This window comes from Oreochromis aureus, linkage group 12 (assembly GCF_013358895.1).
Source record: "Oreochromis aureus strain Israel breed Guangdong linkage group 12, ZZ_aureus, whole genome shotgun sequence".
In the NCBI taxonomy this organism is placed as follows: Eukaryota; Metazoa; Chordata; class Actinopteri; order Cichliformes; family Cichlidae; genus Oreochromis; species Oreochromis aureus.
Window position 1 is genome coordinate 19,109,598 of NC_052953.1, and position 121,896 is coordinate 19,231,493.

A 121,896-nucleotide genomic window follows, 5' to 3' on the forward strand; every position below is an offset into this window, starting at 1 on the left:
ACTTGCTAACGGAGATTTGACGCGTTAATGCGGTTATGGCGTTAATGTCATTTTAACGAGATTAACGCTGACAGCACTAATTTTTATATTTATATAACACTATAAATGTACTGTCATCTGTTTAAGTCTTGCTGCTTAACGGGGTACCAAAGGGAAATCTTGCATTAAGAATATACTAATTATTTATTCAAGAATCAAATTTCATGTTTACGGTAAGTTTAAAAACAAAACAAAACAAAAAAACACCAAACATGTACATTGTTTTAAATAAGGCTATACCTGCATTCAAATGCTACTCAGCTGAAGAGGTTGGACATGTATTCCTACCTGTGCTGGGGTTGGTCTTGGGGGCTCCTGTTCCAGGTGGCCGAGCTATCTTGCTAGGCACTTTAATGCCACTGGGCTTGGCTGTGCTCATGTTTCCTCCTGTGATCTGAACCACAAGGCTTGTGTTCGTCCCTGGATACAGACTGACCCCAGACCATCAAAACCACTGCCTGCTGCTCTGGAATGGCGATGCTTTTTCTCTCCGCACCAAAATTTAATAAACAAAAAAAGAAAAAAAAAAGAAAAAAAAAATGAGGAAAAGGGAGAAGGGAGAAAAAGCGCTTCTTACAAAAAGGACCCTGTTGAGAGAGAGAGGGAAAAACAAAACAAGTAACATTACTTGATTTTGTGAACCTTTACTAAAGTATTTTTACTCATCAGTCAATAACCCTTGTGTGCCTTCTGTCAATATCCTCTGCCTTTAACTCTTTTTGTCAATGACAAAAATAATTTGTTTAAATAATTTATTTAATTTATTTAACTAAACTAATAAACAACAGTGCACCTGTTGCAAGCCATGATCTGTAGACTTTGTTTTTAGTGCTGTGTAATGGAGGTATTTTGTTATGACAACAAGTTCCTCGGCATACACGACATCACAGTTAGACCTAAAAATACCCCTTCACAGCCTGACCAACGTGCAGTCTGTGGTAGTGCCATCTGAACGTCTGATAATGTGTGACCTTAACTACAGACCACAGACTGTGTCACAGAGGGTCTCTCTCAATCTATCATTCTGACATCGAACAACATGTAAGGCTTGGCTGGCAGCTTTTTATAAAACTGGATTACTGCAGAAACACGACCACAGGCAGCAGATTATCCTGTTTGTCAGATTACCTCAGCACACAAGCAGATTGGCTGAACACTCCATTTTAACAGAAATTGTCTGTCACTTACTTGACACAAAAACTGTGCAATCATAATCATAATGTTTTATACATCTGCTGACCTTTAACATGCACTTAGGCAGGACTGGAACACAAATAGCTATGTATTATCTGACTTCTATGAAGTCTGTGTTGTTTAAGGTAATTTTTTTGGCCATGTGATAAACAAAAATTATTTTACGCTCAAGTAATTGAAACCAAACCAGCACAATTTATTTTTCCTATTGCAATACTGTCAATTTTCCTTGGGGAAATACCAAAAATATTTTTATATGCAGGAAAAAACCCTGCATATGTCCCCATCCAGCCGAGACACTGTTTATACAAGTATGGAATATCACACACGTTTTTGTATGTAATCTGCAAAGAAATTTGCTTATAACGAAATTCTACCAGTATACAAACAAGGGTTTTCATTTAGTGTACTGACACTTAATTCTGTACTTGGGCTTCACCTTGTCATGTTATGAGTGAAAACAAGGAGCTCAAGGGCTTGAACAATGTCAAGAAAATGATTTTATTATACGTAGCTATTCCTGTAATCATTGACCGCAAACATCTGAAACGTTCCGGGACAATGAAACAAGCTGTGTATGTATCGAATTCCTGAGAGCGTTAAAAGTTTTTCACTTCAAAACAAACTATGACATGAACCTCTTTGGAGTCAGGCGACACGCTAATCTTCAAAGAAAATAAATTCAATGTAAGACTTGTTCAACAGCATCACACAAACATACCTTTCATTCCTGAAAGGGCCTAAGAGCTGCACTACACAGGTTTATCTAAACAACTTAAGAAAGGAAGCTCTCACGCAGCCTCCAAGATATTTCTCAGCAGAGAGTGAAAGGTGGCCATCAGCAGACACGACCCAGTTTGAAAGCAGTGCTCCAGTTTTATCCCGCTGTGTCTTTGAGTGACGACTGACTCAAGCCCTCAGGTCAAAAATAGGCGAAACAGGGAAGCCATTATAGCTGAAGACTGTCTATGCAAGACTGCACTTTCTAGTCTGATTGACCCATGAACACGTGGTACAATACGCAGAGGTTACATTCATTGTGCAGAGAGTTTTGAAAGCAAAAGGTTAGTTCTATCAGAAAAACCATGAAGCTCTAGTACAAAAATCACATGAGCTTGACCAGAGGATGTTACAGCTCTGATCGGTGAGCTGATGCTGTCAGCTGAACATGATCCTCTCACAGTGAAGAATTTCCCACAGCAGTAATGTTAATCTTTTGCCACTGACTCAGTCTAATCTGTAGCTTGGGAAAAACACCAAATACTCAAGCTTTGCAAAAGTTAAAGAGATTTAATACACTGATGCCTGCAAAAAAAAGTATAAATCTTAACTAGATTCACATTAAATCATATGTAGTATGATTTTATCTCTCCCCTGGTGTAAATAAACAAACAGAAACAGGTAGAGAGTAGCTTGTAAAGCAGAAGTGAGACTTCTCAGAGACCTTCATTAACATAGATGACTTCCATTTTCACAACTGCATACGTTTGCATGCTCAGCGTCCATTAAAGTATTGGATATGAGTGTTATGGCTCTGACAGATGATTTAACTGTCCTCCACCTCCCCCACACAAAACAGGATGAAAACAAATTAACGTCCAGACAGAAGTTCTTAAAATTCTTCAGTATATTCACTACTAGTTGGAAGGAGTTAATGGTTACCCAAGTCCACATGGTCTTCCACAAGGTTAATATTAGCCAGAGACTTCACTACTGAATCAGGCCCATTTCCACTTTTTGAGCTGCCAAGGTATCCCTTTAAACTCCTGCCCCAAACAAAGACCAAGTAGGGTGCATTTTATTGCGTCCATAAGCAATAAACTAATACCTTTACATCTTCAGATGTGTGCATTATCTGACATGACTCACACATTCTCTCTCCTGCTTTTGTCATCTTAAGGCCAAGTCAAGCTCTGGCTCTTCCTATTTGAGGAAACATCTGCAGGGAGGATTATTCAGGCCCCTGCTAGCACTGACAAACGAAGGCAAAGAAAAGCCTCAATGGTACAGAATTAGAGCCAAAAGCATCCTGTGTCCTCTAGCTTCACTTGTTTTGAATTTAACAACCCTCACCTTGCTGCCATTATACAGACACACCCCTGTCCTACACAGATCCTGGCTCATACCAATGTGAATAGACATAAATAAGCCCTGGAATGACCAAAAAACAGACTTCCTACCTCTTTAATGTGTTCTTACAGTACTGAAACATCACAGAATGGCATGTTAAAAAGATAGCATTCATGAGCCCCCTGCCTCTCATTGCAAGCCATTTTCTCATATTCCTGGAGCATCAGTCAAGCAAAATATCTCAAGGAGGCCTTTGCATGCTAAGCTGCTTTTTATTGTTTTCTGAAACAAAAAGGTTTAATTATACCAGCCCAAGTTACACGTTTAAATGGAAAGCGTCTCCGTTATTAAATGCAGCTTCACTGACACACTGCACACTGTGGCTGAGCTGTAAACCCAGTTATCTTTGTGTCAGGTCAGCGAATTTGCCTGTAAGCGACACTCGCCTTGTCACCTCTGCCTACCAGTGGCTAGCGGACCGAGGAGCTGTCGATGAGGTGGCACATCTGGTAACGCTGCTCTAAAAATGTCCTGTCAGCTAACTCACCTTACCAGCTAGCTGAATGGTAGCTCTTCTCCGCTAAGAATGGGAGACATTAGCGCTACACAGGTTCAACACGTCCATACCTCCCACATAGCCCCCCAAAAGAAAACGGTGTCATAAGCTAAGTGACTGAAAGGCAAATTCCACAAGTCCAAAAGTCTCCGCAATGTCACCGGCGCTCCAGCAGGGCACACTGCTGCTACAAGTTCACTCAGCACACGTTAATTGTTAGCTAAAATCATCTGTATCGAATGAATTTCCGTATAGTGTTGTGGCGCTGAGGTGCCTGGTCACCTCTTCGGCTTAAATGGATCCCGGTCGGGGGGGGAGATGTGATCAGTTGCTAAGTAACGCTAGCAGCGAGGCCCAAAGCGGTTCAGTGAGCCGGTGGTTAAGACCACAAGCAATATGGGCTGGTTAGCTAGTAAGCTAAACTAACACCTCACCTCAAGTAACGTCTGAAAACACCTGAACAACTTTCACGCGTGTTTATCAGCCGCTGTTGGACCAGAAAATACACGGAAACGGGATGAGGAAGTACTGACCTGATGTGTTTATGTACAGACTTCGTCGTCCGAGGGGAAAAAAATAACACAGCTAGCAAGCTAAGTACAGAACCTCGACGACTTTTAGAAGAACTACGTTCGACTCACACACGGGGAGGCAGGCACAGCCCAGCGTGCGAACCGCCTGTCCAACGGCAGAGGGAAACGTCAGGGGCGGGAGCCGACCAAAGATGATATGTGCCGAAAGATGGAGCACTCCATTGCCTCGAAGGCTGAACGATAGATTAAAGAAGCTTGTTTCCGCCACTGAAAAGAGTCTTTTTTTTGCCATCCATGTGTAAAAAAAAAAAAAAAAAAAAAGTGACGTACTTAAAAAATTAAATAAAAAAATAATCAAATAACTTAAAAATTTTAGTTTTTAAGTGGAAACTCTAAAATAATTAATTGAAATTTTGACTTAGGAATCCCCAAAAAGTTTTTCTTCTTTGTTCCAAGTTTCCATAGATAACAGTAAACTGGAGAGGAAATAAAATTACACTTCACTGATTCATGTCAGAAGAAGGGGAGTCCATAAATAGGACCCAAATGTCATATAGTTTAGTGCCTAAAAGGACCTTGACCTGACAGCAACCAAAAAAACATAGGAAAGGTTTTGAGAGAGTTTTAAAACAGCAACCAAAAGCATTTTGAAACGTTTCTCACCTATTTAAGACCAAACAAACACATTTCACCATGTCAAGCGAAATATCTGAAGATAGCATTTTGGGAAAGCACTACAAGATAGAAGCTTTCACTGGAGAAGGTACCTTTGGTGTCGAAGCCAAGTGTCGAAATGCCAAAAACAACAAAACCGTGGCTATATTAAAATCAACAAGAGCAAACCTGAAATTTTGCAACAGGCAAAATTGGAAATGTTCATCCTGGAGAAACTGCGACGTTTGGATGCTGATACCTGCAACATTGTTAAGTGGAAGGACTTTTTCCTCCACGAAGAGCACATCTGCTTAAATTTTGAACTGCTGGATCAAAACCTGTGGGACTACATAAAGGATCGGAATCACCAGGGTCTCCTCACAAGAGAATTGAGGCCAATTTTACATCAATTATCAAATGCTCTGTACCACCTCAGTTCTTTGGGAATAGTGCATGCTGACCTCAAACCTGGAAACATAATGGTTGTGAACCGCCATGAGTCTCCCGTCAAAGTTATTGACTTTGGCCTAGCACATCCTGTGTCTGCAGTGATTCCTGGTACCTATGTGCAGACAATTTGGTCTGAAGTTATGCTTCATATTCCATATAATGAAGCTATTGACATGTGGACTCTGGGGCTGGTAGCTGTGGAACTTGCTATAGGGGTGCCCCTCTACCCTGGGAAAATGGATTATGATGGCCACAGAATATTATTTCAGAAAAAACAACCACAGCGAACAGAGCTGGACATTTAAGACAGAAGAACAATTTCAGTATGAGACAGGATACCAATCCAAGGACACTCGACATATAAGACTTGACCTCAAACAAGTAATCACAGTTAGAACAGGAGCTGAAAATGGCACAGATTTATTGGTCAGCCTGATTAAACGGATATTGGCCTTGGATGCAAACCAGCGCATCAAACCCTTGGAGGTTCTCAAGCATCCCTTTTTTGAACCTGGCCTGAGAGTTCCCCCTGCATTAAAATGAGAAGCGGGGGGGGGGGACAAAAGTCTCCAGCATTGCTTCTTTGACCCCAGACAAAAGTGACAAAACCACAAGCAGGGGTTGGAAAAGGCAATCAACAGCAGAAATCCACTGCAAACACTCATCTACAATGCAAACCCAATACTCCTTTAAATCTGATAACAACAGCTTAAGATTTTAACAAAAAATTAATTAAGTTGCTCCAATATTTATCACTTTGCCTTTTCTTTTTTTTTTTTAAATTTTCACTCCCTCCACCCCAACCATTCGCAGCAGATGGCTGTCCCTTCATGAGCCTGGTTCTGCCGGAGATTTCTTCCTATTGCAAGGGAGTTTTTTCTCCCCACTGTCACTAAATGCTTGCTCACAGGGAATCCTCTGATTGTTGGAGTGGCCAAATACTGTAGGGCAGGGGTCTCAAACTCCAGTCCTCAGGAGCTACTGTGCATTACAGTAGCTCCTGAGGACTGGAGTTATAGACTCCTGCTCTAGGGGAACTAGTAATTCTTGTGAAAATTAAATAAAAATCCTTAAAAACAACAATAACAACAACAACCAGCAAATATGGTCTTGAACGTGGGCACAATTTTGGTGAAAATCCATTAAGTAATCACTGTTTCAAGTTCATACCAGTATATTCACAGCAGAGCAGCGGATGCCTTACCATCACATCAATCCTTCAATCAGACCTCAAACACCATGTTTACACTGGTAAATTGGATACAAATTAATTAAATAAACCAGCTTTAAGCATCAACTGAGTGTTGTTTGTAATTCTTCAATAAATACAGAGCTACCCTTCAGCTTCCTAGTAGACAAACTGTCATGGTCCTGTGTCTGGTGACCCAGGGTTCTTGTGTTTTTGAGTTTTGTTAATATTCCAGTGTCAGTCATGTTTCAACATGATTTAACTTTTGATTTGTGACTATTTAGAATTGTAGTTTAAACATTTTCTTGTGCTATAGGCTACACTATATACACTACCGGGCAAAAGTTTTAGAACACCCCAACTTTTTCAGTTATTTATTGCAGTTCCATTCATTCAAGTCCAGTGAATAACTTGAAATGGTACAAAGGTAAGTGGTACCATTTCAAGTTATTCACTGAAGACTGGAAGAAAGTATTATGGACTAATGAATCAAAATTTGAAATCTTCCGTCCATCACTCAGGATCTTTGTATGCTGTCGAGTAGGTGAAAGGATGGTTCCACTGTGTGTGGAATCAACTGTCAAACATGGAGGCGGAAGTGTGATGGTCTGGGGTTGTTTTGACTTGTACAGAGTGAGAGGCACCCTGAACCAAAACGGCTACCACAGTATTCGGCAGCGCCATGCAATACCCTCTGGTATGTGCCTTGTTGTTTAGAGGTTCAACCTATAGCGAGATAATGACCCAAAACATAAGCACAAGCTATGCCAGAATTACCTCAGGAAAAAAGAACATGATGGTAAGCTTGAAAACATGTAGTGGCCAGCACAGTCTCCAGACTTAAACCCCATTTAGCTGGTACCACACACACATTCATGGGAACCTCTACAACAGATATTGGAAGAACTTTCTGAAGAATATTTGATTTCTTCTTTGTTTTCATTTCAGAGTGCAATGAGACATTAAACTGCATATTTTTCAGTTTAAAAAAATTGAAAAATTGGGATGTTCTAAAACTTTTGACCAGTAGTGTATGTGAAAGTAGAAGCAGAAGACCACACTGGATGCCATTCCTGTGAGGAACAAAACAACAAGGCTACTATAAGTCATCTTACCTTGTATCAGTGATTCAGCCTGCTTGTGGTGTAATGATGTCGTAGATATTAATACTAATTTAAAATCCAAAGACTACCTGAGTATTGTTGCTGACAATATCCAACCCTTTGTAATTAAATTGTCCCCAGTTTTTGATGGCTGCTTCCAGCAGGTTGACAGACTGTGTGAAAAAGCTCAAATCATCTTAAACTGTTTTCTTGAACATAAAGCTGAGTTTACTATACTCAAATGACCTCCACTGTCACCAGATCTCAATCTAATACAGCACCTTTGGAATGTGATGGAACGGCAGATTCACATCATGGATGTGCAACAAATCTGCAGTAACTGTGTGACGCTATGATGTCAACATGGATCAAAATTTCTGAGGAATGTTTCCAGCTCCTTGTTGAATCTGTGCCATGAAGGCAAACAGTGTAAATGTAGTTATGTGCAACACTTACATTCCTTGTCCTTATGTGTTCACACCTAATAAAATTTCATTAGAAGCATACAGACAAAACCAACACTATAAAACAATTAAATGCACACCATCCCTATGGGCAGGTGTGCTGAAAGTCACAGATGCAACTTAGATGGATTTCACAGCTCTGGGGAAGAAGCTGTCTCTCAGTCTGCTGGTGGGTGTTTTTATGTTCATTTACTGCTTTCCAGAAGGAAACAATATAAACTGTCCATTGCTGGGGTTGTTGGGGTCTGCAGTAATACCTTTGACCTTCTTCCGGACTTCCCACAATCGCCTGCGCTGTTATTACCACCCGGGTCAAGTTTTTTTCATCTTGTGCTGGGTAGCTGTTGTACCACACTGTCATGCTAATACAGCAGATGCCTTCGATTGTGGCTCTGTAGATGTTCACAAGCAGCCAAGAAGAGAGTCCGGTCCATTTTAGCTTCAAGAGGAAGACAACCCTTAGTTGGGCTTTATTCACCAGGTGTGATGTATTCAGCGACCAGATCAGGTCACTTTAAGTGAAGACCCAGGAACTTGACATTGTCCACATGCTCTACTACCTACCCGTATACAAGGAGAGAAGTGTGTTCTGTCTTCCTGGATATCCTGGAGTCCATAACGAACTCCTTAACCTTGCTGGTGTTCAGGATGAGAGGATAATGCCGCTCCTCCAGCTGGGGGAGATTGACTCATCCAGCAGCAGAGAGACTAAGCGTGCAAAGAAACTGTTCAAGGTGTCAGGGGGGAGTTGGATCTCGGCTAACCTGTTGGTTACTGTGTTTACAGTCTGTTATACTCCTGATGCATCGCCACATATTTTGCGGTAAAGTAAATTTTACTTTAACTGAATTTCAACTTGCTGAAATTTCACTTTCAAGGTGGTTCAAAGACATGATTAAGTGAGATATTTAGAGTGCCAGAGGAATCTTCACTGCACGCTGCTAAAATAGCTAACATTGAAGAATACAGTCTATGGAGCTTGGAAAGAAAAGCATCAGGACTTCTTTAAGCTGCTTGAAGACATTTCACTATGGGCTCAAAATGTGGTCATAAATATTTTGTACTTGTAAATCAGGATTTGTATGTGTAAAAAGAATTTGTGTGTGTGTGTAAAAAAGATTTGTATGTGTAAAAAAAATTTGTGTGTGTGAAAAAAATTTGTGTGTGTGTGAAAAAGATTTGTATGTGGACTTTTATATATTGATCCTCCAGCTTCAAACTGTATTACCCTTCAAGGACCTGCAGTTCAAAAAAGTGCCCCTCCGACAGCCAAACCCATCTGTTCTCTGATTGGATTGTTACATTTGTGATTGACATGACATTGACCAATCAGATGAAAGGAAGAAAAATAGGGTCAAAATTCGTACTTGTAACTTGCAGGGGTTTCTTTTGGCTAAGTCCACACACAAATCGTTTTTACGCACACACAAATCTTTTTTACACACACACACAAATTCTTTTTACACATACAAATCCTGATTTACAAGTACAAAACTGATTTACAAGTACAAAATATTTATGACCACATTTTGAGCCCATATTTCACTTCTCATCCAAAAGGCTTCTTCAGAACTGAAGACCAGGATGACTGAGAACCTTCACAGACATCGAAGAATATACACATTATTTATCATGGGGCTGCCAGCAGGGATATATTACAAGCACTATTTAAATTCCTGAAACCGCATTACTGTTTTTGCTAGAGACTAAATTCAAATAGTTTGGGAAAGAAGAGAGGCAAGCTTTACAGGGATATTAGGTGTAACATGGTAGCATATGGCATTTACAAGGTACTGTTTTCTGAATATGGACAGAAAAAGAAAATCAGCTCGCTCCTATTTGTTACCATGTGTGCTTCACATTACCGTACTCCTCAACCATTTGGGGCTTAAGAGAACATTCAAATGATTCCTTAAAGATGAGAATAACTTTTTTTCTTCAATTTTACAGCAAAAATGACCAAGTATGTCCAAAAATCTTGGTCAATAAAAGGGCTAATTAGCATATTTGATTTGGCCATGCGGTGAAATCTGCAATCAGACGTAGCAACTTGAGCAGAAACAATATTGTTTACTCCATTGGAACTCCAAGTGGAACAAATAACACAAAAACACCACAAGATGAAAAATAATGCAGGTCAAGAAATTACCATTGTACACATTTTACAGTGAAGTAAACAGTTCACTTCTGCTGAAAAAAAATCTCAGACTAGCTGGTCAAAATCAGTTGTTGAAGCATCCTTAAAAGGCTTTCCCTAACTGAATTTTACATATCAACTGCATTTACACAGAATAGAAAAAAAACATGCTGAATGGAGATGAAATGAAGACTTTCCATTAAAATATACTGTGTTTTGAATCAAGGCAATAAACTATCACTACTTCTTCGCCAGACTTCGTGGGGAATTTTTAAGCAAGTCTCTGATCCTAAGGTATGTTCCTGTGGCTTCAGCAACTTCAGTGAACTCTGGTGTATCTTCAAACGGAACGATGCCAGCTGCAAACTTGCTCCGATGCGGAACAGCAGTTACCTTCTCGAGATGCCCTGGAGTCGTACAGTCTCCACTCACCGGATGAGGCAAATCTGACTCAGGGCTCTGTGGGTTGTCAACTTCGGCTTTCACTGGCTCGGGACTCTGAAATGTGCTGTCCTCGACTAACATTGATTCGGGACTCTGAAGGGTGCTGTCCTGAGTTTTAACTGGCTCGGGACTCTGAGGGGTGCTGTCCTGAGTTTTAACTGGCTCGGGACTCTGAGGGGTGCTGTCCTGAGTTTTAACTGGCTCGGGACTCTGAGGGGTGCTGTCCTGAGTTTTAACTGGCTCGGGACTCTGAGGGGTGCTGTCCTGAGTTTTAACTGGCTCGGGACTCTGAGGGGTGCTTTCCTGGACTTCGGCTGGTTCGGGACTCTGAGGACTATCGTCCTTAACTTTTACTGGTCCCGGGCTTAATGACAAAGCCTCTTGATCCTCCGGTTGATTTTCTTTGCTTAGGGAAGGTTCTTCAGGTTTTATTAAGTCCATTCCTTCATCCATGTCTTCATTTTCTGTGTCCGCATGTGCAGATGTAGATACACTTGGTGAACTTGGTACAGGAGTTTGTGCGGCAGGTGTCTCACAGTCACTGTTAGAGGCCATGTCAGCATTTTCTAGAGCTGCCCAGATCAGTCTCTGCTGCTCCTCCAGTTCCTCCAGTGTAAGGTCATCCTCTGTTCCCTCCCCAGTCTCATCAACCACCACCCAGTCGCGCCCTCGCACAGCTGGAGAGCCGTTGGTGGGAGTAGGTGGAGGAGTACCTTTAGGGAGAGGTGGGGGGGTGGGTGTAGAAGGAGGAGTCCCCTGTGGTAAAGGAGGAGGAGAACTAAAGCAAGGAGAGCCAGGAGGCAGTGGTGGCTGGAACTGGAAATCACCAGAGCTTTGAATTTGATGAGGTGTTCCTGGATCTACGAGAAGAAATAAAATAAAGTCATCCACAGAGTGCTGACTGTGTATTATTGTGCAACTGAGCTACAAATACCAAACAAAAACATTGTTTCTGTGAACTCAGCGTGATCTACTCTTGTTAAAAAAGTTATTCATTAGCAATAATCCTGGTAACAATTTACGTAGAGCATTGATATACTAGCAGCAGCCTCATCAACATGTTGGTTCAACAACAGTAAAATGAGAACTAATCATCTTTAGAAGATCCATAGTTTTCACATTCCAACTTAAAAACACAAAGTGAAGTTGGATGGATGGGATCCCAACTCTGGAAATCTAACCATTCAAGGAGAACATGAATACAGGCTGTGACACCCAGATGTACGGTTACCTGATTCAATATCCATATCCGAGCTCCTGTCTGGGGTCCGGTCCGGGCTAAACTTACTCCTCTTCCTCAGCTGTGGAGATGAGTCAAATTCATGTCTTCTCTTGCTGGAGGTGGCACCAGGCTGCTGGCAAGAGCAACATGCAATAAGACCAAAAAGCACGACTTTTGTTTTTCCTTTTAGCACCATAAAAACATTTTTTTTTAAGTAGAAATATTTAAATCCTGTGGATTAAATGGAGGTCTGTGCAGTTGGATCAGTGTTGATTCATGCTGTAAAATGTGTAAAGGAGATTTTAAAGGATGGGTCATGTGAACACCATGAACTGTTGCACAGAGCAAAGTAACCTCAAGTCAGAGTAGATTTTGTCCTTGATGAGAGCAGTAATGGCTTAAATATCTTATATCTAAGAATGAGCACTAATCTGCTAAATAGCGCTCAAGGTGATGGCCGGAAGGTGACTTTGATAAAATCTGGTTGAAGTTGAGAAGCTGCTGTTGCAAGAAGTAAGTAGGGAGCTGCGATACAGACCGTGGGAAAGAAGCTGGACAGGTAGGCTGCATAGTTTTGCTTCATGTGGCTGGTCTGCATTGGAATTGAACCATAGTGCATGAACTCCTGAAGATACAACAGAAATAAAGAAAAAGTGTTATTTAACTTTAAAAGAAAAAGAAAAAAAAAAAAAAAAGGTCCCAGCATACTTTAATGAGTTGTAAACCATTTAAACTCCACATTTCATTGAAAATAACACAAAGACAACATAGCAAATTTGGAAACTAAAAATATATACTCATTTTCAAGTTGATGCCAGCAACATTTGTCAAAAAGGTCATTTCCACCAGTGTGACATTAGCTCTTCTTTAAAAATTAAAAAACAAGCAAACAAAAAAAAAAAAAAAAAAAAAAAGAACACTGTAGAAATTCATGAGGAAATAAAATATTTTCCCATTCTTTCAGTTCAGGGTCTTTTTAGTTATGTTTGAACCCAATTTAGTACCTAGACAGTAGCTGTGTGTTTCAGGGCTTTCATGTGCACTAATTGACACCTATACGAACATGGACCCTGTTTTTTTCTGATAACTAGTCAGATGGTCCGTCTCCTCATCAGAATTTAAAATTTTTAGTTGTCAGATGACATGACAGGTGGCAGTCGTGTTATTTCTGTGTCCTGTTTACATTTCAAGTAAGTCAGTGATCTCCACTATAAAACTGTGGATGTTGCAGAACCGTCTGTTGGCCTGAGGATCTCAATCATATATCTATGTGCAGAGATTTTTTTCTAGATTCACCAAATTATTTTTTAAAATCATCTTTTTTTAGATGACGAACGCCTCAAATTCCTTCCAATTTTACACTGAGAAAGAACCTTACATTTATTATTATTATTTTTCCCATGGTTTGGTTTATATTCACACTGTGAAAACCCCAAAGAAATCAAAAATGTTTGTGTACTCTGCTGTGTGTCAGAATGCAAAGCATGTCTGGCTACACAAACAAATCACAACAAAGGGGGAAACAAAGCAGAGTTTGACTTAACCAGACTAGAGAACGTAGATTTAGCTTCACAAGTACAGATCTGTTGCAATTTACCTAAAAATGTATTGAAATTATTCAACAAGATATTTCTAGTCTTTCATTGCCCCTTTCTTACTTTTATGACATCAAATCAACATTTAATGTTGTTTTTGTATTTTTCGTCAATTAAATGTTGTGTTTTAATGGTTTTGAAACTGTGCATCACATATCATATATTTACTTTTGACCGGATACCAGGCTGTACTGGAGGTCAAACATTTAAAAAGGCAGACTGCAACACTTACATCTTTCATTTTGTGTGGTGCGGGTACATTGAAACCTGGGAAATCCACCAGTTTGGAAACATCATATGAGAGGTTTTGTGAATTAGTGTTGTCAGTTACAGTGCCATCACTTGATGCTGTAAGAGAGAAAAAAACAACATCCTCTATAATCTGTGCAGACTGCAGAAGCTTTTATTTTTCTACTTGCTCTGTTCAACAAAGAAAAATTGTGAAGCCGTTGAGTTCTTTTTCAAACTTACCATTTCCGTCATACAGTGATAAGCCAGAGTTTTCCATCTCTGCCTCTTTGAGCCAACCTGGTGGGTAACCTAGCTGCCTCATGCGATAGATCAGAGGAGGTAGGGTGTTCTCATCAATGCCCAGAGCTGTCAGCAGCTCCTCACTGTTTAACAGCACAACACAGTAAATTAAAAAAATTAAAATTAAAAGATTAAAAAAAACAGTTGTCTAAGCTGGCTTAGAGACCAAAACCATGTGATCAACATTCTACATATCTTTGGTATAAACTAACTAACGGATGAAGCCATTGGAGTACGAATGTGAGATAGAAAGCACTTACCGAGGAAAAGCTTAGAAAAAAGTACTTGTGTGAATGGATGAATAAAGCAAGTTGTGTAAAGCACTTTGAGTGCTAAGATAGAAAAGCGCTTTAAAAGAAAAAGTCAATTTACTGCCAATGTTGCTGAAGCTACACCCTCTCAAGAACAACAGGCTCACAGGGCGGCAGTGGCAGCGAGCCAAAAGCAGTCTTGGGTGTGGTTACGCTTTCAGAAACACAAATGCATTAAAGGACATGCAGCTAACTGTAGCATGTCTACCACCAGCATGCAAGAAGCTGAAGCCAAGGATGATGATTCAGAAACTCTGAGTGAGACACTGACAGCTTCTTCTTCATGTAATTAATTTGGTAGAAAAATAGATGTAAACAGAACAAATATTACACTGTCAGACAGAGACCCTGGAAGCTGCTGTGGTTGTAAAATGTTGTAAATACATTATTTTTTAAAATTCAATTAAGAAGTGCCGACTTTTTTCAAAATGAGTACTGAAAAAGGTACCGTTGCAAACATAAACCTCAGGACAATAACGTTGGGCAATTTTCACCCATATGATGAAAAAATATCACTTAGTGGTCATTTCCAAGGGAATTCATAATCATAATAAAATGTAACAGGGGTCATTCTTTCCCCTCTTACATCTTATTTTGTTTCTCTCTCCCACAGTTGTCAGTTTGTAGGGAGACTGTGCCTTCACCATTTTTCATTTTTAGGATTTCCCAAATTTTGGGGGAGCCTTTATTTATTTTTAAATTGAGTCCCTGGATGACACTTTTTTTTCATTTTATGAAATGAGGTACGTATATATAACCCTGTAAAATATGCACTTTTGCAACATTATGTAATTAAATTAAAATTGTAAGTAAATAAAGATGTGTGGAGAGTAAAAAAGTCTTGCCTCATGACTCCAGGCTTGTATTTGGCAAACCGCTCCTCCACTTCATCAGCATGGTATCTCTGGTTACTCTGCATGACTTGGTTGTTGCTCTGATTGAACTCCTTTCTTCTCTCATTAATTGCAGCCATGTCTTTAGGCTAAGAGAGTAAAAATACATTCCTATATTAAATTATGTTCTGTCCTTGTGTTCATCCTGGACTTCTGACATACTAACAGATCATTAATGGTACCTTGGGACAATCTCTCAGCTGGTGACTGCTTGAACCACAGTTGAAACACATAGACTTGGGTCTACAGCGAACAGAGCAGAGACAGAATCATTATACATTATAAATTCCACCCAGCACACAAACAAAGAAGAGTTATAAACAGAAAAAGCTATGGAATTTTTGTAGTCTTACCTTTTGTCTTTCATTTCTATTTCCTGGCCATCAGTTCCAATGACTTGGTTGAAGACTTGCTGATAGCTTTGCAGCAATTCAGGAAGCTATAATGCATTTGTCCACACAGCTGTGAGTTTTTAAAACTTTATAAATCTGACTACAGCATTTCATAGGCAATAAATGTTTAATTTATTCATGTTAAAGATACGTTGGAACATCCCATCCATCGGTCAGCTGGGGGTTTTCGTTTACCAGAGGCTGTCCAAGTTTATCAACACTGAAAGTAGTGAAATATAAGACACTCCCAACAACCTAAAACAAAAACATAATACAATAAGTTACTACTTGTGAGCCTACACATCCCGTTTTCAGTGTGTTTGAGTGGGAAATAACAGCATGTGCTCACTTTAAAGGCTTCTGTTGTTGTTCTCACACTACTGGAAGACATCGTCTGTGGATCTTCGTCCAAAGCAAAAGCGGAATTCTTTATAGAGGGAGAAATATGTATTTTTAAACAGAAAATTCATTGTGATATTGAAAAATATTTACAATAGTAATATACAGTGCTGTGAAAAAGGATTTTCTCCCTTCGTGACTTCTTTTTTTTTGCAGATTTGTCACATTTACATGTTGCAGATCATGAACGACTTTATTAGACAATGATAACCTGAGGAAATGCAAAATGCTATATTTATAGTTACGTTTCTGATAATGAAGTCAAAAAGAATTTCTAAACTTACCTGTGTAGAAAACTAACCGCCCTCACCCCTTGCAAATGTAAAATTAATCGTGACTTTCTGTCTTTGTAGACAGACACATGTACTTAATTTTCAATGATTTATTACAGGTATTTGCCGTATTATCAGAAACAGACTGGATGTTATTGCCAGCTTGACCCCATTTAATGACAGACTGACAGCATACCAACTTAGTCTTATGGCAACATTAATGGCAAGGTTGTAATGACAGGGTTAACATACCAGCAAAAAAATAATTAATATTATTTTTTTTTTACAAACTTACTTTATCTTGTTAAATAAAACAGACACTGACAAAATTTAACATAAAATAATTTGCAGCTGTATAAATACCGGCAGTCACCAGTGCTACCTCTCAGCTTCCTGGTACACGCACCTATGGCACATATTTTGACAATATTACCACATCTTTTATGTCAAAAAGTGATAAATTACAATATGTGCTATTGTAATGTTAAAAATCTGAACAATGTCATATTTTGAGTGACATATTGTGTTAATATTCTATCATGTTGAGTCTGGTGATTTTCACCTTTAACAAATAGACACAAAACAAATTAAGCAAAAAGGGGGGGAAACTTTTTCACAGCTCTGAATATTCTGGGTACACACCTGAGGCTTGATGTTAAAGGAGGACTTCTTTTCACCGTCTGGTTTCTGGTGCCTCAAAATCACACTGCAGATGCAGTCTTCAATTTCCTGGCGGCACTTCCTAGCAGGGTGATTAAAAACTGTCATTCATATGTTGTGAATGGGTCTAAACTGAACATGTTGTTAATAAATTACCATAAATGTAATAATTTCACAAAAAAATACGTTCATGCATACAAACTTATTTAAAATAAAAAGAATTCTGACTTACTTTGATATGATGTTGTTTGTATAAAGGACCTGAAGAAGAGGTCCGTCGGTGTTAACATCTTCAACAGTGACGCCGCTGTAGTGTTGGAGGAGGGAAAACATCGCAGGATCACGGTTGGCGAACAGTTTCGTTTCATTTGAAATGATCATTACTGGATGTCTACTAGTTACCTTGGTCGTGTCAGGAGGCTCATTTTCCTTCGTAATATTTTATGTGGTCTTGGAGTTAAAGAAAAATGACAAATTCTGCAGAAAAAGGACTGTTAGAAGTCATTTCTTGGTTGTGTTTTGGTTGCATCCTATGCTAGCAAATTTAAGCTAGTGCTAACAAACTGCCACAAGGATATTCTCCTCAGTGAGTCTCTGGATGTAATCGTCGCACTCCTCCAGCCTGCTCCGGAGCTCGCTCCTCTCGTCCTGCTCTTCATCATCATCTGTGAACCGAATATGCGTCGTGACCGGAGGAGCAGACTCATCGAGCTGCTGAAAGAGCTCACTGTCCCCAAAATCAACTTCAGCCATACCTGGCGCTACCCGATCCCTATGCGGAAACACGACATATAGTACGCATGCGCACAATGTGATTGTTCCTGATACTTTCACAATAAAACTACTGAACCTTCACGTAACTAATGGACGTAAAACCACTAATATTATTTGTTTTTAACTTGCATTCACTGCGTAAAGTAACACTAAATAAAAATGTAAATACATTTTATTACTACATATCTCTGAAGATATATGAGTGAAACACATAGACTAGGGTCTATGTGAAAACTCATGTTGTTGATCTGTTGATATCAAATGTTTAAGAAGTATCATTTAAATTGACAAAAAAGTCATTTTTTGAACTGAGGAGACCAGTTGCTCGACCTTTGGGAAAGGATTATCCCATTGTTATATATAAACCTTTCTGATGTCAGTTTTGACAAGACTCCCAATAGAACTGGCTGAAATGTAGCTCCAAACCATGACAGTGTCTCAGAATTTACATGTGTTTTACGGATATTTGTGTTTAAGAGGTAGGAACATATGTACCTCTTTCCTGGTTGGACATGTTGGCACTGATTTTAGAGCAGTTCTTGTGTTGTTGTATTGTGTGCTATGGATTCAGTACTGCAGCAGATGCTGATTAGCAGACCTAGTTTGACTGAGGAAACTCACTGCCGTTTTCAAAATTAAGTTTTTGGCTGGACAACAACACTGTGATCGAGAGAAAAAACAAAACAAAATAACATTTGGATCTTTTCTCAGTTTAAATATACTGAAATTTAGTCATTTATTCCCTCTTTTCTCTCTCTGTTTTGTCTCATAAAACCTTGACTCAATTAACACAAAATCTATTAAATGTATTACTCTTTCACAGGTCCAGCCAAGGAGTTCCTGCTCGATCTGTGAATGAGTAATACATCTGTGAATAAGTGAGTTGAGTGGCTGAGCTGTGTCTGTGTGGGATCAGATAGTAGAAGGAGATGTTCTCTGTCCCTCCTGATGGTCCCTGAAAGACTATCGAGGAAATAGGAATGTGGGGTGAAATGAGGGAACATTACCTTGCCTGAAGTCTTGGTGTCTTGACGCACACTTGCTGTCATGGTGTGACTGGGCTCAAAGCTCTCACTGGGTGTCTTTGGTTGAAGGATGTAGTGTCTTTTATCCTTCTCACCTGAGGGATCGGCCATTTGCCTACACCAGGAGGCTCCACAACGCGGCAGCCAAGTGGCTGCAACCCAGCCCAATAGAGGGGGAAGCTTGGCTCCTGAACATGCTGACACTGCAGCAGTTCATGGAGGGGCTCCCAACAGGAAAAGCAGAGAGGGTCTGCTGTTATTGGCCAGTCAACCTCGAGCTGGCTGTGACACTTGCTGAGGATCACTTGGCAGCACAGCAGACCCTGGTCCAACCAAACCCTGGTTTGGCCTGGGGCTTTTCTGGAAGCAGAGCGGGTGGAGGTTAGGTTTGTGCATGGCAACATCCCATAGTGCCGCTACATAGTGCATTAATGGAGGTCTCGTTTGAGTGGATTGGCATAGATCTCATAGGGCCATTTCAACGCTTTATATTAGTGGCGGATGTGTAATCTGGTGGATTATGCAATGTGATATCCCAAAGCACTGCCGCTGTGCACCATTTTGGCAAAGAGTGTGGTGCAGGCCCAGTTTCAGGTCATCTCCTGAGTCGGCATCCCGAAAGAGATAATGACTGACCAGGGCACATTGTTCATGTCTCATACATTAAAAGAACTCTACGAATTACTGGGAATTAAATGTGTTTAGACAGTTCTGTTCATGTTTGGGAGGTTAACACAGGAGCAGGTATCATTTGCCCATCTTTTTCACTCTTAGCTGCTGTTTTTTTCTTTATTGAGAAAAGAGACAAAACACTCCATCCCCGTGTTGACTACTGCAGCCTCAACCAGATTACAGTTAAAAACAAGTTCCACTACCTCTTCCTTCTTCCAACTTTTAAACTCCTGCAGGGCACATCCATCTTTTCCAAACTGGAAATGCTTACCATCTGGTTAGGAGTTGTGAGGGCACCAAAAGGAAAACAGCCTTCAACAGAACACCCACCTCGGGTATTTAAAGTGCCTGGCGATGCTGTTCATCCTCACAAATGTCCCAGCCTTTTTCCTAGCTCTTGTTAATGATGTCCTCGGGAATTTTATTTTATTTTTCTTGTTTTTGTCTACCTTGACGTCAACTTGATTTTTTTCTAGAACCCTCAATGAGCAACAGAACGTCTGGCAAGTTTTCCACAGACACCTGGATTATAGGCTCGTTGTGTAAAAGTCAGTCTACTGAATGGATCCTGGAAGTCTGCCCAACTATCTGTATGTTCCTACTTCAGCTCAGTCTAAGGTATTGCATTGAGAACACACAGCAAAATTTAACTTAGTAGTTAAATGAAGTGCTCGTAAGTTTATAACAAAGGAAATTTTGGTGATCTAATCTGAAAAAAAGTGTTAAGGAATATATCGGACCCTGTACCATCACTCAAAATAAGATGGTCCCCACTCCTCCTGCAGGTCTCCTCAGACTCCTGCCTGTACCTGGGCGGCTGTGATCCCCCATAGCCCAAGATTTGGTCACTTACTTACTACTCAGGTAACACAGTCATTCAAAACATTTATTAGGTAAAGAGTTTGCCATGGACCCTAAAATTATACAGACAGGGAAAGTTTTGATCTCCAGAGTTCCACTCAATCCTAAGCTTCACATATCTGAAGATGCTGTTGTTTGGATTCTAGTGACAAATGAGAGAGAGGTGGTAATGAAAAGAACCAGGTTGAAAAGTAAATGCTATGTAACATTGTGCAGTAGTAGCCCCTCCCAGACCAGCTGTCAGTGCGTCCCAATAAATTTTGTCATATCAGTTTTTTCTAATTTGGTTACAAATTGAGCCCATTAAAAACAGCATGACTGAAAGAGCTCTAATATGTTGTTTGTGTTGTACTCACTGGTAGGTTGAAGGTCTGAAATTCTCTTCCTTGGCTGTCATATAAGAAAGTTCCCAAAAAGGTCCCTTCTACCCCTATGGTCAACATTCCCTTGAAGAAGAAGAGAGGTTTTGGTGGGAATTATAATACAAAAAAACGTGAAGTCTTTAGACAAACAACAAAACTATGTCACTCACATAGGCAGAAAACACTCTTGGGGCGCTTTTGTTGGTTCCATCAGGTGACTGGTGTTTTGGGAGATGTCCCATTGTCAAAGCAGTGATTGAGACTGGGTGGAACAGTGAGATGATTACAACCCCACTCTGACCTGCCAGGGGCCAGCAGTTCCCTGGAGGCACAGGCAAATATTCCTGAGGAAAGAAAATTAATTTTTATGCTGCCCAGAGTTCATAAATGTAAACTTTTTCTCCATGTTATATCACTTTAAATCCTGCTGTGCAAACTATGTCGTTCTTACTTGGATTACTCTCCTATTGATTTAAAACTTTGATAAAGTTTATACTTAGGACTGGATCAGGTGACCCTGAATCCTCCCTTACTTACACTGCCATGGGTGTTGGCTTCTAAGGGATTCCCATGATGCACTGAGTGTTTCTTCTTCAGTCACCTTTCTCACTATGTGTTTATACACCTCTCTGCATTTGATTATTAGCTATTAAACAATGAATAAATATGACCTACTCTGTTATTTACGGTGGCCCTGAAGTGCAAACCACAAAAACAAATCACAAAACGCACAACAAATTGAAAAGCGCAACAACAAATTGAAAAGCGCAAAAACAAATTCACTAAACGCATAAAAACAAATTGAAAAGCGCAAAAACAAATTCACTAAGCGCAAAAACAAATTGAAAAGCGCAAAAACAAATTCACAAAACGCACAACAAATTGAAAAGCAAAAACAAATTCACTAAGCGCAAAAACAAATTGAAAAGCGCAAAAACAAATTCACTAAAGCGCAAAAACAAATTGAAAAACGCAAAACAAATTGAAAAGCGCAAAACAAATTGAAAAGCGCAACAACAAATTGAAAAGCGCAAAAACAAATTGAAAAGCGCAAAAACAAATTCACTAAACGCAAAAACAAATTGAAAAGCGCAAAAACAAATTCACTAAAGCGCAAAAACAAATTGAAAACGCATAAAACAAATTGAAAAGCGCAAAAACAAATTCAAAAGCGCCAAAAACAAATTGAAAAGCGCAAAAACAAATTGAAAAGCGCAACAACAAATTCACTAAACGCAACAACAAATTGAAAAGCGCAAAAACAAAAGAAGAATCACAAAAACAAATTGAGAAGCACAATTACATTAAGAAAACCGGAAAGGGTAGGTACCAGTCGGCAACAGGAGACATCACTGATTGGATGTCCGCGCTGTTCGTCTTTGGAACCGGAAGTTACTCTGCCTGTAGCGCATTATTTTCAAACATGAACATTAGCGGTGACCCAAACATAGCTGTCACTATTCGAGAATATTTTTGATTCAGGACATACATACGAGGTGATACTGGATATGCTCAAGTGTAATCATGACATTTCAATTAGTATGCGTACACTGAAACTACATTTAAAAGAATCTGGACTGTACAGACGAGGCAACTATTCTCCACTTCCTGAGGTGAGGCGTGCCATTTTGTCCGAGCTTCGAGGACCAGGACAATTGTTTGGATATCGGACCATGTGGCAAGTTCTCAAACAAAACACAAGCTGCGTGTCAAGCGTGATGTAGTTATGAGGCTGTTGAGACAACTAAATCCTCAAGGAATCGCTTTGAGAACTCGAAGGAGGTTCACAAGACGCACGTATCACTCCATGGGGCCCAGTTACATATGGCATGTAGATGGCTATGATAAACTGAAACCCTGTCAGGATTTATAGATGGCTTTTCAAGAAGACTGATGTGGCTTGTGTGTGGAGCAACAAACAACAACCCGGCTGTTATAGCGCACAATTATATAAACTGTGTAAAGAGTCTCGGTGTGATACCAATGAGAATACGAACAGACTTCGGGACTGAGAATGGGACTATGGCAGCAATACAGTGTACCCTCCGTCACGCGCACACGGACTATTATGCTGGATCGTCAAGCCACAGTTACGGATCATCTACTGGGAATCAGCGCATCGAGTCATGGTGGTCTTATTTCAGAAGAGGAAGGTGGGTACATTTGTGTCTGGTAGGTGTAAGCTACAGTGAAAGCTGATCAGATTGTTGTTTTTTACATGCATTTAAGAAAATAGAGTAGCGTCCTGCTGGACGTGTTGAAAAGTTGGATGAGATAGACGTTAACAGCCGTCACTTTATTGCAGGAACTCAAAATGGTCATTGTCAGCTGTTGTGCCGAAATGAGCATGCTTGCCTAGATTTAACGACGCCAATACAAAATGAAAAACTCAGACCAAACTCTCCACTCCTCACAATCAACACACAGAACAGAGTGAAAAGAATACAGCATTTTTAACAAGAACATTACTGCAGGGTCGCTACAATATTTATGGAAAACTAATATGCATTACTTTGTTTGACATCCATTTGTGGCATGTTTTAAATGGGACCAAAATGTAACAAACCCTATAAAATGACCAAGAACAAAGCTAAATTGATTCTTAAATATTAATTATATACCCAGGTCTCAGTTTTGGATGGACTTTTTGGAGACCTAAGAGACTCTGGAAACTTCAATGGAAGCCACGACGCCAATGCTTGCTGAGATTCTGCTTCACAGGGGTTCTACAGAAAGACCTGGATGAATGCAAAGACCTGTGGAACAAACACAGGATCGGCCAAGCAGACTTGCATCGTGTCCAGGGGGATTCAAACAAACTCTCTCTTGCCTCACAGGTATTTGAGTTCTTAACAAAATTAACCTTTTGCATCAAACTAAATGCAAGGTGTTGTTATTGCTTAAGTTGGTTAATATATATTCATAATTTTACACATAAGTATGATAGAGCAGTTTATAACATGTCACTGCATGCGTTGATTTATATAGTTCCATATTGTCAGCAAAAATCCTTCACTGTTCTATTTTCATTTTGCAGATATGGTTCAAGAGACTGTGGATTTGCTGTTGAGGAGAGGGAACTGGATGTGTTTCCCGAGGAGGGGCTACTGGTTGGATTGTGTGGTGATCCAAACATTGGGGAATATTTACAACAGGCTGTACAACAAAACACACTGCAGCAGCCACAAGACTGGGAATCGGCCACAGAACTGTATTTGGCCCTGATGGACATAGCTGGGTTTTAGATACCAACTGAACTTCAGTTTGTAATGACATTTGTCAGAGTTACTCTGATGAAGACACACACGGTGTCGAAACGTTAGTTTCTTTCCTTTTTTTTGCACCTAATAAAACCTTTGGACTTACTTGAGTGCTCCAGCCCTTCTGTTTTCCTTCATTTTTAATGTTAGTAGTGTTTCCTTTCCTCTTGCTAAATTGAATATAATATTGTTCATAATATACAGCAACTGGCATGGATTTAAATATTAACATTTAACCACAAGGAAACATTTAAAATGTTCTTTAATAAAACCATTTACAAATAGTGTCCAGCATTTCTGTCACTTTTCCAACATACACAATATTCAGAAAAAACAACTAAATGTTTAACAATATGGAAGTTGCTTGTCACATAAATGTGTTAAGTAGTATGCCAACGGCAGCTGAACCTATCAGGGTAACTCAGTAACTGTAACTTGATGACCTTGCTGATTTAAGAACATCCAAATCCTGGAGCATTTTGAATTCCAAAGTCCATGTTGGCCTTAAAGATGCTGTATGAGTCACAGATGGGTAGCTTCAGAGTATTTGCACAGGTGTTTGAAACTGGAAAAGGCGAAACACTTAAAAACTGGATGCGTGGTGGTGGTGTCATTCCTGCCGGTGGAACTGCCGTCAGCCCTGTGGCAAACATCATCAAATCTTCCAGACACACTGCTGTTGCCTTCTCTGAAAGAAGAAAGTAAACACTGTAGTACATTACAGAAAATTTATTTCCTCACCTCTCCTTTCATAAAACTATAAACAAATAAAAATGGTCATTCAAACCTTCACAATCAAGGAGATAATCTGCCCAAAAGCCAAGTGTTAGGACCTCCTTATGCCGCTTGTTGCTTCCTGCTGGGCTGAGATCTGGTCTGAACATGCTCTCCAGTTCTGAAGCAGTCAGGGCCTTGGCAGAGAAGCATAGGAGTGGGGCCAGCACACTGGAATTTTGTTGCAGTGCACTTAAAAATTCAGACTTTCCAGTCCATCTTTAAATCTGCAAAGGATAGACAAATAAGTAATAATTGGTTTATAGCTATAACTATTGCAGTCTTCTAAATTGTGTTTAAATGTCTTTACCTACTAGATCTTTCATTATAAATTTGGACAGATTTCAAATGCATAGAATCATTCATACACAAAAACAATTCATAGCGCTCAGAAATTAACTGTGACAGCAAAAAAGAAGAGCTCATTGGGATTTTAGCATTTAAAAAAAAAAAAATAGTGCTTTCACACTGGAATAAACAAGTGTGTCAAACAAGGGATCACCTCTTTTATAAATAACTGAAAAATGAATCATGTTGCATGACTATGATTATTATGGGTCATTGTGAACAATAAATGTATACTAAATTAGAGTTCTAGTGTCAAAGGTTAATAGCGTGCGACAGTGGCTCAGGAATTAACTAGTTGTTCATCAGATCACCGATGCTACTGAATCAGTTTTTTCATATACATCTGAAGGTCTGAAAATGTCAGTGGCTGCTGTGATGAGCAACTGGCCATCCTGAATTTAAAAGGAGTAATGAGTTTACCGTTGAATGACACTTTGGTTTCTTTCAAGGATGTACCATCTGAGGTACTCCTCCACAAATGCTTGTTTCTCAAAAGGCTTGACGTTTCTGAGGCATCCAGCAGTTTGGAAGATTGTGCTGTTTTGCAAAATAAGATTATGCAAAGACTCCTCTGATTCAGCTTTCAGGACCTATAAAAAAAAAAAAAAAAAAAAAAAAAAGGTTTACTGTAAGAAAACAAAAATATAATTTTCACTACTTTTACAATTCATTCAAACATTGGATTAAAAAAAATAATCAATTTGTTATTTCACTTGTGTTGTTGGGAGTTGGAAATCCGTCCTTTCAGATTACAGAATCTACCTTGAACCTACTTTCAAGATATGATCCAACCGGATAACTTTTATCCCGATTAAATCTTTTAAACTGGCCCCAAGTGTCTTCTAAGTAAACCCATTCCCTGAGCCTAGGTAATTTTCTACCTGATGTAAAATTTTGTGATCTCCTCATCTTGCACATCTTCTACAGTGGCGCTGAAACTCTGATTCCTGTGATGTGGTTGACCAGGTTCTTGAGAGGAAATGTGGTGCTGGTCCCCATGCACAATGGATACAGCGATCATCTTTCCTGCTAAAAGTACTCATCTTGCCTGGCAGCTGTTATACAGGGCACATAATTATCATGGTTAATTGCTATTAAATATGCTAATGAAAAAAATACGCCAATTTTTATTAAAATTTCCATTGTAATAATTACGGAGAAAACATCCACCTCTTGAATTATATACAAGATAACGGCTCTCTGGAGGTCCATCAAAGATGGGGCGATTTCATGAACTGCCCATAAGAAGTGTGAGGAATTCACGCCTCGGGCCACCTGTATCCAAACCTTCTTCAAAGCTGCCAGCATCATCATTAAACTTGATGAACATGTCGTAGTTGTCAGAGTATGTGCTGCGTCGAAATCCTCTAACAGCTCCATCCCATACAGCTGACCTTGATATATTGAACCTGCTGACCTTCTTGTGGTCAAGTTCCAGTGCCAAATTTGCAATAATTCCATGTGCCTGCAAATTGGTGTCTCTAAAAAAAGGGAAACTTTTTTTTAAAAAGGTATATATACTTCTCTCATGATTGCATGATGTCTTGTATAGAACAAGATGGCAGTTAATTGGATTCAAATGTTTAAATTACTAACACAGGTTCTTCTGGGGCTCAGCAAACAGTGAATCGTTATCTAATTGCAAAGTAAAGGCGGTGGAGATTGTCTGCTGCACTGTTTTACTAATAAAATAGTTTTTACCTGTTGTACTTCATTAGCAAGCACAAGATCCCCAGCACCCTTCCTTAGAGAACAAAGAAAAGCATTTTTGTTGTGTACTGTGAAAATATTAATTGACACTTTGAAAATATTTAAGCATCTTGATTAACAAACAAGCAATACAAGTATTATGTAGTCCATGTTCCAAAAACCATATACAGAATGAATGACAAAAGTGTATATCTCATTAATACAAAGTGTAGGCAAAAAACAGTAAAAGATTACATGTTCTTCAAATATCACTTACTCATATTCTGCTGCTTTCTGTAAAGGACTGCTGTCATGTTGAAGTTCCCATGGCTGAAACAAACAAACAAACACACGCACGCGAGGGCGCACACACACACACACAAAATGTATTTCACATATAACTATTAACTGTTTTACTGAACTGAGGCAAATGGTGGTGGCTAAACAACAAGAAAACTCTATTAAAAATTTTAAATTGTACTTACCAATGTATCAGCAAGATCAAACTCAGAGGGCCTTTTAATAACAATCTCTGGGTCAGAGTCAGACAAGTCTGAGTTTTCTCCAACTACAAAACATGAAAACAAATTAAGCTAAGCTAACTAAATTCATACTAATGTATGAAACTTTATTTGATCATCAATAATAGATTAATCTGAAAGGCATAAAGTTAGCATTTAAAACTCATGACTCAGTAGATCCAAAAATGGCTGAATTTCATGTTTCCAGGAAGAAACATAACATATACAAGCTAATTTAGGGAGCAATGGTGGCAGAGGAGTTAAAAGCCCGCCCTGTAATCAAAAGGTTGAAGGTTTTAGCCCTGCTCAGTCTGTCACAGTCGTTGTGTCCTTGGGCAAGACACTTCACCCTCCATGCCAGGTGGTGGTAGTGGGAGGGATAGGTGGCATCTGTGTACAGCAGCCTTGCGTCAATCAGTGAGTCCCAGGACAGTTGTGTCCACATTGTAGCTAATCACCAGCAGTGTGTGAATGTGTGTGGGTGAATGACTGGTTTTGTTGTGAAGTGTCTTGGGGGTTGTAGAACCCTAGAAGGTGCTATATCAAATACAGGCCATTCACCATTTTAATGTAGGTATGCTATTGACTTGGGTGCTTTATGCGTAATGTTATCATTTCACAATTTCAAAATTAGCATTTGTTGAAACTAAGGGAATGTGTGTCAAAATCCAAACAAACATTAGCAGCTTACCATCTTCAAAGTCACTCTTCAAGCAGATGAAAACAGTGATTCTTTGATAAGGCTTGCCAACTTCAGCCTTATAAGCCTCAAGTGTAAATGGTCTTTGTGTTCCAGGGACAGTAATGACCTCAGTGCCATCCGGATACAGAAGAAGGAAAGGTCCATCTTTTAGATCTTTGTTAAAGTCCTTCATTTTTTAACAGCTTGATTGAGCAGACTTGTGGCAGTAGCGTCAGGGTCTGTTGTTAGGAAAATAGTTTTTCCACGGTATGGCTTCAAACCACCCTTTTAATGGTCATCAAGCCGACATTTATCTGTAAGAAAAAGACATGAACAATGGGCCAAGTAGATACTAATATGACTCTAAGCAGATCTATTCAAACTTGAATATTTATTAACTGCAAAAGAGGGATCTTCCTGACAACCTAAATGTACAATTACTCGTAAACAATTGTTCTTATTCTGGATAGCTTTACTACACTGAACATTTTTACACAACTCCCTAAGGAATAACAAAAGAATGTTATTAGAAAATTAACCTCAACTTGTTTTCAGACAGAGCTAGCCAAACTACCTGAACCTTTCTTTTTCCTTTTTCTTTAAGCCCTTCCTCCTTCAGAAAACTTTTGCCTCTCTTCATTTTTCTTTTTCTGTATTCTAAGAAGGTGCTGAAGGTTGGAGTTGGGCAGTTTGAGGTAGTCTGTGATGCTAAAGGAAACAAAGGAAAATGTACTACAATGTCACACATTAAAGACATTCATTCATGTGACATTCCATTGTCCACACAACACGCAAATAAGGACAACACTGAATAATCTCACTAGAAAATTTCTACCAAGGAATGACAATGTAACTGATACTATTGACCAATACAATTCTACACCAGTAAGTTTTAATGTATAGACACATAATAGTGTTAGTTCCTAAAGTTAACCAAACATAATAAATGAACTAATTTATTATCGTTTCAGTTGTGGAAATGCTCAGAGGACTGTTCCACGAAGCAAGCTAATCCCAAAAGCCAGGCTCACTCTGAAAATCCAGGCTCGATTGCCCCAAATTCGGTTCCAGGAACGAGGCTAACCTGCAGTCTTTCTGCTCATTCATTATGCAATATGCTTGTGGACAAGTCTGGTCCGTGGCACCCTAGCTGCGAGGTTTGTTAACACTAGAACTGCCCTCAAACCTTCACTACTAGAAAGGTCTTGAGCAGTCATTTTGACAGCTGCGTGCATTTTCAAATGAGCCTCGATTTTCTGAGCTCGCTTAGTGGAACAGCCCTCTGGTTTGCTATGGTCTGGAAACAGCTAACGCTAGGCTAATAAATCAATAAATAACAAACATTTTATTATGCTTATTAACTTACTCAATGGGAGTGAAGTGTCTCCGATGCAAGATGCGTGATAAAGCCTCTCGCCACAGCCGCTGCAAAAGTTTGGTGACTCCTCAACCAGCTTTTTCCCATAGCTAGGACAAAACATTCCGCCGTTTTTCAAACGAAATGCGCTACAGGCAGAGTAACTTCCGGTTCCAAAGACGAACAGCGCGGACATCCAATCAGTGATGTCTCCTGTTGCCGACTGGTACCTACCCTTTCCGGTTTGCTTAATGTAATTGTGCTTCTCAATTTGTTTTTGTGATTCTTCTTTTGTTTTTGCGCTTTTCAATTTGTTGTTGCGTTTAGTGAATTTGTTGTTGCGCTTTTCAATTTGTTTTTGCGCTTTTCAATTTGTTTTTGCGCTTTTGAATTTGTTTTTGCGCTTTTCAATTTGTTTTGCGTTTTTCAATTTGTTTTTGCGTTTAGTGAATTTGTTTTTGCGCTTTTCAATTTGTTTTTGCGTTTAGTGAATTTGTTTTTGCGCTTTTCAATTTGTTTTTGCGCTTTTCAATTTGTTGTTGCGCTTTTCAATTTGTTTTGCGCTTTTCAATTTGTTTTGCGTTTTTCAATTTGTTTTTGCGTTTAGTGAATTTGTTTTTGCGCTTTTCAATTTGTTTTTGCGTTTAGTGAATTTGTTTTTGCGCTTTTCAATTTGTTTTTGCGTTTAGTGAATTTGTTTTTGCGCTTTTCAATTTGTTGTGCGTTTTGTGAATTTGTTTTTGCACTTTTCAATTTGTTTTTGCGTTTAGTGAATTTGTTTTTGCGCTTTTCAATTTGTTGTTGCGCTTTTCAATTTGTTGTGCGTTTTGTGATTTGTTTTTGTGGTTTGCACTTCAGGGCCACCGTAGTTATTAGTAATTATGCCACAAACATCAAAGACAAATCCTTACATGGTTGTAAGGATTTGTCTTATAATAATTTCGAGTTAGACTTAACAACATAAAAAAAACAAAAACTAAAGCCCATGAGTTATTGATTTTTTTTTTTTTACCTGTGCCAGTTTCTCCAGTAATGTATGGCATTCATTTGTTGATTATTTATCAAACATAAAATTTAATTTTTAAAATTCTCACCCTTTTATTCTGCTTTTAAAAAAAGAAAAGAAGAAAAGAAGATAGTGGTTTATATTTTAAAACACTCTCGCCAAAAGAAAAACAAAGACTTCTTGTGGAAATTCATATTCATTTTCTTTTATATATTTTTTCTCATTAATGCAGTTGTACTGTGTATTTTCCAATTTGTTTTGCAGGAAAGTATTTTAAAGAAGAATTAGATAAAGTTAAAAGCGACACCAGCCAGGAAACGGCTCTTTCTAATCTGTAGCGATGACAGGAAGTACGTAAAAGTTCGCGCATGTGTAAAGCAAACCTTACCCTGCGAGTCATCGCTGAGGGTTTAAAGCATATGTTTTTGTTTCTGTTTCGTGTGCAGTCATTTGGGTTGATCTTTTTTTATTACTTTAATTTGCAGTCACTCTCCCCGTAGGAACATTTCTATGGGACAGCACTCAATTGAGACTTCCAGTAATGTCAGGTTGCTCGGTTATCCCTCTGACGTTACCGCAGTGGGACGGGGGCGCGAGGAGGATTCGTGTTATTTACCTGGTGGGTCTGACATCGTTCAGACTGACAGAGAGCACCAAACAGGTGAGTTAGTGGTTCACAGGTAGTCCAAGAGGGTGATGTATTACCACCAGCACAATGAACACATCTCCTTACTTCCAGGACGGTCCCAGACTTTCTAATTGGATAGTGATAAGTAATGCTTAGCATATAAGTACTGTAGCTAACTAAAAACAAAAAACGGCTTAGAAAAAAAAAAGCTTGACTCATACTATACTGCAGTTTTACACTCACCGAACATTTTATTAAGTACACCTTACTAGTACTGGGTTGGACCTCCTGTTGCCTCCAGAGCCAACTTAAATCTTTGTGGCACAGATTCAACAAGGAGCTGGGTACCTTCCTCTGAGATTTTGATCACACACAGCTCCTGCAGATTTGTCGGCTGAACATCCATGATGTGAAAATCTCCTGTTCCAGGACATCCTAATGGTACTCTCCTGGATTTAGACCTGGTGGCTGTGGCGGCCATGTGGGTACAGTGAACTCATTTTCACTGCCAAGCTGCCAGTTTGAGATTATTTGAGCTTTGTGACATGCTATGTTATCCTCCTGGAAGCAGAAGATGCGTACACTGTGGTCATAAAAGCTGGACATGGTGAGCAACAATACTCAAGTAGCCTGTTGAAATTATGCTCAGTTGGCACTAAGAGTCCCAAAGTGTGCCAAGAAATTAAACTTTGCTCCACCCAAACCAGCAAAATGTAGTGTTAGTTTCCCTTTCTTAGCTGACAGGAGTGACACCCAGTGTGGATTTCTGCTGCTGTAGTCCATCTGCTAAAAGTTTCAACATGTTGTCCATTCGGAGATGCTTTTCTGCATAATTTAGGTGGGATGAGTGGTTGTTTGAGTGGTTCTTGCCTTCCTGTCAGCTGAAAACTCAAAAGTCTGGCCAGACTACTCTGACCTCTGGCATCAAGACATTTTCACCCAGAGAAATTCTCTGTAAAAACATGTCAACCAACAACCTTGTCACATTCAAAGTCACTTAAATCATGTTTTTTCTCCATTCTGATGCTCGCTTTGAACTTCAGCGGGTTGTCTTGGAAATGTCTACATGCATAAATGCACTGGGGTGCTGCCATGTCATTGGCTTATTAGAAACTCGCATTAATGAGCAGTTGAGCATGTATACCATTAAAGTGGTCAGGGAGTGTATGTTATTGTCAGGCTTTATACAGCGGTAGCTTGATATTCATCCCCTCTGTTTCAGGGTTCAGTGATTCCGCTGTATTTGGGAGCCGATCTCCTCTCAAAGACTGATGTCCGTACAGAAAACCATCCAAGACACCACGCCAAGTTTGCCAAGAAAGGCCTTGCAACAAAAATAACTTTTTCCTCAGGTAAAATACAGACATACGAGTGGAAGTTAAACATTGACTACACCTGTGCCTCTAAAACCACGGGGTGGGCGTAGACAATCGAATGAAATAAATATGACTAAGGGGAAAATAAACATAGACAAGCTCATGCTATCGCACTGATATGCACCTTATTTTTAGGTTAAAGTCACTCACCAGGACAGACACATTGTCACACTGATCCCCCTGATTGTGTTCAAGCTTTCAGGTTTCACGGCTTGAAGGTACCCTCTGCAAATAACAGCCTGTGGTTCTACAGCATTCAGGGACTTTTTCGAGTAGCCTTTGAGTTGTACAGTAAGCAAGAGCAGCTTGCTGTGCTGGAGAATTTCCAGGTAAACGTCATGTATACGTGATAATTTTATTTTTTCTGTCACCATGCAAGTTTTAATCACATCTGTCCCCTAGGATGTCTGGAAAGCACAGATCAGTGACAGCCCTCTGCAAGTGAGTTACAGCCTCAGCGTGCAGCTGGACCCTTCAGGGTCCCTCAGCCAGTGTGACTCACAATCAAAGGGTGTAATATCACAGCCTCCTTATTGCCAGGCTGACAAGGATGTGGTAGATGTTAGTAGCATGGACACTGCTGACACATCAGCAGATCATGATTATTGTTCTCTTCCCAAGCAGAGCTTACAATCTGAGCAAAGAGAAGTAGTGATATCAACAGTGAGACAAAAATTGCACCGCTTGGATGAACAGTTCTCCTCTGAGCCTCGAAGCTGCTCAGAGCAGCTGGAGACGGTCTTGCTGCTTTTGGAGAACATCGATCGCTACATAAACGGGAGACTTGAAGAAAAAGATGCGACGGAGATTGTGCTGGCTCTGCTAAAGGCCAAAGACTGGGGCCCGGTGTATTCAAGCAGCCTGCTCACCTGTATAGGACGTTGGCTTGGCCAGCAGTTTCATGCAGCCAACAGCAGCATCAGCCAGAAGGTGGAGGGCTTTAAACTTCAGCACATTGAGCGTATCAGCGACCTGCCACCTGCTGAGGAACTAGCCACAGAGCTGTTCCCTGAAGCAATGCGGACGCTGCTGCTTCACTGGATGGGCTTAAGTGAGGACTTCAGCCTTGAAAAGAGACGCAGCGAGTACCCAATTCTGCTCCTCATCCTCGAGTTTGCCAACCACAACCTCATCACTGGTGTAGCTCATGTGTTGTACTCCAGTCTTATATGCAGGTAAAAGTGTCAACATAAGACCTGTTTTTCAATGGAACAACTTTTTATATTCAAATAAAGGTTTATTTTGTGCGTGTGTGTACATTACTATACATATGACTCCTCTTAGGTTGGGTAAGGTTCAGTATTAGCAAAAACTTTTGTTACACAGTACCCTACAAAGATCTCCAGATTCTCATTTCTTAATTTTGCTAGGAAAAGAGATATGGGTGGAGATTGATCAAAATACAGTATATAATATGGAAAGAACAGTGGTTGAAATCCAAACAAGCTTAAAGTCAATATCTGGTTGTGACCACCTTTATTACTGTTCCATTATGTTTTTACTTTCTAGGTATGTTTTTACTGCATTGACAGTGTGCTTGGGGTCACTGTTATGCTAAAAAATAAAACCGCTGACCATCAGACATTTCCAGGTGGTATTGAGTGGTGGATCAAAATCTGACTCTGCTTTTCTGGGTTCACAGTTCTATCAGTTTTGATTAAATCCCCGGCACCACTGACTGAAATGCAGCTCCATGACAGAGCTTCCACCATGTCTTATACACAGTAACAGAAGATACAGTTGTACCTCTCTTCTGAACTTCTCTGTATATCCTGATGACTTGAACCAAAATATGGATTCATCTTTTCATCAGACCTGTTGTCACTGATTTTCAGGTACTGTTTATCTGCTGTGGGGTAGTTTTTGTTTTTTTAGGTCCCCCACTTGTCCAGTTTCCTCTGATTTATTGACACAATGCACACTATCCTGAGATATGCCAGGTTCATGGCTAAAGGTTCTTCGGAAATCGCCTTGGTGGTGTAAACATATTATTTTTGAAGCACGTTATGACATAACCATATCACATAAAAGGAAATGCTGTGACGTGTTCTAAAAAAATTTTAAAACACAAAATTTATTTATTTAAACGCATTTAAAAATACAGAAGAACATTGGAAACACATGTACTCCTCCCTGCTCATTACTGTGCAGGACAATTGTCCCGCAGGGGCCAGCAGTTCCCTGGAGGCACAGGCAAATATTCCTGAGGAAAGAAAATTAATTATTATGCTGCCCAGAGTTCACAAATGTAAACTTTTTCTCCATGTTATATCACTTTAAATCCTGCTGTGCAAACTATGTCATTCTTACTTGGATTACTCTCCTCTTGGCCCTGGAGGGGTTCACCCACTGCATAAATTTGCACAACCACCACTTTGCAGAGTTCTCTGTAGGCAACTATGTCCACGAGGAGACGTCACTTAGAATCATGGCTCCCGAATCCACACAAATCACAAACAAATTATTTGTGTACATTCATGTATAAATGATGATGAAACAGATGAAGATCCTTACCTTGAGATTCTGAGGTGAAATTTGGCAGAGTCTCTGCCAGAGGATGAACCTCTGTCATCTGCTGCCTCAGAGACGTCACTTCTTGTTTGCTTTTGGTGAAAATTGTGTAGCTCACAATTCCTGGTAGACACGAAGTAAAGAGGTTAGGGGTGGATGTGAGGACAAATGGTCCAGGTTTTACTTGTGTGTTAGGAAGGATTGTCTGACAAATAGTTCTGAGTCACTCACCAAAAGTCAGAAGGGGCAGCGTCAAGAAAGTGATGATTATATTTAAAAATCTTGTTTTGTCTGTAAAGAGAGAACCACAGGGGAGTTTACAGTTTCATAACAGAATCTTCTTCTCTCATTTAAAATGATGTTAAAATTGAGTAGTGGTCCTTACTTTGCTGTGTGTGAGGGTTCATACACGAATCTCATCTCCTGTATTTTCTCCGACGGAAGACCCTAAAAGATGACACACAAGTTTAAAGACTTATTCTACAGGTGAAGATTTACACCGTCGGTACACCTGAGGATGTTCATCCAGAATGTAGCGTGCAGTCCCAAAAGCATCCACACACATACTTGTATGAGGTCTCTTTATAACAAATATTTGGACTTCCATCTTGCCCATAATAGCCTGACTCCTGCAGGCGTGGGCTTCTTCGTGCCATCACTGCAAAATGGCAGAAAGACAGAAAATGATCATTGCATCTTTAAACAGAAGACGCACTGAAAAATCAAAAATTATTATTAAAAGCTGTATACTTTCTCTACTTAGAATCATTCAACATATTTAAACAAATCTTTAAATCTCTGCTGCAATACGTCTTTAAAGCAATGTGCACCAAGCTCATACCTTTAGGTATCAGGTGTTCACCTGTCTCTTGTTCACGTTTGTTCACTATCCGTGGATCAGTGTATGTTAGTCATGTTTTTTTCACTGCAATCACAGGTATGTGAGTAGGGTCTGAATGCTGCAAACACAAAGGTTTACTAATAAATTCAATTTTTGTCAAATCCCATAACATTCTGTCTGACGAGGTTTCCATGGAAGCACGTGTAAACACTGTCAGCTTTAATTTGTCATTTTTTCACATCACGTGTCACCAGCAACTTTTTCCCGACTGCATCTTTAAAAAAAAAACAAAAAGGCAGTGACGATGTTACACAGGACAGAAGCCGCCAAATGAATTCATAGGTGTTCACAGACATGCTGTCTGCTCAAATCCAGCTAAATGCATTAAAATTTATTGGGTGACGTTTCATAATAAAGATGGAGAATGACCCAAAACATACATCCAAAGCAACCCATGAGTTTCTTGAAGCAAAAAAGTGGAATATTCTTAAATGCCCAAGTCAGTCACCTGATCTTATCCCAACTGAGTATAGTACTGATTTTGTTTATTAATTTCCCCATACTGTTAGCCATAATATCCTCAAAATATCCTCAATATTTGGGTTCAATTCATTTCCAAGACACTTCATTCCTTTGTCCACCCACTTAAAGCCCACTATTAGGTTATGACTACAAGCTTCTGAAACTGGCATCGCCTCTGATTTATGCCAATTCATTTTGTACCCTGAAAATATAGAATAGTTATCAGTCACCTTTAATAGTGTTGTGATAGAATTAGCAGGGTCTTGGCTTAATACCAGAATGTTATCTGTGTACAGGAACAATTTGTGTTCTCTACCTCCCCCAAATACATCTTTAATCTCTTCATTTTCTCTAATTTGAATAGCTAATGGCTCTGAAAAGATGGTAAATAGTAATGGACCTAAAAAGGACACCAAAAAAGGAGAGAGTACCCCATTCGTAAATACAGCTGCTTCTGGCCTCGAATATATGGTTCTAATCCATCTGCAGAAGTTGTCACCTAATTCAAATTTTTCCAGGGTCCTAAACAGATAGTTCCACTCCACCGTATCAAGTCCTTCTGTGCATCTAAATATATAGCCAATACAGGATTTGTGTCTATTCTTGATAAACCCTACTTGATCTTTATGAATAATTTGTGGTAGTAGAACCTCCAGCCTCATTGTTAATATTTTGGATAGAATTTTGTAATCCACATTAATTAAACTCTGTAATTGCCTGGATCCGTTAAATCCTTGTCGCCTTTGGAATTAGTGGTATCACTGCCTGATTAAAACTTGCAGGGAGCCGTCCATATTCAAAGGCTTCATGTAATACTTCAGTTAAAAATTGACGTAGCAAATCTCTAAATTTGTGATAAAACTCTGCTGGGAAGCCATCTATTCCTGCTGACTTTCCAGCTTTCATGACACAGATCCTTCCTTTACTTTGCGTCTGTTAGGGGACTTTCCAATTTGTCAGAAGTGGAATATTCTTAAATGCCCAAGTCAGTCACCTGATCTTAGTTGATCCCAGTTGAGTACACATTTCACTTGTTGAAGACAAACTTTGAACAGAAAGGCCCACAAACAAACAGCAACTGAAAGCCGCTGCAGTAAATGCCTGGCAGGGCGTTAAAAAGGAGGAAACCCAGCATCTGGTGATGTCCATGAGTTCAAGAATTAGGCTGTCATTGTCAGCAAAGGGTTTTTTAACCAAGTATTAGAAATGGACATTTTATTTTCATTTATTTAATTTTTGCCAATTACTTTGAAACCCCTGAAATGAGGGGATTTTGTTAAAAAGTCTTTAGCTCTTCAAATTTTTATGCAATCTTTTGCAATCTTTCAGTTGCTTTAATTTTAAAACTGTGTATATACTGTATATTCTGTGTATTTATTATCTCACTCTTATTGCCTGTTTATGCCCTGTCCTTATCTTCAACGTCATGCTGCTCTGTTGTTTCTTAATTGGCCCTTGGGGATAAATAAAGTCTTTCTGATTCTGATTCCCTTTTCATTCAACCCACTGAATTAAAGCTGAAAATCTGCACTTTAATTGCATCTGAGTTGTTTCATTAACAAATCAGCTTTGTCTCAGAGTCTTGCACTTTGGGTCCTCACTCTGCTTGCCACACATAGTTTATTATAGCAGAACATCGCAAACAGTAACCTGGACCCAGACGACTTGGTGAGGGCTCAGCAGTGAGTGAATGGTTCTTTTTCTAAGAGAAAAGAAGAGGTGGGAGGCTTTAAGCGCCTCAGATAAATAATTCCTATATTATGGGATTTGCTTGTGTATTTGAGGACGTCGAAGATGCGAAACGCCTGCCGCAGCATAGGTTCCCCTTCCCCATCCTCTGGTAATGAGAGTGGGCAGTCTCTTCTTCACACCAGCTGCTCACTCGCTGGCCTCTTCATCTATCTGCTCTCCTCTACTACCGCCAACTGTATCCCGCTCTAAGCAAAGGGGCTCTCAGCAGGAGAAGACTGGGTATCAGGCTAAGTTCTGCAGCTTCACCCTGGTACAGTCTATCCTCTTGGTCCTGGGAATTCCAGAGTCTGCGCTAGACAGCCCCGCCGCCTCGATGATGCCCAGCACTCCTGCCTCAGCCACGCCAGACTGGTTGTTGGATTACCTGCTGCCCTGCTCGTCGAAGGTTCCTACCCAGTGTTTGTCAAAGACACTCACTGCTTCAGCACTCCAGTCCCCCTTTTCCCCAAGGAAGCAAACAATAAACTTTCTTGTCGTGTTCCAGACTCAGCAGATAATTAAACTTCCTGTTTTGTTTTAGAGTTTTTAAAAACTAATCCTTTTTGTTATGTTTCTGAGACAGTTAATTTAAGAACTGTGTTTTCTGTTCCTGAGTCGGCCTTCCCTGGCTTGGCCTGTATTTCTCTGACAGTTCAATCAAGAACTCTGTACCATGCTTCTGAGCTTGACAATTTAAGAGTTCTTTGTTTCTCACAGTCTGTACGTTTTAAAAACTGTTACATGACCTCCAGAGACTCAGTGCTGTTTGTGTTTGTGTCTCCAAAGAGTGTTGCATCACCTGTTGCCAACCCAGAGTCTACTCTCCCACCTGCTCCAGTTAAGGGTTTTCAGGGTATAATGTTAAATGTTGAGTTTACAAGGCATATCGGAACATGTCCCAGTCTGTGATTAAAGTGCTGGTTGGGTTCTCTTACATTTTGAGAAAAGCCAGTTGATTGTAATCATAGATTTAAAAAAAAAGAAAAAAAAGAAGCTTTGTTGAGGCTGTAATTATATGCTCATTATAATTATTTCATCTGAAGGGCCAGGTGGATGATAAAACAACAAAACTTGCTTTTGAGTTTTCCAACTAGGGTGGACCAGTCTAAGAGTGAGGCTTTCAAAAAAATGAAACTCTGTGTCTATGGTTGATTAATAAGCAGGAGTGGAAGCTACTCCTGCTCAGCCTGTATTATTAAGAAATAAACAGTAAGTATGATTTGGGGTTTTTGATTTATTAAAACATAATCATCCTGTTGTAACCAAGTTTCTGTAAGGCAAAATAAATCACTATATTGATTAATTATTAAACCATTTACTAGCAGGGACTAGAGTTGGATGTCTCAAGACCGGTCTTGGTCTCGAGTCCACTTTTACGTGGTCTTGGTCTTGTCTTGCTGTCTCAGAGCGACATAGTGGTCGGGAGATTTGGAGTCAACAGTATCCATGACACACAACGTAACGTTCGATAATGTGTCATGCGCAAAAGGTCAATAATGGTCAAATGCAGACCTTATTATCTCCCCAGAGAACTCACTTCTATCATACTCACTGCAGTATATATCCCCCCTGACGCTAATGCTAGGTTGGCCATGAAAGAACTTTCTGCAGCCATTAACAAACACCAGAATAAACTGCTTTTATTGTTGCTGGCGACTTCAACCACACCAACTTAAAGACAGTCCTCCCCAGATTCCACCAACATGTCTCCTGCCACACCAGAGGAGACAAGACTTTAGACCATGTTTATTCCAACTTGGCTGGAGCCTACAAAGCAACACCCCTCCCCCACATTGGACAATCGGACCATCTCTCCCTGTTCCTCACACCTAGGTATTCACCACTCATCCAACGTGTGAAACCTGCTGTGAGGACAATTAAAGTGTGGCCAGAGGGGACAGACGCAGTGCTCCAGGACAGATTTAAAAACACAGACTGGAATATGTTCACCCACACAGACCTGGACCAGTACGCCTCATCTGTACTGGATTACATCTCCAAAACCACAGACAGTGTCACCACCCAGAAACGGATCATTATGTACCCCAACCAGAAGCCTTGGATGAACCGGGATGTTCGTCTCCTCCTGAAGGCCCGCAACACCGCCTTTAGGTCAGGAGATGCACACACCTACAGTACAGCCAGGGCTAATCTAAAGAAGGGCATCAAAAAGCCAAACACCATTACAAAAGAAGGTAGAAGAACACTTCTCCAACTCCAACCCCGACGCATGTGGCAAGGACTCCAGACCATTACAGACTACAGGACCACCAAACCCTCCCCCACATCCTCTGATGTCTCCTTCCTCAACGAGCTCAACAACTTTTATGCTCGTTTTGAGCGAGGGAACCCCACAACCACAACCAAAACAGACATGACGCCAGACCACCAACCTCTGACTCTCTCCCCCACCGATGTAGGAGCGGTGCTGAGCAGGATCAATGTCCACAAGGCTGCAGGTCCTGATGGCATCCCGGGCGTGTTCTCAGAGCGTGTTCTGGGGAGCTTGCAGGAGTCCTGACAGACATATTCAACCTGTCCTTGGCCCACGCTGTGGTACCGGCCTGCTTCAAATCCACCTCCATCGTCCCGATACCCAAAAACTCCAACCCATCTAGCCTCAATGACTACCGCCCAGTAGCACTCACCCCCATCATCACTAAGTGCTTAGAGCAGCTGGTCTTAGCACACTTCAAATCCTGTCTCCCCCCCACCCTGGACCCCCACCAATTCGCATACCGCCAGAACAGGAGCACAGAGGATGCAGTCTCCATCGCACTGCACTCTGTCCTCTCACACCTGGACAACAACAACACCTACGCCAGAATGCTGTTTATAGACTTCAGTTCAGCGTTCAATACAATCCACCCCTCACAACTCATCAGGAAACTGACAGACCTGGGCATCAGTTCCCTCATCTGCAAATGGTTACTGGACTTCCTGACCAACCGCCCCCAGCATGTCCGGCTGGACAACCGCTGCTCATCTACAATCACAATGAACACCGGTGTACCACAAGGCTGTGTGATGAGCCCTTTCCTCTACTCCCTCTTCACCCACGACTGCAGACCTGCTGATGGTTCCAACACCATCATTAAGTTTGCAGATGACACCACGGTGATTGGCCTCATCAGTGACAACGATGAGACCGCCTACAGGGAGGAGGTGGATCGTCTGGCTGAGTGGTGCGACACAAACAACCTGCTGCTTAACACCGAGAAGACTAAGGAGCTCATCGTGGACTACAGGAGAAATGCTGACCCACATCCACCCATCCACATTAAGGGGACGGCTGTGGAGCGTGTGAGCAGCTTCAAGTTCCTGGGAGTCCACATCTCCGAGGATCTCATCTGGACGACCAACTGCTCCAAGCTGGTCAAGAAGGCTCACCAGCGCCTCTTGTTCTTGAGGACTCTGAGGAAGAACCACCTGTCCTCAGACATCCTGGTGAACTTCTATCGCTGCACCATCGAGAGCATCCTGACCAACTGTATAACAGTCTGGTACGGGAACTGCTCTGCCTCGGACCGGAAGGCGTTGCAGAGGGTCGTGAAAACTGCCCAACGCACCACTTCCTGCCATAAAGGACATCTACAGGAAGCGGTGTCTGAAAAGGTCTGGGAAAATCATCAAAGACCCCAGTCACCCATCACATGGACTCTTCACCCTCCTGCCCTCTGGGAGGCACTACAGGAGCCTCCGGACTAAGACCACCAGGTACCGGAACAGCTTCTTCCCCACAGCTGTCAGACTCCTGAACTCTGCCTCCTGACATCTGACCCATGTTAAACTCATGGACTGAACATACACACACCCACAACCACCTACACACACACACACAATGGACAACTGTACCCTCAAACACACAATAATAACATGGACTGAACCACCACTCACTAGCACTAGCACTTTATATAGCCTCTGTAGAAATTATCCACATATCTCACTTATCTTAACTGCACTACTGTATAGTTCTGTGTAAATAATCATACTGTACATACAATAATTTTTAATCCTACAACTGTTCATAACTTGCATAGTTCACATTTCTGTATAACTGTATAGCTCATATTTCTGTATAGTTTTTTTTCATATTTATATCCTGTTCATAGCCTGTACATAGCTTGTACTCACTACAGCCTGTACATACTTATAGTTATAGAATATTCATAACATACTTCATACCATGTACATTATAACATACCATAATAGACCCATTTCTGTAATATACTTACATATCTATATTATTGCTAATATATATTGTAATATATCTATATCACGGCTAAAGCACTTCTGGATGGATGCAAACTGCATTTCGTTGTCCTGTACCTGTGACATGTGCAATGACAATAAAGTTGAATTCTATTCTATTCTATTCTATTCTAAAAGGATCAGCTCTAAGAGCCGTGCTTAGAGAGTGCTTTGTAGTGAATCAGAAGAGTCGACTCCCATTGAGCGAGAGCCAGCTCCTCACTTAATTTCCTTTCGCTGCTCAGCTCTCACACAGTGGCTCAGCTATGCTCCAATCTCTCCATATTGTGGCCAATCACATGCAAGGATATAGGATAATATCATTATGTGAAAAACAGAGAGGGTGAGAGACGCAACAGTCAAGTGGAGGTGCGTCTGTCCTCTCAGTAAGTGAGTGAGACAGTAGACAGCAGTGTAGAGGGCTGTGCAAGTGCATCGCAAAAACACATAAACATGCCTGACATCCGTAAACGAAGCAGCATCTGGCTGCAGTTTAAAGACTTTTTTGTCTTGGTCTCGTCTCGAGTTTGTCTTGGTCTTGACTCGGTCTGTCTTGGTCTTGGTCTTGTCTTATCTTGGTCTCGATACCCTCTGGTCTCAGTATTGTCTTGGTCTTGGTTTAGGCGGTCTTGACTACAAGTCTAGCAGGGACTGAGAAGAGAGAGGCCTAGTAGCATACATTTTCATTGCTATACAGATGATACCCAGCTCTATTGATATATATATCTATATCAATGAAGCCAGATAGCACACCAACTAGTTAAACTGCAGGAATGTCTTAAAGACACAAAGACCTGGATGATTAAACTCTTTGAAAAGCCTTCAGCTGATCCAAAATGCTGCAACAAGAGTACTGACAGGAACTGGAAAGAGAGAGCATATTTCTCCCATATTGCCTTCTCTTTTCTCTGTGTTTAATCTGTAATCAAATTTAAAATCCTGCTCCTCACATACAAGGTCTTGAGTAATCATTCCCCGTCTTAATGACCCTATGGTACCGTATCACCCCTGTCCAGCTCTTCATTCTCAGACTGCTGTTTTACTTGTGGCTCATAGAGCATTTAAAAGTAGAATGGGAGGCACAGCCTTCTTCAGCTTTCAGGCCCCTCTTCTGTAGAACCAGCTCTGTTTGGATTCAGGACATAGACACCCTCTCTGCTATTAAAATTAGACCTAAAACTTTGATAAAGTGTATGACTAGGACTGGATCAGGTGACCCTGAATCCCCCCTTAGTTACACTGCCATGGGTGTTGGCTTCTAGGGGATTCCCATGATGCATTGACTGTTTCTTCTTCAGTCACCTTTCTCACTCACTATGTGTTTATACACCTCTCTGCATTTGATTATTAGCTATTAAACAATGAATGGTTGAAACACATCCATGTAAGGGTTTGTCTTATAATAATTTTCAGTTAGACCTAACAACATAAAAAAACTAAAGACCATGAGTTGATTTTTTTTTTTTTACCTGTCCCAGTTTCTCCAGTAATGTACAGCATTCAGTTGTTGATATCAAACATAAAAGTTAATTTCTAAAATTCTCACCCTTTTATTCTGCTTTAAAAAAATTGTGGTTTATATTTCAAAACACTCTCGCCAAAAAAAAAAAAAACTCCTGTGGAAATTCATATTAATTTTGTTTTATATATTTTTTCTCATTAACGCAGTTGTACTGTGTATTTTTCCAGCACATGTATTTGTTTCTGTTTTGTGCGCAGTCAGTCAGGTTGAGTTATTTATTACTTAACTTGCAGTCACTCTTCCTGTAGCAACATTTCTACGCAGTTTGTTATGCTTGGAGAGTTAAGTGGCTTCACAATAAAAAGACAATCCTCTGAAAATGGTTGGGTACAAGGCCTGGATTGAAAATGAGTGAAAAAGCAACCAGTGTCCAAAGAAAAGCTTTAAAAGACGTTGAGAAATCCTCAAGAGTTGTAAGTGGTTCCTTGGAAGCAAAATATAAACAATTCAGGGTGGATTAAGACAGTAATTAATAGAAAACACTGGTTATTATAAGTACTGCTACTTTCCCAGCATCCCCTTAATCTGAAGCACGTTATGACCCACCCATATCACATAAAATGAATTGCTGTGATGTTTTCTAAAAACCTTTTTAAGACACAAAACTAATTTATTTAAAGAACATTTGAAACACATTTACTCTTCGTGGCTCATCTCTCTGCAGGACCACTCAGAAGACCGTGTGTATTACAACCCGGCCTCTAATACAGAAAATACACACTGTGTTTTATATAAGTCATTTCTGCCAGTCAGGAGAAGACAAACTAAAGGATTCCGATTATGCTACTTTGACCTCAGACCTTTTGCTAAATTGATGTAAACAATGTCCACATGAACCACATATTCAGTTTATGTTCAAACAATCACATCAATATGAGTTTTTAAAAAAAAGTTACATTATTCAAAACATATGTACTTTTATCCAGCATCAGCCCATCAAAATGATGCCTCCTCTTCCAGAGATGTACAGATTAATAAACACTGAGACAAGCTCAGCAACTGGATATTTACAATGTTCCAATATGTGAGAGCTTTGTCTTTAAATAAATTACATGTTCAGAGCAACATCCATGCAAGCTTGAGGGCTAGCAATGAATTGGGAGTCCTGTATGATCAGGAGAGTGGCGACGACAGCCAAGTTTGGCACTACATGGAATCCATCCCACGTGAGAACGAGGAGGAAAAGCCGAGGCCCATTCCTCTCTGAGTGTGCGTCTGAGAGCGAGCCATCTCATACTGAACATCGAGGTTCCTGAACATCTCCTCCTGCTTCTGAAGCGTCTTCATCCCATCATCGTTCAGTGGTTTGGCAGCTTCCACCTCATCATCGTCCTGCAGAGACAAAACATTCGGTTTAAATTTGACGAGTTGTAGCTTAACAAAAAAAAAGTTGAAAGTTGTGGATTTGGTACAAAAAGCTGATAAAAATAACAGCTCTACTTACTTTAATACCCATCAGTTTGCGAAATTTAACATTTTGGTCCTTGTTTCCAAAGTTAAGCTTCTCCCACAACTCGGCTGTTTGGGACTTCTCCTTAGAAAACAAACCCAAAAGAAAACATGATAAATACGGCATCTTTTCAAAAGTTAAAGAAGAAGAAAATAAATAAATAAATAAACCAGCTCTTACCCCATCCTTCTTTCCCTGCCATAGCATTTTCCTCTTCTTCTCCTGCTCTGCAAACTTCATCGGGTTTACAGCGGATGGGTTATAGTAGCTGGGAACAGCAATACCGGTCTCTGCCAGCGTCTTTGCTTGTAGGGCTGCCATCTGTGCCGCCATGGCAATCTGAGGTGTGACCTGCGTCCCAGAGGCCAGGAGAGCCGCGACATTGAGGGCAGGGTTTGAGACAGCTGCTGCAGCGGCTGCTGCTGTCAGGAAAAAAAACAAAAAAAACAAAACACACAGACCATCCTGATGAACTGAATCTTGACTTGTATGTATTATTATAGGGTCTACCTTACAATATAAAGCGCCTTGAGGCGACTGTTGTTGTGATTTGGCGCTATATAAATAAAACTGAATCGAAAAAAATTGAATTAAATCTACTCAGGCGCTAAAGTTTCTACTTTGTGCACAGTTAGCACTTCTCACCTGCAGCGATCTCCTGTTGTTGCTGCTGCTGTTTCTCAAACATTTCCTTCTCCTTCTGCTCCTGCAGTTTCTTTGCTCTCTCCAGCCTGAAAAGAAGAGTGGAGACCATTTTGGTTAAAATGAACAAAAGATCTCAACCTACACGTAAACCATAGTGGTAAAAAGACACCAGGACACTGTTCCAACTTAGAGTCATACTGTACACCACTAGGGGGAGTGTTGATGCCACCAAAAAGGCCAGTGTGTTTAACCAGTGGCTCCATTTGCCTAACAAATAATAGATTCCCAGTTTAATCTCAGGAGGAGACTCAAATCGCTTTGGGGTTGCATCAGGAACCTAAGGAGCTGGTCTCACTTAATGAATTGAAGCCAATTTTAATTGACTTGGACGCAGTTACTTCAGGCTGACAATGCTGTTCCTGAATGTTATTGCCTGTGTTTCTGGCATTAGACGATTACTTTTGCCAAGCTATTGATTCTTTATTGACACTGAAGTTTAGAAATTTTGGTTGTTTCTGTTATTCTTATTGCCTGTACTATTTTGTGCAACTGTCTTTCTTTCCCAGGAAACTCTTGTAAAAAAAAAAAAAAAAAAAAAAAAAAGATTTTAAATCTCAAGAGTCTGGCAGCTGAGGACAAGTTTATCAGATAATGTAACTACCTTTGACTTTCTGTATGTCGAACTCCATCATGACAGGATCCAGCAGGATTTAAACTCCATTTAATGTCTTCCTGTACATCTGATAGTGATCTGATGAATGTAACATATGTGTTAAATACTTGTGAATTTCACCCAAAACACCTTTTTTTTGGATTAAATATGTCATTTTTGCATCTCGGTCTCCTGCCTGTGTGATCTGAGTCTGTGTGCATTCGTGTGTGTGTGCGCTGCGTGGTGGCGAGGCGGCGTGCGTGTGTGTGCCCCGGTCACAGCTCCTTTCAGCATGGCGGAGGTAAGTCACTGCCACGTTGCTCTCTGCTAATTAAAGTTTGTTCAGAGCCCAAGCTGCAATGTAAATATAGCCGAACCGCAGCGTTTTTGTTTGTCATTAAGAGATTAATTCGGGGTAAGTTTTGTGGAGGGCGGAGTTCGCTAATATATGTTTTTAATGAGTTTTAGCCGAGAACGAAGCTGAAATGCTAGCATGCTAAGTTAGCCTGATCGCTAGCAGCTTGTGAGCGTACTCGCGGCAGTTTTTTTTTTTAACAGCGTACACTCTTCTTTCCTTCGTCAGGAGAGGTGCACTGGCAGACACGTGACACACGCAGATCACATCCATATTTCTGTGTTGCAGGTATGGAGATGTTCTTATGTTTTGGAGATGCAGTCTTTCATTAATTGTTTTTATAAGTACAGTGTTGTATTGCCTGTTGCATGGCGATTATTAATATGATTGAACTTAAGTATAATGTTTGAATTGTAAGTACCAAAGTATTGGGTCCTGGTTATTGAATTGTATTTATCTGACTGTTTATTTGTTTTTGAATTATTTTGTTTATTGTTCTTATAAGTTGTTTTGATGATTTTTCAGTGACATATTATTTATTTTGTGCTTTTTGTTTTGAGGGCTTAAGTTAATGTTTTAAAACAATTTGCTGTATTTGATTTATTATATTATTGTAGTGTTAATGAAGCTGCAGTCACAGCTCCTTTCAGCATGGCCGGAGGAGAGGTGCACTGGCAGACACGTGACACACACGCAGATCACATCCATATTTCTGTGTTGCAGACGTACAGTAAAGAGCCAAAGACCCAGTACTGTCTCCTGCCTCTTACTTTCACGCCAGAACACAACGCAACGACAGCAGGCGTAACACTTGAACGGGTTACATTGGTGCCGTGACCCTTTGGATTCATCAAGCATCGACGTCATCTCGATCACCGTGGGGAGCTCTTCGCGATTTCCTTTGTTCCAAGTTGGTTGCTTTTCCTAACTTGTGTGGGCCTTTTTGAATGAGCTTGGACATTTAATATGCTCAATTCTGATCCTGATTAACATTAAGTTTTTGCTTTTGTACAGTTACACTATTTTGAACCTTGTGTTTTTTGTGATTGTGCTTTATTTATCATTATGGAGTCAGCATCTGGTTCAGAGGCAACTGGTGTTCCTGATTGGGAGGTTTCCTCTAATGTTGGTTTGGGGCGAGGGTGGTTTCTTGGGGATGGGTTTCAGACACCTAAAGTTGGTGTGTCATTTGCTCCCAAGTTTTGTTCCACTCGTCTCCAGGTTCCTCCCTGTGACATTCAGACCCATGAGCGGCTGCCAATGCTGAGTTGAGTACACTCATCTCAGATTTGGCCAATCAGATTGGTCAGTCCATTGTAGCCCAGCTGCAAGGTGATAAGGGGACCAGTATGCCTACTGAAGCCTCTAAGGCTGAGCAGGGACCTCCTGAGCTGAATTTGTCTGGGGTGAAACTTGTCTTGCAATCAGACGTCAAGGAGCCGCCAGTTTTCAGGGGTGACGGCAGTGATAAATTCTCCATTCATGAATGGGTGGAAATGATGGAAATGTACTTTGTAAAACGCAACACACCAACAGATCAGCGATCACGTGACATTTTGGCTAGGTTGATGGGGAAGGCTAAGGATGTAGTGAAGGTCACCCTACGTCACAACCCCTCACTTGACCATGTCCAGGTTCCTGAATTGATCTTTGACATTCTGAAACAGCACTTTAGTGTATTGACTTACTCTTCTATGCCTATGGCTGACTTCTATAACACCAAACCATTACAACATGAGGGAGTGATGGAATATTGGATAAGGCTAAACAATGCTATTGACGTTGTTGCGCGAGTGCTTGCGTAGGCAGGGGCGTAATGTTGAGGATCCGGGACGTGAGGTCTTGATGATGTTCATCAAGTATTGCCCTGACCCCATCCTCTTGAACAGGCTCAGCATCAAAGCAGCTGAGGAGTGGACAACCACTGAGGTTCAAGAACGCATTGATAGCTTCCAGCGTGAACTCAGGGCACGCAGTCAGGGCAGTTTCCACACCTCACAGAGGCAAGAGGTTAGCCACAACTGCTCTATTGTGCCTCAAGAAGTGATGGCATCACAGCCTGTGCAGGCCAGTGTCGCCTTGCAGTCTCAGCCTACAGCACCAGTCTCAAACCTTGCTTGTCAGCTTTCGCCCACAGCAGCTTGCTTCACTCCTGTTTTAGCTGATGTTTCGACAGCCTGTCTCTCTGGGACATCAGTGTCTTCTTGCCCGGTGTCTACGCCTACTCCTCAGTTCCAGCAGTCTCCAACATGTCCTGTGACCACTCAGTCTAGTCAGCAGTCAGTTGGTTGCGAGCTTGGTTCGACTAACACCCAAGCTTTTGATGTGGCTGGCATGCGCGCTCTGATCAGCCTCTTGGATCGCATGATGGCATGTCAGAATGTGCAGTCTGCAGCCCCGGCGTCTGCACCTTCGCAGCGTTTTAACCGCGGGCCCTTCCTTAAGAAGAGTTGTCAGGTCTGTGGCAACACTGGTCATTCCACTCACATGCACTGCAGGAGAGAGAATCTCTGTCTTGCATGCTTTGCTCCTGGTCCATTGGAAAAAGGACTGTCACAGTTGTCGTGAGGGACGGGAGGCCGGAGCTGCCGCGAGGCAGAGTTGGCCTTCGGAAAACTGAGTCACCCACACTTGGAGAGGGGCAGTGTGGGGGATGAACCTAATACCCTCAATCCTGATGAATCGGATCTTGAACTTCTTTATGTTAACACCTGTTCGACAACGCCAGAGGGATACCGTGTCGTGGTTCAGGGACCGGCAGTAGTGCCTACATTCAGTGAATTATTCTACAACCAAGTTGCAGTGAATGACAAGGTTAACTTGAGGGGCATGATGGATTCCGGGTCCATGGCTTGCACTATGAGTGAGGAGGCTGAGAAGTCGCTTAGAGAAGCTGGAGCTCTTGTGAGTGAACCGCGGTCGGCAGAACGTATTGTGCTGGTTGGCTGTGGTGGGAAGCAGACCCACCCAAAGTGCGTTTATGACTTGACACTTACTGTCCACGGTGTGAAATGCATTGTGCCAGTTTTGGTGGTGTCGGGCCAGCGTGATGAGCTCATCATTGGCTCCAATGTCCTCAAGTACCAGATGCGAGTGATGAAACATTCTGATGACTATTGGAAGCTTGTGTCTATGGGGAGCAAGCACTCGCTTCTTGACTACGAGCACTTCTTGGACATGATGTCGTGCACCACCAGATGGAGGGGTGAGGAGGTTCCTGACAAAATTGGCACTGTGAAACTGCCTCGTGCTGTGACACTACTCCCACAGTGTGAGCATCTGGTATGGGGCAGGCTGCCCAGCAATGTGCCAGTCTCTCCAGGCAGCACGATCATCGTGGAACCTTGCACCTCTGGGTCTGGGCGAAAAGAGCGTTCTTGTTGGCGGGTGATTACATCCATGTGGGGTGATCGGTGGGTGCCATTGAAGATGACCAATCTCTCCGCAAAACCAGTAACCTTGAAACGCAACTCGAGGGTTGCTGTTGTTTCATCTTGCCTTGCGGTGGAGGACCTTGATTTCCCGCAGGACTCCTGCAAGATGGCGAGTATGGCCCAGGCACAAGTCAGTGGGCCAGCCGCTACCGAGGCTGACTTGAATGACAGGTTGTGTTCCCTCGGTTTGGGTGATCTTGACATTGACTCATGCCATGCCAGCTTACATTCAAAGAGAGAGCTTGTTGAGCTAGTTGAGCAGTATGAGGACATCTTCTCTAGACACCCGCTTGACTGTGGCGAAGCTAAACGCTTTGTACATCGGATCCACCTGACTGATGAAGGCCCATTCCGCATGCCTTACAGAAGAGTGCCTCCTGCTCATTACCAACAACTAAGGCAGGTACTTACTGACATGGAGGAGAAAGGGATTATTCGCAAATCCATCAGCGAGTATGCATCCCCCCTCGTCATGGTCTGGAAGAAGGACAGTGGATTGCGGATTTGTACAGACTTCAGGTGGTTGAATGCACGAACTCTTAAGGATGCGCACCTACTCCCTCACCAAGCGGATTGCCTTGCCGCGCTTGAGGGCAATGCCTTCTTCAGCACGATGGATCTAACTTCCGGGTTTTACAACATTCCAATGTGTGAGGAGGATAAGAAGTACACCGCTTTCACAACGCCTGTTGGCCTGTACGAATACAACCGGATGCCACAAGGGCTCTGCAATAGCCCGGCTTCATTTATGCGCATGATGCTGAACATCTTTGGTGACCTCAACTTCACCAGTCTGCTCTGCTACTTAGATGACCTCCTGGTCTTTGCTCCCACTGAAGAGGAAGCCCTGTGCCGGCTCCGAGCTGTTTTTCAAAGGTTGAGAGACAACAATCTCAAGTTGAGTCCAAAGAAGTGTCATCTGCTGCGGAAGTCAGTCAAGTTTCTTGGTCATGTCATCGACCAGACTGGAGTCGCGGTGGACCCAGCTAAGGTGGAAGTGATTTCCAAGATGTTAAAGGAGGCTCTGATGGAGAAGGATGGTTGCACTCCTTCTGTGAAAAGGATTAAGTCCTTTTTAGGAATGGTCTTTTTCTATCAGTGCTTCATTCCTGGTTGCTCAGCCATTGCCAAGCCTCTGTTTGCTCTGACGGCTGGCCAGAAGAGGAAGGGACGGACTAGTCAGGCTGGGTGGGCTGCTGGCATGTTCAGGAAGTTGACTGCTGCAGATTGGAGCCCTGCGTGTGACAAGGCTTTTCATAAACTGAAGGATGACCTCCTTGACTGTGCCGTGTTGGCTCATCCTGACTTTTCATGACCGTTCATTTTGTCTGTCGATGCTTCTCTGGATGGACTGGGAGCGGTTTTATCACAATTGCCTATCGACGGGGATAAGGCACACCCTATTGCTTTCGTGAGCAAAGCGCTAAGCAGGTCACAGCAGAGATACCCAGCCCATCGCCTAGAGTTCATGGCCCTGAAGTGGAGCATCTCTGAAAAGTTCAGCCACTGGTTGAAGGGGCACGAGTTTACAGTGTGGACTGACAACAACCCGCTCATTCATATATTGACCAAGCCCAAGCTGGACGCTTAGGAACAAAGGTGGGTGGCCAAGCTGTCATCCTACAACTTTGATTTGAGGTACATCCCAGGTCGAAAGAATGTTGTAGCAGATGCACTCAGTCGTGACCCCTTCACCTATTCTATTGGTGGCCGCTTACTTCAGGAGCCCTACGAACACTTGGTGCGGAATGCAGAAGGTGCAGCGGCTCATGAGGTGCAGGACGCTTTCAGGTTTGGTGTCCAAAATCTTCAGGTTGCCCAACAACCTGCTCCAGCTCTGACCTCAGAAGATTCCTACAGTTTGTCGGAAGTCAAGGCTACCTTGGTTCACCATGATTACTGGGAAACCGCTGCGGAGAATAGAGCTGTCTCCCTTCTCCACCTTGTTCAGCAGTTGCAACCAGTTGGCAATGATGTACTGCCATCACTTGCCTTGCATGAGCTGGAGGACCACCAACTTCAAGATCCTGTCATCTCCGCTGTCCTGCCACTCATAGCCCGCAGGAGGCGCCCTTCCAGGCGTGAGAGACATGATATGGATTCCAGGGTACTGGCCTTATTGAAGCACTGGGAGAGGTTCAAGGTTCGGGATGGCATTCTCTACAGGGAGACGAGAGACCCTGTGAGCAAAACAAAGAGACTCCAGTTGGTGTTGCCAGCGAATTTACGGGCCCAGGCCTTGAAAGGTGTCCACGATTTGACAGGGCACCAGGGTCCAGTTCGGACCCACATTTACAGAATCAGTGACTCTTCAGGCCAGAGTAAGGTTGTACACAGAAACCTTCTGTTGGACGTGAGTTTCCTTCCTGTTCAGGATGCATTGGGGAGTCAGTCCCTGGACATTTTCTCCAGTGAGGGGGGATCTCAGTGCTTGTGGGGATCTGGAGGACCCTGGCAGTCTGGAGACAGAGTCTACCGCGGCAAGGACTTCCTTGTGGGTCCTTTCGGATTTGAGCCATGGGGTGGATGTGGATTCTGTGGTAGGAGAGCAGGCCTCACGGTCCACGGATCATCAGCATGGTTCATGTGATGATGCGGACGTGGACAATGCCTTATCTGACTCTCAGACTTGCACAACTCACACTTCAGCAAGCCCTTCTGGTCAGACCCAGCACTTTGCTCTTCCTACTCCGGTTGATTGTTCCGCTACCTCTGATGTGACACAGTCTGGCACAGTTTCTGCTCCAGGTGCCTGTCATGGGGTCGCTGTTGTTCCACAGACTGTTCCTGTTTTTGGCTCCGACATGAATCAGACCTCTGGTCGGCCGTATCCTGGGCAGCCATCCAACTTGCCAAGACATGACCCTCACCGTGCCAATGTTCGAGGCAGAGTGGTTACCAGAGCAGGTCGGGTGGTAAAGTCAGTCAACAGGCTGATAGAAAACATGGTCCAGAAGCCTATTACATGGGGCCTGTTACCACCACGGGAGGCTTGGCTTCTGACATAGACTGTTTTTTGGTCATCCCATTGCGTATTATGAATGTGTATTTCCTTGAGGCATCATGACGCACTCACTGTGCGTGTTTAATGGGACCACGTTTGATGAGGTGTAGGCTGCACCTTTGTGTTCTGAAAGGGTTGGAGGCCTGATCAACCTATCCAACTTCTTTTAATCCGTCTTACGGATAGTTTTTAACTGAACTATGGGATAAGATCCTTAGGTTGCCTGGTCCGGAGGTGATGGTAGTTCAGCATCGTTGTGCCTCTTGGTATTGCAGTACCATTCAGATGTGTAGTGGTTTTGGTGAAATTCAGGGGGGGTGAATGTAACATATGTGTTAAATACTTGTGAATTTCACCCAAAACACCTTTTTTTTGGATTAAATATGTCATTTTTGCATCTCGGTCTCCTGCCTGTGTGATCTGAGTCTGTGTGCGTTCGTGTGTGTGTGCGCGCTGCGTGGTGACGTAGGCGCGTGCATGTGTGCCCCGGTCACAGCTCCTTTCAGCATGGCCGGAGGTAAGTCACTGCCACGTTGCTCTCTGCTAATTAAAGTTTGTTCAGAGCCCAAGCTGCAATGTAAATATAGCCGAACCGCAGCGTTTTTGTTTGTCATTAAGAGATTAATTCGGGGTAAGTTTTGTGGAGGGCGGAGTTCGCTAATATATGTTTTTAATGAGTTTTAGCCGAGAACGAAGCTGAAATGCTAGCATGCTAAGTTAGCCTGATCGCTAGCAGCTTGTGAGCGTACTCGCGGCAGTTTTTTTTTTTAACAGCGTACACTCTTCTTTCCTTCGTCAGGAGAGGTGCACTGGCAGACACGTGACACACGCAGATCACATCCATATTTCTGTGTTGCAGGTATGGAGATGTTCTTATGTTTTGGAGATGCAGTCTTTCATTAATTGTTTTTATAAGTACAGTGTTGTATTGCCTGTTGCATGGCGATTATTAATATGATTGAACTTAAGTATAATGTTTGAATTGTAAGTACCAAAGTATTGGGTCCTGGTTATTGAATTGTATTTATCTGACTGTTTATTTGTTTTTGAATTATTTTGTTTATTGTTCTTATAAGTTGTTTTTGATGATTTTTCAGTGACATATTATTTATTTTGTGCTTTTTGTTTTTGAGGGCTTAAGTTAATGTTTTAAAACAATTTGCTGTATTTGATTTATTATATTATTGTAGTGTTAATGAAGCTGCAGTCACAGCTCCTTTCAGCATGGCCGGAGGAGAGGTGCACTGGCAGACACGTGACACACACGCAGATCACATCCATATTTCTGTGTTGCAGACGTACAGTAAAGAGCCAAAGACCCAGTACTGTCTCCTGCCTCTTACTTTCACGCCAGAACACAACGCAACGACAGCAGGCGTAACACTTGAACGGGTTACATGAAGCTAAAGCTTCTCTAAGCTCACTTTTTGCTACCAAAGTTAGCGCCTTTTGTTGGAATCATGAATGCTGAAACCAGCATTCATGATTCCATTTCAGCCTTTTATGAACAACATTAGTAAACATTAGTAAAAAGCGCAACATGAATGAGAAGCTTTACTGTAACCACAAACTGCGATATTAAACTTCCACCTGCGATTCAGTAACAAATGCCTTACTTATTGGGCTGGGCTTTAAATCTATTTTTTAAATCACAGGTTTAAAGCCAATCATCAAAGGTCTACATTTCCCTTCAGCCGTTTTCTTACCTTCTTGCTAGGGCCTCTTGAGCATCCATGGCTGTGTTTCGGCCTCGGAAGGCGGGTGGACTAGGAGTCCTGCTTCGGCTCTTCCTGCGCACCTTTTCAGTCCTTTTCTTACGCTCCCTGGAGATAAAAAAGAAAACAAAAACAAAGTTAGTCAACAGACATACTCTTAATGACATGTAAAATCTAAGACAAAAGTTCAAAAGCACTTTATCGGCATGAGAAACGGTGTGATTTCAGCTGAGCCCACCTGCTCTTACTGCGACTTCTGCTATGGTGACGGTGTTTGGTCCTTGAACCCGAGCGAGACCTGGCCTTCTTCTTCTTGTCCCGGCTGCGTGATCTCGATCGCCGCTTGTCCCTACTTCTGCTGTGATGCCGTCTGAAAGCAACATTAATGACATGAAACAAATGCAGGCATTTCTGTATTTCTTGGCACGCTTTTCTTCTCAAAGTTCGATAAATGACTCAGGTCATCCAGAAGCTACAGCCAGCAATTCTAAACAATTTGCATTTTTCTTTGTCATAAGTATGGAGACCTGCTGCAGTCTTACTTTACTGAGCAGACTGACCTCTCTCTGGAGTGTGACCTGGACAGGCTCCGGCCCTTCGAAGACTTCCTGTCCTTGCGCCTGGAACGCTCCTCTCCGTTCTCTGCCGAAAGTCTCTCTTGGTCTTGCGGCTCATCTGTTTTTCTGTGTGATTTTGATGGCTTCTCGGAGTCCCTCTTTCGTGCCTGTTTTAAGAAGAAGTTGTCTCTTTCAGGAAAATAGTGCAACAAAAAGAGTTAGTACCATCGCTTAGACCATAAGGTATGTAATAAAATTGACAAGCTGAATAAAACCTTGTCATTTCAAACCCACTTCCATTAAATTACAAAATGTCATTCTTATAGAACTTAGAGAAGTGTAAGCGTGGGCAAACAGGAACCAGCAAGTTGTCATTTTATTCAATAGTGTATTCAATAAGCTAGGAGGAGGAAACACTTTGAGGAGATTTTTTTTTTCCAATTTGGTGACAAAAACTGAGAGCAAACCAAATTAGTTTGTGCCCGCTGAAAGGCTGATGTAGGTTCGGTCATCCAACTTACTCCTTACGCCCACACATTTGGATTCAATTTCAGTTTATTTAGATTAATTATGCCCATCCCCAGCTGCAAGAGATGCAACAGTTAATCCAACTTTCTACACATAATGTGTGACAAAGAGGAGTTTGAATGGCAGATAGTTACCTGTCCCAGTAGTAGGCATATTATTTTGCTATGTCAGCAGGGTCTTCTGTTCAGTCTCTTCGTGCGTTAGCACGCTGAGTATGATTTATTGTAGAAATGTTATCATGTGATCTCCACACAGGATTTAACAAAAAATAAAAAGGAGAAAAACTAGTCTTCACCATTTACAATGGTTACAAACAATGACAGATCACCAAGGACAAAAGCTTCCTTTGAGAAATCAGAGCACAACGAGGGTAAAAAAAAAAGAAAAAGACCCTTTCCACGTGAGCAAGCCCATCGCCATTTATTTCACTTCTTCTTAATTTTGGCTATTATAATTTGTTTAACCTAAGAAAACATACTCACCTTGACTTAAAACTAACAAGGAATATAACTTAGGGTCCTTAAAATCACATCAAATGTGTTTCTAACTATAGAAACAAAGGTATTAATTACCTCTTTACTCCTGCTGCGACTGCGTCTGTACTTTCTGTCACCTGTAAAAGACAGCAGAGCATATTTCAGATTAAATTAGTTTGTCTGACAAGATGATGAAGTATATGGCAAAGCCACTGTGTAAAGTATTTTCTGCAGGTAGTAGACCAGATTTCACATGTGTGATTAACTCTTAGCAAATTTGGTAATGTTGAGGCTAAATTGCCACCACTACTAGGGATCATCAGAAACTTTAGTTTATTGTTTTGTGCTGCCAATCTTTTTTTGTCTAGGTTACCTCTAAACTAGGAATGTAACAAAATTTTGTATTACAGCTCGAATACATGTTGCATTTTTTTTGTGCCGTTTGTGAACTGAATACTAACGTTTTCGGTCCCTGGAGCGTGACCTTGACCGTGAATGGTGGTGTTTGGAGCTTCTGGGGGACTTTGATGACTCCATATGCCTTTTTCTGTGATGAACTGGGGAGCCAGATCTGGTCAAGTCGACAGAGTCGTTGTCACTCGCCTGAAACAAACATGTGAAATCACAACAGGAACTAATTAGTGAAGTTCTTTGGAGTCAAGTGAATTTTATACAGCTGAAGAACTATTATCTACTATAACTCATGGCCTATGAGTAAAACTGAATCAGGGTTTTTGTTGAGTAGTAAAATGCATGTGGTTTTGGCTTTTCACTAAAGTAAAAAACAAAACAGTAGAACTGTAATACAATAAAAGTACTTGATTACACAGGTAATTGCCCTCAAAAGCCTATCTGGAGCCATTAAAAACCCTCAAAATACAGCCAGGATTTTCTGTGATACTCAAAACATGCACAGGATGATCTGGACAGACAAATAGAGCTTCTGTTTGATGTATTAACGCCAATAAATACATTAGACATTGATTACGCAACACCAGTGTGCATAAAGTTTTCTTAATTAACAAAGATTTCCCTGTTATTCCGAAGGTTTTCGATAATCAAAATACATTTCAAAGGCAAGGCGCAAATTAATTACAGTATTGGTTTTCCTTTTTCCAACAGCTTTAATAAGCAGGAAAGAAAGTGCTGAAATAAAGTGTTATGGCACTGCACTGGGTTAGAGTGCACTTCATGAACATTCACAAACAGATCCTAAATAATGCATGAATTTCACTTTCGATTAGTCCTTCCAAATAATGCTCAAGGCTGATTACTATTGCATATAACACCTAATCTGTACACTGTTCAACATTACTTCTGCAGTAAGTCGCAGACATTAGTGCAGTTGCAGTAAGGAGGGAATGTAAGGCTGTGTAGTCCGCAGGCACGTTATTTTTATTTTAAGTATTGCTCAGCAGTTTTCAACATACTGTGGTGCCTATTTAACATCCTTCGATACTGCAGTATTACACTAAATGTCACGATATAATGGCTTTTATTGTGTGGCTCACGCAGACTAAAACACAGCCGTTTTCAAAGTGCAGTCATTTCAGAAGATGAGACATACCATAGGTCACTGCAGTGTTAATTCATAGTTAGCTATATCACTCATTTGTGCTACTGTGTTGCTATTATATTGGATGAAATGTGCGGATTCTAGTGATCACATGAAATGAATAGCTAGTAACCCATCATGTAATCTACGCCAGCCAAATCTCTCCGTTTTCGTTCTTTATGCCTTCACCGCGGTGATATTTGGAGTAATTTTATCGTTAGCTCGACCGCTAAGCTAACACACGCTAGGCGCCATCTTTAAGAGAAAAATATTATGAATACAACCGAAAACTTCCACTAAAACTACGAAGTGGCTATCAAACCCATGTACGTATGACATTACAATAACACGACAATACTTACCGACATTATATTGAAGTATAATATTTATGCCTAAATGCGATTTTCTTGTTGCCTTTGTGAACGAAGACGAAAAGGTAGAGAGGTAGCTAACTGCTGAGGCCCTTTGACTAGCTCAGCTAATCTAATCTGGGTTGCCAGTTGTAGCCTCTTGACTCCCTGATTCAGGTAAATGCCAAACTTAAGAAACGAACAACAACAACAACAATAATAATAATAATAATAATAATATATACTGTGACTGCAATACAAAATAAATAGTATAATACATAATATTACAGTAAGACATAATTACTTTTATACAGTCATTGGTTATACACCCAGCAAACATTTATTACAAAAACATGTCGTATTCTTATTATCCTTTTCGTCTTATTCTTTTTTAATTTGTTATATTTATTTATTTTGTTGTTATATTCTTAAAAAAATACACGTTTGTTGTAAAAACGTAAACATGGCCATATGAGTCCTAAAGTTTAAACCACTGCATGCGGCCGTAAATCATCAAACCTGGCAACACAAAAAACTCGCCGGATACTCCTGCAATGCCCCGCCTCTACGTATGTTTTATTTTATCCTCGATTTAGCCTTTCAGGCGTCTCTTAATCTCAGGTCAAAATAGCTTAAACATTTAAATGAGCCGTATTAGATCACAGACACATTGCATTAAACATTTTATAATAGATTGTCGATATCGATAGATATAATAGAGTGTCGCGTGGGATGCTACTGCTAAACATACAGAAAGCTCTGGATTTTTACCTTTTACTGTAAGGACATTGTATCTGACAGGCAAAACTCTGGGAATCAACACCACAAACAACTCAATCCTAACAACCTACATCAACCCGCCAAATTCTAAAGCTAAATACGGTGACGTTATGTCGGCTCTCTCTGCTATAACTGTTTAAGTATTTCAGTAAACTGGTGAGTTACTGTCGGTTATATCTACTTAATAAAAAAGTCATTCCATTGTTTGTCGATATCGCCGTCTTATATTTTATTGTTATTTGTAAATCTCTGCTAAATAGCTAGCATTGGTATTATAACCTTATTAATGACAGCTAGCTGCTAGGCAAGTTAAGATATCCTCTCCCTTATCAGCTCCTGAAAATGGCGCTGTGGAGCGAAGTTGAACTTCTGACCAACGAAGATACAAATACAGTCCGTTTCGATGGTGTGTCCCGGGAGGAAAACAGCAGTGGCCTGTATCAGGTGGACACGTTGGTCAAAGTCTCCAGTGCTAATGAGGTGACTGATGTAAATATTTACCACACACTCATGCCAAGGGGTTTGTGGCAAAGACTTCTGGGCCTGTATTAGTGTTTTAAGCAAGGTTTAGTAAACCTGGGTTTTTACAGGTGCAGGCAGATCCCAATTTCACGTCGTCGAGCGGCTCAAACTGGAGTTTTATTGTTGCTGACAGGACAGTCATCCTGTTTGATCAGAGCTATCAGAGCATCCTCCTGCTTCTTAACTTTGGTGAGCATTAGATTATTTGTGTGGCTGTATAAAAATCAGCCATAAAAATGTCTTTAAAAATAGTTTTGAGGCATCTGTAAAGTATAAATAAAATACATTTTTAAAAAGTATAAATAAACAAAGGTTTTGTTTTTCAGAAACTGATGTGGACGCCATTGACGTGTGCCTGAAGGGAAAGTTTCTGGTAGTTTGTGAAAAAAATGGAAACCTTCATTTGATATACGTTCCGCAAAAGAGGATCCTCCTAACCCGGGTGTGTGTGGTTGTTTTCATCTTTAAGGCCTTAACTCTTATCCTGTCTAATCTTATCTAGTCGTATGCATGTCTGAATAATAAAGCTAAAGTATACAGGACAGTAGCAGCAGTAAAAACTAAACCCTGGTGATGCATAAAGTGTTACATCATTAACATGTTGTGTATCCTCTGAAATTGAAGGCTTTGGTTGAGAAACCAAATGGAGATAAGAAAACCTACCGCTATCTCATCATGGATGAAGACAAGACATCCTCAGGTGATATGAGAACAGTGACTTATGAGAAATTAACATGTCCTGGAAATACAAGTGGATGTAGCAGCAGTTCTCTAGCTGCCATGTCAGGTTTATGTTTGCTTGTTTGTTTTGTTTTTTTCATGTTGTGTGTTTATTATTGTCAGGAATGTACCACATGTTCCTTCTCATAAAGGATGGTTTTTTCCACATTACAAACCTTTCCTTGGCAAAGATTGAGTCAGGTATAAAAATTTGTGTCCCCCACATCTGCCAAGTTTTTGTTGTTGTTGTTGTTGTTTTCAAAGCCATTGTTTAATCTCTGTCTTTTGTCATTCCAGCTATTGAAAAAATGGATGTTGGAGCTCTAAAGGAGGTAAGTTAAGGTCAAATCCTCTTTTTATGCACAAGCAATATTTTTTTTCTTTCAGCAATGCAGAAATAATCACATTTCTCTGTTTCAGCTCCAGTCTTTGATCAAGATAGATTTTTACTCCACCAAGGATTACCATGAGGAGGGTTGCAGCACAGCAGTGATGTTCAGTCTGGGCCATGAAGTCCATCTGATGATTGGGGTCAGTGTCCATCAGTGTCAAGTTTTATTAATTTGACTTCCAGCTACAATTCTGAGATAAGTGTTACATGATAAACGAAGCATATTGAAAGGATTTTAAGAAATGATAGTAACACCTTATGGTGTTTCGGATATGTTTTGGTCATTCTGTCCTGATGTCTGTATTTCATTTTACTTTTGGTCTCATACCAGCAAAGGTGGCACTTTTTTAATGGTAAATGACTCAAAGACTTTTCCAAATACTACAAGTATAAAACAATTTTTAATGGCAAGTTTACACTAGACATTTTATTAGGTACACCTTGCTAGGACTGGGTTGGACCCCTTTTGCTATCAGAGCTGCTTGAATTCTTTGCGGGACGGATTCAAAAAGATGCTGGAAACATTCCTCAGAAATCTGATCCATAGTGACATAATAATGTCACACAGTTGCTGAAAATTTTTCAGCTGGATATCCATGATGTGACTCTCCACCGCATATCAAAGGTGCTCTATAGAACTGAGCTCTGGTGAATAGGAGGCCATGTGCATACACTGAACTCATTGATCCTCATTTAGTAATATGTGCGTGTAAGGAGTCTTATGCTGCACAAAAAAACATTCACATCGGCCATGACTGTGTATATGTCTTTAAATCAGAGTCATTCTAAATCAGTTGCCTCGTGCTCACAGTTTTGTCCGTGCATTTTAAATATTTGATAGTCCTCATAACATAAATCAAGTGTTTCATTATATCATGTAAAACAATATTTTCATCTTGACAGGGGGATAAAGAAAATGTTTTGACTCACTGGAGGATGGGCCCTCATCAAGCTAAGATGTGCTTTGCTCAGACCGTCGACAGCAGCTTAATTCCAGGTAAGTGCTCTCAGTTCCCAAGTGTTGCATTACATTATGTTTTTTTTGGAAGTAGGACTGCAACGATTCATTGAGTAACTAGAATAATTAGATTCTAAAAAAAATTCTAAACGCAACTTCTTTGCTTCGACGCTTCGTTTAGCACATGGCTCTGTAGGCTGCTGTTGCAATAAACAATGTAAACCTGAACATTTCACCCACATTTGTGACTAAAAACAGACCTGCAAATAGAAACTTATTTAGGAGCAGCGTGTGAATAAAAAGTGACAACATTAAGTTCACACAGTCCCCAGTTTGAAACAGAAACACTGATAATACAGCAGCAGTGATGACGGGCCACCACAGTTTAATGTGGTGCCGGAGTCTGTTTATACACCACGAAGAGCAAAGAGGCAGAGCTGTTACCAAGGTGGTGAGGCTCAGGTGGGGAGAAAGAAAACGTGTTTCTAGCATCCAAAACAGCAGCGCTGTTCCAGTGATCACCATTAAAACCTTTACTGGGAAAAAGCAAGCAGGAGTACTTCATCAACCTGATCAATAAACTCAGACGTGAAGAAAAGCAAACTTTGCTCCATCCACTGCCGTTTGTTTCACCGAGAAAAAAATCCATGGTTATAAAAGCAAAATGTTGAATCTAGGGCTGATTCAACAAGTGATGATTTTTAAGAGCTGTTTTTGTGTCTTTGCAGGTGTAAGGAAGATAGTGGTGGTGGATAACCTTTTGTACATCCTCGACACTGAGGTGAGATCCTGCTTGGTTAAAACAGTTCAAACTTTTAGATCAATCAGAATTTGATTTTTGAAATCTATCCTGGATTATTTCTTGTGTCTCAGGATGTTCTGAGTCTTTGGGATCTGCACTTCCTTGTCATGATTCACTGTTGGCCAGAGCTCGCCGTTCATGACTTTCAGCTCACTGCAGAATGTGGCTCTGCCTCCATGGTGGCGTACGTATCACTGTTTTACAACGTACTGTAAACATGCACAGGGGCATTAAAACAGTTTTGAAAATGTTCATTCATGTGTGTATTACAGCCAAGATAAAGGCAGCATGAAGATGATCATGCTGACAAAGCAAGACAACAGTCAGGTAGAAGTACAAATCAATTTGAAGAAGCTTTAACGGATGATTTCCCAGAGTTCTACTCTGAACTCGTTATGTTGGGTTTGAATTTTTCAGATCAGCTCACTGCAAATACGATTCCTGCCCTCTATGACTGTTTGCTACTCTCTGGATGTTTCCTTTGTCTCCTGTCTCGTCCATACAAAAATAAACATGGTAAACAGTCAACACAAAGTGAAGCGTTACATTAATTTTGCTACTGCAATTTCTGTCTGTTGAGATTTCTTCATGTTAAAGTTGGTTGCCTTTTTTTCTGTAATTCCAGGATGCATTTTATTTAGTTGAGGGGATTTGTGAGAACCCAGAGAGGTAGGATATATCTGAGCGACTTTTACTGTGATGATCGGCCTTTGTTTACTGTTCAAACATTAAACTTCTTTCTTGCTCTTCAAATAGTCGAAGAGAGCCAGTCGCTTCTGTGGTTGTTCGATCCTTCACAGAGGCTTTACCTGAAAACAGGTACCTAATTTAATTAAAGTTTATGACATTATAGTCTATATGATGTTGATGTAATCTGACTTAATGTGACTACTCTTTATTTCTAGGCTGAGCAGGCTTCTTCACAAACACATGTTTGAAGAGGCTGAAAAGTTTGCCATCACATTTGAGCTGGATTTAGAGGTAATCGAGTTTGTATAACTACAAGCTTAGATTTGTGGTTTATAGATCATTATGAATTAAAAACAGATTTAATATTTTATGAAGAAGGTGGGAAGCATTGCATGGCTCTGAGAAATGATCTTACAGGTGCTCTTCAGTGCAGACCCTGATTAAGACTGAGAGTCGATACACATAAGTCTGTTGTCTGTGTGTTGGAGTTTTTTGTGTTAGTTTTTTTGTTTGTTTTGTCAGAGACTAAATTTAAACTATCACTTAAGCAGCTGGCATGATTGAAGATTGACTTGGTCATTTGTAAGTGGTTTTACTTGCACCACACAATATATTTAGCTGGATTTCTGAGGTTTTGGTTTTCCGTATCTATTATTGTCACTTTAGATGAGTGATGCTTATTGTCACTTTAGATGAGTGATGCTTCTTATAGTATTTTGTCATCCTAATCAGTGCTGTATACAACAAGCACTCCTGTTTTTGTTCAGCTTGTCTATAAGGTGAAGCTTGACTTTGTGCTGGAGCAGCTGGCCTCTGCATCAGTGGGCGGTTATGGAGAGGATGTGTGGTCTGAACTGGTCGAAGAAGCCAAGACAAACCTGATGAAGATCACAGTGAGTATGATAACAGTACTGTCATCACTATGCCAGGCGAGTGGGCAGGTTGCATGGACACCCAAGTTTGTGAATGCAATATCCCCAGAATGAGGACGAAATTGGAGGCTGAAGGGTAGCACTGGCAGCTGCCTGCATTTTATTTATTTATTCTTTTTAATCTGATGTCAATTTACTGTCACAGAATATTCATATAATTACAGTAGGGGAAACAATTACTATTTGATCCCCTGCTGAGTTTGTGCGTTTGCAAAAAAGATATTACATAAGTTTTATATTGATTTTCATGTCATTGAGTGAAATAAGGATTTGATTCCCTACAGCCCAGCCAGAGTTCTGATTTCCTGTGTCAGTCAGTTGATTTCAAATACACTTGTTATGTGTGTAAATGGAAGAAATATAAAGCTGTATATAAGCTCCATGGAAGGTTTTACCTCATGATGTGAGGATAATTGCGAGAAAGGTGATCAATCTGCCCGAAACTACATGGGAGCAGCAGGAAGTGGTGTAATCAGATGAAACCAAACTAAAGCTCTTGGGCATGAACTTGAACCACCTTGTTTGAACAGAAATACTGAGTGTGGTTGGTTAGAGATTAAATACATATTTCACTCAGTAACATGCAAATTAAAGTAAATTTTTATGTAATGTGTTTATCCTGGATGTTTGGTTGATATTCTGTCTCTATCCATTAAATGAAACTATGATAAAAATGACAGACTGCTCATTTCTTGAGTAGTTATTGAGTAGCAACTGTTTATTTATATATATATATATCTTTTCACGTGGTCTAGGATGAGCAGTATGTGGTGGAATACTGCCTCAAGGCTCCATGGCCGACCTTTGAGACAGCAGAGAAGATGCTAAACCACGCTGCCACGCGATACTCCTCTTTACAGATCCAAGAGGCCTTGGCCAGACTGGCCACCTTCTGCAGCCTCCACAGCGTGGAAAAATTCAAGTAAAATCAATGTCTTAGTGTCCAATTCTGAATTATTTTGTTATACAGAGTTTGTTTGTTTAAGTACAATTTTGAGTGGTTTTAGTTTGTTACTTTACCATCCACAGTGGAATTGCCTGGATTGAGTTTCTGAACAGCACTGATGATCTCGGAGACATCCTGTGCCATCTAAGAGAAGGAGACATGAAGGGTGCACAGCTTCTTTGGCTCAGATATGAGGTAATTATAATATCACCACATTTATATGTGTAGAAACTTTTCACACATCAATAGAAAACAGCAGTTATTGTTTCAGGAATGGCGTTAAGGTGTGTTGTGATGTTTTGTGACAGGGCCAGATTGCAACCAAGTTCAGTGAGAGCAGCCTTGAAGCCATCCTCAGTGCCATCCCAGAGGACCTGCCTTCACAGGATCTCTGTCCGTGGTTCAAGACAGTTTTTATTCCCTTTGTGAGGAGAGTGTTACCACAAGGACAGGTGGGAAACAGTCCTGCATTTATAAATACTATTGTCTCTAACATATAGTGGTATGTTTAATAAAGACACTGCCTCCATATCCTTACAGAGAATCCTGGCAAAGTGGCTCGAGCAGAAAGCAAGAAATCTGGAGCTAACAGAAAAGGTAAAGACAAAAGGATATTGATCTGAAATGATTAAATAAAATTAAATCCACAACTTTCGAGACCTCTAATTTAAATGAGTTCTTTTATGGACTTATTTGTATAAACTGGGAAACGTATTTCAGCTTTATCTTATTATGTTGTTAAGTGGACAGAGATATTTCCCTGTCTCAGAAAAGGCCTTTGGTGGTGTCTTACCTAAGAGAAGTCTTGCACTAAATGCACATTATTTGTTTTCAGCGTGCTTGGCCTCAGAATGGCTTGGACCTGGCTGTGCTTGGACTGCCCTCTTTATGGACATGGATGAAATCTGTAGGTTTTTGCTTTGTTTTTAGGCTCTACCAGTTTCAATAAAATGCAGCTTAATTAATATGATGTTATGTTTAATTTCCCGATAATGTTTTGATTAATTGTTTTTTTTTGTTTGTTTGTTTCTTTTGTTTTTTTAAGGATAACAGTAATTGTGTAGAAGAGGTGGAAAACCTCAAATGCCTGGTATCCAACCTACGTCAGCTGCTGGACCTACATCAGAAATACAACTGCTCACTTTCCCTTTCGGTCTTTGAAAAGGTTTGTCTGTTTTTTTTTAATACTGATACCAGAGCTTCAACCAAATATCACAGGTTAGATTCAGGTCACAGATTACTATTTTTAAGAAAAGGTAATTACCCAGATGAAGGTCAATGAAGTTGTTCTGTGTACTTCTAGTGGCATCTTTGTGCTTCCTGTGTCTTTGTTTCTAGATGTCATTTGATGATGAGAGATATGTGTTAGGGATTTTACTTTTTTCTTCTTGCATGTATTGTACTGTTTTAACTCAACAATATTTTTCTAAGGGGACAATTATTGTGGTTGGAGGGTTTGTATGTCCCAGTGATCCCAGGATTTATGTTATTGGGGGCTTGAACCCCCTGGTATGATCTCCCAAGGCAAACTGGTCCCAGATAAGGGGCCAGACAAACAGCGTTTTCCGGGGGGAGGGGGGGTGTCGGTTGCTGTGTCTGGGTGCTTACTGCGTTATCTTCTGTCACGATTTAAAAGAGGACTGTGTGGAGTGTGGCATTTTTCATGCTGGACAAAGTGCCGGCTCCGGAGCTAATCGCCGCCACAGTGGAAAACAGCATCAGGCCGTACACTGAAGAACACAAGATTCCTTTTGATGAACTACTTCTGCAATACATCAAGGTAAAACTCCATTACAGCCTCACGCACGAGGAACTCACACTAGTTTATCAAATACTCAATGGTGTTTGTGTTTCTCCCCCTAATCTTCACTAGGATTTGCTGGAACGCTGCAGTTCTCAGACCACAACACTTTTCACTGAATGGGAAGCTAAAGCAGTGGCCGTACTCGGCTGCATGACTGACACTGATGTAGGTGACTGTTACCGTTACGTGCTACACAACGAGACAATTAATGTGCACAAATATTTGAGTGAAAAATCAGCCTAGCAGCCGGTGGGAATTGTAAAATCTCGCATCATGGTTTTCTCTTCCAGCTGATGGTTGATGCCGTGCTGGAGATCATGCAGAAGGCTGTGGTACCGTGGAGTAACGTGGTGGAAAAACTGGTCCAGCAGTACCTAGAGATGGATGGACCAAAGTATGATTGTATCATTGTCTCCTTCAAGTACCTTTAACCTCCTAAGACCCGAACTCTTTCATGGCATGCATTTTTAACTTCTCTTTGCTATTTGTGCTGATTAGGATCTGATGAATGTAAAAACAAAGAATTATCTTTTTACCTGACTTTGCTTTACAAGGGCCTGATATCCACATATGAGGACATTGGTTTTAAATTTCAATACAACAGTGGCAGTATAATGTCTTTGTAAGTGGATATCAGGCCCTTGTAGAGCAAAATTTGGTATTGTGGTCTAGACAAGCCAAAATGTGATGTCCACATATGTAGGATACCAGGTCCTAGGAGGTTAATGTGAGACACTGGATAAAATCCTGTTGTTTTTTTAAAGACAGGAGCTGTTAAAGGAGAGCTACCGTCTGATGGAGATTAGGAAACTTCTCAGGGGATACGGCATCCGCAACTTCAACCTGTCTAACAGCACCCAAATAATGGTATGTACGGACTGCTCTATGTAACATGCAGCTTACTACCTGTAAAATAACCTCAGTTTTTCCCCAGACACTGATTAGATACATCCTCAAGCAAGACTTGCCAATGTCCTTAGAAGACTCGTTGACGTTAGCTGAGGCGTACAAACTGCCAACATCCCAGATAAATTACCTGTATGTCATCCACCTCATAGGCCAAGGCAAGGTATGTGAATCCTCACAGGAGTTTTTAATCGCATGTTACTGACTAATTTTGCTTTTCTTTGTTCCTGATATGTTTGTATTGTACTTGTTTTTTGCAGACTGAGGAAATCTTGACTCTCCTGAAGAAGCTGCCCTCTGCAGAGGCAGAGTGTGTGATTGAGCGTCTCACATCGTGGGCCAGGATGCAGCTGGAGGACAAAGAACACATATCTGATGAGGTACAGAAGGGAAGACGTCACCTTTGTGGAAGTGCATTTTATGCTTATTTATTTTTAAGGTTCAGTTAAAGTGTTGCATTGCAAAATAATTTTACGAACTGTAAGTCATTCTAGCTGAACTTTCCTTTGTAAACATTGTAAATTTCTTTTGTGTCTGCATAACCTTATAACCAAAACCTTAAAATTGCAGCAGGAAACATTGGAGGATGTCATGATAACCCCATATTCATTTGGTTTGAATTTGAATTTCCTCTTTGATAGCACAAGAAACATCAGATGGTGATAGCTCAGGTGATGGTGGAGACTCTGAAATACCTGCATATAATCCAAAAACGTAAGTAATATACTTCCCTCATTCCTCTCAGCTCCAGCTCTTTGGCTGACTGATGGAAGTTTCAGAAAAGTCTCTGTCAGCTAAAATTGTTTAAAATGATGTGACACTGGTTTTTTCTCTCTGAGGATTTTTGGAAAGATACACAATAAATGTGCACCTGAATATTCAAGACTGAACCCAGCCCTCATGTTTTATTGCAGATGATGCTCTAAAAAGCGTAGAGTGTGAGAACAACCTCGTCATGTTCAAGGCGATCTCCCACCTGCAGGTGAGCTTCATTTAACAAATGTTTTTCAGCATTACTAAATCTGTTATTTGATTTTGTTTTAAACTCCAGTCTTTCTGTATTTCTCTTCTCAAGGAGGACTTTGATATTTTTTTCACTCCCTCCAACTATGAGGATCCAAGCATTCGAAAACAGATCCAGGAACATCACATCACAGCCTACGAAAACACCCGTGGCCGCCGTTCATGTAAGGGGAAGGCCATGACAACTCCAGTTGTGGCTAACGATCCAGATGGCAAGACCAAGACGATCTCCACAGAAGCTGGTTTGCGCCGTCTGGGGAGGCAGCTGCAGCGCACCGAGCAGGAGCTCTGGTCTGACTTGGCCTTGAGAGCTCTGAAAGTGGGCAAAGTCGACAAGGCGCTCAAGATCCTGAGGTTTGCATGTAGAAACTGACAGAGCCAGCTTTTTTGTTTGGTCTCTAAAAACAAAAAAAACTGGTGCATTATTTAAAGATTTAAAACTTGCTTATAGTCATATTTGCACGGTCTCTCTATGTTTTTAGTGAGCTGTATGAGCACCACTATAACAGCAGCACAGGGAAGGTTTTGTTTACTGCTGCCAAGATGTTATGCCATATGCTGGAGGCGGATGTCCCCATGGTGCTTCCTGATGACATGGATTTGCCAGCAGTGATTCATGATCTGGCTTGTCAGGCTATCACTGTGTGTCATTCAGGTAAAGAACACATGCAAATATCACAAATGTTCAACAGTATTTTACACAGGTGAAAGTTGCACTAAAATGACTCAACCGTGGATTTATAGCTTTACTGTAAAATAGATTTTGCTGTAAAAAGTGAATACATGCGAAATTTCAAAGTTTGGCAGGATTTTTTCCCCCTAACTATCTTAAAACAAATAAAAAAGATATAGATGCCACTTATCTTTGTCTGGTCTTTTTAAAGCAGCTGCCTTTCCTCAGGCCAACAGAGTGAAAATATATTTGACAGAGATGGGTTTTTTACCCTCAGCCAACAAAGGCTGGTGGGGTTTTGTGGTCACTCTGCTATATGAGTCGGCGAGCAGGTGACAAAGACACCTACATTTTTAAATGTGATAAACCAGAATGAAGCAAAGTAGCAGGTCCAAAATGCTATCATATGTGTATCTACTCGAGGCTGAGGGGTACCACTGCCTGTCAGTAGTCTTTTGTTTTTTATGACGTTTTACGATGTGTTGATGTGTGTTTATGACCATTACAGAGGAGGCGTTCATATTTTACATCAAAGTGTTAAATTATGTGTGACTACTCTTAAAGCCAAAACCTCAGGCTTCAGCCTGCTCTGAATGCTAAATGACTCTGTATGATGTCACTGAGAGCAGATGGCACATGCACTTTTTGATATCCTCTGTTTGTGAGGGGCAGCTAATCACAAAATTAACTTAAAGAGAGAGTCAAGATGTAAAAAAACATCTAGAAGAAGGAATATTTTCACCTGGTCTAAGTGAGCATAACATGTCTTATTCCCCTTACTTTTTCATATAATTTGGAAGTTTGCAAATTCCTGAGGTTTATCTTGTATTAACTGTTACAGATCTTCTCCTGGATTGTCTGGAGCTTTGCAAATGCACACGGATTGCTATGGATGTCTATCATCAGTGTCAGTTATCAGACAGCTATGGCTTCATCGTCAAGGTCAGTATCTTCCTACCTATCATCCAGTAGAACAAAGAAAATCTTTCAGATGTTTAAACTGAAACTTTTCACGACTTGATGAAAAACAATATTAGTTTGTTTTGAATTTGATGACAGCAACCTGTCTCAAAAGGAGGAGGATGTAACAAAAGGCTTAACAGCAACAGGCCAGTAACAAGATTTTCTGTAAAAAGAGTTTTGTAGGCAGAGTTTGTCAGAAGTAAAGATGGGGAGAGGTTCACCAATCTGCAAAATCTGTCTATTTTCAGAATAATGTTCCTCAAGACTTGGAACATTTTAATCTTCTTCAGGGCATAATATGATCAAAAGGTTAACTGGAGAAATTGCACAAGGGACATTCTGTCACTGCATGATCTCAGGAACACTTGGAGAAATCACTGTCTGTGAACAAATTTTACTGCCATCCACAACGGTTAAAACTCCGTTTTTCAGAAACTCTGCCTTCCTCTGGGCCAAAGCTCATTTAAAATGGACCGAGAAAAGGTGGAACTGTTCTGTGATCTGCATCTCTGAGGGTATTGAGGTGCTATGGAATTGTCAGCTTCCATATCTGAAAAGGCACCATTAATCCTGGAAGGTATATAAAGATTTTCAAATGACGTGCTCCCATATGTAAGAGGGACTTACATATTTCAGTGAAACAATGCTAAACTGCATACTGGAGCTTTTACAACAGCATGGCTTGACAGTAGAAGTTGCAGGTGCAGAACTGGTCTGCCTGTAGTCTAGACATTTGACCAGCTGGAAACATTTGGCACATCATGAAATAAAAAAAATACAACAAACCAGATTGCTGAGCAGCTAGAATCCTATATGAGACAAGAATGGGACAGCATTCCTCTACAAGAAATCCAGCAGCCGGTCTCTTGAGATCGCCGATGCTTATAGAGTGCTACACTGTGGTAAACATGGCCTTGTACCAAGATGTTTTGTATTACTGAAATCAAATTCAAAACGAACTCATATTTTCCATGAAATTATACTTTTTCTCAGTTTAAACATTTCATATGTTTTCTGTGCGATTTGAATGACATCTGGGTTCGTGAGATTTGAAGATCATTGCATTCGGGTTTTACTTATATTTTACACAAACTTTTTGGACATAGAATTGTATATTCTAGCCTCTTAATTTTTTTATGTTTTATTTGTTGGTAGACATCTAAATTATTATTATCACAAAATTATAACTGTGAATCCCTTAAACAGATGGTAAGAAATAATCCATGATTTTGATAAAAGTGCATTATTTAATGCTTCTCTCTCATAAAGCTGCAGCTTGAAGCGAATGTTTTCATACTTTTTAAACTGTGTACCGTTACAGGATTTGACACCGGAGGCAGAAAAAGACCCGCACTCTCAGTGGAGTTTTCAAGATGTCTTTAATGAAGATTGCATTGTTCTGGACCCAGTTTCAGTGCTGCCTGTCCAGTATGAGATTACCAACTGCTTGCTGCCTATTTCTCAGGGTAAGAAATTCTCAGATTTATTTTCTGTTAAATGTGTTTGTTTGTTTTGTTTTTTTTAAGCTTGGCAACTTTTAGTGGTCTATGCCATTGATTTTAACTACTGATATTTATTTAATTTTGCAAACTGATTTGATCGTATTACTTTTATAGTGCATATTTCTCATGCTGCGTGTCATATAATGTCTAATGCCTTTTGGCCACCTTTGGTTTTATCAAAAAATGCTTAAATATACTTGACCTGTGTTATTTTTACCAGAAGCAGTCTTATTATAACTTATGACCTTTTTTGCAGAAACCAGATTGTATCCCCTGGACTGTTCCTGTCTGTCACACTGCTCATTTGAAGATGGTAGATTTGAAATTAAAAAAACTTCCTCAGTTTTCTTTGTTTTCTTATCAAATTGTAGTTTTGTATGTTGACCTCATGTCTCGTCATGCATACAGGTTCAAACTACCTGCGGCCGCTCTTCGGTCCCCTGGCCAACATGTTACAGATGTTACAGGAGTGCAGTCAGCTGGAATTGGCCTTCAGAGTGCTGGTCAACGCGTACGGCAGCTGCCTGCAGCACGTCACCTCAAACGTCATGGATATAAAGCTGAGCCTACAGGTACTGCAATATTCTCAGCAGTGCTTGTTGTGTTTCTCAAGCAATTGTACTGAAAATGATTGTTATCTCCTCTCAGCTTTATGACGCACAAGAGCTTAAGAAGTACAACCTGTGCCTGAATGATCTCAGGAAGACGACTACGTCTACTCTGAATGCTGTGGCTGTGCCACTGTTGAACAAGGTGAGTCAGCCAAGTCCACAAAACCACAAAAATTCTGTGGTAGATAAACAGAGTTTTTGGTATATTTTAAATAACCATCAATGTTTCTGTCTATTGGCTACAGGTGTTAAACTGGAGGGTGGTGGATTGTGATTTGGCTATTGGTCTCTGTACACTCCTCTCCAAAGCAGAAGTCTTCAAAATACTGTGGAAAGTTATTGACAACACCTGGCAAAACTATGACAAGATTTTGGTAAGCAATAAAATCTCTTCTTTTTAAAAAATTAAATAACAAATGTTTTATTGTTTTTAGTAAGTAAAATTTAAGAAAAAGAAGTGGGCAAAAAGGGACTTTATTATTTCTGTGTTTCAGTTAGTGAGTCCATAAACATCAGACTTTGTCATATCATCTGTTTTGTTTTTTCCCTCTGACTACGGAAAAGATTCAGCTGAAGTCTGTTTAAAGAACCTGAGATCATAAACACCTGGGAATCATTTATGTCAAGCAGTTATCAATTTAGTAGAAAAAATAAATAAATAAAAATCAATGTTATATTCGAGAAATCCCTTATGGTGTTTTATTATTCCAGGCTGTGGCAAGGATTGGAGCAAATCTCTGTAGCTTATATAATGAGGCAGAAGAACAGAGGAAGTTTCTCTCTGTCATCACTGATGCTGAGTGGGGAATCAAGCTTGGCAAATTGGAGGTAATGAAGTATTTAAATCAGGTGGTCAAAGGTACTCTGGTTACAATAAATACAATGCTCAAAAAATCCATTAAAGGAACACTTAGAAAACACATCAGGTCTCAATGGGAAAAATCATGCTGGATATCTACAGTGATATGGACTAGGTAATGTGTTACAAATGAATGGATGCCGCAATGTTTGATCAATATTAATTCAAGGACGGCACCAAAATCAAAGTCCATTTTGCAAGAATGTCATTGCAGCAACTCCGAATACTACTCAGCAGTTTGTATTGTCCCCACATGCTTGTACCTCACCACATGAGGCTGAGCATTGTCATGCACCAGGAGGACCCACTGCACCATGGGTCCATGGATTTTATCCTGATACCTAATGACAATCAGGATACCACTGCCTAGCCTGTAGAGGTCTCTGCCTCCCTCCATTGATATGCCTCCCCAGGCATATCACTGACTCACCACCAAACTGGTCATGCTGAACGATGTTACAGGCAGCTTAACGCTCTCCTTACCCTCTCCAGATGCTTTCACTTGTCTCACATGTTCTCAGGGTGAACCCATCTTTCATTTGTGAAAAGTGGTGGACCCGAATTCCGGTATTCTATTGCTAATACCAATCAGGCTCTATGGTGCCATGCAGTGAGCACAGCGTCCAGTAGAGGACATTGTGCACTCAGTCCCATCAAGTGTGTTTCTGATTGTTGGTCAGAGTCATTTACACCAGTGGCCTACTGGAGGTAATTTTGTAGCTCTGGCAGTGCTCAAACCTGCTTTTGGGTTAAAGACCTTCTATGGTCCTCTCCAGCTCTACTAGAGTAACTGTCTGCCTCCTGGAATCTCCTCCATGCTACTAAAACTGTTCTTGGAGACAGCAAACCTTCTGGCACTGGCACATATTCATGTGCCATCCACAAGGAGTTGGACTACCTGTGCACCCTCTGCAGAGTCCAGGTATTACCTCATGTTTACCAGCAGTGACACTGACACTAGCCAAATGCAAAATTAGCAACAAAAGAAAGACAGTCAGAAAAGACTAGGAGAGGAAAAATGTCAGTGACCTTCATCTGTAAGGTCATTCCTATTATGGGGGGTTGTCTTATTGTTGCCCCACTAGTGCACCTGTTGTTAATTTTAATAACACCAAAGCAGCTGAAACTACTTAACAACTCCCCCCCTACTAAACTGACCTCCTGTACTCTGATTAAAGTGTTCCTTTAATTTTTTGAGCAGTGTAGGTCTATAAAGATTTGTTTATTTTTTTGTGTATTTCATTCTCTCTCCCTGTTTTACATCACTTCATATCTTTTATTGTGTGTCTCTCTCCCAGATATCAATCCAGCCAGTGTTCCGTCAGCGGTCTGAGATGAAGAGCACTCTGATCCCTGTTTTAGTGAAAAACAAGAGAATCACCCCAGACTTTATCCTCCAGTACTGCAGGTCAGCTCCTCCTGTTGTCACTTTTGGCCATCTAACATGTTGGACAAATGTGTCTAGACTGTGTTTAAATGTCCACCCTGTTTTTTTGTGTGTGTGTGTGTGTGTCACGCTCCATTATGCTAAAAGTTGCTTTTTTTCCTTTCTGCAGCACCTACGATCTGGACCATGATAGTGTAATCAACCAGTACATTACCACCTTACTACTGCTCCAGGACGATGAGGAAGGTGCAGGTGATCCAGCTGTCTGTCAGGAGGAGGCGCAACCTCTGTCTCACACTGACACGCTGGATCGAGTCCTGCAGATCATCCCAATGTTACACAACACCAGCAAGCTCACAGACAACCTCTGTGCTGCCATATTCAAGGTCTTTGTTTTTAAAATATAGTATAGGCTAAAATTACCTGTTTTTAAGACTTTTAAACATTAAAAAAAATCAAATTCCAACCTACAAAAATCTGTTGAGCTGATCTGTAAAACGTTTTCTCTTGTACAGCTCAGCCCATACAACTACGAGAGAATAGAAGTGGTGCTGAAGATCATACAGGCTGCAGATGAGAACGTGACGAGCCTCTCTGTTGGTCAGGTAAAAACCAAACACACTGGCATATTCAAGCCTATGTAGTTCACTGTGTTCAAAATGAAATGTTGGGACTTGAAACATTTGACTTTAAACCCACAGGCGATGGGTCTCCTGCAGCATCTGAAGTCCTACAAGCGAGTGTCTCCTCCCACAGATGTGGAGAACACGCATCTTCTCGAAACCGGTCTGCTGCCAAACCCCCGTTCCAGCAGCAGACTTCCCTTCCACCTGCTTATGCAGACCAAACATTACTGGAAGATTATCTGTAAGTTAACCACTGTTACTTTTTCACACCTCAGTATTAATGCTCATGTATTTATCTTCATCACATCTGCAGTGGTAGAAAGTTGTTATGATGTAGGTGTTGTCTAAAAGGAAGTGTATCAATTCTCCTATTCTCCTCAACTGTAAACATGTTTGTGCACTGGCACCTATTACTTTTAAAATAATAATTGTCATAGATAAGAAGCAAACCTCTGCCAAGCTCCATTTGCGGTCAGTATTTACTTTTAAGGATGTGTGTTGTATTCTGTATGTATTCATTTTGTTTCTTTTTAATGTACTTTAAGAAGTGTGAAGTAAAAATCATACAAGGGCAGCATGACGACATTTTACTTTGATTACACAAACATTATTTAGGAGTAGGTGATAAATAATAGGTATTAATTTGTAAATAAGTGGACATCAATAACTTGAGCTTATTATATAATATTACAGTACAGTATATTTCTAACTAACTAGGTAGCTCATTCTCTTTAATCATAGTTTTAAAGACATTTTATTAAGTTTTGACCTTATTTGACCCTGAAGAACAAGCCAGAGGTCCAAAGTAAAACACACCACAAATTTAAGAATTATAGTTAAAAGGCTTTGGTTGACTTAAGCCAAATTTTAATGGATTGTTAACATGACCCCACTCTACACCCCAGCAAAGTTTTATCATGGTTCATTAAAAACCTTTCGAGTTACAAACAGAAGTATACTGGTAGAGTTGATGAGATGGTTTAAAACTGATGAAGTTAAAATATTCTTCTTTGTTTAGGTCCTGAGCTCAGTGAGGAGACCTTCCCCACACTTCTGCTGATCAGCAAACTCATGAAGGTAAAGCCACACTAACCTAAAACATGGCCTTAGTCTGTTTAATCACAGAAATTATTCTTTTATTCATAAAATTAGGTAATTCAGGCTGTTAAAACCATCCTGTTGCTCCACAGGTGAGCCTTGACAAGCTCTACATGTCAGCAGCAAACCATGTGTTTGAGAAGAAAATGAAGCCTTTAATCTTAGAGCAAAGGAAAATGGGCCAGGGGCATTGTCAAAACAAGGAGACTTTCAAGGTGGCTAAGACTATGATGAAGTACATCAAATGTATCCAAAGCCCAGAGTGGGCTGCTGCCACAGCCCACAAGATAACCCAGGAGCTTCCGCCAGGTTTGAGCTGCACGTTTGACTCTACGCTGAACTGTGAGAGGTGTTTGTATAGATGCACTTAGCTGTTTCCTGTTCTCTACAGGCTATGAGAAGACACAGTCACTCAGGTTCTGTTTGGCACTTGGAGACACTTGGTTAAAGGAACCACACCTTGATGTCAGTCCTTGAATTTTTCACATTCTGAAATGTCTCAAATGCCCATCTAAAAAGTTTTTTATACATTAGTTGATTTTTTTCTCTCCTTCCCCTCCTCTGACCTCACACAGGAGGCAGCACAGGCCAGAGGAGAAACCTTTCTGTCCAAGCTGAAGCTGCAGTATCAGCGCTCAGCCACTGAGAATACTTTAATATCCAGTCAGCTGAACAGCCCAGAGCTCCTGAAGCTGTCTGGGCTGCCAGGCAGGCTCATAATGGCCCTGTACGAGCACAGCAGTGTGGAACAGCGTTACAAAGAGTCAGGAGGTCAGACGTATCCAGGTGAGCACACTTATCAACGCAGTAGGTAAATTAATGTTTCACGTACACGACCAGTTTTGTTTTCTTGGCTCCAGCGTCAGTCCTCGATGTGTGACAATTTCTAACCCTTTGTGGACCATGCTGGATTTTTTTTTTTAAGATCTCTTTTTGTCTAAATATATAACCAGGTCTCTCTATTTCTCAGATATACATGCTGCAGTTAAAGAAATAGCCACAGTCAACAATGTGGATCTTCTAAAAATCCGTACCATGTTGTTAGAAAAATGGATCTGCAAGACAGGCCCGGCTGTGGTCAAGGTTTGTCAGTCATAGCTTTATCTCATCACTCTGCCTTTCTGCCCATTTTGTGCGTTATCAGATTTGCTGCTGTGTGTTTAGTGCAACTAAACTTTTTTTTCTTCTTCTTTAATTAGGATATTGGGTATAGTGACTGTGTCAGCAACATTGAGGAGGACCCAGACTTGATGAGGTAGCGCAGTCACTTTTTCCATTATTACTACTTTTCTTTTTTCTTAATGATAATTCGTTAAAACGGGATAGTTTACCTGTCAGTTGCAAAGGACGTTAGCTGTGACAGTGCAGTGTGTCTTCTGCTCAGCTGTCAACTCTGCCCTCATAGGCAACCACAGATTGAGACCTCAGAGCTCACTCACATGTACGACTGAGCAGCCGCAGACATGCAGGTTCAACCCCAAGACATCTGAGTTACTGTTTACAGAGTGGTTTCTCACAAAAGCCTTTAGCAGCACCCACAGATGTTGTTTGCGTCTGCAGTATGAGTGAAATAAAGATTACTTGGTTGCTCTAAATGCTCTCTGGCTCTGTGTTGAGAACCCACTGGCGTAGCCGTTCTACTCACTGTGTTTTTAATGCTTACAGGGTGGTGTACATGCTGCAGTCCTGCCCAATGCAAGATGCCGTCCGTCATCTGAGCCCTATCTTAACTGCAGAAACTTGGGTGCGTTTAAAGGGAAAAAAACAAAACAAAAGCAATAATGGGGGGAAAGTCCAACTAAATCTGTGTTTGGTTTCCCTTCTCTAGCCACTTAGCACATCTGGGCCTCGCCTGACCTTCTGCCATCGGACTCGAGCGCTGCTCTGTCTCGTCCGCCTCGCTGATGCACCCACCCTGGAGGCTCAGCTGCAAATCCCCATCACCAAAATCCCGTAAGAATCCATGAAAAGTTAAATGGTACATGTATGGCCTGTAGGTCTATAGTAACTAATGTTTCTCTGGTTTCTGTTCATATGCAGATATTACCTGAAGTGTTACATCTTTGTCTCTCAACTGGAAGCATTAAACATCCCGTACACAGTTCAGTCCTTCCTCAGTAGTCCCAAAGAGGGTTTAGTTAAAGGGCTTTGGAAGAACCACAGTCATGAGCCTCAGGTACTTTCTAACAGACAAGATTCAAATTATTCCAGCTTGTTTCCTCACTTTTACTTCATTGGGTTAGAAATGTCACACACAAAACTGGAAGCACCTTTTATCCTTTCAGGCTGTGCGGTTGGTGGCAGACCTGTGCCTGGAGTACCAGATCTATGACCCTCAGCTGTGGAACAGCCTGCTTCAGAAGCTGCTCGGCTTCAACCTGGTGAGAACATGCATCACGCTTTTATTCAAAGACCCAAAAAACAAGTAGTTTAAAATAAGAGGGTTTTTTTTTTTTTTTTCTCCAGTACTTGGAAATATTTTTAAGCTGAAGATCCATAAATACATTATTCCTAAATAGCAGCTGGGTTGTGTTTCGGAAGTAACACCTGAATTTAAATATTTCTCTTCCTCAGATCAGCCACCTCCAGAAGGTATTGGAGGCAATAGTGGCTGTTCCGGCTTTGTGGGAGGTAATTCATCACTTTTATTTCATGAATTGAAAAAAGGCATTTTTTTTCACTTGGAAAACCCTTTTCTTTAAAGTGTCACAAACTATATATGCCTAATGTCTTTACAGTAATGCAGCACTGGATTTGATGTTCAAACATCTGTGCAGAGCATGGTTGTTTATGTGTGTGTTTATGTGTTTGCTGGAACAAAAGCAGTGGCATTGCATTTGGTAGAGCACGGTTTAACCACTACACCACAAGATGTCCGGTGCCAGAAATAACTTTCCAATTTGACTATGAGTGATTATTTTATTCATTTTATTCGTGCTCCGCAGATTTCAAGTTTCTCCCGGACCTGGAGGAGCATGATACTGGCACCTTTTGTCTCAGGTACCACGCAAATGACTGAAATTTGCTTGTCTTGGTGCTTGTTGATGTTCAGATATCCACTTTCTTTATATTGGAAACTTTAGCCCCAAACTTGTTCACCACTGCAGGCTTAAGACTTGTACAAACAAGTTATGTGTGTCTTGTTCCTCTTTCATTGGCAGATAAAAGATAAAAAAATTACTTTATGTTGAAATCTTGTGGCAAGAGTGGTGCAACTTTAGGCTTTGTGTATAGTTACAGCAATGCAACCCAATAATAGAAAGGCATGTATGAGGTATGACTGCCCATCATGAGTTGCTGGGCTCAGTAAGAGACTGGGTTAATAACTCTACCTTATGAGCCACAGCTTCCCCCTGAAAAGTCAGAATAATGAGACTCATGAGTAAGGGCTTTAATGCAGGTTCATTAAAAAAAAAAACAGAAGAAGAAAAGTAGGAGCTGAAGTTTATTTTGCTGCTTTAAAGTTTTTCAAGAAGTCGATGGATACTTTATTGATCCCACCAAGGGAAATTACTGTGTTACAGCAGCAGGGTAAAGAACAAAAATGGTACAGTCTACAATAAATGAACAACATTGTTAAAGTAAAAGTGCCACAGGTGCATAATAACGCCATAAAAATTATATATACAACAGTGATTTTTTTTTCTTTAAAAAGAGGAAGAAAGAAAAGAAAAATTAGCTTAACTTAAAAAAGAGAAAAAAGTCAGCTGTGTAAGAGAGTAGTGCAAATTACATTGATAAATAACCGGTTTACTCAAATCTGAGAAACAGCTGCAAGAATAATACAGAAATATGTGAGTTAAATCTGACAGATGTGCTCATCTGTACAGTACTACTGTTTTATAGAGAATGGTCGGGATGATTACCTGAAGCAGGGTCAGTGAAGATCATTAATGTGGACATGACGGTATGCTGTCACTTCAACAGTAGTGTTGAGTATAAGTTCCCTGATAGTAACTTCACTAGCTAACTGCTTCCTGTGAAGCCTTTTAAAGTAGATGATGCATGTGTGCTCTGCTCTGTTCAGCTCTTCTTTTAAATGCAGTTGTTTGTTTGTTCTTATTTCTTGGCAACAGCTTCTGTTCCGCTGAGTCCAGATCAGCAGGCGATGCTCTACAGGACATTTGTTCTCCTCCTCAAGTATGCCTCACTCACATTCAGCTATAACCACCAAACTGATTCTTTCATGGACTTCTTGTGTTTGAATATGGCAGCATACTGTGCGTACAGTCTTTATTCATTTAAAAGCAAAACTCCCTCATTTACAAAAAATAAAAAAATAAATCTTGATACAACTTTCTCAATCAGAACTTGAAAACTCTGACTGTGCTATAAAAACAAACGAGGCCTTGCACGTAGATAAAGATGCGAACACTTGATAAGACTACATAGTGTTCATACTTAAAATATACTGGTCAGAAAAAGCAAGTGTTTTTAAATAGACATTATACATCAACTATAATAGAAGTTCAAAGAAGAGATCTAAAATGAGGTATGACCTGTGGACGTGATGCATGCTGTTGTGCATCTGTGCATTGATGGTACAAGTGTTGAAGAATTGCTCTCCATACTGGTTGAGTACAGCCAATGAATAGTCACCTGTTGTCTCTGCCTTGAACAAACTGTATGTTCAGTAGCTGCATATTAGAAATAAGTAAGCCAAGGATATGTCAGGATATGCTCCTGATCCACAAAGACCTGTCCTGTGTGGACAGGTATTGTCCTGCTAAAACAGGATGTGGTGCTGCTGCAAGGATGGTACAAGTACTGGTTGGAGTAACTCATCTCAGTGCAGTCAGATGTCTTCCAAGAACGATCAGGAAATGCAAGGCTGCAGCAGCAGCTCAGATATGCATGCAGGCATCCAGCGTGCCAGTAACAAAGTCAGCTGTGGCAACAATGATCTTATACATGCTGGGGGGGGTTTTTTTGTTTGTTTTAGTTGAACCCATGTGTAGTTCATTTGTGTTCAGTACATGGATGCCATCACTGACTAAAACCAGTCAGTTAGAACCAGGAATTACTCACAGAATATGAAAATGATTTTCTGAGAAATTGATTTAAAACAGAGCTTGAAAATGAATTATTTTTTTTATTTTTTTTTTTTATTTTTTTGTTGGTGCGGTGGGTGGGTGGGATAGTTTACACTTACAATACACTCCATTTCACATGCCTAGTATCACACAAATGCAACATTGGTGCCAGAATCGGCCATCTGTTTACTTTGATTCCAACAGAGGGCACTCCACCTTTATGCGCATGTCCTGTCTACAGTCTTAGGACACATCTGTATGCTAAGTGTTTTTTTTTTTTTTTTCACATCAGCAGCCATGATTTGATGGTTGTTCCTGCTCCTTGGTTGTTCTCATTCAGCAGAACGACAGTTTCATGAGACACTACATCATCACAGTGACTGACTGTGTTTTGTTCTTAATGCAGTGATGCAGGTCTAAACTGCAATATCATGTTTACATATATATATATATATATGTATTTTTCTCATAAGATATTAATAATGAAAGTTGATACTGAATTTAGGTGGATCGTTTTGAGTCAGCAGTTAATGAGGTCACTGCCTGTTCTGCTTATTTTATCTGTGCTAATGTTTCCCTATAAGGAAATGTTTGCCACTCCTGGCCTATATACACTGAACGTGTTCTGTATGTACTTTGATCCAGGAGAGCTGGACAGAATATCAGAACTGGCAGGTCCACCACTAGTGCACTGTGCTTTTCAAAGATGAGACCAGGTTCACGCTGTGGACATGAGACACGTGAAAATGTCAGGAGAAGCAGCGGAGAACGTTATGCTGCGCATTATATTTTCAGGCATGTGTGGGCTGAGTGCCATTCTGAGTTGCTGCAGTGAAATTTTTGAAAACTGGACTAGCCTGCTGCATCTTTTTTTTTTTTTTCACTTTGATTTTTGGGGTCTCTTTGAATGTGGCATTCTGCCTACCGGTATTCTAACATATTACCTAGTCCATCTCAGTATAGATCTCCAGCATAATTCCTTCCCCATCTTGTTTTCTAAGTGTTCGTTTAATTTTTTGAACAGTTTATAAACACACTTCCGTCTGATCCATTTTTGATTGCTGGAATTCGTATTAGACCGGAATAATGCTTCATCTAATCTTCACCTGAACTCCTAATGTCTCGCCATTCCTTTTCCCTCCCGAGGTGCCCATTCCTGTTGAATCTGGATTTGATCGGAATTGCCAATCGTTTTGTACAGTTCAATCTGCCAGCCTTCGCCCTGGGAACGCTCCTTCTAATTCCCTGTGCCAGTAAGAAGGAGCAGCAGGTCCAGGTGAGTGCATCCATTTAAATACATGTGAGAAGTAACTGTGTAGTTTAGGCTCTGACTCTCTTTTTGTTTGCAGGGTTTTCTGTCTGTCTGCAACCCGCTCGGTGTGCTCGAGCAGGTGGAAGAGCTTATGAACACCGGGGAACTCGCTGGTATCCCTTCACAGGTTAGATGTGACGTCTTTCCACTGCTTACAGATTTAACTGCCTTTAACCTTGTTACCACATTTTAGTATCATTTAACAATTTCCACTTCAGCTACATTGTCATTTCATTTCATCTTTCTTTGTTTCTAAATACATTTTAAAAATAGAATTCTATTTATTTTTTAATTTTGTAGGCATTAATATTTCTCAGTATCAGCACACTTCTTAAAACCGTTAAACAGGAAGTTTGATCAGCTGATTAGATGGTGTGAAGTTATGAAAGATATTTTTTTGTGTGTAGGAAAAACAGTGTTGCTAAACAAATAAACCCAATCTTCACGTGAGCAGATTTGCAGTTTTGTAACACCTTACCAAATGAAATTAATCTGCATTCTTGATTGTAATTCTCATATAAACAAAATTATAGAGTATATTATGTAATATATTTAATGTCTTATACTACATTGCTTCCTTTCCTTAATGATCCATCAGGTCAGGGAGACTGTGTTAATTTTCATCAGCCAGAATGGACAGCATCAGAAACTGCTGAAGACGAAACACTTCAGGCATCTGAAGCAGCTCATAGTGTCAAGTGGGCAGCCTAACCAAGTGAAAGATTTGGTGGACTATCTGATCAGCCAGAACTGGTGAGATTCACGCCTCCCAACCCTTCATAAGAAAGCAACAAAAACTTTTCTATAGAGATGGTTTAAAAATATCAACAATAAACTGATGGGTAGCGCTGTGATCTAAAATCTAAAATGTCTAAAACCTGATGTAATCATCCATACAAGGATATAAAGACCAGGTACCTGTCCTTCCAACCCGAACTAACAATCATCTACATGTGCCTATGATATGTATGAGCTGTGATCTAAAGCTTTCATTTTTATACACATAAAAATCCAGTCTGTAACCACGCACTGAGACGCCTCCTCTGCATTGATCTGTAATGGCCAGATCCCCAATCTGCAATTTCACCATGGGCCTCAGACTTGCACAGAAAAAAACATCAGCTTTTGTGTAAAACTGATTCATCATAACCGATTAGTAAAGTTGGGTCTCTGGCTCGGACCCTTAGACTAAAGAGAAGTCTTCAGTAGAAGAGCAATGCAGTTGAATTGAGTTTTTTACAGGATCTGTAGTGAATGCTTCCCAGGGTTTTATACTATGTGCCATTAAGCCTGGGCACACAGTAAAGAGTAGGAGTCTTAAAGTTAGGACGTAGCCTGTCCTACTAAAAAGATTTGACTCTCTGCAACTTCAACCTCTTCTTGAAAATAAAATTAAAGTTAAGGTAAATTAAAAGTGTCAAGACGATGGTAGGAGATCTAAAGCATAAGTGATCAGAAAGGGACTTCCAGGAAGGGATTGAGAGGCCACACTGGAAGTGGTCCACTGGTACATGGAGATACTCTTGAGAGAGACAAATTTGTGTCAGGTGAGTTTTAGGTTTTTGTGGAGGCAGACACTTTTTAATCAAACCTTGTGTATACAGTGGGCACGACGCATCTATCATGCAGCTGACCTGGAGGCTGTTCCGGCTGTAACATTAGCTTTACATATGGCTCTTTGTACACAGTTAGGAGGTATTGTCCAATTCAGGTGGTTAAGAGTTTATCATAAACTGGAGATTTGATCTTTTACCCAAACATAATGAATTAACCTGAGTTACAAAGTTTTTAGACTCTTCGTGGGATACAGTACCACACAGTCGTGTGAAAAACAAGCACACCACCTTCTTTCAAGTCTAAGATTTTACGCATCAGTTCACAATTTTTAAATTATCTGGTCGTTCCCAGGTTCTAAAATTATTTAGATACAATGTTAGATGAACAACAATACAACATAATTACGCTAGTTCATCATTTATTGAGAAAAAAGAAAATACAGACGCTGCATGTGAAAACTAACTACACCCCATGATTCTGTTTGCTTGTAGCTTATCACCTTTTTCCTTGGCACCTTTTTCTGAACATTGAGTTCAGTTTCATTCACTTTATTGAGGTTTGCGGATGTTCATTTATGTACAGCTGTCTTAAGATCTGACCACAGCATTTAAATCGGGATGAGGTCGGCTCTGTGACCGGATCAGTGCAAAATCTTGGTTGTTTTCTTTTTCTACCATTCAGCTGTAGATTTGTTGCAGTGCTTGGGATCATTGGGCCTCATTTACTCATTTCATAGTGCATATGCACTGTGATTTATCAGTTTTTTTTATATTTCATCAGACACTGTTATTAAATTTTATATGGTCAGACTTTCTCCTAGTTTCTTGCCTCAGAGGTGCAGGATTCTGTCTTATAACATCGTCAACACTCTCTCTTCACTTGGAGCTAAGTGTGTTCACTTATATAGAGAAGCCATGGTGGGGAAGTGCGCAGTTATTTGCAAATTATATGGGGCTCCCACAAGGCTGCTGGTTTTGAACTATTCTGTTTTACTAACATACCCACAGTGGTGAGAATAAAATAGGCCAGTTTGCACGTTTCTGAATCTGTCATTTTGCATGCAAACTAATTTATTGCACATGATAAAAACATTTCCACCCAAATATTTGTAAATGAGGCCCATTATTCTGCTGATGATCATTTAATCAAATGCATTTGATTAGCAGCACCTGGCTGCTACTTAGCCTCTTAATTGAAATGAAAGCAGTAAGAGTCGACTTGGGTTTTCACACACTGTGCATTTAGGCTCAGTTTGTTTATATATATTTTTTATTTTTGTCTTCATATTTCAAACCTTTTAACTGGAAGAGGGTGTCACAGACTGGCTGTTATTTAGAACAGCTAGCTCTTACTGTTACTCTTACTTACTCTTAATGTTATCCTACAGTCTCAGCTTGTAGCTCACGCAGTGCTCGAAATTCAGATTTTTGCTTTTCCTTCCAGTTTCGTTTAAATGCTCGCACTTAGAACAGAACTGTCTTAGAAACGGATGTCTTAAACCTGTTAAAGTTGCATGACTTTAGTTTTCTGTGCTCTTCAATCTGCAGTCATGATGATGCTGAATCACTCGCTCATGAGTACATGAAACACAGAGAGCGTCAGCGTGGGAAAACCCTGACGAATGGCTCGTTGTCATCCAGCTACCTGAAGGTAAGTGAGGCCGATATCTTTGTCCCAGTTTAGTGGAAAGTAAAGGCCACACATCATGTTTAATGTGAAGTAGAAGTTTCTTTTTATTAGCTAAAAGCACTTCGCCTGTGTGCATTAATGATTTCATTTGTTTTTCAGGACTTTCTTAACATGCAACATGGAGTATTGAGATGAACCAGCACTGTTGCTTCAGCCATGTTTATATAATCCTCCTTGGTCTGCTTTAGGCTGAGACGCAGTATTTGCACTTCACATTTATCTTTCAACTGTAATATTTGAATAAACTATTCATTTATGAAAACTGTGGAGATGAGCTATTTAGAAGCAGCAGATCACATGTCAACTTTTATTTTCCATTGCAACTCCAAGTTTGTTTCTTAGGATGTGTATTGAGTTTAACTGTTGATTTTCATTGCACAGCCACACTTTGTACAATATTATGAAATTAAAGTACATCGGTTCTAAAAGAAAGAGGAGCAGTAATCCTAATAAATGATGTACACTGTGTTGCCAAAAGTATTAGCTCATCTGCCGTCGCACACATTAAGGGACAAACCAATCTTACTTCATGGAATTTTATACGATGTTGGCCGAACCTTTGCAGCTATAACAACTTCAACTCTTCTGAAAGGCTTTGTAAAAGATTTAGGGGTGTTTATAGGATTGTTTTAAAACCAGAAGTCCTGTCTTTGCTCTAATTCATCCCAAAGTTGTTCTATCAGGTTTAGGTCAGGACAGTCAAGTTCTTCCACACCAAACTTGCTCATCCGTCTACCACAGGGCGAGAAGCAGGTTACACCCTGAACAGCTCACCAATCTGACGCAGGGCTAAGACAACCATTTGCACCGATGGGCAGTTTAGAATCTAACCCCACTAACTGCATGTCTTTGGAGTGTGGGAGGAAGCCGGAGCAACCCAGAGAGAAAATGTGAACGCCGCACAGAAAGGTCCCGACCAGATGGTGGCTTCGAACGTGCGACCTACTTGCTGTGCTCACATTTTCCTAAAGTTATTTCTGTTTTCTTTTTAAATACTTGTTACTTTCACGTTTATATAAACAGCTTCCTTATCTTAGTCATACTTCTTTGGTTCATCAACTTTTTTTAAACACTGGTCTCGTTTCTGATGGACCACTTCCCGTCACTCAGTGTTAAAAGCAACTGTGTGATATTTGAGAGGAAGTGTGCACACACACTGAGACCGATCTGAGCTGAACTTTACCCATTCTGCATTTTTCAAAATATTTATTAATTTTGGTCCTCCAGTTTTTTCTTCTCCGATGCAGCTGTCGCTCATTCAGGTGTGCAGAGATTATGTATCACATGTTTGCCCATCAAGAATGGTCAGCGAGTTTACTTGTTAGTGGTTCAGCCACATATGGTGTGCCTTTAAATGGACTTTTAAACTTCATCCGTTCCCAGAGAGGAGCACTTTAAATAAATGTAAGAGGACTTCCTTTTCAAACTCACTTGCCTCATGGGAAACGGAAGACTTTGTATTCTCTGTGTGGCTTTGTGTTAAAATGATGGTTTTATTTTCATCTGAAATGGCCATTCTGTGAAATTGGTGTCCAGATTTAGTCCGGTCCTTGTACCTGCCCATTTTCAAGCCAAGGTATGAATGAGTGTTGTCCAAGCATTATAGACAACTTGCCAGAGAACCATTTTTAAATGGTATATTTTGGGACTTTGCTACTAGAAGCAAAAACTAAGAATTTGTTCCTGTTTTTTCAGTTTAATCAAAGAAAGGTCAATATACTAACACAGTTTGACAGACATAAAATTGTATATTTGCACCAAAAAGGTGATTCCCTTGTCTAAGAAGACCAGACTGTGCTTCAATAAATCTGTGGATGCGTTTTTCTGGCAAAATATTTTTTTTAAATTGAGGGGTGGATAAAGACTTTTGCACAGTATTCTACAGATTGTGTTCATGTATGCAAAAAAGTCTGAGAAATATGAGGTTAAATATGTGTTTATACATTCAAACTGTTGCCTTTCAGTAAACACTATATAAAGATATATAAACCAATGCATGTTTTTAAATGCAATTTGTATCATTTATGTGTTTTCAGTGATTCAAGGACTTGTTTAAGCTGCACAAGAACCAAACTTCAGCTGAGTGTGAATTAAATGATTGCATCGAAACGAAGAAATGGCTTGTTTCTCAGAATGGACAGAGCAAGTGTCATAAAGTTATATTTATAAACTATATTCACAGAAACCAAAGTGTCTGATCATCTTTGCTGAACTAGGCCATCAGATATTGAACTTCCCCAACTCACAACTGCAGTTATGAAACTGCAGTTGTGAGTTGGTTAAAATAGTTTGATGTAAGAAAAAGGACCCAATAGAGTGCTGAATACAGGAAAACAAACTAATGCAACAAGCAGACATACAGATTCAATAACATACATGTGAAAGATTTTTCTCTAAGGGTTGTGCTCATTGCTTAAAACCTCTTAAGGAACAACCAGGCTTTCATTAAACCCATTGTTTCCTAAATCAAGAGATGATACAGAACCTTAGTGTGTCTCTTTATCTGGGAGAGCAGATAAGGTGTAGATGGAGCGCACATCTGTCTTCTCCTTTGTATCAAGTATTTATGTGATAGGTCTGCATTTTATATATCATCTGCTATGTCTGCATGTCCTGAAAGATTATTCATAAACAAGTGATCATTATATCATACTGATATTGCTGTTGCAGCTGCACACTGATGTGGTGTTTAGCACCGTTGCCTGACAACAAAGAGGTCCTAGGTTCAAACCCACCGCTTGTGTGGTGTTTGCATTTTCTCTCAGCATACACCATCTTTGTGCAACAGTTCAAACATGTACAGTTAGTGGGTTTAGGTCAACTCTAAATTGCAAAGGGGTGTGAATGTGAGTGTCTCTATTTGTTTGCCCTGTGACAGACTGGCAAGCAGTCCAGTGTGTACCCTCCCTCTACCCCAGCCACCTAAAGCAGCTACGACCCTGAATTGGAAATGTGGAAGAAAAATGAATGGATATATAAACTCCGGTGCCTGTTGTTTTACAGGGAGATATTTCTGAGCCATCTTAACCAGAAGGAGTGTGCTTTCACTGCACATTTTAGTCTGATCTGTCGTATCATATTGTGCTGCTGCAATGCCAGCAGTTTCATTATGATCCCTTCATCGCCCACCCGTGAAACATTCCAATGAAACAGGCAACATCTCAGTGTTGACAATGAACTTATATTTATTATGATACGTTTATACAGCATTGGCTAAAGACAAAGAATACATATTCATACAGTTTTGTTGTTTTTATTCAAAGTTACCTTAATATATATACAGATTTTTTAACTCATGTATAAAAGCTTTTTTACATTATGTATATATGCAATATGTTTCTCATCATTATAGTTTTCACATGACAACAGGAAGAAATTTTATTCATATGAGGTTATAAATGTCTCTTTATTACACTTCAGCGTCAGAATCTTTGTTTAATTCACACATCTTAACATGTACATGTTTTGGAAGACAAATACATTTAGAAAAGTGCAGTCAGCATTGGTATGATCGCTACTAAGCAAGTGATGTGCTGGTAAAAAAAAAAAAAAAAAAAAGCTTTTCACTGATGAAAAGTTTAATTACTCAGTTCTGAGGATTTCTGTGCCAGTGTGTAGCTTATGTACAATAGTAAATATGAAATAGCTGTAGCACTTACAGCTTAATGATAGAATCAAACTTACTTTAAATTGAACCTTTAGCTATGAAGCTGCTTGTTATACCTCCTCAGTTTAGTGATCACAGCTGGCTGATCGACTGGGAGCCAGTTTCCCGGGTTTTCTTCTCTGTACTCTCAGCATTTTCTGTTTCAGGCAGATGAAGAGCCTTCCTGCAGATGTTCTTAAAGACGGGGCTGGAGAAGTAGTAGACCACAGGATCCAACACGCTGTTGAGGTAGGTCAGGCTAATGGTGACGTAAAATACAATGGTAAGGTTTTCCATTTCAGAACACATGCTAGAGGAACCGGCTAATTTATAGGTCTTGACCCAGATCACCAGCTGTGTGATGTTGCTTGGGAGGAAGCAAATGATGAAGAGCACTACCACGACTATGATGAAGTACAAGGCCTTCTTGATCTTGGCATGCTGGGCCAGCTGCCTCCCTTTCAGGTGGCGAACGATGCAGAATGTACAGTAGAGGATGACCAGCAAAGGCATGTAAAAGGAAAAGAGAAATGCAAACTTATGCCAAGAAAGATTACTCTTGGACTTGGTGTCAATCATGAAACTCTCGCAGTACGTTGTGTTGGCGTGTGACAAAGTGAAGACATGAGCAGTCATCGAAGTGGTGACCAACCACAGCCCGAGTGCTCCGATTATGGCTTTAGAGACGCTCAGAGAGTTGATGGGATGGTGGGGATGCACCACACGCATGTACCTGTCCACAGCGATGGCCATCAGGAAGAAGGTGCTTCCGCTGCGATTCAGGGCCAGCATGAAGAGGCAGATGTTACAGAGGGCCTTTCCAAACTTCCATTTGATCCCAGCGATGTAGTAGCTGGCACGGAGAGGTAAAACAATATTGAGCAGAAAATCAGCCATTGCCAGGTTAAAGAGCAACACTGTGCTGCTTTTCCAGGGCCTCAGGTGGAAGCAGAAGATCCACAGAGCCAAACCATTACCAAGGACTCCCAGGACAAACTCTGTCATCAGCAGAGGAGGGAGGACATTGATCAGCAGAGTGCCATTGAAGCTGCAATGCATCGTGAGCTACGTGCTTCTTTGATGCCTTCACAAAAAGAAATGACGCCTTTTGGGCTGCCCGTACTCTTTAAAGGGAAATGCAAATGCAAAAAAGTGTGATTATGTGGTTTACCCTTTACCCGGAAGCCTGAGGCTTCTGCTTTTTTTTTTTTTTTTTAGGTGTTAACAAGCAATTAGTTGTCATGTATGCAGAAATATTTTTAGCTGTTTATCCTTGAAGTTTTATAAACCCTTATGTTGTCACACTACACGACTGCACAGTTAAAACTGTTCTCTGAGCACATAAGCAGGAACTCATACCTGTGATGAAGCGCTCCTCACATCTTTACCTCAGTCCACACAGGGCCCTTCATGGAGAACTGAAGAATCTCTCTTTCATGGATAACTATTTTACACTGCACTAAGAAGCTTTTCTCATAAATCACAAAGACTAGATAATGATCTGCGTTGGTTTTTATTCTGCGCTCTCTATGTGCAGGAAGCTTAGCATTTATTTGATTATCTTGGAATAATATCTAATAATATAATAATAAGCAAGCTCTTATTCTGGGACACTCACCCACTGCTGTGAAGCTAGCGTGAGAAAGTTCAGCAATGATAAAAAACCACATTGTACCGCACTGGTTTTATTTACCACGTGCCAAAAAAATTTTTTTACACAAAGGCTTCGCTTTGTTGCATGCATTGTGGAGAAGTGTTTTACCTGCATCCGCTGCATCACCTTTTTAATGAAGCTACCTAACATCAGGTAGTACGTGACCAAACAAGAATAGACCAGAAAAAAAAAAACAAAGGCGATCTGCAAAGTCAAATATGTGAGAAACTGTCTGCATCCAGCTGGGACGCATTAAACTGACCCCCAACAGCGTCCACCTGTACACGCAGAAAGATACTTGTTTTTAATTGGCTGATGGCTTCCTATCCTCCATTCGCTGATGCTTTCTTGTAAATGAATTCAGTACTTACGTCTTGTACATACTGTATAATAATATTTAAGTCCTTAATGAAACAGAATCTGAGAAATGTCCGAAAGGTTTCAGATCTTTTTATTTTCACAGAGGTTCAGTACTGGAATGAGCCACGGTGGCGTAGTGAAGTACTGAAGCCCACGTTTATTGATTCATGAAGCGAAACTATATAAATATCAGTTGAGGGGACAACGTGTCAGATGATGTTCTGCACATCCTGCAAAGAGTTGGGGTTTTTTGTGTTGTTTTTTTTCTCAAATAGCGGAGGTGTGTGTCTCTTCCTCACTATGAATACTTAAACAAATTGTGTCATTTAGCACCTTTCAGATAAAGTTTACTGCTGGACACAATTTGCATAATGAAGCTGCGTCACTGAGAAGGGTAACTGTGCAAAAGGTCACAGAGTCGAGCATTTTTTTTTCATATATAAGTTTTGAGCCGTGCCCCATGTCTTTTATAGTTTGCTCCGAAATTTGGAAAATGGGTCAGTGACTGGCTGAGACATGCCCACACGTACACAGAAATACAGTACATAAGGCAAAAATAGAGTTTGTTGGTTTGACCATTTTTATTCTTCAATAAAAAGAACTCTCTTAGTTAAGCTTTCTCGTCATTTCTTGAAATAGTCTTCAGGAATAGTTCTCCGGGCTCCGAGATGTGGAAATACAAATATTGGAGAAACTGTCTACATCCTGGGACACATTAAACTGAGCTATAACAACTTCCACCTGTGCACACAGAGAAAAAAGGCTTTTGTCTTCCTATCATTCATTTTCTGATGCTTTCTTGTCAGTGAATTAAGAGTCATTGTCGTCAGTCATGATGCACCGAGTGTGCATCATGATTACACACCTCTCTAGATTTAATCATTAGCTATTATTAATCTCTTGCTCTCTTCCACGGTGTGTCTTTATCCTGTCTTCCTCCCCTCATCCCAACCAGTCATGACAGATGGCCGCCCCTCCCTGAGCCTGGTTCTGCTGGAGGTTTCTTCCTGTTAAAAGGGAGTTTTTCCTTCCCACTGTCGCTAAAGTGCTTGTTCATAGGGGAGTTATATGATTGTTGGGGATTTTCTCAGTTTTCTTTGTATTATTTTAGAGACTTTACCTTATAATATACAGCGCCTTGATGTAACTGTTGTTGCGATTTGACACTGTTTAACCTCCTAAGACCCGAACTCTTTCATGGCATGCATTTTTAATTTCTCTTTGCTATTTGGGCTGATTGGTGTCACGGGACCGAGTGGTCTGTACAGAAACTGGACTCAGGTGCAGAAACCTAGAAAAGCGACAGCAGGCGGTTTAACAATATTTTATTAGTTAGGCTTAGACTTTGGAAATGTGACAAGGACAAAAGCAATAAAACATAGAGCTTGACGTGGCATGGCTAGGGGAACGCAGAACTAGAGAGAGGTGGCACGGGGCCTGAGATGCAGACTGGAGCTTTGCAGTAAGCGGTCACGTTGCAGGAGGAGAAACAGAGCGATGAGAGGTGGGCGACTGGTATCCAGGGTGAGCTGAGATCCAGAGGTTCCAGATGGAGTGTGATGGAAGGTGAGGCACACAGAGTGATTTCCAGAATGGTGGCTTGGTATCCTGAGTCCGAGAGCACAGCGTGAGACAAAGGTTTGAGCCAAGGTGAATCCAGAAAATGAACTGATGACGAACTGACGGTGAATGAACGTCAGCGTGAGGCTTAAATTACTCTAGCTTGATTGCCTGCAATCGGCTCCAGGTGTACAGGAACTGGAGGAGGTGGCCCTGCCCAGGGGCGGATCCCAGGTAGACTCAGGAGCCTGATGGAAATTCCAGCCACCCACCGCGGACCCTGACAATTGGGACCTGATGAATGTCTCTTCTGTCACCTTTTCTATCCCTTTGAAGAAGTGAGGCTCCATAAATATTAAAGAGGTAAGTATTACTTCTCAGTTGCAGTGAATTGATAGAAGAAAATAAATTGTAGAAAACTAAACAGAAGAAAGTAGAAGAGAAATAACAATTTAACATAAACCAGTGACACACTCCGGGGCCTGATCAACCCCGGCAGGGCCTCCTTGGATGAGGGTGTTTAGTGATAATGGCCGAAACACCCGATGAATCCAAGGTCCACTACTGACGATGTGTCCCAAATTGTAATATGATAATCTAGATCAGATCTCTAATCCCTAAACCTCACCAAGGGAGGTTAAAAAATGCAGATTAGCTTGGGATAAAACACCGAAACACCCTGTGAAGTTAAGGCACACAACGATGTGTCCCGCTGATAAACTTTCTGAGCTGCCTTTCCTAATAACAGCCGTCCCTCAAGACTTTCTCCATTTGAAGCAATGCATTATCAGGGATTGTAACATCTAGTCCAGGGGTGTCGAACTCCAGGCCTCGAGGGCTGGTGTCCTGCAGGTTTTAGATCTCACCCTGGGTCAATACACCTGAATCAAATGATTAGTTCATTACCAGGCCTCTGGGGAACTTCAAGACATTTTAAGGAGGTCATTTAGCCATTTAAATCAGCAGTGTTGGATCAAGGACACGTCTAAAACCTGCAGGACACCGGCCCTCGAGGCCTGGAGTTCGACACTTTTAGTCCTTTTACTGAATGAACTTCAGATCATCATTTTTTTTTAAATAACAGGGAGGTCTGCTGGAAACAAAATAAAAAGAAATAAGGGGTGTGTTAGGATTTTGTTCACTGTTCTGTAAGAATGACTGATGTATAACTAAGAACTTCATGAGTGTTCTGTAAGAAGTGTAATTGTGGCAGCATTTCTATGGAAACAAAGTACTTTTGTTCATATTTGGTTATGTTGTGAACACAGCGGTGATGAAATGTACACATTTACTCTTTAGTCATATCCTGTCTTACACTCTGGGTGATCTGTTTCCAGTTCTGTTGGAAAGGGGGTGTGGGTGGAGGTGTGAGCAGACTAGTGTGATCAATTGACCCTGGGGAGATAGGTATTATAAGTATTATTAATTATGTGAATTTAATCCAGGAAAAATATTTCAAAGGTTTTATACATTTCATTTAGAAAATACTGAAAAGAAATGAGAATTAAAAGTAAAAAGTAACTGTAGTTTATTGGCTGCGTCCTTTCTAGTTTTATAAGATACGTTAATTAAATTAAAATTAATTACACATTAGAGCTCAGCAAAATAAAATACATATGATCTTATGATATTATCACATAATGAAACTAATATCTCATTAAGGTTAAACCTGAACAAAAATGGCTCAAATTCAAACAGAACATGAAAGTTTAAAAAAAAACAACAACAACAACAACAAAGAGCTAGTTGTAAAAATTTAACAATCAAATTAATTAAAGAAATTAATCTGAAAAAAATCAAAACTTAATTTTTTGGAATAAAAGATCAAGTGAGTATGATGGAACGTAGTCCTTTTTTCTGTGTTTTATTTCTTTTTTTGTCATTAACAGTCTGACCTTGCATCATTTTTAATGGGAATCTGGTTGTAGAGAATTACCAGGTTTGTTCATAGGGGTTATTTGACAGTTAGGCAAAAAGCCACCTTGTTTCAGCCCATCCATAATCAGCAGCAGGGGACAATTATGACGCTAACGCTGGCACTATGTTTAACTCTGCTGCCATCTAGTGGATAATATCTGAAAATGCATACAGCACACAGGTCAGAAGTTTAAACATTCATCATGGGCATGAATGTCATGGTAATTTTTATTTCTTTAAAAAGTTCTTTTTCCAGAGTGAAATAAATGTAGAGGATCTTTGATGACCTTAAAAAAATCTAGGTCAAAGGTTTTAATCAGTCATACTAAAGGTTCTGCAATGTAGTTCAACTTGACAAGACCAAGGCCTATTATCTTCTCATTAGTGATCATGATTGACCACAACTGGTCAACACAACTCTTTGCAGCATAAAAAGTGTTTGTTTGACAGCATTCATTGGAGTGACCAATACTCCAATGAGCAATTGGGAATTCCAAGGAACTCACTGAAGATCTAAGAATAAGAATTGTGGATTTACATAAGTTCAGAAGGTCTCTTGGAGCCGTTTTTAAACAACTGCAGATCATCAGTTCAAGCAGTTGTACACAGGTACAAGTTTTTCATATGTGTCACCACTTTGCTGAGGTCTGGAAAAAAGTGTCACCCTCAGATAAGAGGACATTGGTTGAGATGTTTAGAAACAATACAGGAACCACCAAAGGTCAAACCTGCCATGAACTGGAAACTGCTGGAACACCAGTATCACTGACCACAGTGAAGTGAGTCTTAAATCAGAGGTTGTTGACAAAGTAAGAAGCCCCTGTTCCAAACAAACGCCTTCAAGCTTGGTGAAATTTGCAGTTCCCCACATGGACAAGCCAAACTCCTTCTTGAGAAAAGCTTAATGGTCAGATGAGACAAATATTGAGCTGTTTGGCCTCAATGACAAGAGGTATGTTTGGAGGAGTGAAGGTGAGGCTTTCAAGTCTGAGAACATTGTATCAGCTGTCAAGTGTGGTGGTGGCAGCATCGTGCTCCGGAGCTGTTTTGCTTTGTACAACATACTGGTACATTGTACAAAACTTGGTTAAAACTTGAACACAACTGGTTCAGACAGGACAATGATCCCAATGCACATCAAAACTGGTTTTGGAATAGATAAAGCAGGCTAACAGCAAACTTCTGGAATGACCTTTCCAAAGCCCCGACCTCAACCCTATGGAAAATTTGTAGACTGTGCTTAAAAGGCTCTGTGCCAGCAAATCCACTCATTTAATAGAACCCTACCGATTCTGCAAAGAAGAGAATTCAAGTTTGCAGCAGAATTATCCCAGAGGCTTCTTGTTGGCTACCAAAAGTGTCTAGTCGAAGTGCAGCTTGTTTAGGGACATTTAACTATATATTAGTGGGGTTTTATGTATATGTCTGAGCCTCTATGTATCCTTTGACCCTGTGTGGATTAAAGAAAATTACAAATAATTTAAAGTTTTACACCCAATTCTTTTCTTAGTCATTAAAGATGCTGTACAACCCTTTCAAATACTGTTCAAAGAAATCTTGAAAAAAACAAAATTACCACAACAATCTTGACCGTGATGAGTGTATTAATACCTCTGACTGCAACTGTACATGTTTTAGAGACTACATCATCTGAAGAGTGTTTCTTTGATGCACAAGAAATGTTGTGTGAGGAATTATTAATAAGAATTTTATTAATGATTACTATCTTTTCTGTTGTATATAATGTGCTTTATAGAGGCATGCACAGTTACCATCAGTTGTCCCATCTTTGCTTCACAGACATTCACCAGAGTTCATATAATTATTCACACATAAGTCATCGGTCATGTCAGTGCATTACTCAGAATTCTTTCATACAGATGTCACGCAGTAATTATCCATGGATGTGACTTGCGGCTCGTCAGTTCAGATATCGTCAGTGTGTGCAGAGTTTACACCCGGGAGAAAAAATGTGAAAAAGCCAGTATGGCTTGCGAAGCTTTTTGTCTCCCATCTCCTGTTGTCCCATTGGCCTCTGTGTTTCTTTTACTGCATAGCTGGGAATAAGACATCATGTGTCCTACTCCACCCAGCAGAGTGAACATGAAATTCCAGTCTGACAACATTGAGCAACACTGAGATGTGAGCAGATCCTAAAAATATACATAAGAAAGGGAAACTGAAGGGTCAGTCTGCTGTCATAGAGAATATCTTGGTGGTGGTCGACTGATGAGAAATTGAACATCCGACAGATCAAGAAACGGCATCGACGGCTTAAACCGGGACTTATAGTGCTCAGCACAATTCAGCGTAAACAAAACATACAACATTAGAATGCTTTGCATGTCTGACTGGTTCAGATTTTTTGTGTGTCTTGATTGTCTGAACTGATCTGTTGCTGAAGATTTTGTCTGAAACTGTGAAATGATAAAAGATTGAAGACATCATGGTGACTGAGACAAACAAAAATCAGGTTTTTCCTCATACCTGTCTGCCAACCACAGGGAGTTAAGTCAGGAGAGGCATGTGACACAACACCCTATAACTCAGGAGTGGGCAACATTAGAAACTGGGACTGTTGTGGAAGGTGACAACCTTGATATCACTGATTAATCTATAAGGGAGTAAGTATTAGGGACAGACCACTTAATTACTTAATTATAAAGAGAAATAAGAACACTGGAGTGAGTGAGAGTGACGAGAACAGGAGGAAACACATTAGTTTGTTGATCTGCTGAAGTTTAATACACCTGAGACTCAAAGTGAAGAGCAGTGATTTCACGCATACAGAACATTCTGTAGTCATGAAGTGGAAATGAATTGTAACCTGCGTTTAATCAGATCTTAAAAGACTAAACTATTGTTATTTTAAATGAACTGTGTGTGTTACGTTAGTACTGGGTTGGACCCCTTTTGCTTTCAGAGCTGTCTTAATTCTTCATGGCACAGATTCAACATGGTGCTGGAAACATTCCTCAGAGATTTTGATCCATGTTGACATGACAGCATCACACAGCTGCAGCGGATTTCTTTCATCCTAAAGGTGCTCTGTTGGACTCAAACTTCTAATTCCTCATTTTAATGTTACAGGAACAATCTAGACTCATCTGACCAGGCAACATTTTTCCAATTTTAGTGAGCACGTGCGAATTGTAGTTTCCTGTTCTTAGCTGATGGGAGACGCACCCAGTGCGGTCTTCTGCTGCTGTAGCTCATCTGCTTCGAGGTTTGACATGTTGTGCATTCAGAGATGCTCTTCTGCCGACTGCGGTTATTTGAGATACTTTTCCTTCCCAAGAGCTCAAAGCAGTTTGGCCTTTCATATCAACAAGAGATTTTCACCCAGAAAAATTCTGCTCATTAGATATTTTCTCAGTGTAAGCCCTAGAGATGGCAGTGTGGAAAAATCACAGTAGATCAGTGGTTTCTGAAATACTCAAATACTCAGATAAACCTGTGTGGCACCAACAATCACGCCACATTTAAGGTCACTTAAATCTTTTTCCTTCCCCATTCTGATGCTCAGTGTGTGTCTACATGCCTGAATGCACCGAGTTGTTGTCATGTGATTGTCTGATTAAATATTTGACTTACACTGGTGTACCTTAGAAAGTGGGTGGTTCACACCTACCCTGCTTATACAAGCCCAACAGTTTTGTTTTATTTAATTTGATTTGTGGAATAATTTATTCCGCAAATGTGAATGTGCATCTACAAAAACACATCTTAATCTGACTGTAATTTCCTGTTTTATGTCCTCCCAGCTGGATTGCTTAAAAAAATCAGACGCATTCTCGGGATTAAAAGATAATTTAGAAATAATCCTCATGGGCTTGGATGTCATTGAAATGGCGTCACCGTGCCGAGGCTGAGAGCGAGAGGCAGGCTCTCAAAAACAGCAAGAGCCAAAAACGCATACTTGGCAGTCTTAAGGGAAGGGTCGACGTGAAACCTGCGCCGTAATCATTACAGCTGGAAAAAAGAAAAGAAAAGAAAACGACCTGCATGTGGGAGGATGACTTTAGCGGCGGAGGACGCGCAGATGATTTCCTCCACCTTAGGGGGAGGATCCGTCCACGTAACGCGAGGCAAACTCACCGCATTTGCTCGCATTAGCGTTTCCTCCTTCAGCCGTGATGCATCACAGTAATGAAGCGGCAGCCTGGAGATGACCGTGGCACCCCCGCTCACAGCTCGCAGTCTACATAGAAGAGGAGACCGCTGCTGCACTTCGCTTTCATTTGGACGTTTTTGGTGATTTTTTTTGCGTAAAGAGGGGGAGTGACTGTTTCTTAATAAAGCCATCATCGTAAAAATTAAAGAAGTGAAAACTAGAGGATGAGCAGCTTAGGTCATGTACCCACACGGGTGAAATCCAAGCGGACTGAGGTCAGGCTCGGCGCGGAGAGGGATCATTTTGACAAGCAGCAGGTAAATATGCAGGAAGACACCGGGAAACGACGGGTTAATGCCCGCTGTGGGATGGACGGTAAACCTGGGTTTTATTCAGGCCTGCTGTGGCTTTAGAGGATGAGTGAATATCTACCGGATAGGCCACAATCCCTGTCCCCAAATTAAATGTTTAATGAGTGAATTAACTGCCCAGAAGCCGTCGCAGCTTCACCAGTGGCCACTGAAAGGCCCCATGAGGGATGCCCCCTCTAGGTGTGTGTGTGTCTGACTATATGGCCAACACTGGAACATTGAGAGCTGAAAATAAGGACAAACTCTTTGGCATTGCGCTGTAGGTTTGACTATTTAAACACAATAATGAAAAACTGAAAGTGCCATTGCGCACTGAAGTCGGTCCATTGGTATCCCGGTATCATGCTCATCTAGTCCTTCCGGTTTGGCCACTTTTCCCCCAGTACAGGCATCTCCCTCCCCGTTTTTTTTTCTTTTTTCTAAACCACCTCCACTTTTCGGTTGGTTGGTTGGTTGTTTGTTGGTTGTTGTTTTTTTTAAAAACGTGAAAAATAGACCCTTTGACAAACTATCCTTCAACAACACCTCAGTTTCTTTTGAATGTGTGCAGTGAAGGAATGAAGGCTGGCCTCATTCCTCACACAACAGGTGCTTTGTGGTTTCTGCGCCTTACTCCACTGCACTGTTCCATACATGGCGAAGAGCTAACCCGGGCACTGGTGTATTCAGTGTGTTACTGGCTAAAGCCCTGGAGACACTGGAGCTACATTTTCAGGTGGAGAACACAGATACACAAGAGCCGAAGCGAGTTGAGTAACTAAACAAACAGCTGTCCGGCGGGTCAGGCTTACAGCCCTATTTTATCTGAACTGAGTGGAGCGTTTCCTCCGCTGGGCGTGTGTTTTACTCAGTGTTTTATTTGCTTTTGACGCACGTGTAGCGAGGTGGAGCTCAGGTTCTCAGACTACTGTGGCTCTGTCCTCTGGGCTGCTTAATTATAGTAAAATAAATAAATATAGCCTTACTACCGTGAGTGTTTAGCGTCATTGATCAGAACAGCAAATGGCAAAAAGCAGGTGTGGCTTTGCTTTCAAAACTAGGCATTGTTGTCAGACTTGTAGTTTATGTTCCTTTGTGTCAAACGATGCATTGCACGTAAAATATGGGTTTCAGGGAGCTGCTCAAATTCTCAGCATAATCAGGTCTAGTCAAGGGATTTGGCACAGTGGGGATCATAAACTCTTAACGCAAAGACTTCAATGCGGGGTCCTCAGAAAGAAAAGCTGCTGGATGGTTTCAGTGTGTGCAGGTAGGAGGAGTCCATTTCCAGGTTACTTAATATGACTAGAGGAGTGCCACAGGGTTCGCGGCGAGGGCCACTGTTATTTATTTTATGTATAAACAGTCTTTAGTGGGATCATACAGTTCAGGGCTCTGAAACTGAGTTAGTATCTCAATACAAGCACTTAAGAATTATAATTGACACTGTCTCTCTTTTACATCTCACATTCAGCAACTAGTGAGAAACTTTATTTCACCATTAAGTCCATTCTGTTCTTTTTATTGCCTTAACCTTTATGTCTTTGCTGGATTATAGTGATGGTGATATTTACATGCACATCTTCACAATGCTTACATATGCTGGTGCACGGAGATTTATTACAACCCTTAAAGCTTGTCTCATATCAGAAATGAGGTATAAGCCAATGACTTTTATTGATGACTGACTTTATTGCCGCTGATGTTTATAAATTCTTTATTTTATTGTTTTGGGGGTTTTTTTCACCAGCTGTGTTTTAGTGTAGTTAGTTTGTGTACTTCTTCCTCAGTGTGTACGCTGCTGATTGTACTGCTGTTTGTCTTGGCTTGGCCACTCTTGTGAGAGATTTTTTTTTTAATCTCCAGAGTTGTATTTTCCTGGTAAAATAAAGGTTAAACAAATAAATAAAATTAAAGCAGCAGTTGAGCAAATTTCCGGCTGCATTGTCAAACGTGCCCAGGCAAAATGCAAATGAACTCCTGGCAGAATGAGGAATCTGGACTCTAGTCTTAAATAGTGTGCTAATTGCATACAATTTATACAGACTGTGTTGCTTTAAATGTTGCATAGTGTTGCTTAAATGTGTTCTTTTAATTTAATCCTGTTATGTTAAAGAGACTGCTGCATGTAGCAGGGAGAGCTGAGAGACTGAAGCTACTCTGGTGCTGCTTTTTATTTTTTTTAAACTTCCACTCTCTCTCTGTCCTCCTGTCTCGGCTTTTCATGTCGACCTCGGTACCAAGGTGAACAGTCTTGCACAGCGCCCTGTGTGTTTGTGTGCGCAATGTACTGTTTGCTTTCCCTCACTCCTGTTGCCTGAGTAAGCGCCCATGAGAGGGAGAGGGTAAAGGGGGGATGGGAGTAGAAAAGGGCAAATTCAGCTACTGAGTGGGAGTAGAGAGAATGAAAAGGTTTTTGGTTAGCTGTTTAGACACTTTAATAACATGCAGTGACCTGTGAATTAGAGTTTGAGTTTTTTAGGTCCTTAGTAGTTCCAGCCTTGTTTGTCTGTCCTGAAAATCTATTACAAGAAGTGACTTTGATGCAGAATGCGCACATTCTTTATTTTTACATAACAAGCCCTCGTGGTGCCTGCGACATCCTTATATTTTCACTCACAACAGGCCAGCGATGCTATCTCAGACACAGTGTAGCGATAATCCTGCTGTCATGGTTTGGCGCTGAGATGTTTGAGCCATGGTTTCATTATATTTATGTTCCACAGCTACTAATATTAATAAACGGCATGTGAATCACGAGCTACCGGCCGAGCTCAGCGAACAGCGTATGTTTTGTTGCTACTTTAATGCAATAAAGATAATTCAGTTAGATGTAAAACTGAGTCATGACCCAGTGATCTCCATATCTGCAGCTTCTCTTCCCTTTTGTTCACTCGAAGTTCATTCATCTACACTGTCATCATACTTCTTTTTTTAAAGTTTTTTTTTTTATGCATGTTCTCCACTTCATCCAGTCCTGTTAAAGGTAACTAAATATGAGCCTTACTGGCTTTTTGTTTTCCTTATAGCTGTTACTATTCATGTTTGCTCCACTTGTAGACTTATTGAAGGACTTTGTGGTGATAGATTCATTAAAGTCGACCTTCTTTCTGTTTGGGGCTCACATTCCTCAGCCTCCCTGTGGAGGTGTACAAGTGATACTCATTCCTGTGGTAGGTGTTAGCCAGGCCTGCCCCTTTGTCACCAGTTGGCTTCAAAATTCTTATAGAGAGAATTTCTAGGCGCAGCTGTGGAGCTTCAGTCGGGTTCGGTGGTCTCCTCTCTGCTGTTTGCAGATGATGCGGTTCTGTTGGCTTCATTGAGCAATGACCTACAGCTTGCACTCGGGTGGTGTCCAGTGTGAAGTAGCTGGGGTTAAAGTTGGCACCTCAATGTCTGAGGTCGTGGCTCCTAGCTTGAAATGAGTGGCATGCCCACTCCAGGTTGGAAATTAGTTTCTTCTCCAGGCGGAGGAGTTTAAGTATCTTGGAGTTGTCTTCATGAGGAAGGAAAGAAGGATGTAGGAGACTGATGCTGCACCGGGTCTGTAGTGAAGAGAAAGATGAGCAAAGCTGTTGCTTTATCGGTTCAAGCTTCACCTACGGCCACGAGCTCTGCGTAGTGACTAAAAGAAGGAGAGTGCAGATAGAAGTGGTGGAAATGAGCTTCCTCTAAAGAGTGTGAGGATTTCAGACTCATTTCCTCTACATCGGATGGAGTGCTGCTTAGTTCATCCTCCTAAGCTCTTTCCCTACTTCCTTTAAGCAGGCTTGTCTTCTGATTGGCTGCACCTCTGAAACTGAGGATTTGAAGAGTAGGCGGGTGGGGACCACATACTGATGCTGCTGTTTGGGTTGGTGATTCCATGACCGACAGTACAGTTACATTTGGTAATACCACCATTTATTTCCCACTTTCATGCATTAATAGTGAATTATAAACCAGATCTGAGGGATTATAACTTTGGTAAAAATCAAATGAACCTCATGTTTGCTTTTGAGTTGGGAGGTTGTTTTAGATATGGTGTTTCTTTTGCTCCCTGTAAATCGTTTCTGTTAGGACAAAATAAGACACATGATGTGGACTACTGTTAGATTTATTGCCTGTGTTGATGTGGGAGAAGCAGAAGGAGTCAGTCATAAAACAAGATAACAAAAGATGTTAATAAAACACCAAAAGAAAAAGGCCATTTGATCTGAGCGGATATTTAAAATCACTGAAATCTTTGGTTGATTTTTGACCCTGGTTTCACTTTTTGGTATGCCAGTCATGTGATTTGTTACCATTAACTCTACCTGCAGATAACCTCAGCTAAGAGACGTGAGCTGTGTTCACGTCTGCGCTTGACCTTGTCAGCCAGATCCTCAGCAGCACTCTGTTGAATTAAGCTGATAAGAACCAGCAATAAGTGCTCGTGCCTTAGGGCGTTGAGTCCAGTGTGTAACAGTTCTGATGTCGTGTTGATGCTTTGACTTGGTTAACTTCACGCACTCTCATCTAAACCACGATGTCCAAGCACATGGACACGCTGCTGAAAGCCAGAGACGACCAGGTAAGCTCAGACGTAATGAGGTTGGAGGTATTAAAGCTGTGTGCTTGGGGTGTGCACTGTGTAGTAATGCTAGCTGGCAGCAGACCTTATGGCAGGCCTCGGGGATTAGTCCAGGCTTTTCCTCCCTCTCACTTCTCCTCTCTGCTGGTCAGAGGGTTTAACCACATCTCAACCAGCCTCCAGGAAACTGTGTCGGCATGTTTGGAGCTCTCGGACTGAATGGCTGCGTTAGTAGGAAGTTTGGATTTCATCTGACTTGACCGTGCCATAAGGAAATGGCATCACTGTGTAGCAGCGTTTGGTGTAGACTGATGTGAGGCTAGATAGTGAGACCTAGTGCCGTGGGTAGAGGCAGAGCTTTACAAACAAGGAGCTCTCGCTCGCAGTTTAAATAAGAAAATTGGACTAAAATAAAAGTAATTTAAATGCAGGTAGCTGGAGAAGCTGACTAACAAGAGCTGCAGTTGACTAACAGACGAGCAGAAATTACCAGATGCAATTTTTATTAATGATTTATCTGATTTTTTTATTTTTTTTTATTTTTTTTTATTTTTTTGGAGTCCGAACCATCTTAGGCATTTACGAGTGTGTGTATACTGGTACTAACCTGTTACAGCTTAGAAAGTGCTGCAGTAAAGATTGTGGCTGTAAATCATTTAATGTACTTCTATCATTTTTTTTTTTAACTGTATAAAGCATGTGCTTGCCCTGTTGGCTGTCTCGCTGTTTTCTGACAGTCAGCCTTTCTGAATGTACTATGAGAGTCTCCCTGCAGCCTCGCTGCTCAGCAGCCATCTGTTGAGGCCTCTGTGCCAGGCTCTGTGTGCCAGAGCGCGGCCCCCATCCAACCCAATCTTCTACCCCAGCTGACGGCCTTCCTCCTCCAACAAGCCCCTCATTGTCGCACAGACAGCCACACTCGCACCGTGTAAACGAGGGACTCGTGGTTAATTTGCGTCAGAAGTTTGTGGGAAGGGAGGGTCTCCTGTTAACTACTACACCCCTTCTCTAACTCTGAACCTCAGTCTTCACCCACAGTAGCCCCTGTGTGTGACCATGCTTCTTCTGGAGGTTGTGTGCATGGATCAGCAAGGTGGCGACCTTCAGATTAAAGGAGCTTTCATAATGTTTTGTTGGATAAAGCAGAGCTGCCACTGATACGTGATTATGGTTTAAAACATAAATGTTTCTGTGGTGTGGACTTTCCAGGTCAGTGTTTTAGACAACCGGGGTCTTATCAAGGCTTTTATTTTAAGCTTCTGCTGTATATTCTGGTCACATGTTTGTGTTTTTAAAAAGCTTTACTATCAGGAGAGGTAATTTGTAATGAAAGGGAGGGTGTGATTGAACGTGCCTGAGCTGCGTGTCCAATTTTTCTCTTGTACAATGTACTCATTCTAAAGCCGACCTCCTAAAATCATACAAATGTGGTGGGATTCAACAGCTGTGATGTGATGGGGACCAGTGATAATGCTAGAATTTTAAGCTCGATACAGATACTCCGGGAAATACTTGGTACTATTTTTACAGAGACAAAAAAATTAAGCAGGTTTTTAAAGTTGATTGACAGAGAGAAAAAATAATTATCATAACTGTAAGGTCTGCCCGTCTCTCTGCCCGTCTCTCTGCCCGTCTCTCTGCCCGTCTCTCTGCCCGTCTCTCTGCCCGTCTCTCTGCCCGTCTCTCTGCCAGTCTCTCTGCCCGTCTCTCTGTGTGTGGGCGCGCATTCAAAAAACAAAGCAGGTTGTCCCGTGTTCGGTGACTGGGCTTAATATTTTCATTCCTGATCAAATAGAATTCACTTTGGTAATTTAGACTGTTTTTAGAGAAATTAGATTGATTTTAGAGAAAATTAATTTTCGTTAAATGAACACCTTCTATTATAACATTACAGACAGGACTCATAACACTAACATGATCTTTTATTAGCTGTAGCTGCTTGCTGGTTCCGTAATGATAACAATAAAGCTGAAGGATAACGTTACCTTCGGCTGCTTCCTTATTTCCTCCTGGGTTAGAACAGCAGATGGATGAACATGCTTGATCTGGCAAAGGTTACAACCACTTCCCAAAGCTTAGTTTATGGTACTGAAGTAGTCAGTTTGCAGTGTTGCAGTATTTGTCTATTAAGAGCGGTTTTCAACCATTGCGAACATGCAGTTATCTAAAAACCCAACTGCAACTTGCTTGATGTGGATGATGCTGCATGTCGGTCGAATGCTGACTGGTTGACAAGTGGGCCAGAGCAGAGAATAGAGGGACAGCACAGTTCACCAGGAAAAGTAAGAAAAGTACAGATAGTGGCTGCAGTGGACATTGTTGTTTTAACACTCAGTTTCACTTTAGCCATGCATCCATTTTCCTCTGGTTATCCATTCAAGGGTTGCAGTGGGGCTGGAGCCGATGCAGAGCACGGCGTAGGCACACCCTGGACGGGGTGCAGATCTGTTGCAGGAATTACACATACAACCATCCAGATCTATGGATGGTTAGAATCACCAGTAAACCTAACACCAAGCATGTTTCTAGGCTGTGGGGGAAACAAACTCAACACAGACAGGCCTCAGACTTGTTCCTGAACCCAAGACCTTCGTACCACTGTCCTGTGTTCGCACTCTGTTGTCGTCAGGCTTTTTTTTTTTCATAGGCAAGTTTATCCACTTGTTACATTACCTCATATCCATATTAAGTTTCTGCAGTCTCCATCCAGGAAGTTGCTGACATGTGTGAGTCCTTAAATTATTCTCTCAGTGATTAAATTCAAAACCTGCATTGGAAAAGGAGACAGAAATGCACAGGAGGACTCGATGGTACTGAACAGGCCAATCAAGTAAACAAGATGATGTGTCTTTGCATTATATGTGTTCTTTTATGTTTATCCAAATTACCTCCCAGATCTTAAATTCCTCACAGCTATTGTGTATTTTTCCAGTTTGCTCCACTTCACTAACCTGCAGCGAGCTTGCATGTTCTGACAGAAACAAGCAGGTGTGGTTGATTGCGACACGTCAGTGGGACACTAGTCTGGAAATTAATGTTTGTGTCCTTTTTTTTTTCCCCTTTCCTCATTGTGTTTCTCACATGCATATCCCAACACTGAGCTGACTCGTATCAGGGCCACCTCTGAGCCTAAATTTAGCGATGACTGGCATCACAGTTGGTCCAGTGTAATTGTGCTGTCTAGACTCTGCTTTGATCACGATGCAGTCGTTATGAGAGATTTCAATCTTTCCTGTTCCCGAAAGGAAATGCGATGGTCAGCAGTGATTTTTATCAAAGATGCTACTTCTACTTGGCTCTGCTGTAAAGCATTTTCGTGCTCCACCTACAGACACATTTGTAACGTCTTTTCAGATTGCAGTTTTTGTTCGTTTGTTTTTACAAAAGCTTTTCTGGAAATCATATAGTTCACAACATTGAGCTTCATCCAGGCTGGGCTTCTGCCCGTTTTGTTTACATAACTTGTACTTTTGCAAAGCCTTGACCGCGGCTTTCTGTGCTCATTTCAGTAACTGGATAGCGTGGGAAAAAATGCTTTTATGTGAGTGGCAATGTACCACGAAACAGCAGCTGAGCACACGTCTCACACTGTGGGGGGGAAAGGGGAAAAAGTAAACTTATCCACGCAGCTCTGTCTTTTCCTTGGTTGAGCTCTCATGTTAAAGAAATTGTTTAATAGGCCTTTGATCATAATAAATGTCACTTTAAGAGAGCCAATTTATTTGCAGATGGGATTAATTGTAAAAAAATAAAATGCATAAGAATATGATGTTTAAATGAAGCCCATTGAGAAATATTTTTATCACAAATACTGCTTTGAAAATGATCCAGAAACCACTGTCGAGACCTGGAGGTGATGATGATTGCACTGAGTGGTTGTGTGTTCTCCCCGTGATTGATTTAAAATACTTAAATCTCCAGCAGGACACACAGATCCCGTGTGTGTTTCCGTGTGTTTTTCCCTTCCTGCTCCTTTGTCAGCGGTGTTCGCTTTACCTGCTGAGCAGGTTCTAGATCAGCTCGCTTTGTGTCCCGTAAATCTGATGACACTCCGACTCTCTGACGCACCTCATCAGCGGGGTAATGGTAGACCTTATCTTTCCATGTGGGGTTGGTCTCTTCTGATCTGAGCTCCCACAGAAAAGCAATGATAAAGTTAAGTGGTTTTCTTGTCTCACTCGGGTGGCACAGAAACATTAAACGTGGATTATCTTATTAAAAATGAGATCACACTAAAAGCAAAGGGAAAGTTCATGAGGTGCAGTCATACTGATGCACTTTTATGATGACCTTTGTCCAATTGTGAGCTAAATTTAGTTCATTGTAATCAGCGGGTTGGGTTGAAATTAGTCTAATCAAAAGAGGAGAGCCACAAATCCATCAGTACATTACTGTGTACACAGCGCAGTCACTGTTCCTCTGATTCCAGTCAATGCCGTGCAACTGGTTATCATTTGTTTTGCTTCCCGGTTAAGGTGTAATGCATGATGTTGTTATGTCTATTGTAAGTCCTGCAAATGGAACTGATGTTTGTGTGGGTGGAGAATCAAGATGTTCAGGCTCTAACGACCTCTCTCTGCTTCTTTCAGCTCAGCAGCATCAGCAAAGCCATCAATTCCACTGAGATACCTGTGAAGGAGAAACATGCACGACGTATCCTCAATGATAAATCTCCACAAAATGACTTGTTTGCATGCACACAGGCTTGACATGGTAGTTACCACCTCTACAGAAAATTTTAAAAAATAAAAGAAAAAGAAAGAAAAAGAGACATTGATGGACAACAGAAGCATTAAACACCACCTGATTTAGCAAACACTCTAGAAAATATGAGATGGCATGTCACTTTTATGAGGCACAGCAAATTAGAGAAGCCATTTAAGAAGTCGAGTGATCTGGTCACGCTTCTGGTCAAGGAGCAGGTTGGAACCCCTGAATAGCAGGAAGGTCAAGAAAAGGCTGCGATATTTCTGTGATTGTTCAAGCTTTGTTTTTCATTTGATGTTTTAGTCATCGTGTTGTGAGCTGAGCTCGTGTTGAGCATAACCGGCACAGAGAGACTTTTTGTGGCTATCCATTAGTGAGTAATGATCCCAGATAGAGCTGATTCAGATCTATCATAACGCTGGAAACCATGTTATTAGAAGCAAAACAAGGCCACAGAAACAGATTTTAAATATGCTGCAGGAACATGAGGGGAGAGGTGCGTGATGTGATCTGACTCAAGTTGAATTTGCTCAGCTGTTTTGCCTCTGAGACACACATCTAATGTTTCTAAATGACCGACCACTTGCTTTAAAAGTCATCACATATCTTGCAAATAGGATTGGTGATTCTACTTTCAGATTGGCTAAAACAGGAAATCTACTACAGCAGTTTCGGATGTAAAAGTCAGACATTGCTGTAACCGATCATTAGGAATAGTAAATAAATTCAACAAAAATAAACCGGTTTATTTCTTAACATGCAAGGCGAGCGGGTCATTTTACTCATCGTTGTGTCTTTAATGCTTACCAGAAATAAATAAATGGATTTTTAAATGGCACAGTGCTGGGATGGTTTTTGCTTCCTTAATGAAGACAACAACAGGAATCATCTTGGGCACTCACAGGGAGAAGGGAGCCTTCACCTTCTGGTCCTACGCTCTGGGCTTCACTTTTCCCAACAGCTCCATCCTTTGCTGGAAGTTCTGCCACGTGCTGCACAAAATCCTGCGAGACGGGCACCGCAATGTAAGGCACCAAGTACCCTCCTCTGCATTTCTGTTACTACCTAAAGCGCCAGACGCTGGAGTTCAATTAAGGCAAAATTTTAAAACCTGTGACTGTTTGAATAATTTCTACGACAAAGTAAAATTTTGTACATGAAGTTTTAGTTTTTATTCATTCAGCCTGTTATCTTCACAGGTTCTACAAGACTGCATGAGACATTACAGCTCCCTGGTTGAAATTGGAGAAATATGGGTGAGTCCTTGGATCTCATTATAGTTCAGAAACTAATCATAATTTTGTAGAGTTTTGTTGTTTTTTGGTTTTTTTAAAAAGGCCGATTGAGTCTGTTTTATGAAGTTTTTTTCCCTTTTAAACTTGCTCATCTAGTGTTGTTAAATAGTTTAGTGGTTTACACATTCACCTAACAAGGTTTAAAAACAAAAAAACCAAAATTGATTCAGTATAGGGAGGAGAAACAAATCGTGATTTCTTATGGGGCATAAATAAGAAATGCCAAATTAATACAGGCTGTGGCAAGCCCTTGTGCTAATAGCATCTACAAATTGCTCTGTCTGGTAGAAATGATGCCACCTGAAATCTGCTTTTGACACCCTGAAGCTCTTTCATCATTAAACAGCCATCAATTGTTACACTTTTGCTTTCTTGTACCAGCGTTTTAGCCAGCCGGTCTACCCTACAGATGGCTAATTTCCTTTCTACATAATTTCTTTAGGGATTAATAAAGTATTCTGATTCTAAAGTGAAACAAAAGCACTGGCCTCTCTCTGTTGAATATTTTATAGCTGCTGCATTGTTCATTTGGCTGCATTTGGCTCTTTTAATGATGAATTAACTCAAAAATGCGTCTCGCCCGGTTAACCCATGCTCTTCTCAATCCTTGGGGTTTTCAGGGCAACCTCCACGACAGATACGGACAGCTGGTGACTCTCTACTCGAAGCTGCTCTGCATAAAACTGAAGTTTCATGCAAAGGTAAATGCATCACTCATGTTTTACATGCACTTTATGTGAATGGATAATTCAACAACATTTGCATTACACCTGGAGCTAAAATCTCATAAAACTGCACCTCATTGCAGCATGCAGATATCCCAGCAAACCTGGAGATCTCAGATGAAGGGCTGGAGCGCGCTGCAGGAACAGACATTAATAATGTGTGAGTCTCATAATATTAAAGGGACCTTTAGGTGCCTTTGTAGCCTTAAATCCTTGTTTTCCTCAGTTTTATACTGCTGTCAGCTGCATTTGTTAATAAAATAAACAGACATGCCTGATTGCTGTGTCATTTCGCAGGGTCGTAGTTTGAGTGGGCGTCCTTTTCAGTCTAACAAAGGTATCAACTTCTCTCCTGCAGGTTCCAGCTCTCTGTGGAAGTGTTTGATTACATGGACGCAGAGCTGCGGCTGGCCGAGACAGGTGAAAACAAACTCGTCCCACCTTTCCTCCCCTCTGTCCTTCCAAGGAGGTGTAACCTGAGTCGAGGTTGAGAGCTGCTGCCTGCTGACATTATCTATTAATGCACAAAAGCTAAGAGCCTTTCAAAAAAGGATTGTCAGCAGCTCTCAGTCTTCCTGTTTTCACAGGCTGCAGTTTGTTTTCTCCATGAAGTGGATTCAGTTACTCTTGGCTCAGTTTTAACTCGCCATTGTTTTTTTTTTTGTTTGTTTTTTTTTTCTTGTTTTTTACTTGTGAGGAAATGCTTGCAATTAGAAGACATTAAGCAACTTCCTCCAGTTTAGCAGTAATGGTATGATCCTCCCAGTCCCTGCAGGGTGGAGGTCCGGCAACACATCTCAACACCGTAAACAGAATTTTGCTGTAAACAAAATGTGGTTGCCCGCAATAGACTTTGAGTCATATCCAGGAAAAATATAATGCAGCACATCCAACTCAGGAATTTTCAAAATAAAATGCAGCCAAATATTTAAGTAGCAATTTCTTTTTTCTTTTTTTTTTCTCTTCTCTATCAGTGCTCCGACAGCTCAACTCGTCCCTCGCCATGACGACTCTCACATCAAGCCAGTGTCGCCTGGCTCCGCTGATCCAGGTCATCCAGGACTGCAGTCACCTCTACCACTTTGCTGTCAAGTTGCTGTTCAAGCTGCACGCCTGTAAGGACGATTATTATTACCCATCATTAATCAAATGTCTTTTAATGTTCTGTGACTTTAATGATTTTCATGCTTGGACCATTTCATCAATTTTAGGTCTCCCTGCGGATACTTTGCAAGGACATCGTGATCGTTTCCACGACCAGTTCCACAAGTAGGTGGCTATGAGTAAAGAAGGGTGACTGCATTAAAAGTTTTTAATACCTGTGGAAGCTTGCAACTTAATCTTGCCGCTCCCAGTCGCCGCAGCTCTTTGAACTAATGCAAATGCATCCCATCCCCCCCGCCCTTTGTTGTGTCAGGTGGTGACACAGACGCATTTATGTTATGTTCAGTAGCCATAAGGTTCAGAGGGAGCTCTCCAGGGTTTATTTGTCACAGATTACATTCATTGTCACAGTCGAGTAACAAAGTCACAAAATCAAAGCTATTTATAAAGCACAAAGTGATCAAATGTAAGAAGAGAATGGAGCCTGCAGAGTATGTGCAGCACATGTCTGTTTGTTTTTGTGCTACATTATTGTGTGTAAATATGAGGTGAATATTAAAGTTAAGCTTGTTTTTCTTTTGTCCTCCAGGCTTAAGAACTTCTTCAATAGAGCCAGAGAGATGATCTTCTTCAAGAGACTCATCCAGATCCCCAAGCTGCCTGAAGTAAGAACGCTGGGAGAAGAGGGGAGGCAGGATGTTGATAGTGACCGCCTCCATTTTGGGGCGTCAACACCTTCATCACAGACCCCCTACTGACATCTGCGGTCTGAAATTTCCAGAAATCTGTAAATAAAATTTGATGTCTTCTCTTCTTAGTCCCCGCCTAACTTCCTGCATGCAGCCTCACTGGCGAAACACGTGAAGCCAGTGGTGGTCATCCCCAATGAGGATGAACCGGAGATGCAGGATGATGACGATGACGAGCCGGAGCCGCTCATCGAGGTCGACAGCTTCACGACCTCCAGCGTACAGGCTCAGCCCCAGGTAAGGCATGCCACAACCACTCAAGTACTCAGGTGTTACCATACTGCTGTGTGAGCTGTCTGTTACATTTACTGATTCCCGCTTTCAGCAAGTGGACATATTTGATCAAACCTTCGGACCTCCAAATGGAGGCTTTGACGACAGGTGAGCTAGTCAGTTTTTAACTGTGCGCCTTCATTGTTTCATTGATTATTTGGTGTCGGGAGTTTCGTTGAATGTGACTCTTTTCTGTCCGGCAGGGACCTCCAGATTGAAACCCTTAAGCGGGAACTCGAGCTGTTGAGAGCAGAGCTGGAGAGGGTGAAAGGCGAGGTAAGAGCTGTTGAGACTGAATGGCCTGTTGCATGGACTTAAACAGTTTTCTGTGTGTGCGTCTGTCTGTGTTTGACAGTACAGGACTTGGTTAGCTCTGTGCGAAAGAATCTGGGTCATGTGTTGGGAGGATGTGAATACTTCTTCTGACATGTAGAATGTGGCAAGTAGCTTCTGAATGAGTTGCAGATCAACTTCAGCTTTCATGCAAAAAGTCTGGAAGAGGAGATTAGCTGGCACAAACCGATATAAATATAAATACATGCGATGGAATGGATGAAGATTCTCACATATAATAGGCATTGAGACTTTTTTTTTTTTTAATGTAAACATGCTCATGTCTCTTCCTCCTGTAGGCTCAGCGTTACATCACACAGCTCAAATCCCAGATCAACAGTTTGGAGGCAGAGCTGGAAGAACAGCGTGCACAGAAACAACGAGCCCTGGTGGAAAATGAACAGCTGCGCATGGAGCTCGAAGCGACTCGCCGCCGCAACACTGAACACGAGAGCTTACAGACCACCTTCATCGAGGCTGAAAGTGAGAGTCACAGTTAACACTCTCATACAGAGAGGCTGCAATCATGAACGAAAAATTTAAAAAAAAATCTTTCTCCTTGGTCTTGTCTGTACAGAAAGGGCTCAAGCCACTGAACAGCGGTACAATAAGCTGAAGGAGAAGCACACAGAGCTGGTGGCCAGCCATGCTGAGCTGCTTCGGAAGGTACAGACAGACCGCAGACCAGTCCAGAGGTGCTGGCTTTAAATTAGATGTCGGCGTCTGGCTGTGGGTTGTAACGTTAAGTGTGTTAATGTGCTGACAGAGTGCAGACACTGTGAAGATGCTGTCAGTAACCCAGCAGACCCAGGAGGAAGTAGAGAGAACCAAACAGCAGCTGACCTTCGAGATGGATCGGGTAAAGCAGGAAGCTGACATGAAGGTTGGTGGTATTTTTGCTCTTTTCCCCATAAAGATGACCTCCCATGTTGAGGAGTTTTAACACCTCAGTATATATGAATAAAGATGTGGTTAGGTGACCTTAGAATGGGTTCTGTGTTTTTTGTTTTTCCCCATGGCGAGCCCCAGTAAGTCGTACAGGCAGAAATAACCTTCACTAACTTCTAATGCACAGTCATTCTGTTCTGGAAGCAGGCCTAAAATGAAACCACCCAGAGCAGAAAAGAGACACCAAGGTTAGCCCTAGTTACGCATTTAGAAAATTAATGCTGTTTTCCGTCACTGTAGATGGAAGAGCAGAGGTTTGAGGTGGAGAGGGTGAAGAGAGAGCTGGAGGAGAAGATGGCAGAAGTGACCCGTATCAAGGCGACCCTGCAGAGCAGCGAGAAGGTGAGCATGCGGTAACCTTCATGGCGTCTAGCTAACTCATCTCGATTTAATCGTCAGTTCTGTCTGGAGGCTGGAGGCGTGCTGCACGTTACCGCCTGGACTTTTCCTCCAACACTTGGAGCCATCTGCCTGTCAGGGCTCTGCTCACTGCTCTCTCTTTTGCCAGACGTCGGAGCACATGAACAGCTCGATGACAGCTCTGCAGGCGGAGAAGGAGCGTCTGATGCGGTCTGTGAGCGAGAAGGAGGCTGAGCTGTCATCACTGCGGCAGACTGCGCAGCTGCAGCAGTCGTCGCTTCAGCAGGAGCGAGATAAGACCAGCAGGGAGCTGGGAGAGCTGCAGGGAAAACTGAAGGAGAAGGTCAGTCACCACACAAGAGTCAAGCTCAGCAGTCTCTGCAGAGTGCTATTTTAAACCTGTTTGCAAAAGCAACCCGAATCATAAATAAATGTCCCAGAAATGCAGCAGTCAGTCCATTGTATTTGTACTATATGGTTACATTTACACCTGCACACCTGGAGATTTGAGGTTTTGAAATGGCCTTGGTTTTCTATACAGTTATAGAATTTTAACACATCATGCCTTACAAGCTGCTGGATAAAAGTTTGACCATCTAATTATCTAATTCTACCGCAGTAAAGGTTTTTGCTTTTTCCCTATTACTGCTGCAACAGTGGCAACCACATAATAGCAGCAATGCGACAGACTAAATTCACCTAGCAATAGCCAGAAACCTCCAACAACCACTCCTCAGACTGTTTGGGAGCATTTATTTTTCCATTGTGAGCAGAGATTGCCACCCGGTCTCTAGCCCTTTGATGTAACAAGAGTATGAATATCACAAAAACATTCTACTTATAAAGTCTCTAAAATCTGAGCAAAAGTACAGACAGGTGAGCTATAGGCTGATGCTCAGAAGATAAATTACAGCAGAGAGACAATAATTGGACCAGTCATGGTTAGTAAAGTAAATGTAAGGTAAAGTCAGCACAAAGTTAAAGCAATGAAAAAGATGCTAAATTAAATGTGAATATAAAGAAATCCTGATGTAATAAAGACGACATCTGCTGCCTTTTTGAACTATTATTTCTGAAAGTAACTAAAACACTGTGGCTGTACACAGACATTTACATCTAGCTCTCCAACAGCATGCTTTATATATTTTAATAGTGCCATAAACCTGTATGTAAATCTGTGTGTGTATAAATGTAGACAAGTCAGGAGGAGATGATGAAGCAGAAGCTTCTGGAGGAGCAGTTTGCCCTGCTGCAGGGAACTATAACAGAAGCTGAGACCATCATCCAAGACGCTATTGCCAAGCTGGATGATCCCCTCCATATACGCTGCACCAGCTCTCCAGGTCCGATTCCTGTGCTCAAAAATTAAAACAGCAGAGTTTGTTGACCACATGCATAAATATTGATATGTCTGTTTCAGAGATTAAGGGGCCTCTAATCTTTTGCTGTCCTCCAAACAGATTACCTCATAAGTCGGGCGGAGGCTGCACTTGGCTCCATCGACAAAGTGAAAAGGGGCCATGCAGATTATCTGAGAAACATGAGCGGTGAGTTCTCTCCGCTTCCGATTTGGCTCGGTCCTGCTGACCTCATGGTTGCTCGGTAATCCTCGTTGATATGGCCTGCTGCCCTCTCACTGTCTGATCTTGTAACCAGATGCTGGCACGCTGCTGAGATCTCTGACCCAGTTCTCTCACTTGACCGCGGACACAATTGTTAACGGCAGCGCTACTGCACACATGGCACCCACTGACCATGCCGACAGTAAGGAATATTTTCTTGGCTATTTTCTTAGCATTTTTTTTTTTTTTTTTTTGTAAGTACAATGTGTTTATTGTCCACACCATATGTTGAGATGCAAGCCTTTAATCCTTAAGTACATGTTAGAATTGAGCTAGTTGGTGCATAAACGATGCAAAAGTATGACTGATGAATAATCTCCAACGCCCCGCAGAACTGACGGAGAACTGCCGAAGCTGCGGCACTCAGAGTCTGCTGTTCTTGAGGGAGATGAAGTCCAAGGCCACACTACAGAAGGCAGACCCAGCCACCATTCGCATAATCATACAGAAGATCCTACACCTGGGTCAGGTGAGGGAAAACGTATTTAATGGGAAGGATGTACTCAAAAGCTTTGAGGAACTATTTAACTGAGCCTGAAGAGCCTTTTGGTTCACCATCTGAGATATGAACAGCACGGGAAGCTGCCATAGAGCGTGCTGCTTGTGGGCACAACTGCAGACATTTAAAAAAATATTACTGCTTTGCCCTAATATTGTACACCATGTCAGTTTGCTATCATACTGCATCATTCCTATAAGCCAGAGGATGAGGCCACTTTACAATGTTTACACTGTTAAATGATCCATCTTCATGTTTGAGGTAAAAACAGGAAGTGGTAAGGATGTACGTCAGCAATCTGAGTTTAAAGGCAGAGTGAATGTAGAAAACTCAGGTGGATTATTGATACATGGACTATTTAACACTCTAAAAAACGGACTTCCACAAGAAGGTCAACCAGCCAACTCCTGAATCTGAAAGATTTTAAACATTTTTTATGATCATTTAAATCCAGTCTGTGGTATGATCATATAATACATAATATTTTGGGGGGTTTTATTTAGACGTGGTAATCTTTTCAGTTTTCACCTGGCTTCTTTGGGAACACTTAAAGAGTTATTCAGTTATACTCCTTATTAGCCATATAACCAACCATACACGTTACCACTGAGCTCTACTTCAGGCTCCAGTTTTCGCCAGTGTAGGTGCTACAAACAAAATATTATTTCTGGTCTTATTGACTTATTTTCCAAACGATTCCGCTTGTACCTTCCAGGAGCTGCGGCCAAAGGGCTTGGACGTTCGTCAGGAGGAGCTGGGAGACCTGGTCGACAAGGAGATGGCTGCAACATCTGCAGCTATTGAGGAAGCAGTCCGCAGGATCGACGTAAGTACTCTAACTTGAAGATGTTAATGTTATCTGTGAAGAACTGACTTAAACTCTGCAGTGTACTAATTTTTTTTTTCCCTGTACATTTAGGAAATGATGAATCAGGCACGAAAAGACACCACAGGAGTTAAACTGGAAGTCAATGAAAGGTTTGTTTATCCTGTTTTTTCATTAAACGCAATCTTATAAGAAGATGTATCATCTTCAGATCATATTTTTTTTCTTATCAGTATCACCATGTTTATTAAAGACCAAAGCCATTTAACTCTCTATGCCCCCCCACCCCCCACTTTCTTACAGGATCCTCTTTAGCTGCACAGACCTGATGAAGGTACTGTGCTTTAATCTCTTTCATTACCATATGTACTACACTTCTTTTCTTGAATAATCCAGTCAACTAAACATTTACCTTCCTTTAGTCTTATTCTGTGCTTTTATCCTCCTCCTCCGCCTCCCCCAGGCCATCCGCATGCTGGTCATAGCATCCACCGACTTGCAGAAGGAGATTGTCGAGGGTGGGCGGGTGAGTCACACTGTTCTCACTTTGAATCCAAAAGTGGCATCTTGTTTTGTGTTTCTGAAATGAGAGTGGGCCGCTCTGTTCCATTCAGAAATATCGGCTAACGGTGCTGGTGTTTTTCTTGTGAAGGGCGCAGCCACCATTAGGGAGTTCTATGCCAAAAACTCTCGCTGGACAGAGGGACTCATTTCTGCTGCCAAGGCGGTGGGATGGGGAGCCACGGAGATGGTGTAAGTTCTCACTGAATTTCTTTGCATCTGAAATTAATGATGATTCTTATTTCAAGCAAATGGTCTGCACCGTTTGGGCAAAAGGAAGTGCATCCACAGCTGTTCTGAGTATCCATTTAAGACCTTTTAACAGGAAGTGTAGCCTGTCATAAGCTGAAGCATTAATGTCGTGTGTTTGCCCGATTTCTCACAGAGAGTCTGCTGATAAGGTGGTGCTGCACACGGGAAAATATGAGGAGCTGATCGTCTGCTCTCATGAGATTGCTGCAAGCACGGCGCAGCTGGTGGCGGCTTCAAAGGTAAGATGTACACAAAGGTTAAAGATTTTATATTAGGGCCCCAGTTTAGCTCAGTAGGATGAACAGGCGACCATATGCGGCATGGCTAAGAGCGGCCGGTCCAGGCTCGAATCCGACCCGCAGCCCTTTGCCGCATGTCTTCCCCTCTCTCTCTCTCCCTCTGCTTTCCTGACAGTCTCTACTGTCCTTATGAAGTAAAGCCAAAAAAGCAAATGGTAAAAGTAAACCTGTCCTGGGCGGGAGGTTAATTTTATTTATTTTTAGTAACATGGAAGTTTTCTGAATCTTTATCAAGCCCCTCACCCTGAACCAGTTTGCCTTGGAGCATCCTGGCATCACTCTGGCACATAAACCCCACAGGCTTCATCAGCCATAGTAGGAGAAGAAGTTCATCTAATACAGACTCAGAGTAGAGCCACTGTAGTGTTTTGGGCATGTCCTGCAGAGGGAGGTCATGGGGCGGGCACATGATGGAAAGATTGCGCATCTCAGCTGGTTTGGGAACACCATGGTGTCCCTCTCGAGAAGCTGTTGGAGGTGGCAGGTGTAGATGGCACAACTTGGACCCTGATAAGTGTTAGAAAATGGATGGATTCAAAATACTGACTTTTGTGGCTTTAGAGTTCAAACAGTGTCATCTGGTCTCATGCAACACTCTCCTGTGCTCTCAGGTTAAGGCAGATCGCCACAGCAAGAAGCTGACAAAACTCCAGCAGGCTTCTCGCCACGTGAATGAAATGGCAGCTAACGTGGTGGCCTCGACAAAGACGGGCCAGGAGCACCTGGAGGACAAAGGTGGGTGGAGTCTGACGTGTGCAACCGACCATCACAAACTCTGATGAGGATCTAATATGACTGTTTCATCCACCTTTTATGTGCAGATACGATGGACTTCTCTGGGATGTCGCTAATTAAGCTGAAAAAAGAAGAAATGGAGTCACAGGTTAGTCACGGGGCATACTGAAGCATGCACGCCTGATATTTACTGACTGTGAGGCTGTGGAAATCTCACATTCAGCAAAATTTCTGTGAACTTTTCATAACGAGTTTAGTGAGATTCAATCTCTTTTCACTCACTCTTTCTCCCCTCTCCTCAGGTGAAAGTGTTAGAATTGGAGAGCATGCTAGACAATGAGCGTCTGCGCTTGGGCGAGCTCAGGAAGAAGCACTATGAGATAGCCGGAGTTCCTCTGGACCAGCTTGCCGAGGGGAACGGTGAAACCACCTCGCTGGTCAATCCTGTCACCATGTCACCAAAACCCTTAAAGCCCAGTCTCGTGAAGAAACCTCCGCTGGCCCAGAAACCCAACATCCCACCCAAAAATCAATTTGGATACAGTGTGAGTTTTAATTTGTCATTTTTTTTGCAGATTATTGCTCACAGTAGGGATGCATGTGTCTGATTGGTATATTATCATGTCATACATCAGCTTTTCAAGGAAAACAAATCTCATTGAATGTGGTGCGCTCAAAATCTCATACATCAAATGTGATCCACTTGGTGTTGCTGGATTTAGAAAATGAAATTGTGGCTTGTTTCTGAATATCAACTATTCTTTTTTTCCCCTCTTTGGTGCAGTTTAAATAGATGCCTGAGTAGAAGAATAAGAAGCACTTAACAGGGATGGTTGGACTGAGGAGGAGGAAGACGGCCTTTTTGTGAACCTGCACGTCCTTTAAGTTGCATGCTGACAATCCTCTGATCCTGCTTCTCATTGTCTCCGTTTCCTGCTTTTATTTGTTTTTCCTTTTCTTTTTTTTTCTTTTTTTTTTCTTGCCAAAATGAATCAGAAGCCTGATGTTTGATGTCTTTTTTTTATTTGTTTTGTTTTTATTTTAATTTTAATATTAGGCATCGAGAACAAAAGGTAAATGATAAAGTTTTTGGTTGTATTTAAAGTATTTTTTTCTTCTCTTTAAACCATTAAACACTACTCCTGCTTTTTAAAATGCAAACCTTGTCATTGACCACAAATCGACAGCATATCTTGAACTTGTAGGATTGTTAGATTTGATCATCTTCTTTTCTGTTTTGGGTTTTGTTTTTCGCTGTTTTGGATGTTTGTCACAGAGCACATCAGTCTTCTCAGCGTACACTGTATAATATTTGTGGTGTGGTGGGTTTAAAAAAAAACAACACAAAACTGGGGGAATCGCTTGCGTCCACGTTTCAAAAATTTAACATACCTCCAAGCTTTGCCTTCACGATGGACGCCATTCATGTCCTGTGCAAAACTGCTTTCTTTCTCAACAATACAAGATTGTCTCAGAGGCCTTGAATAGTGCTGTATCAATGCATTGAATGATACCTGTAGAGACGTACAGTCTGTATAGGAGTGTGCAAATTATTTATATCTACACTCATGTCTTTAAATGCCCCTTTACTAGCAGAGATCCTGGATATTATGTCAAATAGATGCTGTAGTGCTCACACACACATACTGGCTGTAGGTGTCCTTAATTATCAAATGCTTCTTTCAGGCTGAATATGCAGATTTAGGTTTTAGTAATTGTATGATATCAAGGTGTTGAAGTCCTCGCTGCCTCTGGGAGCCTTTTCTTATAGGGTCTTACAGGTTCTGTTCTTTCCTCTGTATGAAATGTCTTTATACGCTCAGATCTATTAATATATTTTAGTAAAGATATTGGTGGGTTTTTTTCCTTGTAACATGAATGAACAATAAATGTTTGATTTTAATGTGGCATTGTCTCTTCCTCTTTTTCTCAGATTACAGATCCTTTTAAGGGGACTTCATCAGTGATCTTTTGACATCTGATTGTTTATCATAACTATTTTTGTCAGGCTGATATATATATTCAGAAAAGCTGAAGTTTTATTGCCAATAACCAAGAGATTAGAAATGCTAGTAAATATGGGAGACCAGGAGCTTTCAGTCTTCCTTTACTTTAGTCGTACAGATGAA

The 121,896-nt window shown here is 41.0% G+C and overlaps 7 protein-coding genes and 1 long non-coding RNA gene across 21 annotated transcripts in view; 3 read left to right on the forward strand and 5 right to left on the reverse strand.

The window, feature by feature from the left end:
• The window catches only part of clip1a (CAP-GLY domain containing linker protein 1a), a 25,501-nt gene extending 20,848 nt beyond the window's left edge, over positions 1 to 4,653 (reverse strand). For 4 of the 7 annotated variants that reach the window (XM_031755313.2, XM_031755314.2, XM_031755312.2 and 1 more), the window contains exons 1-2: positions 4,393 to 4,653; positions 328 to 626 (exon numbers count right to left, since the gene is read on the reverse strand). In XM_031755313.2, coding sequence (XP_031611173.1) covers positions 328 to 418 — 91 coding nt within the window. In that variant the 5' untranslated portion in view covers positions 419 to 626; positions 4,393 to 4,653. Of the gene's footprint in view, positions 1 to 327; positions 627 to 1,954; positions 1,975 to 3,850; positions 3,982 to 4,392 lie in introns of those variants that run through there. The other 3 variants (XM_039620280.1, XM_039620279.1, XM_039620281.1) reach the window with 3 other exon arrangements.
• Positions 4,654 to 10,302: 5,649 nt separating this feature from the next.
• zcchc8 (zinc finger, CCHC domain containing 8) lies at positions 10,303 to 17,902 on the reverse strand. 2 transcript variants are annotated; one of them, XM_031755327.2, is made up of 14 exons: positions 17,687 to 17,902; positions 17,511 to 17,553; positions 17,341 to 17,415; positions 17,091 to 17,190; positions 16,127 to 16,204; positions 15,929 to 16,032; positions 15,739 to 15,804; positions 15,568 to 15,628; positions 15,338 to 15,474; positions 14,122 to 14,264; positions 13,883 to 13,998; positions 12,594 to 12,680; positions 12,065 to 12,185; positions 10,303 to 11,693 (listed from the first exon to the last, which is right to left on the reverse strand). In XM_031755327.2, exons 1-14 carry the CDS (start codon positions 17,859 to 17,861, stop codon positions 10,630 to 10,632), a joined length of 2,370 nt encoding a protein of 789 aa, XP_031611187.2. In that variant the 5' UTR covers positions 17,862 to 17,902; the 3' UTR covers positions 10,303 to 10,629. The 2 variants fall into 2 exon arrangements, with proteins under 2 accessions (XP_031611187.2, XP_039477036.1); XM_039621102.1 differs by having other exon boundaries at positions 12,065 to 12,188.
• Positions 17,903 to 19,082: 1,180 nt separating this feature from the next.
• LOC120443041 lies at positions 19,083 to 21,140 on the reverse strand. Its single transcript, XR_005615090.1, has 3 exons — positions 20,973 to 21,140; positions 20,797 to 20,886; positions 19,083 to 19,267 (listed from the first exon to the last, which is right to left on the reverse strand). It is a non-coding gene; the product is annotated as an uncharacterized LOC120443041 (long non-coding RNA).
• Positions 21,141 to 30,810: 9,670 nt separating this feature from the next.
• si:ch211-110p13.9 (uncharacterized protein LOC562347 homolog) lies at positions 30,811 to 33,696 on the forward strand. 2 transcript variants are annotated; one of them, XM_031755350.2, is made up of 5 exons: positions 30,811 to 31,100; positions 32,290 to 32,419; positions 32,639 to 32,772; positions 32,846 to 32,884; positions 33,068 to 33,696. In XM_031755350.2, the coding sequence occupies exons 1-5, from the start codon at positions 30,981 to 30,983 to the stop codon at positions 33,620 to 33,622; spliced, it is 978 nt and encodes a 325-aa protein (XP_031611210.1). In that variant the 5' UTR covers positions 30,811 to 30,980; the 3' UTR covers positions 33,623 to 33,696. The 2 variants fall into 2 exon arrangements, with proteins under 2 accessions (XP_031611210.1, XP_031611209.1); XM_031755349.2 differs by having other exon boundaries at positions 32,846 to 33,696.
• A 10,326-nt stretch (positions 33,697 to 44,022) lies between these two features.
• On the reverse strand, positions 44,023 to 58,697 carry rsrc2 (arginine/serine-rich coiled-coil 2). Of its 6 annotated transcripts, none has more exons than XM_039620768.1 (11): positions 58,555 to 58,697; positions 57,099 to 57,240; positions 56,734 to 56,774; positions 55,637 to 55,800; positions 55,315 to 55,446; positions 55,068 to 55,184; positions 46,578 to 46,667; positions 45,917 to 46,002; positions 45,452 to 45,687; positions 45,266 to 45,355; positions 44,023 to 45,153 (listed from the first exon to the last, which is right to left on the reverse strand). In XM_039620768.1, the coding sequence occupies exons 1-11, from the start codon at positions 58,558 to 58,560 to the stop codon at positions 44,968 to 44,970; spliced, it is 1,290 nt and encodes a 429-aa protein (XP_039476702.1). In that variant the 5' UTR covers positions 58,561 to 58,697; the 3' UTR covers positions 44,023 to 44,967. The 6 variants fall into 6 exon arrangements, with proteins under 6 accessions (XP_039476702.1, XP_031611206.1, XP_031611205.1 ...); XM_031755346.2 differs by having other exon boundaries at positions 45,452 to 45,690; XM_031755345.2 differs by having other exon boundaries at positions 45,452 to 45,693.
• Positions 58,698 to 59,162: 465 nt separating this feature from the next.
• Positions 59,163 to 88,146, forward strand: kntc1 (kinetochore associated 1). Its single transcript, XM_031755315.2, has 62 exons — positions 59,163 to 59,478; positions 59,656 to 59,802; positions 59,913 to 60,033; positions 60,171 to 60,286; positions 60,469 to 60,544; positions 60,688 to 60,765; positions 60,862 to 60,896; positions 60,985 to 61,095; positions 61,859 to 61,952; positions 62,642 to 62,694; positions 62,787 to 62,899; positions 62,988 to 63,042; positions 63,133 to 63,231; positions 63,341 to 63,384; positions 63,472 to 63,534; positions 63,621 to 63,696; positions 64,173 to 64,298; positions 65,093 to 65,259; positions 65,367 to 65,478; positions 65,592 to 65,735; positions 65,824 to 65,880; positions 66,119 to 66,190; positions 66,329 to 66,448; positions 66,920 to 67,063; positions 67,157 to 67,252; positions 67,378 to 67,481; positions 67,852 to 67,954; positions 68,022 to 68,156; positions 68,254 to 68,373; positions 68,635 to 68,707; positions 68,908 to 68,975; positions 69,069 to 69,370; positions 69,499 to 69,671; positions 70,531 to 70,631; positions 71,974 to 72,118; positions 72,411 to 72,467; positions 72,563 to 72,726; positions 72,803 to 72,907; positions 73,011 to 73,139; positions 73,477 to 73,593; positions 74,923 to 75,032; positions 75,181 to 75,397; positions 75,527 to 75,616; positions 75,713 to 75,878; positions 76,656 to 76,714; positions 76,828 to 77,044; positions 77,127 to 77,200; positions 77,311 to 77,521; positions 77,706 to 77,818; positions 77,935 to 77,990; positions 78,401 to 78,479; positions 78,564 to 78,688; positions 78,776 to 78,911; positions 79,021 to 79,116; positions 79,310 to 79,366; positions 79,681 to 79,735; positions 80,812 to 80,875; positions 82,915 to 83,044; positions 83,118 to 83,207; positions 83,679 to 83,833; positions 86,185 to 86,287; positions 86,426 to 88,146. Exons 2-62 carry the CDS (start codon positions 59,665 to 59,667, stop codon positions 86,459 to 86,461), a joined length of 6,645 nt encoding a protein of 2,214 aa, XP_031611175.1. The 5' UTR covers positions 59,163 to 59,478; positions 59,656 to 59,664; the 3' UTR covers positions 86,462 to 88,146.
• A 1,352-nt stretch (positions 88,147 to 89,498) lies between these two features.
• Positions 89,499 to 91,358, reverse strand: LOC116332430 (hydroxycarboxylic acid receptor 2-like). Its single transcript, XM_031755386.2, has 2 exons — positions 91,332 to 91,358; positions 89,499 to 91,096 (listed from the first exon to the last, which is right to left on the reverse strand). The coding sequence occupies exon 2, from the start codon at positions 91,029 to 91,031 to the stop codon at positions 90,066 to 90,068; it is 966 nt and encodes a 321-aa protein (XP_031611246.1). The 5' UTR covers positions 91,032 to 91,096; positions 91,332 to 91,358; the 3' UTR covers positions 89,499 to 90,065.
• Positions 91,359 to 99,426: 8,068 nt separating this feature from the next.
• On the forward strand, positions 99,427 to 121,675 carry hip1rb (huntingtin interacting protein 1 related b). Its single transcript, XM_031755322.2, has 32 exons — positions 99,427 to 99,894; positions 109,069 to 109,132; positions 110,069 to 110,211; positions 110,386 to 110,442; positions 111,102 to 111,182; positions 111,290 to 111,366; positions 111,565 to 111,626; positions 112,181 to 112,321; positions 112,418 to 112,475; positions 112,900 to 112,975; positions 113,129 to 113,296; positions 113,385 to 113,440; positions 113,536 to 113,608; positions 113,965 to 114,148; positions 114,243 to 114,331; positions 114,432 to 114,548; positions 114,854 to 114,955; positions 115,122 to 115,316; positions 116,169 to 116,316; positions 116,434 to 116,520; positions 116,630 to 116,737; positions 116,928 to 117,064; positions 117,810 to 117,920; positions 118,014 to 118,072; positions 118,224 to 118,254; positions 118,384 to 118,446; positions 118,573 to 118,673; positions 118,867 to 118,972; positions 119,644 to 119,767; positions 119,854 to 119,915; positions 120,070 to 120,312; positions 120,552 to 121,675. The coding sequence occupies exons 1-32, from the start codon at positions 99,802 to 99,804 to the stop codon at positions 120,558 to 120,560; spliced, it is 3,225 nt and encodes a 1,074-aa protein (XP_031611182.1). The 5' UTR covers positions 99,427 to 99,801; the 3' UTR covers positions 120,561 to 121,675.
• The last annotated feature ends 221 nt before the right edge of the window (positions 121,676 to 121,896 follow it).

Bases quoted from the DNA above. Each gene is read 5' to 3' on its own strand.
- zcchc8 (XM_039621102.1), bottom strand. From the start codon at position 17,861: ATGGCTGAAGTTGATTTTGGGGACAGTGAGCTCTTTCAGCAGCTCGAT. The intron at 15,805-15,928 runs GTATCTTTAACA...ATTGCTGCAAAG, and splicing joins GATGGATGGGATGTTCCAAC to CTATCAGCAAGTCTTCAACC. The intron at 12,681-13,882 runs GTAAGTGTTGCA...TTGTATCTTCAG, and splicing joins CACCACACAAAATGAAAGAT to GAGTTCATGCACTATGGTTC.
- si:ch211-110p13.9 (XM_031755349.2), top strand. From the start codon at position 30,981: ATGTCAGGTTGCTCGGTTATCCCTCTGACGTTACCGCAGTGGGACGGG. The intron at 31,101-32,289 runs GTGAGTTAGTGG...CCTCTGTTTCAG, and splicing joins TGACAGAGAGCACCAAACAG to GGTTCAGTGATTCCGCTGTA. The intron at 32,773-32,845 runs GTAAACGTCATG...TCTGTCCCCTAG, and splicing joins CTGTGCTGGAGAATTTCCAG to GATGTCTGGAAAGCACAGAT.
- rsrc2 (XM_031755345.2), bottom strand. The intron at 55,447-55,636 runs GTCAGTCTGCTC...TGTTGCTTTCAG, and splicing joins AGGTCACACTCCAGAGAGAG to ACGGCATCACAGCAGAAGTA. The intron at 46,668-55,067 runs GTAAGAAAACGG...TACATTCATCAG, and splicing joins CAAGAGGCCCTAGCAAGAAG to ATCACTATCAGATGTACAGG.
- kntc1 (XM_031755315.2), top strand. From the start codon at position 59,665: ATGGCGCTGTGGAGCGAAGTTGAACTTCTGACCAACGAAGATACAAAT. The intron at 63,043-63,132 runs GTAGAAGTACAA...TGAATTTTTCAG, and splicing joins CAAAGCAAGACAACAGTCAG to ATCAGCTCACTGCAAATACG. The intron at 65,881-66,118 runs GTAAAGACAAAA...ATTTGTTTTCAG, and splicing joins ATCTGGAGCTAACAGAAAAG to CGTGCTTGGCCTCAGAATGG.
- LOC116332430 (XM_031755386.2), bottom strand. From the start codon at position 91,031: ATGCATTGCAGCTTCAATGGCACTCTGCTGATCAATGTCCTCCCTCCT.
- hip1rb (XM_031755322.2), top strand. From the start codon at position 99,802: ATGAGCAGCTTAGGTCATGTACCCACACGGGTGAAATCCAAGCGGACT. The intron at 114,149-114,242 runs GTGAGAGTCACA...TTGTCTGTACAG, and splicing joins CACCTTCATCGAGGCTGAAA to AAAGGGCTCAAGCCACTGAA. The intron at 118,674-118,866 runs GTAAGTTCTCAC...GATTTCTCACAG, and splicing joins TGGGGAGCCACGGAGATGGT to AGAGTCTGCTGATAAGGTGG.